At 35.9% G+C, this 141502-nt stretch overlaps 16 protein-coding genes across 16 annotated transcripts in view; 6 read left to right on the top strand and 10 right to left on the bottom strand.

Moving 5' to 3' along the window:
• Positions 1-18420: 18420 nt before the first annotated feature.
• LOC146135176 (uncharacterized) lies at positions 18421-21302 on the top strand. Its single transcript, XM_083395698.1, has 2 exons — positions 18421-18485; positions 20797-21302. Exon 2 carries the CDS (start codon positions 20883-20885, stop codon positions 21300-21302), a length of 420 nt encoding a protein of 139 aa, XP_083251824.1. The 5' UTR covers positions 18421-18485; positions 20797-20882.
• An 11505-nt stretch (positions 21303-32807) lies between these two features.
• LOC146135177 (uncharacterized) lies at positions 32808-35480 on the top strand. Its single transcript, XM_083395827.1, has 2 exons — positions 32808-33102; positions 33708-35480. The coding sequence occupies exons 1-2, from the start codon at positions 32838-32840 to the stop codon at positions 34004-34006; spliced, it is 564 nt and encodes a 187-aa protein (XP_083251953.1). The 5' UTR covers positions 32808-32837; the 3' UTR covers positions 34007-35480.
• Positions 35481-35664: 184 nt separating this feature from the next.
• On the bottom strand, positions 35665-37215 carry LOC146135178 (uncharacterized). The gene is made up of 2 exons (XM_083395962.1): positions 36995-37215; positions 35665-36261 (listed from the first exon to the last, which is right to left on the bottom strand). Exons 1-2 carry the CDS (start codon positions 37185-37187, stop codon positions 36050-36052), a joined length of 405 nt encoding a protein of 134 aa, XP_083252088.1. The 5' UTR covers positions 37188-37215; the 3' UTR covers positions 35665-36049.
• A 3591-nt stretch (positions 37216-40806) lies between these two features.
• On the bottom strand, positions 40807-45073 carry LOC146135179 (uncharacterized). The gene is made up of 2 exons (XM_083395730.1): positions 44731-45073; positions 40807-42652 (listed from the first exon to the last, which is right to left on the bottom strand). The coding sequence occupies exons 1-2, from the start codon at positions 45029-45031 to the stop codon at positions 42426-42428; spliced, it is 528 nt and encodes a 175-aa protein (XP_083251856.1). The 5' UTR covers positions 45032-45073; the 3' UTR covers positions 40807-42425.
• Positions 45074-52530: 7457 nt separating this feature from the next.
• LOC146135180 (protein maelstrom homolog) lies at positions 52531-55885 on the top strand. The gene is made up of 5 exons (XM_083395699.1): positions 52531-52704; positions 53329-53442; positions 53839-53923; positions 54214-54363; positions 54807-55885. The coding sequence occupies exons 1-5, from the start codon at positions 52531-52533 to the stop codon at positions 55883-55885; spliced, it is 1602 nt and encodes a 533-aa protein (XP_083251825.1).
• Positions 55886-57461: 1576 nt separating this feature from the next.
• LOC146135181 (histone H2A.V) lies at positions 57462-60052 on the top strand. The gene is made up of 5 exons (XM_083395833.1): positions 57462-57660; positions 57954-58031; positions 58369-58482; positions 58939-59068; positions 59409-60052. The coding sequence occupies exons 1-5, from the start codon at positions 57658-57660 to the stop codon at positions 59468-59470; spliced, it is 387 nt and encodes a 128-aa protein (XP_083251959.1). The 5' UTR covers positions 57462-57657; the 3' UTR covers positions 59471-60052.
• Positions 60053-63456: 3404 nt separating this feature from the next.
• On the bottom strand, positions 63457-68146 carry LOC146135182 (N-lysine methyltransferase setd6-like). Its single transcript, XM_083395814.1, has 7 exons — positions 67866-68146; positions 67131-67351; positions 65556-65698; positions 65208-65273; positions 64872-65027; positions 64443-64584; positions 63457-64037 (listed from the first exon to the last, which is right to left on the bottom strand). The coding sequence occupies exons 1-7, from the start codon at positions 68078-68080 to the stop codon at positions 63616-63618; spliced, it is 1365 nt and encodes a 454-aa protein (XP_083251940.1). The 5' UTR covers positions 68081-68146; the 3' UTR covers positions 63457-63615.
• Positions 68147-68752: 606 nt separating this feature from the next.
• Positions 68753-72105, bottom strand: LOC146135183 (zinc finger protein 131-like). Its single transcript, XM_083395449.1, has one exon. The coding sequence runs from the start codon at positions 72077-72079 to the stop codon at positions 69980-69982; it is 2100 nt and encodes a 699-aa protein (XP_083251575.1). The 5' UTR covers positions 72080-72105; the 3' UTR covers positions 68753-69979.
• Positions 72106-73684: 1579 nt separating this feature from the next.
• On the bottom strand, positions 73685-97482 carry LOC146135184 (protein transport protein Sec24A-like). Its single transcript, XM_083395971.1, has 21 exons — positions 97350-97482; positions 96408-96893; positions 95621-95763; positions 93546-93711; positions 91294-91541; positions 90744-90853; positions 89243-89367; positions 88678-88875; positions 87393-87499; positions 84824-84965; positions 84027-84196; positions 83414-83587; positions 82368-82422; positions 81719-81877; positions 80755-80927; positions 80250-80361; positions 79672-79850; positions 78940-79077; positions 77918-78115; positions 77109-77212; positions 73685-76579 (listed from the first exon to the last, which is right to left on the bottom strand). The coding sequence occupies exons 1-21, from the start codon at positions 97432-97434 to the stop codon at positions 76468-76470; spliced, it is 3384 nt and encodes a 1127-aa protein (XP_083252097.1). The 5' UTR covers positions 97435-97482; the 3' UTR covers positions 73685-76467.
• A 3346-nt stretch (positions 97483-100828) lies between these two features.
• LOC146135185 (small COPII coat GTPase SAR1-like) lies at positions 100829-105205 on the top strand. Its single transcript, XM_083395018.1, has 5 exons — positions 100829-101064; positions 101837-101902; positions 102879-102982; positions 103703-103828; positions 104434-105205. Exons 1-5 carry the CDS (start codon positions 100902-100904, stop codon positions 104548-104550), a joined length of 576 nt encoding a protein of 191 aa, XP_083251144.1. The 5' UTR covers positions 100829-100901; the 3' UTR covers positions 104551-105205.
• A 5610-nt stretch (positions 105206-110815) lies between these two features.
• On the bottom strand, positions 110816-131663 carry LOC146135186 (protein FAM149B1-like). The gene is made up of 18 exons (XM_083395417.1): positions 131488-131663; positions 129347-129470; positions 128579-128684; positions 127548-127627; positions 125658-125813; positions 124949-125055; positions 123359-123544; positions 122722-122902; positions 121935-122115; positions 120677-120882; positions 119453-119565; positions 118456-118731; positions 116954-117209; positions 116182-116289; positions 115068-115272; positions 114519-114596; positions 113432-113523; positions 110816-112755 (listed from the first exon to the last, which is right to left on the bottom strand). Exons 1-17 carry the CDS (start codon positions 131529-131531, stop codon positions 113456-113458), a joined length of 2475 nt encoding a protein of 824 aa, XP_083251543.1. The 5' UTR covers positions 131532-131663; the 3' UTR covers positions 110816-112755; positions 113432-113455.
• An 800-nt stretch (positions 131664-132463) lies between these two features.
• LOC146135187 (uncharacterized) lies at positions 132464-134597 on the top strand. The gene is made up of 4 exons (XM_083395601.1): positions 132464-132727; positions 133011-133132; positions 133349-133629; positions 134364-134597. Exons 1-4 carry the CDS (start codon positions 132638-132640, stop codon positions 134525-134527), a joined length of 657 nt encoding a protein of 218 aa, XP_083251727.1. The 5' UTR covers positions 132464-132637; the 3' UTR covers positions 134528-134597.
• A 425-nt stretch (positions 134598-135022) lies between these two features.
• LOC146135188 (small ribosomal subunit protein eS24-like) lies at positions 135023-136887 on the bottom strand. Its single transcript, XM_083395168.1, has 2 exons — positions 136788-136887; positions 135023-135460 (listed from the first exon to the last, which is right to left on the bottom strand). Exons 1-2 carry the CDS (start codon positions 136839-136841, stop codon positions 135119-135121), a joined length of 396 nt encoding a protein of 131 aa, XP_083251294.1. The 5' UTR covers positions 136842-136887; the 3' UTR covers positions 135023-135118.
• A 656-nt stretch (positions 136888-137543) lies between these two features.
• Positions 137544-139000, bottom strand: LOC146135189 (U6 small nuclear RNA (adenine-(43)-N(6))-methyltransferase-like). The gene has a single exon (XM_083396350.1). The coding sequence runs from the start codon at positions 138982-138984 to the stop codon at positions 137677-137679; it is 1308 nt and encodes a 435-aa protein (XP_083252476.1). The 5' UTR covers positions 138985-139000; the 3' UTR covers positions 137544-137676.
• Positions 139001-139007: 7 nt separating this feature from the next.
• On the bottom strand, positions 139008-140078 carry LOC146135190 (GPN-loop GTPase 3-like). Its single transcript, XM_083396351.1, has one exon. The coding sequence runs from the start codon at positions 140025-140027 to the stop codon at positions 139218-139220; it is 810 nt and encodes a 269-aa protein (XP_083252477.1). The 5' UTR covers positions 140028-140078; the 3' UTR covers positions 139008-139217.
• Positions 140079-140082: 4 nt separating this feature from the next.
• Positions 140083-141502, bottom strand: part of LOC146135191 (5-taurinomethyluridine-[tRNA] synthase subunit GTPB3, mitochondrial-like) — a 1594-nt gene continuing 174 nt past the window's right edge. Inside the window, exon 1 of the mRNA XM_083396349.1 lies at positions 140083-141502. This exon is cut by the window's right edge and continues 174 nt beyond it. Coding sequence (XP_083252475.1) covers positions 140149-141502 — 1354 coding nt within the window. The 3' untranslated portion in view covers positions 140083-140148.

Here is a 141502-nt window from a genome sequence, read left to right on the forward strand (position 1 = left end):
AGCCTTTTAAGTATGGTTTTACCGTTTTCTTGTTTTTTAGCTTGTTTTATGCACGGTCGCCAGAAATACAAAATGTCAAAAAAGACAGACATAAAAAAATGGGTTTCCCTTTTTTAAACTACTTTTAAGCATTTTTAAAACAAATTTAGTTTTTTATCCACTATAGGGAAACACGTGTCGAAAAAAGGTGAAAAAGTCAACGGTTGCTTTAAAATGGCCAAATAGGCTGGCCCCTTTGAGTATTGTCTAAAATCTAAATGCAACCGCAAAATCACGCGACGCGTCGCTTCCTGACAATTGAAAAGGTCAAGTGGCACACTGATAGACTCTCAACAACGATTTTGGATCCGCTTTTAAATGCCCGGGCTAAGAGACTCAATTGTGCGACTGATATTTGATCACTTGCACGTGTACGACTGGGTTTTGTTGCCGAAGACATAATTTCCGTTTGTTTTGTGTTTTTCACGCTGCCATGACTGATATAACAATGTGTTCCACGGTTGTTTTTAACTATGCACCGCTTCTTTCCAAATTTTAAGATTTTTTAATGCTGTTGTGTTTAAAGATGTCCGATTTATATTCCGATACCGATATCCGATATTTTCGGGTAAAATATCGCCTTTCGATTCGATACCAATGACGTCATTAATAAAAAAAGAGAAATAAATTACATTAAAACGTTCAAAGTTAATTAGTTCCAGGTTATTAGGCCGAAATTTGCTTTAGCTTAAGTTTAGTAATCTAGAGCTGTTAACAATGTTTAAACATTTAACTTTCTGGATAGAGTCAACCGTAAAAGCATACTACCACTTGGCATGCGGTATCGGCTCCGATCCGATATTATCAAACATCCCTAGTTGTAATTTATTACAAGCAGACTGCTGGATTTATGAAACTAATACTAGGCCTACGAACTTTTAAAGTTGTAACTACAATTTAGGCTGCAGTAGAAAAAAGGATGTGGCCTACTTCAATTCAGCAAATTTTAAGTGGCAATCATCCAAATTTTACATCACGAAATGCAAAATGTTTTTCCCTTGCTACATATATCTCGGTAAAACGAAATTAACTTCTCAGTCAAAACATTGCCTTTAAGTTCTGCAAATCACCTTCCGGTGACTAAAGTATTAGCTTTAAATCACACCGCTTGGTAATTCTCTGACTAAGCCAAATACTCAGCAAATTGCAAACGGCTAAGCATCCTATATTTTCATCAACTAGCATAGTTTAAAAACCGTTGGATAGAAGCCTTTCCGGATTTTATCTTGACTAATCCCGCAGCTTAATCAGGTTACGAGCGCCTACGTACATTTGCAACTTACTAAACTCGGCAAGTGTTTATCGATCTTACTGACAGCCGTAGACCAAATCGACAATCTTAACCAGTGGTTCTTGAACCGTTTAAGCTTTCCGCACACTACGAATGTAAAAAATATGGGCAGTTTTAGAAAGCATTAATATAAGAACTCGACAATTGTCCTTTACTACACTGTTAGAAAATTGGTAAATACCATAATATGATTTATTATATAATTGATTCAGTCCCACATCCTATTTGGAACGCAAACAATTTTTTGTTCAAAACTACAAAAAGTTTCGAGGCAAAGTTGGCAATCTCTCGAGGCACACAATTTGACTGGTCCTAGCGGTCTCATGAAGAAATAGCTTAAAAACCGGTTTTTATCTCAAAAAATCAATTTTCCGGCGCAATTTGGCGCCAAGGTGGGTTCTCTGATTTGCAGCCGAGATGAAACAGCAGCAGAACGACAGCTATACCACGATTTGTATCTTCTTATTACCATTGCTGATATGCAGCCCTTGGGCTAAAACCACAGCTCAATTCTCCGCTTTGTTTATATGGCTTTATGACTGCATAAACACGTCTGTTCGATTTTGAATTGCTAATGGCGCCTTAAGCGTAAAAACTGCAGCTTGTGCAAACCATTTTGCTGCAATCTTCAATTTTATCTGCCCAAGATAAGAATTTAAAGTTTAACTACAGATTAATAATGCCTGGGGATATTTGCCTATCTAATCTAGAAGTTGCCAGCATTTACAAAACCTATAGGCGTATTTACATAAATATTTAACTGCCCAAAATGTGATTTTTAAGGAAGAGATTAAGGCTACTCACGTAAAGTTGCCTATCAAATCTACAAGTTCGAAAAACAAGACTTGATGTCCAGCACAAATGCAACATATTTAAAGAAATATTTAATCATCCTAAGACCACATTTAACAGTTTGAATAGAGATTAGGGCGGCCTACATGTTATTGCCTTTAAAATTTAGCCGTTAGTATTAAAAATCTGCCTTAACTGTCCAGCACAAAAACAACATAATATGCGCATTTTCAAAAATATGTAACTGTCCAAAATGAGATATGAAGGTTAAAATAAAGGGTAAGGCGGACCAGCGGAATGCTGCTTATCACATTTAGCCGTTAAAAAAATAATAAATAAGGTTCATTTTTAACTACTACCGCATTTACATAAATATTTATCTGTTCAAGACCATATTTAAAAGTTTAACTAGAAATCAAGTCGTCAAACGGAATTATGCTAGCATAAATGAACTTCTCAAGACGAGATTTAGTAGCTTAACTGGTGATCATGGCTACTGGCGAAATGCTACCTACCACATCTAGCAAAATCCAACGCGGTTTTATTTAAATATTTTAGGCGGCTGATCGTCTTAGCTAAAGCAGTGGCCGACTGACCGGTAACAGGCTAAACATGTAAGCACCTCAACGAGAAAAAAGCTTGCAGCCCAATTAATTCTTGCGGAAAACGTTTACTAGATTTTACTAGCCAATATTTTAAAATTTATGATTGATATACCGGTATTGTAACAAATATTTACATTACTTTATAACGGAATTAAGGCCAAATCGGCTAAAGAGCTTAATTTTATATGTTTTGCTTGTTTTCTAGATTTAGCCTCCTATCCTCACCATGCCTTCACTTAACTATACGACTCAATTATGCATGTTTACAAATATTGTGCATATGTATTAAGTCTTAACCATTTTGCTGAAAAATGTCCGACTTTGCACAATTTTAAGTTGCAATCTCCGCCACAAAGTTGTTTCACCATTTCAGCTGCAATTCCAACTGCTGAATGCTGACCATTTGCCTTGCCAACTAGCCTACGTTGGTTAACAATAGCAAAAGTCTGATAGCTGCTTTTTTACTGCATTGTGTTAAACAAAATGAGTATTGATTGTAAGGCCAAAGCGCAACTACAAAAAACGTTGTTTATACCACACGAATAGACAGTGGATCACCTTAGTAAAATGAAATAACAAAACTACGCAAATTTAAGACAATTAACTAATAAACAAAATTAGGTTTATTAAGTTTTGCACTAATAAATACAGCACATCATCATATTTACAAAAATGGGTAAAAATCGGAAATGTTTTTTGTATCCTAAATTACTGAACAACGACTAAAAAAACATTTGCAGCCTGCATTTTTGTTTAGCAATGCCAAAGTGACTAAAAGTTAGCCTAAAGTTGTCCAATATTAAGCATACTTTTCGCTAAACAGGGTAAGTTAGCAAGATGCAAAGAGTAATCGTGTGTCATATCGAGGTTAAGTTATTGACCGCCTTATCAATATACTATGGCGCCAAAGCCGCGTAATATTCCGACGCTTTATAATTTATTAATGATGATGTCGACCGAAAACTGAAATAAGTAATTTAAAACTTTATTTTAGGTTGACACTAATAACCTAGAACGCTTGAAGGGTGACATATTGTTGAAACTAAAATATAATGGGTAAAATGAAAAGTTTTAGCTGTTCTAAATAGTTTTATTTTAAAACTAGCAAAAAATTTTGGAGCATAATGGTTGGAGGTTGTAGTAAGACGTACTAAGAATATTAAAGCCCATACAGAAGTAGGTGACGTTGAAAATGAATAGAGAGTTATTCGAAACGTTCAAAATGCTTCCTACTTCTGTATAGGCTTTAATATTCTTATTACGTCTAGCTAAAAATTATTTTTCTATTTAAATCAAACGTTCTAAACTTGGATCCGTGGACGCTTTGGGGTACGTAGGTAAGTTTACGGGGTCAACAAAGGCAAAATTGATTTTAAGTGTATAGTTTTAAAAATAGATTAAAATTTTCCAAAGAAAACAAAAAGGTTAATTAATTAATTAAAAAAAGTTTTCGGCGCCTTATCCTTGAACGTAGACTACATTTCAGTTGGACCGAAAAGGGCAGGTTTTTATGATTTTTTGTATTATATTTATAAATGGCGACCCTGGTCTACGCGAATTAAAATTTTTTTATTTAATTTTTATTAAATAAAAAGTTTTAGAACGCCTTATTTAGTTTAACCATACCAGACACTTAAAAATTAAATATTATATTGAAGGTATAAAAAATTAAAATTTGCGTTAAAAAAGCAAGTCTCGACATGTCGACTAACAGATAAATTAATAGTTTCTCTTTTGTTAAATCTCTTCTTGTTTTCCTCGTAGAGCAACACTTCAATTAAAACAGTTGGGCGACGCTCGGTAATCAAACGAACCGAAAGAAAGAAGGTTTATTATTCAAGGCTTAGTATTCACATAGCGGAAATAAAAACATTTCTTAACCACCACATAGTGGCGCAGTTTTCCTGAACACTAGCGGCGCCAGATGTGACTATTATATGAACAGTTTTCTCGGCAACTTTAACCTGAAAATCGGTTTAACCGAAAGGTACGTTTAGCCGCCCCCTTAAAGTGTAAACAACTTAAACTATATACAAAAGCATTTCTTACGTATGATGTAAAATAAATAAAAAGATTTTGTTCAAACTGACTTCTATGCGAACTGTGCTTCAGCCCGTCCAAAGTCGCTTTTCGACCAACGACAACGGATTTCGTACTGTGTCTTCCAGTGTTCCTTCTATATGCTCTGATATTCCCACTACGTCTAACAAAAACCTCCAACCAATATACACAACATTTTTGCCCTCGTTATTTTAACCACCATAAAACTCGGTGAAAACTGTTAATATTCACAAATCCTTGTTTATTTTGGTAGCTATAAACTCTTTCGCCTTACATTAAGTGATTTATTGTAGAAATTGTTGTACAACTGAAGGTAATTTATTATTTAAACCATTAATTTCAAAAACATTCCCTCAAGAACAGTTCTGAAAAACTTAACAAACCCAAATTGAACTAAATTTGTTTGCTCTGCTTGAGAAATATTTGGTCTCGCAATTGACAGTCGAACTTTTTGTTGAAATTATATTAGGCATAGGGATTAATAGAACTAGATTTTGTAGACAGCCTTGTACGCCTTGCAAGCAAGGTAGTTGTAATTAATGCTTTAATCGCGCAATTTACGAAGACTATGGTTTAAAATAGAACAGTGGACAGCCAAAGCCCGTGGTCGGCATTTAGTTTTGACAGGGGCCGCATGAAAAACTGAAAATGTCTTGGCGGCCCGGAACGAAAGAGAGGATCTAAAACACACTAAATATAAAGTATATTCTAGTTTTGACAAACTGGTGGTAGCAGTAACAAGTGAGAATGTCTCGCAAGTGTTGTCTATTTTTAATAAATTATTCTAAAAGTAATAAAAACCGTAAAGACTTGTTTTTACTTAAAAACGTTTTAAAGAAACTACGGATTAAATTGCTTCGCGGGACGTAATTTGCCCATGTCAATATAAAACCATAGAAACCTAGCTCGTATGCAAATTCGGTTCCGGAAAATAAGCAAGTGTCTGTCAACGATTTTAATTTATGGCGCAATTTATCCAGCGCTTACAGCACGCAGAACAAACAACAAATAGGTATAGTGTTGGCACAACTAATATGCGACGATCGTAATTCAACGTAATTCATAGCAACACCTGGTCTGACGCACGAGTTTGATTGCGCTGGGTTGTACGTTTGTCACGCAAACTCGTATTTAATTGCCGCAGCTAATTAATTCGAAATAAATTGCAGAGAACATTGCGTTTCATAAAACTTTCTGAACCTCCTTATTAAATAAGATATATTTAAATATAGGATAAAATATATTTTGCTTCGTATCTCATTCTCTATTTTCCTACAATAGATGTTTGAAAAATATGTCCGAAAGAAAAAAAAATACGTTTAAAAATAATTTTGGTTTTAAAAAAAGAATATTATTCTTCAGATCTCCATTTTAGTTTAAGACAGAAATATTTTTAGGTTTATTTTATTGTTACTTTCTAACGTTTATTATCCATTGTAGGAGGAAAGAAAAAGGAGCCAGGTTAAATGTACTTTCACCTATAATTAAAAATCTCACTAAATTTGCTATATTTTAAACGGTTCTATCTATATTGTGGTGTGAATCATTTAGCGAGGTTTTAAAAAAGCGAGCAGTTCAACACTTTACTTAACAGGGGTGTCAAACTGGTGGCTCTCCGGGCTATTATGTGCGTTCCGCAAAATCTTTTTAAAACAAACTTGTTTGTCAATTGCTCAATTTGCACGTCTTTGCAATTAAGCTGTAGCAGTTTTAGATTTCCACACCGCAAAAATCCCGTGAATTTTCAACATACTATTAATCTCATTTCCATATTTTCACACTTCTTACTAATGTTATTCAGTTAACTGCTAACAAGTAGAAAAAATTTATTCAATAAACTCGACCAGTCTGTCTGTTTTAATTTGAAAACTTACAGGCACACATAAGGCCCGTGCAATATTTTCCATAATTTTGCGGATGCAGTGCAAATCTAGGGGATGGTAATGGCAAAAATATATAGTTTAGAGAAGTGTATCTTTACCTTTTTGAGGGCTCGTACCCTTTGAGCTTTCATGAAATTTTCTCGTAGCCCTGTCCCTATAATGGCCGACGGAAGTAATAATACTGTGATAATAAGAATTAAACTCAGTATAATTATAACTTCCTTGTTAAATGCATGCATTAACTAATTTTTTGTAAGTTCATGACTTTTTTGTTGTTGCTTTTCGAAAATTACGCATTCTTCACAAATATGCCTAAATAGCGCATAATTTCACACTGTATGTCCCTGCTTTGGTGCTTCGTGCCAACAAGAATCCCTGGTTTAGAGGTAGCTATTCTCCAGTTAACCCCCTCTGGATCCCAACTGCGCCACACACCCCTATACATCTATTTTTGTTTAAATTCCACCCCAACTTGACCTATCAAGGTGCAAATATTGGCGCCGCTGATTTACAACAGCTCGATGTTAGGGAACGGTTGTTACATTCACAGAGAGATATAGAAGTGGCGCGCGCGGTATCCTTCCGCGGAAAAGACGTTTTAACGACATGGGGTGTTGACCGGGAACAAACATTCGAGCCTGAGCAAAGGCATTCCATTAATCTTGTTGCCACCGTGTTAGCGTTGCGGTGTGTGCCTTTTGCCCTTCCAATGATAAGAGCAGTGTAAGCTGCTAGACTTGCGATTTATGGAATTCACGCCGACTTGTGTCTGTTCAAGAGGTATAGCAACCTTAGGCATAGCTGTGTTTTTTGGGGCGGAAGCGAAAATCGATGGACGCCTGAAAAAGATTTTCGGTTTTCTGTTTTAGCCAAAATGAGTTTAGGTAGCTTGCCTTGAAAATTGTAATTAATGCGATTTAAATTTTAAGCTGCAATATTTCTGTTGATAAAATAGCCTTTAGGCGACCGTTTTTTTTCCTAAAATTTATAAAAAAATAGAGAATTAAAAACAAGCAAGTACAGCAAAAATGTTAGCGTCGGGGTGTGTACACCTGCCTTTCCAATGATAAGAGCAGTGTAAGCTGCTAGACTTGCGATTTATGGAATTCACGCCGACTTGTGTCTGTTCAAGAGGTATAGCAACCTTAGGCATAGCTGTGTTTTTTGGGGCGGAAGCGAAAATCGATTGACGTGTGAGTTAAGATTTTAGGTTTTTTATTCGGATAAGATTTTAGAAAGCTTTCTTAACTCTAAATATATTTAAGTTTTAAGCTGCAATATTTCTGTTTACAAAATGGCCTTTCAGCGTCTGGCGTTTTTCCGAAAATTTATAAACATAGAGAATGAAAACGCAGTAAAGATCAGGAAAAATGATTAGGTCCGAGGTCGTGTGCCTTTTGCTGCACTGATAAGCCCAGGTAAAGCTGCTAGACTCAAAACTTATTGAATTTATGACAGAGCGCTGTTTCATAGTGTGTAAGCAAAAGGCGAGATTCGTGTAAGTTTTTCGGCTAGGATCAGGAAAATCGATGACCGATGGGATTTAGACGATTTTGGTTTTATGTATAGGAATTTCGAGAAAAATATGAGCGTCGTTCGCTAAAATATGAGGAAGAATTTAGCGCTGTTCCTATAGAACGCTATATAGAATGAGAAATCTCAGTTCGATTTAAATTTGGAAGTACCACATTTTTTGTTCCTTTTTGTAAAGTTTTCAAACGCCTTTCACCAGTTTTCTAAAACATAAATAAAAATGAGTTGAATATAGGGAAAGCAGACAAATATTTTAAAGATGTAGGGCTTTTAAGCAAGAAGTAAAAGCCAATAAATCGATATTCTTTTGTGGGCGTCTACCCTTTGTTGGGGCTTAAGGCAGTGTGGGTATAGCTTCTCCTTAAAGACTGTTACAACCCAGAAAGGATTTAAACGCAGGACATTCTTCTTTTGCACGTAAAACAATTTCCTTTATATGTTAAGTGAATGATCATAATAATCAGTCGAGTTTACCGATTTTTACAGTTCAACGTTTTATTTTCATGACAAGGACTTGACTTGGAGTTGACTTGCTGTAACTAAGACTTGACTGGAAGTTATTTATTCAAAAAGAAAGTTGTTTTACAAATAGTTGACCGGGACTTCCGTCATTTCAAAATAACTTGTTTATAACAATATATTTTAAAACTGGCCGATGGATAACTAGTCTAAAATAAGAGCTGGGCTCGTTTTATTCAACACAGCACAGCGCATCGTATGAATAGTAAGCTTTTCAGCGTTGACTAACTAACTGAAGGATTTATTAAAGCAGGCCACAACGATGTAATAAAGTGTCGATTTTATGGCGTCATGAATAACCTCTGTGACGCACAATGCGGTTGTGTTACGCCATTAACAATCACAGACTAAGACGATGAACCTAAGTTGAACTTCGGAGTCACATCCCAAATAAATAAATTCTAAGGTATGCTGTCAAAAATACCAAGTAGAATTAATTGAAGTGAAGCACTTATGCAGTGATTTTTACCCTTGTTAAACTGACTCCAAAGCAGGACTTTCACAATTTTTTGGGGTATATTTAACAATACGTAATACATTGTTTGAAAAGCTAAAATTAAATTCAACATTTGCAATATTTTAGTTTTTTTATGGTTATTTGAACGCGGATATTTTGTTGATCTATTTTTGTTCATCCATTAATTTGGGGATGTGCAACATGTAAAAAAACTTGCGAAATGCGGCACACTTGGCCCGCTAGTGACTATAGGTTAACGCCAGGGACACTTTATCAAAGTTTAGTGTTATGGGTCGTTATATACCTGTTTCAAATCAATTAAGATTCTTAAAATTAGCAAACTAATTGTGTTTAATATGTTGCAGCTTACTAAAATGGCTTCATTGTATGGCCTTGGATCTCCCGTGTCTAAACTTATTTTGTTGAACATACGTAAACGGCCATTTGTATAAACTGTGTAGACCTGTAAGGTACACGAATCCCCTTTTCAAAAGTACTGACTATAAGATGGCCGGTAATATCGGATCGGAGCCGATAACCGATGTCAAGTAGTAGTATCGGTACTTGTCCGATATTATGCCAAGTGGTAGTATCGTTACTCGTCCGATAATATCGGATCGGAGCCGATAACCGATGCCAAGTGGTAGTATCGGTACTTTTTAACCCTGAAACAAATTATGTGGTGACAACCTTGAAAGCATTATCTTGTTAAAGAATTCTATTTCAATAACTTTGTCAGGTTGAGCTAATATAGTAATGACGTCGTTCGGTATTGGATCGCGATACTTGGTGCCCATATTATCGGGCATCGGTATCGGAATAACCGGTTTAGTATCGGGCATCCCTAGCCCTGACTAGTTAACACCTGAAAAAAAAGTCTTTAGTTGGACAGATTTAATTGAAAATATCGATGGCAAAAGTCCGCAGATCATTTTCGATTGACATATTTGCAACGTGCAACAAGCTACACAACTATGCATTAAATCAGTGATTCTTAACCAGGGTTCAATCGAACCCTTGGGGTTAGACGCAGCTGTTTCAAGGGTTCGGCGAGAACTTCCTCTGAAACATAAATGCTGTTATTTCAAGCTAAATTCGAATCTCTTTTATGTGTGAAGGTGTCATGTAACGCTATAAATTGAAAGTTTGGCCGAATTAACCTATATAAATGCAAGTTTACTTGAATTTTGGGGTTCGACGAAAGCTTGCAGAATAACATAGGGTTCGACAGGTTGCCAAAGGTTAAGAACCACTGCATTAAATGATTGCTGGCCATAAGTTAATTATTTTTAAGACTTAATAAAACTCCATTTAGAAATAGTCAAGGACAACGACACATAAATAGTTGAAAACAACTGTACTAGGGTATTTTTGAAATCACTGAGATGACTCAGCAATACCCACTCAAGTCGTTACAACGATATACAGGCATTTTTACTACTCCTAATTAGCATAAGCCAATTGATTCGGAGCCAAGCAGTCTGAAGAGACAAGGTGCGCTTTAGTGACGTCACAATGATATTAGAATCACAACAATGGCCTGTACTTCAGGCTCGTTGGAGCCGCGAAGCGAAAACGAAGGGTACGCGAGCTCGTAAAAGTACTTTTACTGTTCCAAGGGAAATATGTCGGCCGTGAATCAATATTTACCAAACTGCATAATTCTTTTGTTGTGAAGTTGCCATTCTCTCAAACAGTACCCTCTTTAAAGTGGGATCTAATCTCGGTAATTCCAGGGTTTTTGTTACAGCAGGTAGCGAAGTCAGGCTATTTAAGCAAATTGAATCTTCAGTATTCAGACATTAGGTTTACATGTTGCTAATGCTGACAGTACATGTATGTAGTCAGTTTGTTAAAAATTCAAAGCAGCCTTTCAAGAAAATTGAGTTTGCTACTTGGTGTGTGCGAAAGTATTGGAACATGTTTTTTGTGCCTAAACATGTTAAAAATCGTGACGTCATTCTGTTAGAATACACATTTTACGTACTGAATTTCGCAAAACATTTAAATCTGGCATCTAAACGCAGAATAAGTATTAAATCCCAAACAGAAGTAGATAATTAAACGAAACGTTTACATAATGAAACACTTCTGAATGAGCTTTCATTTCTGTGTGGGCTTTGATATTCATTCTGGGTCCAACTACAACCTCCAGTCTTAACATTTATTTTAATCGTTCACAAAAAGCCAACTTTCTGCATCGGCTTTGATTGTTACTCTACGTTATACAAGCTCCAACCTTCAATTGAATGTCTGGTTCGAAAAAGGCCTACATCTCAAGTTTTGTAAAATTTCTTGGACGTAAAATCCAGTTTCCAAGCTAATGTTTCGTTTCCACAGGTTCGACTATGTCAGATAGAGATACTTTGTTACCTTAATTGTTACGTAACCAAATTACGTCATAACTTCCGTGACGTCATGGGTTGTACAGCGTCGACGACGAAAGTAGCCGAGCACAAATTTCCGGTGGCCGAAAAAGATAAATGGAAGCTTAACAGTAAGTGGAAAATAACAGAAAAAGTAAAATAGTTGTGCAGACAGAAGATTTGTCTTGCACTTATACTAAAGAAATGTTTTTTTTTTTTAAACTTTTGTTACCTTAAACATCAATGGATTAGCATTACGGTGGCATAAAAACACACTTTAAGATAAATTAGATAAAATTATAGTTTTCCCTGTAACACTGAAGTATAAATACATATAAGGAGAGGGCTCGAAAGTATTTTTTATTAAACTATTTAAAAATAATAATAAGGGGTCCAAGGGCCCCAGTTTAAGAACGCCTTTGTTAAAGGATATTTTTGTTATGCACAAACAGTAGAAACGCAAGCAGCATTGTTACGAACATCTTTAAACACCGAATTGTTCATGGTGCTGTTATTCGTATATAACAAGATGGCGGTCTGGAGCTATCACCAAGCGCAGCTTTGGAAGTTCATAACTGAAAAATCATGTCGGTTCGTGATAAAATTAGGTTTAATTATTTACAAGTAATATGTCAGCCCACTCATTTACCTTTAATTTTAAGGCAATTTATCACTTAACTGAACTAACCTATATACGAGACCGTGAGCTCACCAAAAAATAACTAATTTTGTGACATTTTACCGCAAAATTCCACAAAAACCAGCACCGAAAAAGCCAACAAGGCTAGAGAAAGGGAAAAGCGAACGCCTAATCTGTCCCAAATGGATCACACAGGAGACGCTGGCGGTTTTGCGGTCACATTGCCGCCAACATAATTCAATAGATCGAGTGCAAGAGGGTATACCTCGCCACAGGCTCCAAGCCCGTTCAAGCAGCAAAGCTCAAGTAGATAGGAAAGATGTGGGCGGTGAACTGAACAATGGGGCTTTTACAGCAGCGTTCTCAACCAATAGTTCAAAATTGGGTGGCTGTTTATGTTGGTTGGGTCACCCACGACACCCAGTGATGCCGACTACATGTTACAGTTCGCATGGTTAGATTTGTTGAGATGGTTTGCAACAAAATTTCTCCAAAATTTGAGGACAGTGTCAAGGCACACGGTGAAATGGCTCATTTTAATAAATTCAAATCTTATACAGAAGTATCTTAAGACTGTTTATACGAAGACAAGAATCTTTCTTTTATATTTTATTATCCGCGGGAGATCCTTACTTTCTAAAGTGTTTCAGCTCATACAGAAGTAGGTAGAATTGGAACTGAGTAAAGAGTTATTCGAACAGTTTAAACTGCCACGCACTTCTGTATGGACTTTGATATTCGTACTAAGTCCTATAGTACAACTTACAAAAACCCAACCATTGTGCTCCAAAATTTAAGCCTATTGATGGTATTTGTCTTGTTTTGTTTAATTACAAAACGTTCAGTGAATAGAGTTAAGTCGCCAAAGATTCGCTGTTATATTTACGCTTAATATTTAAGTCGTTGCAAAAAAGGTTGAGAAACACTGTATTAGAGCAACAGCACGTTGAGATACAGGGCGACGTTTGGCAATGAGCGGAGATATTTTGCGGTTAAAGAGAAAAAAACGAAGGGTAGGCGGTTTTCTTATAAAGGGAAGTGAGCTTAAGTGTATAAAGGGAGATAATGGAAAGCGGAAGGAATTGAGATCTGAATGGTGGTTTTCGTGTTTTCAAAAAACGGCCCGCGACAAGTTTTCCGTGAAGATGTTTTTGAACCGTTATAATACGTCGACGACCTTTTAACACTGGCGGGCCGGATCTGGCCCGCGGGCCGTAGATTGCCCACCCCTGCTATAGGGTCATAAGCTTAAGCACTTTCAGAAGTATGGAATCTTCCGAAGAAAATAAAATGTAAAAGAAAGATTCTTGCTTTCGTATCAGATGATGTTAGGACTGTTTATAAAAACATTCTTAAAACTACATGTTTTAAGCGATTTTTTAACTGCAGATGATTTACGCGTTGCCTTGAGTATAATAATCGAACCATCGTTTGAGCGAATTTTACCAATGAAGCAGCAACAAATATCTTACTGAAAAGTGACAAACTTATAAGTGCATATCATAAGTTAAAAATGGAAAACTATAAGTTTGACTTGCCACACAAAAGGGCGCTGCATAACAGCAAATGGAGTGTATATTTTTTTTGTTTAATCAAGCAACTTAACGTATTCTCCGGTCGAACAAAACACGAAAAACTCTCAGCGGACCGGTTCAACCAATATTCAGAGCGTATTCAAACAGGGGCCGTAAACAAGCACCGAAAAAAGTGAGAAATGGGAGCCGGCCATATAAAACGTGGCCGTTTTTGTTGGCCAGACTCAGTTTTGATTGACGACCAGCTATCGACCATTCTTATCGCTGCTATTGTGCGCCAACAATGAATATCTATCCCGGATTTAGCACTTGGCGCTGAAAAATATGTACTTGGGCGGACCTGGATCAAATCCAGCAACAAAGCCAAATCCGCCCCGCGGCTTACTTTCTTTAAAACGTTTTCAAGTAAAACAAACCTTTGTTGTTTTTTTGGTTTTTTTGCTTTTTGGAAAAATACACTTTGCAAGGTATTCCCACTCACCCCTACTACAACCAGCTCCTCAAAACTGGGTATTCATAGCTTTTTTACAAAGGAATCACACTTCATAATGTGCGTTTAGTTCAGATACCTTTATGATCCGTCCCGCTAAGACATATTCTGGTTTTTATGCGCCCTTTTTAAAAACGCATTAAAAAGATAAGAAGTCTTCCAAAAAACACCGAATCGCACGGTTTTACTGGAAAATTTTAACCGCACATTTACTTTTGATTAATGTTTTTTTGATTGCCACTGAGTCAAAGAAATGCTTTTTCTGTATCACCTTTTAGACCCAAATCGTAAAAACATTTCCAATAAACAAAAACATTGCCAGATTGAGCTTCCGTTGAAGATAGTCTAAAAGCGCCGTAAATGGACGCGCGTCTGTCAAAATAAACAGCTACAATAAACCTTTTCACGAGTGCAAAGTCGCACAAGACAAACTTTACAACAACAAAAAACAAAGTAGGCAATCGTACAAAATCAATGTGAAATTCTCACCACGGTGAATTTATCCTGTTTGTTTAGGCGCAAGTACACAATTTTTCCATTACCTCGGCCCGTTGCTGAAATTATTGTTGTTAGATTTTGGGACTCAATACAACAGTGGTTCCCAACCGGGGCTTTTTAACGCTCAAGGGTGCCTAGAGATGGTTTAATGCCGTTTTGATTATAACTTTTGCTCTATTGGTGAGTTTCTTTAGTTTATACCAGGGGTTCCCAACCTTTTTTACACTGTGGCCCCCGTTGAAAATTTTGCGAAATCAATTGTCTTTTTTTCAATCTTTTGAATTGTACAGTAACGGACAGTTATAATGATAAAACGATATAAATACATGATAATACGTTAATTAATTATTACATATTCAGTTAATGTGATGGTTGAGCTTGTTTTTGCTCTGACAATGTCTTAATTGCTGGTTTAGTGGTGGAAAGAACCATAGCCGCATGTCGTACTAAATATCCAAGACACTGCGCTGCTTTGTCTTTAGAAGTAACATTGTTGAAAACCCACATTCACCACGATATGTTGATGGGAAAGGCAGCAGCAATGGCATGACCATTTCATTAGGCTTAGGGTAAAAATTGCTTAGTTTTGCCCAAAATGTGGTCAAACTATCCCCCTAGAGGACAATGGCCCACAGGTTGGGAACCCCTGGTTTATACAATACTTTTATCTACGACTGGGGTGTAACAAATCTATAATCTATTCTTCTGCCTTCTACACAGAGGATGTGTGCAGTTTGAAATCAGTTTATGTGACATAAAAGTTAATTGTGTGGCAAAAAATGCTGGTAAGGGTAATGCGGACTATTACTGTTTTACAAAGGGTGCAAAAAAAAGCCCAAAAAAGATTGGAAACCGCTGAGATACGGGTTTTCAAAAACGGAAACTAAAATTGTTCCGTTTTATCCTCAGTCCTTTTTCTCACACTCGCTCTTTTTTCTCGCCTTGTCTCTTTATTTCTCTCTCGTTTACTTTGCCGTCTGTCGCTTTGGTTTTGTAGCGTTCGAAATTGGATTCAGGTTACCGGGACAGATGTAAAATTGCGTTTGCGCGCTTGTGCGACTGGCAAGCGTGGGATTTTGAATTTGAAAATTAGATTGACGCATTACGTGAATAACCAGATCTAGGTGATTTGCTCTCTAGTTTCAGAAAAAGTGTATTTTTTGTGAAAAGCGTGCTGTGTTTTTTTTTTGAAAAGTGGCCACGAAAAATGGGTTGTCATTTTATAGGCTTGGTGCGAACGAGGGACCCTTTTAAAACTGTTTTCCTGTTTTTTGACCTAAATGTATTCATAAACTTAATATTGTGTGTATATCTTTTAAATTCATACTATAGCTGGTAGCAAACGAAATTTAAGAAAATGTCTGTTTGGTAATAAAACTGTGACGTTACATTTTGGCTTTTATTTAACCTAAGCTACTTTGGGATAAGGATACGTAGAGAAAGGATACGTAGAGAATCGAAAAAGGCCATAGTGTGATTGAGATAAAGTTATCTTTGCGGAAAGGGCGTCGTATACAATTAGGTCCGCGAAAAAATTTAGCTCATGAAAAATTATGTGAATTCGTGTTACAGGTATTCTATGCAGTCTGTTGCATGCTGCTTTGTTTAACATTTCGCCCTTAAAAGTATTACTCTGTTTCTGTGTTTTGTTTTGTTTATAAATGCGTTCATTTGCTTAGCTTGGCATCCCAGTGCCTTATTTAAAGCAGCAGCAAACAATCAAAACAGCATCGTTCAAAATATTACCCACCCATTCACACGTCACAATCGACCTTTATGCGATTTCGAACCAATTATAGGCGAACAATTGCTTGGATTAATTTAGACTCATGAATGGCACATTTAAAGGTCAATTTAGCTTATAGAGTACATACATAGCTGATTTTTTAGGTTTTTGTTTCCACAGCTTCCCGTTCTATTTAACCCAGTTAATAGGTTGATTAACTGCCAGGGATGGGTACAGGATTTTTGTTGGGAGGGCATAAAAATTTGAAAGGATTTATAAAACATTTATTTTAAAAATGTATGTTGTTCTTATGACAACCCGTGTACATACATGCATCTGAAATCAGGTCTAATTGCCTTTAGCGAATAAAAGGGTTTAGATTGACACAGCCTTCTGTTTTTAAGGATACGCGAGGCGTGGGCACATAAAGGAGTTTCGTATATTGCTTGAAAAACGGTATTTAAGTCAAATTCAACAAATAATGAACTTTGTAGAGTTTATGAGTCACAGGGAACAATATGCCACAATATGCATAGCGCCTTTCGGAAAAAAGACAAGAAGTTTGCGCAAACGACGGCGTTTTTTAATTTACATAGTAAAAGTTGCAAAACAATATAGTTTTGCGGCATCGCCTTGTGTCCCCCCTTAGATTTGCCCCTGGCAAGCGCTACATAACGAAAGGCTGTCGACTGTCGGTGTCGTTAAGACGAAAATATCTGACAGCATCCTGCGTTAATATTCGACAGCGTTGAGATTTAAGCTTTATCATACGGCCGAAGATGTCAGTGAATGATTAACCGAATTACGCCCAGCTAATTGGTGCCTTTGCTGGGCGGACGAGGCAGGAATTTGAAAGTTTGTGTGCTTTCTTCCAAAGTCCGTATACTTTGTCTGCGGTGTGCAACAGAATGAAAAAGTCCTTTGCGAAAACCGGCATATGCTGGTCTTTGTTTTCCGCAAAGGTGTACGTCACTGCTTTAGGCCAGCATGGATGATTTTAGGCAACAAATTGTAAAAATGTTTAAAGGAAGGGCGTTTCAGTGACACTGTGTTGGCTTGAATCATTCGACCTTGTGTGTAAAATGAAAAACCAGATTGCCTGGTATTTTCAATTTGGAAACTTATACTTACACAATTGAACACTAACTGTTTAAAAGTTTAAAAAGTTAATCAAAAGGCAGTGTTTCGATGAAAAACTTTAATATCTGCATATACTCAAAAGAAGTTCCTCCCGTGCTTATTTGTTTTATCCAACGTTTTGTTGCCTGCTGTTTTTACATTATCTGATAAAGACATCCTGGAAAGGTAGCCAAAACGTTAAAGAGAAAAATAAGTGTCGGAAGAGCTGCTTTTCAGTATATGATAGCAAAAGCATATTATCTAATATCGGCATTCACAGTTTATCCTTGGCGCAATGTTCGATGTTTTTGCTATTAACCCTTGATGCAAAAACAGTGTTTCCGGACAAGGCCAATAGCGTAAGGGTAAGGGTACACCAGAATATTAAATTGCGTCCGTTCAGGACCCTTTGTCAAGCCCAATAGTTATTTTAGGCAGTTGCGATTTTAAAACAGAATATTAAATTGCTTGTAAGTCTTTTGTTAGACCTGAAAGTTATTTAAAGCAGTCGATCTTTAACATGTTGGATTTGTTACTTCGTTAAATATCAGCCTCATATTAGAATATATTGTATCTTAGACATTCGACGTTACAGAATAATTAAATTACATTTGGCAAATTTTTTGTTAGTTACAAAACTTAGCATTTGAACTTACGCAATATTAAACTGTATTGTGCCTGGTCTTATTGTTATTTGTAAACCTGTTTTAAGCAGAGTCGGCTTTAACTGCCTACTCAGAGTACAATGAAATGCTCTGGTCCTTTGTTTTAGGTATAAAATTTATTTAAAAAAGCTAACCTTCCATATTGCATCTGTTTTTGTTAAGTTTAGAACTTATTTTAATCTGTTCATTTATTTTGTTAGATCTATAAGTTATTCTAGGCTGTCAAACTTCAAAAAATTAAAATTTAATATTGCCAGATCAGTGTGGTAAGTCTATATACCTATCGTAAGCATTTGCCATTACATAATTATATACTATATTTGTCCTCCGATTCTGTGAATCGAGTACCTTATTTTTGGCTCTCGAGCTTTCAAGATAATAGATTGTATTTAACCTGGTCCTTTTGTTAAGTCTAAAACTTATTTCGCACAGCCTTCGTTACAGAATGCTGAATTGCATTTTGTTCCCTTTGTTAAGTTATAAGCCAAATTTAGGCAGTAGTTATAAAGTTAAACTGGGAGTATATTAAGCATTTTGCTTATTTCAAGCAGTTAAGGTAGAGTTGTATAAATGATTCCGTTTATTTTAGAAAAGTTGAAATTAGGAATGTCCGATAATAAGAGCCGATACCCGATGCCAAATGATAATAATTAACAACTATATAGTGGGTGTATCGGTGCATATCCGAAACTAATTTAAAATAGCAATTTAAGCCATGATTTGCTATCCAACGCAGCTATTTTACCTTATTATAAGGTGAATTTATTCGAAAAGACTACTTTAAAACCTGGACGTAATTAAACTTCTTTAGGCTAAAGCGTATTGGGATCTCATAACCTATAGCAAAAAACCTTTGAACATTTCAATGTAACCAAATATGCTCGGTTGACTATAGTAAGTCGTCATTTGATATCGGTTTATATCGCGATATTTTTTGTCCAAAATATCGTGTATCGGTAGCGGAACAAGATGCCTAGTATCGTTCCTAGTTACAAGGCTCTTGCTTTTAACTTATTTTGGACAGTCTCTTTTTGCAAATGGATTGCTAAAACTGCTCAGTGCTTGTTTTGTTTGGCGACCTGCCAACCCAAACATAAAAAGGCCTATTTTTGAACAAAGTAGCCAGACCTGTCGTATAAATAATGAATGCTACCTTTAGGAAAGCTGTGAATTTTTTGCAAAGGAATTAATTATGCATTTGAAACGTGATATTTTGACACGGCGATTAAATCTATAGCTACAGATGGTGTCAGGGAACACTTAAACATGTCAAAAAATTGATCTCATTACGGCAATTAAAGGAAGTAAACGGGCGCCTTTTGAAATGTTAACGTGTAAAAAATCAAAAGTTTTGACTTTTGTGTTGCTGACCAAGCCGAAAAAAGTTACATAAAACGCCATAAAAAGTGTCTTGAATTTATATATTTTTTGGTCTGCTGCTTACTGGTGAAATATTAACCATCAAAATGGGAAGAGTTTTTTAAGGGTTTTCCAGATACTGAATTTGAACGATTTGTAATTAGTACCTTGCAACCAAGCGTTTATTCGTTTAGATCAAGTTTATTACCAGTTTTTATAAGAATCATTCTTGTTTTTAAAATGATTCAAAAGTCAATTGTACAACAATTTCATATACCAGATACAATCTAGTTGCCTTTAAAAATAGTCTTGTATAATTTCGGATAAATGGCAGTACTCTTTTTATGAGTAGACTACGCGTATTATTCTTATCGCATGACTGCTCTTGCAGAGCTGGACGACACTTTTTGTAAATCAAAAGTACTGTAGAGTTTAAGCGCGAAGATCCTCTTTTTATGATCCTCAAAAAAATCATAACAACTTTTTGTTTGACATCGCAGAAAACTCGAGCGGGTCGGTAATTGACCAGAGTAAAAGTGCAAAGTCTTGCTTGTCTGTTTTGTGGTCATATTCTTAGTTTTTAAACCTTAAAGAAATAATAAACATAACAACTTTACGTTTTTACCCAAAGAAATCGCGAGCGACTTAGTAGTTTAAAAACGTAACAACTTTATGTTTGATGTCGCAGAAAACACTCCAGGCTTAGTAATTGACCAGAGTAGGAATAACCTTGCAGGAACTTTAAGTTAGTCGTTACTGTAGTTATATTTCTAGTTTTGAACCTCAAACAAAAAATATTACAACATTATGTTTCAACCCACAGAACCTCGACTGGCGTAGTAAATTTGAAGTAAAAGTACAAATTCTTACTAGTCTTTATTGTGGTCATATTCTATAGTTTCTTAACAAAAAGAGAATTACATTACATTAAAGAAATTATAAACTTAACCAGGTTTTTTTTTGGTTTGGGTGACCGCTAAGTAGTCGCAAGTGTTTCATTTAAATACCAAAAAGTTGCAAGTCCAAAATTTGGGAAATCGCTGGAGAAATTTCCCAAAACACCTTAAAAAACACTGAACGTAACAATTCTATTTTATATGTCGCAGAAACCTCGAACGACTTTGACCAGAGTAAAAGTGTAACAGAGTAAAAGTGTTTGTCTAATTTTTGAACCTCAAAAAATTATTTATCGCAACAACTTTATGTTTTATGTCACAGAAAACTCGAGAGACTTAGTGATAGACCAGAACGGCCGAAGCAGTCCAAGTAACAGCGAGAAGAGATTCGCTCTCACAACGATCGACATGAACCAGGTGAATACCGAGCGTAAGGAGAGCAGTCTCCCTGAGGTTGACAAGGACCTCAAGATGGATCAGCATCCGGAAGACCAGGAGGAAGAAGACGCGGACTCCTTTGATGCGGCTCCTTTATCACGGGAGAAGATTGCATCCAGAAACACAGATCACCCAATGAAGAAGACCATGGACTTCATCTACAATAATCCATCCTCGCCATCGCAACTCGGTTCCGGGTTCCCAAAGTTCCAGGCCGCCTCCCCCCGGTACGCCAACCGCAGGGCGTCGGGGGTTCCCCCGCCCCCCAGACCCCTTAATAACTCGGACACGCTGTTTAAGTTCAGCGAGGGAAAGAAGGGAGACGCTCTTGCTTTTAAAGAAGACGAAGAAACAGAAGAGGAAGACAATATTCCTCTCAAGGAGAGGTAGAAGACTTGATGTGGAGTTTGAGTGAAAGCTCAAAACACGGTTTTAAGGTTACAAAATAAACCTTGTTTTTTGTCGTAAGTTTCTGGAATCCACCCCACTTCTCGTCAAGTTCATGACGTATTTGACTCTTTTGCTAAAGCGCACCGCAGATTTGCCGGATTTATAATTGACCTTTAAAGCATGTTTAATTGAGTTTTAGGGACTCAAAGTTGACCGATGAAAGTGGTATAAATCTTGTTTAATTTGAGATAGATTTAGCTTAACTCCTTATTAAAGATAGAAGTGGTACTCAGAAAAATTGAGTCTCAAGAACTCAAACTGAGCAATAATAGTGGCACTTTTGTTCGACTTTCAGCTGAATTTTGTTAAATTCAGCTTTCCTTAAGTTCAGTTAAAGGTAATTTAACTGGATTTTGTTTAAATTAGTTTGATAAAGTTACTAGTGGGGCTCTTAAACACTGTTCTTAGACTGCTCTTTACTGATATGTCTTACATTGCTTTAACAGATATGTTGAAATATACCTTGCTTTAGTTTATTAGACTGGCTGTTCGTTTTTTTTGTACGATCCAAGCTTTTCAATGAGATGAAATCCTGGTTCTACCCTTTTAATGACTGATGTCCCCCTTAAATGGAATCTTAACACTTTTTTGCACGGTTGTTTTTTGTGTTTTTACGGCACGGCAAAACAAAATCACGATAGTTGTATTTTATTGTTCTGGCCCTATCACCTGGTAATTTAAATTTGGCATCATTAATACGCGAAGACTCAAATGTAAGAAAGAGACAAGGGCTACAGCTAATTTTCCGAAATTTTAAATGTCAGTGGGGTATTTTAAATCGTAAAATCTCGTCCAGACTTGTTTCAGTAGCTCATTATGGCCGCCAAAACCAAACATCAGCCAAGTTTATGTATCACACATGCTGATGTTTATACACGTCATCTAACGTCCTTTTACAGCTTACTGAAACCAGTTAACGAGCAAAACCCGAGAAAGATCGGTTGTCGCCCCAATAACGACACAACTTACAAGAAATTGCTTCGGTTTTCGTTTAAATTCTTTTGTTTCGCTTTTTCGCCGCAAAATCGCGCCGCATTCTTCCGTCGCCGATCTAGTTCTTTTTACGTCGTTATACAGTGTTTATACTGTGCGTATTGCCGTCTTTAAAAGCGTACATAAAGTTGTTCTCGGAATCCACAAAACGATCTTTCAAATGTCGACATTTTTGTTGAATTTTAAATCGCAAACTTATGTAATCGTTAAAACGCATTTCTTACGTTTCCAAAGGCAATAGACCAGTGGTTCTCAGGTTGGTTCCCATAAGATGTTTAGAGCTGTCGAGAACAACTTCTATTAAATTTATTGACGGATAAATTATATTGGCCTGATCACATTCCTTTGCCCGAGTTGGTAATAATAACTAATTTTACAGCTTTTAAAGAGTTAAATAGTGTGTATAAATGCTGATCGGAATGTTATAGCATTTATACAATGTGTTTTTTTATGGTTTTGAAGATTTATCCTCCATTATTTTGATTTGCACAATGAAAAGTTTGAACTACTTTTTTTCAATTTAGAAATCCATAATTTAAATAATAGGTTGAAAAGCTTGTGCTCAGTATAACAGTTTGTATAAGCACCGCTTTAAACGTTGGACGGTTAGAGAAAGTAACGGTAAAATATATAAAATAATGCTTGCTTTAAACATGGCTGAGATCTTCGATGAAAAAAACAACACATTGAGAACCACTGCAATAGATTGTTGTTATTAGTCGTTTACAGTGTTGGCCTCGCAGTATACGACTAATAAGCCTAAACAGTAAAGCGCATATATGTGTACATTCGTCATAGAGCGCCAAAAATATCCTTTCGATTTCTTGTATTCTGTGTTTTTACCGGCCCGCGGTGTACTGTGTCGCTTGTGTGATATATGTGCGTCCTGTCTTCTGCCATTAAAGTGTTTCTGGAAATCGCATTTTAAGCAAACAGCCTGCCGACGTTGTGTCAACATAACGAAGCAAATACCCGCCGCGGCGTGTTTGTGACGTCACATTAGACTTCCGTGACTATTCGCACAGCAGAAAGGGAACAGTGGAAAATGCAGTGCGGGTTGGTGCTGAAAGAAATATGCCGCGCTTGTCAAAAAGCTTTTTGTTAATCGTCGCCTATAGTATACATTGAGGGAGTCCGACATTACATTCCGATACCCGATTTATCTTTTTAAATAGTTTTGCGATATGATCCGATCCCAAGTGACTTCATTATTATCAATCTTTGTATATGGCCGTATTTGTCCTAATTCTAAATAGAGGAATCAGGTGGCACTGTATAAAGACAAATTGTATTAGATTCTCGACAAGCTTTCGCACAACCGTGCTTCATCAGGTCAAAGTATACTTTATACTTTACTTAAGTATACTTTGACCTGATGAAGCACGGTTGTGCGTAAGCTTGTCGAGAATCCAATACAATTTGTCTTTGTACAGTGCCACCTGGTTTCTCCATCACTATCAAATAAGCAAACTAGACTAAATTGAAACGTTCAAGGAATTTTTTACCAGGTTATAGCCAAAAGTTGCTGTAGTGTAAAGAAATTTCAGCTGGTTTTTAACTTAATATTTTTGGATCGGCACCGATACCCTCCTAGTCCTAGTATCGGACGAGTACCGATCCCGTGGTCTCCGATACGAAAATACCGGACATCTCTAGTATATATTGTTACGCTATCGGTGTTTTAAGGGTGACATCGGTTTCGATCAGAAATTAAAGAGGAAGTAAGCTTAAGAAACAATGCGCAGTGTGTGTATTCGCAGTATAGTATACATTTAAAAAACTGAATAGTACAGTGTTTCTGCATTTAAATAACATGACAAGGCAAACTTTACTACGGAGGCTACTATTGTGAAAACTATTGTTTTTACTCCATCTGTCAAAATAAGTTTTAAAACCTCCTACGATATTAGCGTATTGTTTGTCGCCAATTTACTTCTTTGTAAGTTCAACATGAAAACTGTTTTCCGTGACGTCACACTTTTATAAGCCCTCCAAAAATAGCAAATGGAAGCGCACGCGAAGAGCCTCTGAACCCAAACAAACTTTGGGGCGTCTATGGCAATTATCTTAAACAATCGACGTCGTCGCGACAGAAAAGAAGCAATCGCGAACGATAAAAAGACCACTATGACGTCATAAGGCCGGTTAAAGGGGGTCGCGAGAGCCCAGGCGAGCCCCATAAAGTCGGGGTTAATCTTTAACCCGCGTTTTTCCTTAGGCGTGTTGGGACTGGGCGGAGAGCTTGGCGCCTAATGAAAGAGCCGAATTAATTTGCGTGAAAACAAATAGCGTTTCGAACCTTGGATTGATTTCGGGTTGAAGCGTTACTTCTGCAACTGTCACGTTCAGGTTTTTTACTTGTTGATGCAATTTGGACATTTTGGCGATAAAAAGGAGTTTCATACGACAAATAAAAGCCAACAACACTCTAAACCAGTGCTTTCCAACCAGTGGGTCGCGAAGCATTTCTAGATGTTAAGAGTTTCCTATTAGATCGGGAAATTATTGCATTATCAATACGTAACATTTATGCAACAATGTAACAATAGGTTGTGTTGTGTCGCATTAACTATTTCAGTATACGTATACAACTATACACCAGTTGTAAAGATGCACGTTTAAGTAGCTGTTAATCATATTTCCGATCACTGTGAGTCCCACAATATAATAACTTGAGGTAAAAGTGGGTCGCGAACTGAAAAAGGATGGATGCTACAAACCACATCCTATAGTTTGTCTAGGCGTGTATAGATTTGATTCTGGAGTGACTGTTGTTGAATTGGATTACTTCGGCCAAGAACAAAAGAGGCAGTTTTCTACACCGGGCTTTGTAAACTAATGTATTGACGTTTTATGTATTTAAATGAACAGATGAGGGGGCAATTGTTTAGGGGGGGGGGGGCTTTAAACTATTGACCTGTTTGAACAATAAAATTTTTTTTAAATGATTACACGTATTATGTATATTATGGGTTACCGTCGTTCCACCAACCAAATAACGGCGACATGAACAGCTATGACTTTCGCAGCAAGCCATTCCTTAGAAGTTAGAAATGTTTTGGAATTTACAAAAGCCCCTTCAACAGTTAGACACAATAATGACTTTAAATGTCACATTTTCTTAGAAACTAATTAGTTAAAAAAAAGAATCCGCTATAGAATTTAGAACTTAAAAATAAGGACAAATCTTAAAAATAAGGACGGTTTTTTTAATTAAAAATGACTTCTACAGCCAATATCCCTTAAATTTATGCCAAATTAGAAACAATATAAAGCGCTATGATATAACACTATATTCTTTGTAAAATAAAGCCATTTTTTGCCCCTTCGGAAAAATAGCGAATACACCAGGCGCGGATGCAGAATTTTTGTTTGGGGGCATGTATTTTTTTGGGCGTGACGTCACAAATTTACGTCATAATGTGACGTCACAAAGTCAGGTCAAAGCGTTTAGTCACAAAGTTACACCTAATGTGACGTCGTAAAGAAGTAACCTTTGCAACACTATACAGGTCGTTTACTTCATTAAAGATTAAGGTTGGAGATGTGTTAATTTCAATAAAAAAGCTACATTACAACGAGGTTATCGATTCACGCAAAACGCAAATACTCAAAACATTAATTTTAGAAGGTGCGATGAGGCGCACGACGCATAAAACCATTGTAAAAAAAACATTGTAAAAATTATGCTTAGACACACGTGAGCATAATTAATGGACATATTCGCGCGGAAAACGAAAAATCTTTACATTTACTTGGTTAAAATAGGCCAAAAAATCCTGTTAAGAGGGGCGGCATGACCAGGTTTCCCCCAACTGGATCCGCCCCTGGAATATACACATACGCATGTCTTAATATTATCAGCCTTTCTTAGAGTACAGGCAATAAGGCAAACGTAAGTTGGTTCACAGTTTGGCGCATTAAACAACCCTGACCGCAGAGCAGGCCTGTCTAAACACATAATATGCCCCTGAGACAAGCAATATACGCAGCCAAGTAACTGATAACAACTTCATTTCTGGCAAGCGTTCGCATTGTGTTATTAAAGAAGCTGTGACAAAATATGCCTTTGATTGTAACAACAAGAAAACTTTTGAAATGCTTAATATATGGTATGAACACGGTAATCTTTTTCAATGTGTCGTTAAATTTAAAATAGCATTTTCAATCCTTGATTATGTTATTTTTAAACGGAAATTTTTTAATCTTAAAAAGGGTCGTTTTTTCAAAGATTACAATAGTTACCACCCTACCCCAATAATTGCACCCGTATCTGTTGCTTTAAATACATATAACGGAACTCTACATATTAGTGCATAAGATGCCTTCGGAAAGGTTTGCAAAATCAGTCAACCGGATCTGGATTACAGTGCAAGAAAACCAGGCTAGAAAAACATATAATGGTTGCCGTTATCGTTGGCCAGTACGACTCCAGAAGGGCTTGATTATACAAAAACACATTGTGTATACTGTAGTAGTGTATATGAACGTCTTAATACATTAGTTTACAAATCCTCTTTTGTTCGTGGCCGAAGTAATCCACTTCAACAACAGTTGCTCCAGAATCAAATCTAAACACGCCTGGGCAAACTATAGGATGTGGTTTAGAGTGTTGTTGGCATAAGGATGCCTTTCAATTTATTCACATATGTCACTGCTTGTGTAAATAGTAACGTTTTTCTGCGCACGACAAATAGCAACTGGTTCCCACAAGGCAAACAAACTCTCACATTGCTTTCCGACCAGTGGGTCGCGAAGCATTTTTAAATGTAGCCTAACAGTTTCCTAGTATTGTTTCCTCGTTGCTTCGCATTGTCCGGTTATTGCGTGCTTATCTCGTTTATTTGCGCCTCGTGGTTTAGAACAGCGTGGTCCATTGTTGTTTTTCATTTTTTTAATGTTTGCCTGGTATATATATCAGGGCTGCGGAGTCGGAGTCGGTCTCGGGACTCGGGAATCGACGGAGTCGGTTTGTTTTGCCGGAGTCGGACTCGGGACTCGGGACTCGAGTGAGACCGCGTAAAACTACCCAAGTCCCGAGTTCGACGTGCGCATGCGCAGTATTAATTTTTTCAACTGTTAAGGCGGCAAAATGTAAGTTGTAAAAGTGTAATAGCAAATGGTGAAAGATTTTTAAACCATGTAATGCGGGTGGATCAATTATGACACCAATATGAGTGGATTGGAAAAAAGCCGCCTTTATTTAGTTGCGTAAATGGGTAAAATACAGGCTGTAGAGTCGGAGCTGGACTCGGGGCACAACGAAATCTTAAATTTGGCCGGAGTTCCGGATGAACAATTGTACAATTGAAACAATGCCTGGCGGAAACAGCGTGTTCAGCTTTCTATTATATCGGAAAATAGTGAATTATGATTACGTAGCATTTATGCAACAATGTAACAAATACGTAACAATTAGATTTGTTGTGTTGTGTCACATTAACTATTTCAGTACGTTCCACTCGCCTTGATTTGCTAATATCCAATATACAAGCTCAAGTATCGCATTAATAGTAAATTACAGGTGTGCATGCATTGTTTCTTTCCTCATTAATTAGCTTTTCATTCGTTCATTTCTCATTTTGGGTCGCACAATTTCAAATATTTGGATATTTATGACAACGACAACCAAAGCCTGTTTTTAGCCTGAATCATGCTAACTTAAGCAAGCAAACACAAAGAGTGCAAAAAGAGGCGTTTAGTATCTTCCTAAAAAGAAATTTTACGCTAAAATTCAAACACAAATATACCTTTCTACAGCAGTATCTTTTCTTTTTCGTTTTGCCAATTAAAACCATTTTTGTAAGTCTTCTGATATCTTAGCGTGCTTGACTGTAACTACAAATCGGTCAAATGTTTACTTCTGCATCTCCATTTGCTTAACTAGTAATTTGCGCTCAGCCATCAGCCGACTTTGGAAATCAAAATTTTTAGGAGAGTAATTGATTAGCCCTCGGGTTAGTTCAACTTTGTTTCACTCTATCTTAGTTGATTAACCCTTAAGGCTTGTGTTTTGTTATACAGGAAGAACACCTTTTTGTAAAAAATGGCACAGATTTTATAATTACTTTAGTTGTTTTTTTTCTTTACTTTTTCTAGTTATTTTACCTGAGCTATGATATTTGCAAGGCTCTTTTTGAAACGGGTCTTTGTTGGTAAAGCACAAAAATACAAGCGCCGTATCAGGAAATCAAACGATATATAAACAATATTTATAGTTTTATTATAGTTTTATTCTTAATGTCATGATGGTGTATATGGCGAGGGATTGCTTGTAATCTACTGTTTGTACTGTTAGCCCAACGTTTCTCAAACATTTTTCTATGCCAACCCTTTAAAAGATCTTTAGATCGCGTGACCAGGGTCGGCAAAACAAGTTTTAGACATGACGAAATGAAACAAATAGACTTAAGAAACCTGCTGTTTTCTGTCCATGATATGTGAAACTGAACTGAAGTTTCGATACATTCAAGAAAAAGGAACCAAAGCGTTTGTTTTTTATTATACTATTTTTTTTAAATATTTAGTCAATAATTTTAATTAGCCTTCTTGAACCCCCTAAAAGTCAGCCATGGACCCCAGTTTAGAAACCACTGTGTTAGCTTGTTCATTGTTTATTTTATCACAGAAGGTCGAGTAGCGGTGAAGAATAGACCATAGAAGACTGATTCAATTACTGCCTCTCTCGGAGTAAGGACAAAGGACAAAGTAGTTTAAAAATCCAATACAAGAAAACTTGCGGGTAAATACTCTTAATCAGAAAAATAGGGAAAATTGGAAAAAGGGGGAATTGTGACAACAATATAAAAAGCTACTCGTGACATCTGAAAGCAACAACTAGGCCTATTAAGACGTTTAATTGTTATTTGTTAATTATTATAAGTTTATCCTAGGGTTGTGCATTCTACTGCAAAAAAAATGTCAAAACCACTCAATAAAGGAAAATACGAATAACTTTGCGTTTATGCATAGGTCAGAGATTCTTTAACTTTTTTTTGAAGACCCCTAACTTTTTTTTGCTTCGCGTGGACCACGTTAGGCGAGAAATTTTTAGAAATGACGTCATAAATTGACTTCACAATACAAATGGATTTCAGAAATCTGATGATTTTAAGCCGAAATATGGGAAGTTAGATGGAGTGTAAATACATTCAGTGCAAAACCGTTTTATTTTTAATTAAACTCTTTTCTTTGAAAAATTGATTACTTCTTGAGTATACACTAATATTTAAATTAGGCTCTCATGGACCTCCTAAAACTATTTTAGGGACTCCTAAGGGATCCATGGACCCCAGTTTAAGAATCCCTGGCATAGGTAAATCGGAAAAAAAATGTTTTGGGGAATTCTGTTAAACTGCCCTTGACCAAGGGTAAAAGCAGAATAATTTTCTTACTGTAACGTAGTAAAGTTTTCAGAGATGAAGTCACAAATTAAAAAAAACGTCCTATTACGCTTTGTTAAACATGATAAAATATTTAACAAAGCGTAATAGGACATAAAAGTGTTGTAGTATTGGCCGGCAACGGGTAACAAATCCCAGTTGAGTAACACGGAAGCTACATCAAGCGCGCTTTATTCTAACTACTTTAAACGTCAGTTTTATATTAAACGGTGGCGCAATGCAGCAATTCAGCTTTAGGTGCTGCCAAGTTGCTACAACGTACAACCGACACCAGCCCATTCATCTATGATGTCACAAAAGAGTGGGAGCAGCGTGTGTGTGCGTGCGCGTGCGCGTGTGCGATGTCAATAAATTTACCAAGCAACAATGGAATCGAAACCTTGCCGCCTTATTTCCTTTTAGAAGCTGTTTTGTTAGCAAGCCAATTTTTAAAGGTTGCTGTTTTGCAAGAGGTTGTCTGAGATTCTTAACCCTATATTCGTGCAGTGAGGGTGAGCTGGTAATGCTAGTTCCGCGTTTTGTGGGATTAATTGGCGGTAACGTAGTGGTAAGCAGAAACCGTTGTACTAAAAATACAGCTTAGATCAGTTCTTGATTTTTTGTCTGGCAGCCTACCAACTATTAACCTTAATTTTCGCTGTATAGGCTACTACTGGTTTTAAGGAAACCATTTTGGTTATCATAACGACGAAATAGAATTAACAGTCAGTGTTGTAAACAAGTCATTTTGTGATGACATAAGTCTATGTCAAGTCATTTGTAAAATAACAAGTCAAGTCCCAGTCAAGTCATAAATAGAGCAAGTCAATTCTAAGTCAAGTCCTTGTCATAAAATTACACGTCAAGCTCTTAAAATTGGGTCAACTCGTCCTATTGTAAGCAATACCTTAACTAAAAACTACCGCAAACGCAATACACAGCAAGTATATTGTTTTATGTAAAAAAAATCCTTATTGAAAACCCTTAATTTCAACTCAAGTCATTTGTCTAAAAGACTTAAGTCAAGTAGCTGGTTGAAACAGATTTGACCGACAACAGGATGTTTTTCGCAAAAGTAGAACAAGTTCATTTGTAAAGATCAATTTGTAATTTGTATACGCTGTGTTTTTAATAGGCTTGGTATACTTGTGTTTGTTCATTTTTTTAAACGAAATAAGGCCTTTACAGCAGTTAGATATACTTAATTTTTTTTTTTTTTTTTTTAATTAAAAAGGTATATTATAGAACAGTGTTGCGGCAAACATATAATGTAAAGAAAATAGTAACAAAAAGATTTCAGTTTATTTACACTTTTGCTCTGTTTGAGGTTTATGAAAGTACAAACTCTGTACGGCGAAGTGTACTTTATATATAAATCCCACGTAAAATAAAGCCTACATTTTAGCATTATAACTGGTTGATCGTTTGCTATGTTGTATGCCAGACCTATAAACGTTCGAGTAATGTCTTAAGTCTAGGGCGATCATTTTTTGACTTGTCAAAAAAATCAAAATTTTGACAATATTTACACGTCAGGTCAAAATTAGTCAAATTTTTTTCAAGTCAAAATCGAATAAAAATGTTTTTTTGAAATTAGTAGTTCATTTTTTTAATTTATTGTTCAATTTATCAAAGTCATTTTAACCGTATTATATCTTCATTAGAGCAATATACGGTATAAAAAACATGCGAATAACGACGCCTAGGTTATTTAAATCAATGTATTACAGATAAAAATTTTGTCCAAATAAATTATTTTTAGTTAAAATTTGTCAAAATTTTACCTTTTCAGGTCAAAATTTCATAATTATTTGGTCAAAAAATAATCGCCCTACTTATGTCCAATCAATTGCAGTGTTTCTCAACCTCTTTTTAGTGCGAAGTATTAAGGCCCGTCTACACTACAGCTGCACTGAGCTGAGCAAAGCGTAATTTGCATTTAAATTCTATTGTGGCGAGCGTTTCAAGCTTTGCTAAACTCAAGCCCCGTGCAGCAGCTGCAGCTAGCTTAAAGTTACGCTTTGGAGCGATTTCCACGCTTTGCTGAACTTAAGCCCGCAGTGCAGCTATTGAAACACGTTACGTTTTGGGGCGATTTTTACAGCTGTAGTGAATACAACTTCACGCCCAGTGCAGCTCAGCTCCGCTCAGTGCAGTTGTAGTGTAAACGGGCCTTTAAGCTACAGTAAACAATCGAAGCTTTGGTAACGCATTGTTTTTTACCTAATTTCTTTTAACGGGAACAAAACATAAAACAAATTGCATAAATAGCTTCGCGTTTAATTCTTTTGAGCCATGTCTTTGTATGTACTACACTTTTATCAAATTTTAGAGGAATCTCGCTTAAACTAACCTCAATAAATCTAACCTTGTGAAACTACTGCATTCGGCGACCAAACCTAATTAAACGGCCACGCAATTTTGAGTCGCAACCAATGTGTTGAGAAACACTGATTTAGCGACTTTCTAGTGAAAAAAAACTACCTAAAACAGCTCAAAACAGTGCCAACTGCCATACATAATAACACGTCATGTTATGCGCAAAGCCTAATATTGATAAAATAACCGACAAAAGCCCTGCAAAGAATTGTCATTCTTTAATAGATTTTAAGGTGTGATATAATACCCAATAAAAAGCAGCTAAACATCTCATTTGTTGTACATGAGTAGCAAGTTTGCGCTTGTTTAAAACAGGGCTGAGCAAACTTTCCTAGTCGCGGGTCAAAAGCAAACTAAGAAAGGTATCCGCGGGCTGTGGAAGTTTAACCGACAATTATATTTAAAAAAGGTGCAGGTTTTAGCTTGAAAGTATTTCGCAAAAACGCAAACACACTAGAAATATACGAACATGATATTTGCGCGAAGCCGCACTATTTTCGAATTTACCAAATCGAAATAACAAAATGAAATAAGGAACAGCCTTATGTCCAGTTTGTAAAAGAAACGGCGGGCCGGATGATTTACATTGGCGGGCAGTTGCCACCCCTGGTTTAAAGCCTCGACAAATTAACGAGCAATCTGGTATGTTCAAAAATCTCAGCCGATTACTACATTTTATTGGACAGGCGATTTTTCTGTGCTTTTTAAAAACCTGACAAAAATGTCGTCAGAATATGAGTTTTCGCCGCCCCTCTCAGAGATAATGTCAATCGCCAATCAAGTTCCCTGCGACGACAAAGAATCGCTTCAAAAACTCGACGAGATCATTTTCACGATCGGGCGCATCAAGCAACGGTTGGCCAGGGGTCCCGTTGCCCCCCAAAGGCCCCCAAAGCCCCAGGAAACCAACAAGAACACCCCCAATATTCCTGGACGACCGCCCTCATTTTCCCCCAAAAGCCCAATGATGAAAAAAAAAACTTTCGGTGAGAAAAAATACTTTGGTTACTAGTGGATATGGTGATTTTATTTTGTATTGTACGTTATAATTTAAGATAGAAATTGCATAAAATCAACAAAAAGGTTTTTTAATTGTGGTAGACGTTCTATTTCTAAAACAAAATGATAACTGGAGTAAACTAGAAACTATAGGTAATTGAATACACATAGGTACCCTGATAAGCCTTATTGCTTTGTAACAGCCTTTCCAAACCCACCCGGAATATTGGATTTTAATTTTTTTGTAAGTTTTCTTACAACAAATTTCGTGTCTCTTCAATTTCTCGATAAGATTGTTAAAAAAGTGAGTTTTTAAGGGTGCAAAGTTTAAATTTTGTTTCCATTAAGTAATAAACAAACTTATTCTAGACTCAGAGTACAATCAATTTGTTTTATTGTTATGCGATAAATATTTTTTACCACTGTGATTATATCAGTATCTCAATTCGAATTAAGTTTAATAACAATTAGTTCGACCTTAGCTGTCCAATCAGAATAGTTCGTTTTGATGTTAAACAATAAATGTATACTTCACCCACTATGGGCATCCATAAATTCAGGTTTGAAATAAAATTTTTCCTATTTTTGGCAGACTTTCCTGACCCAAAATCCTCCGGCAAAAAGTCGGACAAGCAAGAAAAGAAAGAGAAAAAAGAAAAGAAGGCAAAAGGCGAAAATCCCGAGCAGAAAGACGATTCGAAGAAAAAGAAAAAGGAAAAAAACAAAAAGCTTAGGCCGGTGTCCTTTACGAACACGCAATGCCAGTTCCTGGTTGGTCAACTGCAGTTTGTCAAGGACTTCCTGGAGGTCAATTTCGAGCCGACAGCCCGCGAAAAAATCCAACACGTGAACTACATCGACGCAGTAATACTGGAGATGACGGCTAGGTGATATACCTCCACACTAGATGTTCAAACGGTTAGGGCGCTGGCTCTTAAATGGGGCCGTTGACCTACTGGGGGTAGGTGGACTAGTTTTGGAGCAGACCTGAACAAACTACGGCTCGCCAAGCAATGTAGTTCGACCCGCGGATCATTTTCAATAAAACGCTTTAGGCCTTTAGATTTTTATTGATTTCATAATATTTTATTTAATACATTACCCTCTTAAGGCATCCTTATCGGTTCCTCCTCTTACCAGGTTGTCTAATCAAGGATATTTGAAGGGTTTTTTTCACACGGAACAACAAGTTGTATAATGTGTATATTAGATCCCCTCTTTTAACACGGTCCGCCAATAAATTTTCTGTTTAGATGGTCAAAATCTTTAAATTATTTTCTAAAAGAAATGTTTAAATTAAAATAACGCTTTAATGTGTCCTCTTCAATTGTATTTAGACCGTATTTCAGTTTCACATTTATTAGTACGAAAACACCAGGTTTATTAAGTTTGATTGTTTTATGCCGTTAATTTGTGAAAAAAATACTTGATCTGATATTATCATCATTCTTATGTTTTGGGTCATTAATTTATTTGCTTATAATTCGTCTGAAGCAATGACTAGTTTCACGTGCATATTCTTGCTTGCACTTCGACTGACTTTTGCAGTCGCGTTGTCATGCACTGCAGTGCGATTCACAACCCAAATATAAACCTGGCTTAACCCTGCAACTTACTTGTCTTAGTACGCACATGCGAGCGTGTGTTTTCAGTGAATCAGCTGGTGACGAACTCTACTTACTACGTAATCACAGCAGTACGCCTTATGGCAGTTTCCTTGCTGCTACAAAATGCGTGTCCAGCACTAACTATGGTTTAAAAATGAAGGCGGCCTTTTTACAGAAGCTACCGTATAAAATTAACACAAACTATCACAAAAATGTCAAAATAGCCTTAATTGATCAAGTATGGGCTTTAAGTTTGAATTTATCTGCTATGTGTTACTAAATAAAGGTCGTCTTATGACGTAATAATTTCCAGATGCTTTTTAGAGATTGCTCAGCTATTTAAGCTGGTCTTATATCCTAGTTGCTTCTATTGTTTCGCCACATCACAAGTGTATATGTAACTAATGACTAATGAGTAAGACTCGTTTTGAATACTCATGCCAAGTTATAGTTTCAACATTAACCGCAAGTTTATAAACCTTATTTAAAATAGACACAAGGGTGACTACATTGTTTGGTTAGAAATGTACAACCTATGCCTTTGATCACAAAATATACGAAATTTGTATGCGAATATTTTAGTTAAAGCTGTGTATGTTTTGTTTTGGCTAAGTTCCTTTATTAGCCACTGCACTTCCTTAGATTTCTTGTATCACAAGTGTTTATGACGTTTTCGCCAAAAGATTATTTTTTTGTTGCTAATATTTTCATTAAAAGTTTTGTATACCTGTGTTGCTGTGATGATGTTTCTTTTTCCAATAAAAAAACTAAAGCACCTTCACTAAAACGTGTTTTATTGGCATTAAGGCAGTAAAAGATACAAGATGTGATAAACAGCAAAGTTAATTCACATAAGCAAAGGCAACTATTGCAACGCATACAAACACACAAACATACACAGCAAGTATACAGTGTTGAACCAAGTTAAACGGAATCCTGCGTTATAATAAGATGTTTTCCATCAGTATTTTTCAACCTTTTGCAGCAGTGGGATGGCGTGAGTTTCCAAAACTAAAAAAGGGGGTTGGGAAAGCAAAAATATAGGTAATCCTTGTCCTAGTTGACAATAAAACTCAAAGTTTAAAAACATGAGTAAAACCATAATCAGACATTTTGAACTTATAATTCATTCGAATTAAGGAACTGACGATGCCAGTACAGGCAAAATATATATTCCTTTAAAAAATCCTGGTTTTATTCGGGTTTTTATACTTTGAGTTTTATTGTTAATATACGCATCAGTGGAACAGTGATCGACAAGCAGAAATCTGCTGCCAATGGTTTTAGGTACCATAAAGATACGGCACACACTTTTACATATGCTGTTCTAGTTGAAGTTCATTGCTCGGATGGAAGACACGACCTCGTCAATCAACTTTACGTTCTGTTGCTTTGGTTTGCTTTCATCGGCAAACTCGTGGTCCAAGAATGTTTTCACGTCGAAGAGTAACCTCACCAGAAACTCGCATTGCGACTCGTCGAAAGTTTTCGGGTAGCTGCAGTCCGAGTACTCGAACGGTAGATCGGAGTTTCCTGGAGCTGTACGAGTAGCAAAATGAGTAAAACACTTGTATTAGGAAAAAAACTGAACACATTTTCCTTAAATATTTGACTGGGTTAATATTTTTTAGACCAGTGGTTCTCAACCGCCGGTCCGCGTCAACTTTCCTGCCGGTCCGCAAAATAAATTACAGTTTTATATCCCAATTGCAAAATACAAGATGTTAATCTCCTGTCCATCAAATTTAGAACTTTGCCAGTTCCGTAATTTGTGGTGACGTAGCATAGAGTTGGTCTACTTTGGATTTAATCGTACGTCACAATGCTAGTGTTGTGCCCAACTGTTTAAAAGTACACTACAACGCGTTTAAGTCTTTAACTTTAAGACCGGTTGTGTGTGAAAACTTGAATAGAACCATGCATGACACGTATGATATCAATATTACAGCAGCAAATTGCTCAATAAATTAAAGTTTTCATGCTTTCATCCTAAGTTGCATACTTCTGTAGTAATTACATTTTGGATAAATTTTGATTTTTGAAGGTCCACCAGTCCGCAACATTTGTTTTGAAATTTTACCGGTCCGTAAGCTTAAAAGGTTGAGAACCACTGCTTTAGACTTTCCTGTAATACAGCCGCCACACAATTTTGGGTCGCTACCCAGATGTTGAAAAACGCTGGTTTAATTTAAGATACCACGTTTGTTTTGCAAAAAAATAGACTTGTATAATAGTAATTTCCAAAGTACTTTTTCACAACACTGTTATTTACCTTTGACGGAGAAGTCCACATAGTGTCCTTCAGGATGTGGAAATTTGTTTTGAATAAGAATGGCTAAGGAATGGGTCTCCCTGTGTGCCATTTCTATCTTTGGTACGGCTGGGCATTGATGGCAGGTTGCAGGTTTCACCGTGTAATATTTGTGGGATGGAAGCGGCTTTTCGTAATTACCAGAACGACTCATTTTTCAAAACAGCCTCTAGTAGCTTAAAAGTGATCTAAAAAATGCATGTAAACACAATTAAGTAAGGTTAATTGTACGCAGAATTCCTAGAAAATTCCATTATAATATTATTTTGAAATTCAACTTACAAAACTGTCAACTTATTCCTTTTACGTCCACTGAGCTATAAGAACTATAAAGAAATATAATAAGATTACTTAATACACTCACAGCCTTGCCTTTTGTCAAATACTTTTTAAGACACACACTCACAATATAATGTTGGAAACCCAAATCAACTCTAATAATAACACTGCTTGCGCTGCATTATAATACTGCCAGGCTATTTTTATGACTAATCCAAGATTGGAAACCATAAAGCTTCAATGCATTAACCTTCCGTGTAGCTTACATAAACTTTGATGATTAAGCTGAAATTTCATCGTGCTCTCATACAATACAACTAGATTTCCAAGTACTTTTCAGCATATGTAGATTTTACCTATTGAGCTTCTATTTCAATTGTTGCCAGTATTTTTTGTAAAAAGTGCATATGTATATAAAACTCCATTCACATCAATAAACCTAAGCCTATTTAGTTAACCTAGCAGTGCCTTAAGACACTGTTTTGTTATCAAACAATGATCGTTTCTTGCGTCACAGTCAATAAAGCCTATCAGCACGTGTTGCTGAATTAAGCTTTCAGTTGTTTTTTAAAACATAATTGCTTCTCCTGTGAACTAACAATCGCCCGAACTTTGTTAGAGTGCCTTAAGTTTTGTGACGTCATTTCCTCGTTGCCATGGTGCGTGGGGACACCGATGACGTGTTTTTGGAACAGAGGTGTCGAACACCAACCAGTGGTGGAAGGTTTAATGAACAAATTTAATGTTTGTAGTGTTAAATACTGAAGGCCTTGGGACTTCGGTGCTAAAGTGGGGTTTAGAAACAATGTAAATACTTTTTTAGGCTGCGATGTATAGAATGAATATACAAACCCATACAAAAGTATAGGAAACATATTTGGAACGTTTCGAATTCAAAACCTTCAAAACACTACTGTATGGGTTTTGATACTCATCTTAAGTCGAACTATACCTACAGCCATTATGCTCTCAAATATATGATTCGTTACTACATGAATATGTGATAATGGAAATCACTTTAAACCTTGCGAGATAAATGTCGACCGTAATTCCTGATAAGCAACAGAAGAATACTCTAGAAAAACTAGCAATTCAGATCTTTAATAGTGTCTGACCTTAGTTGCTACGTTTGCTAGAGTATTTTGCTGTTAATACATGCATCCGAAGTAGCCAAAAAGTATATGTAGGTTTGTTTATTATATCCTATCCGCAGAACAGCGGACAAAAGAAACAGTGACCAAACTATACTATATTTTGTGACAATATGACGTTTTTAGTTATGGGTAAAACTTTTTTCTCGATTTGGTGTTGAATATTGAACCGCAGGTGGGGGACACATGCACTGCACTATTATTTTTTCTTTAAAAAGAATAACCTTGCGCTTACGGTTAAACAATTCAAAAAATGTTCAACCTATTTCAAAAAAATAATCTACAAACGACAGCAGGTTATTTCTTTATTTGAAAAACACGAAAAACTTATTGTCTGTGATCGCGTTCTGTTGGTTTATCACTTATTTTTAATATGTTTTGACACATCAAGTTGCTCTGCGGAAGACCACAACAAAGTTATTGGACAGCTGATGTTTCACCGTTAACCACCGCTTAAAGGTACTTCCGGGTTCCGTGTCTGTGTAGGTTTTCAAAGTCTACAAGCAGAAAACGACAAATACAACTTTTCTCCAAAACATCAATTTTTCAAAAAAACAGGATTTTTGAAAAAAACAGGTTTTTTGATCAAATGCAGCTCAAATATATATTTCCTGAAAAGTTTGTAACAAATATATTAATTTCTTAACCGAAAAACGTAATAAGAATATCAAAGCCCACACAGAAGTAGGTATCATTTTGAACGTTTCGAATAACTCTTTATTCATTTTCAACATAGAGTTATTCGAAACGTTCAAAATAATACCTACTTCTGTATGGGCTTTGATATTCTTATTACGTCTTACTACAACCTCCAACCATTATTGACCGAAAGAAATGTATATGAATTGCTGATACGGTACCAATATGATAGAGCAGTGTTCCTCAAACCATAGCTCGCGATTAAAAATTTGGTCGATCTTTGATATGATTGGGTTGCCGATTCCAGTATTATATTTGTTGTGAGCAAGATTGCTTCCAAAATTTAAGGAAATTGCGGAAGCAATGCAAATACATGGCACATATTAATTTAATCAACAAATTTTTGCTATTGTTTTATGTGTGTTGTTGTTCACTTTAATCTTACAAAAAGTTCAGTTAAGATAATTGAGTCGCCAAAGCTTCTCGGTTATAATTACGCTTATTATTTGGGTCGCCTCGTTAAAAGGTTGAAAAACATTGTGTTATAAGTAATATTTCTCCTTTCGACCACACTGGCCTTGAGAGATTTTAAGTTGTGACGCGAAACTTAACCTACACATATGCACATGCATGCTAGAGGCAAGCATACGATACTTTAATGTACATGGCAGTCAAATTACATGATATTTATTTGCCGTGTACTAAGGGCGATTTTTATGTTGTGTTATCTTGTTTTTCAGAAAGCGTGCCGCGAAAATTTTGTGATTTTTGCAGGTATGCCGTAACGGTACCAAGATTTCAGTTGGATTTTTGTGCCGATACTAAACGATAACCTCAGGCTTCCTAGAAATACTTGTTTTAGACGTCGCGTGATGACGTAATTTTGTGACGCCATCTCTAAAAATTTTAACGCGTTTCGGAAAGAAAATTATTTATGAACCGGTTTTGGGTCAAATTTTGTCCGAACCGTAACCGAACCTGAACCGGGTTTTGCAAGATTTTAAGGAGCCGAACCGGAACTGAACCGACTATTTTAAAAGTACTTGAACCTTAACCGAACCCGAACCTGTAAATAAAAGCGGCTCCTGCATGACGTCACAACTTCTATTTTACAAAGTCGAGTTACGCCATGTTCGAAATTTTATGAAAAATATATGAATATTGAATAAATAAAACGTAGATTTTTTAATTTTTAGATATTTCAATAATGAGTTACTGTTTTTTAATACGTAACGTAACTTAGATTAAATGACTTACAATTCAAACATTATTCTCTACATTTATCGACCCACATTTTGAGATTTAACGCAAATTATATTGTATCTGAACCGGAACTTTATGAACCGGTTTTGAAATAACGATGGTCGAACCGGAGCTGAACCGGAACTTTTAAATTGCTCAAAACCGAAACCGGAACTGAACCGGATTTCGAAATAATCTTTGTACCCGAACCGAACCTGAACCGGAAAAGTCAAACGGTTCGACTCCCTGCTTTAGAATGTCATCAAAACTTAATATTGAACCGCATTTGACAACGTTTCAACTGTACTTTATCTTCAATGTGTTGTGTGCCGGATAAATGGCCCGGCGAGTGGGATCTGGCTATCCGTCCGTAGTTTGGTGACTTTGTTAAACAACAAACAGCGCAAAGTCGCACAAAAAGGTATAAAATAGAGACTGCAGACAAATACGATGTTCCGCTGCATTTAATGACAACTTAGTTTATTTACACGTAATGCTGCAATGATGTGTAAAGTAATGTGTTCGCTAAGAACGCCGCATACTTTTAGAAAGATAACTGTAATAATGAATGAAAAAAGAAACGATTCAACAAAAACAGTGAAGTAAATAAGAAAAAAATATATGACAAAAAATACTTGTTTGCTATATTAAAAAGTTACGGTACTTTTTTGTCTTGTCCAACGTTTCGTGTACCTATACAGGACGTTTCGTCTGCCTATACATGCCTTTATGAAGTGCATATTGGTAGCCGACACGTTGGGTAAAACAAATATCGTAAAGTTTTTTAAGTATATTATGCCTGGTAGCAACGTCATATCAACGTATTTTTTGTGTCTCGGTTATTTCATAACTCTTAAAACACTTTTTAAACCGTATTGCACAGTTAAGTACATCTCACAAATGAATTATAAGAAATATAAACAGTATACACAAAAAGTATACACAAATAAGAAAAAATAATATTTTGTTTCAAATCCAAACGGCACTGTGTTTAATCCAATGCCATTCAGAACAAAAAAAAGTTTTCAACGCAAATGGATCACAGTTTTGAGTTTGCGGTACGAATGGTAAACATCCGGATTTCAGTTTTGCGTTGCAGTTTGTTTGTTACAAACACAGCAGAGCACAAAACGGTTTTAGTACATCCTTCCACTGGGTTTAAAGTAGAATGGAAAACCGTAGGCGACAATAATTTAGGCTACAGCAGAGGTTGAGATTCTATTTATATTATAGAGTAGGTTGGATATTGCTCATTCAGTTGAATCTGCAGCTTTTAGCGTACAAACTTTACTCATTTTTTGGAAAGTATGATTTGAATAACACAAAAGTCATTGGAGTAATACGGCTTGCTTTAATGCAGGGGTTCTTAAACTGGGGTCCATGGACCCCTTGGGGGTCCGTAAATTAGTTTTAGAGGGTCCATGAAGGCCAAATTGGAATATTAGTGTATATTTAAAAAGTAATCATTTTTTCAAAGAAAGCAGTTTAATTAAAAACCAAAGGGTTTTGCACTGACTGTATTAAAATTTCATTTCACTTTCACAGTTTTTAGAACGAAATCAACAGATTTATGAAGTTTATTTGTAATGTGACGTCAATTTATGACGTCATTTTTGAAAATTTTTGCCTATCGCGGTCCACGCGAAGCCAAAAAAAATTGCAGGGGTCCACTGTAAAAAACGTTTAATAACCCCTGCTTTAATAAATTAGGAGCAAATTTAGTTAAAGTGGGATATTAAACCTCAATACTTAAAAGAACTTGCTATTCGTATCGTTCTTGGACTTGCCAAGTCGAATATGGCTTAAAATGATTTAATCCAATGCCTTGGTTTTGAAATTGACTTACTATTTGTTTGAAATGACTTGACTTGAACTTAAGGTATTTGCAAATGCCTTGAGCAAGGCTTAAGTCATTTTGAAAGACTCGTTTAAAACAAAAAGAATTGCGATACAAAAAACGAACGAAAAACTGCTAAAATGTAGGGAAATGCTGTTTCCACACCCAATTGATATACAGTGTCGAAAAACACCCGAACCCGATCGTGCAAAGTTCCCGAGGTCGAGGCTTCGACGCCCGCCGCCTACTTTCCGTCGGTCAGCGCCTTAAGCACAGTGTTTAGTGCGATCATGTTGTCGTCTTTGTCAACAAACTCGTCCTCGAAGTTTTCGTCGACGAATTTACGCACGTTCCTTACGTGCGTGGCCAGGTACTGGCACTGGGTGGCGCTAAACGTCTTGGAACGCAACTCGATGGTTCCTGCGCGACCCTTGGGTGGCCTGGGCGGCGGAAGTTCAAGAACGTCGGTGGCTGAAAAGAAAAAATATCTTGGATAGTAATGAGAATATCAAAGCCCATACAAAAGTATAGGTGTCATTTGGAACATTTCGAATAAAGCTTTATTCATTAAATTTAAAATGAACAAAGAGTTATAAGAAACTTTCAAGAACAAGACGTATTTAAAATTTTCATTCTACGTCTAACTACAAACCCAGCCATTAGCTTAAGATTTATTCGAATTTCGAAACGTTCAAAATGCTACTTACTTCTCTGTGGTCTCTAATATTCTGAATCGCAACGCTAAAGCTTTTAAAAGTAACATTTTATGTTGTGTTATGGAGCATAATGGCTTAAGGTTATACTAAAAACGTAATAAGAAAATTAAAGCCCAAACAGAAGTAAGCATCATTTTGAACGTTACGAATATCTCTTTGTTTATTTTCGACATAGTGACTATGTTGAAAATGAATAAAGATTAATTCCAATTCGAGGGCTCTGAAGTCTTAATAAAACCACAAATTCAAGTTTAAACTGGACAACAGTAAAATAAATATAGGGTTGTGGCCCCTTGAGTATAGTTACAAAAGTAGGCTATATATTGAGCGACCCTTGGGCAAATTTACGAGAAGATTTCTGTCCTTCAAAACACTGCCTGTATTAATATTTGTGTGACACAGTTAAGTCAACAAATAACTGTTTGAAAATCTGAACACAGCAGTTTTCGAAAGCTTTCGGTCGCTATATATTCGAGTATACTAGAAAGCCATAGTCACACATGTGCTTGATTTATGCAGCTTGCACTTCACGTTTATGATCCTTGTTGACAGAGGTTTTTGTTTACCCAGTCAAACACATTTGCTCGCTTGTTAGTGATTTACGGCTTGTCTAACACGTGCTGGTGCAAGTTGCAATGGAAACCTGCCGTACGACCCAAATTAGAACAACATCAAGGTCGGAATAAAGCACGGTTCAGAATAAGACCAAAATAGAACTAATACTTATAGTCGCAATAACGTATAAATCGGAATGAGCCCTAAAATCGTCAGAATTACTCTTAAATGGCCGAAAAAAGGCCTGTATAATATTTTACCTTACCCTAAACCCCAACTTCATCTCAACTCCCAAAATAGCTTAAATCCGAATATAATTTCAAACCCCCATTACCCGTCCCTAACCCCAAACAGGAGCAAACAACCCGGTGCCAAAACAGCGGAGCACAAACGGCCAGGGACGCCGGAGACGCGGGCGGGCGGGCAAGGGGGGCAAGGGGTGACAAAAGTGCCCTTTTCATGAAAAATGATATATTGCTTTCACAACGTTAAATATTATGCGACGGAAATCATAAAGCAGTGTTGTACACGCATTTTTTTTTACTTGGCTCAAGCCGAGTACTAAAAGTTTCTTAAATTTTCTATTGTTTAAGAGAACAAAAAAAAAACAAATGGACCAGGGAGTGCTGGTGAAAAAGGGTACAATTCTTAATAAACGTTTTTTGTATGCATAAGAAACCGCTATACCAGTGAAATTTAGGGTAAGCCTAAATTACAATGGATTCACTTGCTCTCTTGTTTAACTTAAAAATAGAAAAATTAGAAAATTCAAGTAACTTTTACTAGTCCACAGGGCCGACAGGAGTAGGGCTTGAGCTACGGAAAAATGCAAAAAAAATCGTAAAATGACATGGTTGACATTTGTTAAAACATTTTGGTACCATTCTAGCCAATCTAGAGGGCGTGGCCGCATAAATTTTACGAGTACCGATACTACCACTTGACATCGGGTATAGGCTCTGATCCGATATTATCGTACGAGTACCGATACTACCACTTGGTATCGGGTATCGGCTCCGATCCGATATTATCGGACGAGTACCGATACTACCACTTTGCATCGGGTATCGGCTCTGATCCGATATTATCGTACGAGTACCTATACCACTTGGCATCGGGTATCGGCGCCGATTCGATATTATCGGACAAGTATCGATACTACTACTTGGCATCAGGTATCGGCGCCGATCCGATTATTGTCAGAAATCCCTAATTACAACGAAGTTTCGGAAAATCGAATCACGAGCATTCAGTCAAAAAAGATCTTCGAAAAGTTACCTTTTTTAATCACTGGCTCCACCGTACCCCCCGAGCTGGGTTTAGGGGGCCTGGGTGGGTGATAGAGGGTACAGATGTGCTTGTCGATGTTTCGAACGTGGGTGAGAATCTCGTCCAGCTTCTGGCTGGTGTCGAGATCGGTCACACAACCCTGGGAACTTGAATCGGGGAAACTTCGAATCTCCTCATAGAAGCAAGAATCATTGTCGGGGTCTTTGACCTTGACCGGCGTCGGCGGCGCGTTGTTGAACTTTGGTGACCTCGGCTGATTGCGCACTTGTCCGGGGTTATAGTAGGTCATTTTTTGTTTGATACAATTTTATAATGTCGCTTCTACCACTACAAAAAGCGTCTTTGAAAGAAAGAAATAAGTCGTTAAGAGTGATATATTTAGCTTGCGTATATGTAAGTTGAAAAGTGGTAAATATGGGATATAACAAGCATGCAATCAGCACTTGTCTTTGTAAAGCATGTCGGATGCTTTATGGTCATAGTGGACTATTATTGGCATTGGAAAACCTGTAAATGCATTTTTACTTGTAAACTCAATTCCATTTACAGCGCAAATCTTTGTACAAGGCATTTTTGCAATAAATGAATAGGTAATTTTTGGACTTTTGCAACCCTTAAGTTTAAAACGCAAAATAAAGAAAACATACAGCTTCAGCAATTTCTCCGTTGATTTAGGCTTAAATAAACTGTATTAACCAAGCTATCCAGTGTTTAACCTATACAAGACATCCCACAATGCAAACCCAAGGAATTAGGCTTTCGTTTCAAAAAGAAAAAAGCTGAAGGAAAACATCGGTTTCAGTCAGCGCACAATTACAGGCCTTGTTTGAAGTTATATGTTATATAGTAGTTTTTTGCCCCTGACAAAGCATTAAAACTGCACAATTACTAACAGTGCTTCTGAAATGGTTGTACAGTAGGCAGGCGCGGATCTACGATTTTGTTTGGGGGATAGGAGAATTTGTTTAGGGTGACGTAACGTATGTCATATCGTGACTGCACAATCTACGTCAAAACGTGACGTCACAAAGTTACACGTAGACGTGACGTCATAAAAGGAAACCTTTAGGACACCACACATTTCGTTTATTTTTCCAACTTTTGATTGAAGAGGTGTTAGTTTTAATACAAACCTACATTACAAACATGTTATCGATTAGTGCGAAGCGAAAAAACGCATTTGTATCATTTAAGGTGCCCAAACTTTTATTTTCGATGGTGCGATGAGACGCATCGTGACTTTCGCCCAAGCGGGAAGTTAAAATGACTAAATTTCAATTTAGCATCGCGTCAACCGGACGTCCATGTCAAAACCCAAGTCGAACTTAAAATTGCAATTATCATAATACGGAAAGAAAACCTTTTTATGTAACTGCGCTTTTCTTAGCGATCATCTTTTTTGATTAAATTGTTTTATGCCGAAAGGTAAAACTGACACTTTTAAGTACATTTCGCCATTTACTATAAATTTCACCTAGAAATGTAAGATGTCGTTTTCGCATCACAACTTCCTAGTTAATTATTTCTTGCCTGTAAAACTTTTCAATTTTATTGCCCTAAAAAATTTGAAAAACACTTTTTCCGGGCAGACAAACAGCAAGTCATCAAAGGTGGATAAATCACTTCTTTTCGCTAACCGTTCACATGTAACTTTATACTAAATATTCGCTTTCTTTTCTTAACCAGCTAATCCAGTTAACGGCACAAATATAACATCCTAACTCGCAACCATTATTCTGACATATTTAGACGTCAGTCTGTTTTAAGATGCCAAGAGAAACAACAATAAACACATCAAGAACGCGTAAAGGCATACGATGTAAACTTTGTTGAACGACTGAAGGCAGACTCTAGATAGCTTTATAACTGCAATCATAACTCACAATGCATCATTTTACTTCCGCGAGGAACTGTGATGAGCTTATGACTGCATGGAGGCTCGTTTAAAGGCTAGAAGAAAGGTCAACAAGCAAAAACTATGACGTGTCGTCGTGAGGTTACCAGTTGAAATCAGTGCCCCTCTTTCAAACACGATAAACCATAGTCAACCGTGGCGGGCATTAAGTAAATTTGACCGGGGCAAAACGAAACAGGATTGCGACTACGAGCTCAGTTGCCTGCTAACGCTTAATCTGCCCACTTGCCTGTCTCACCGCGGTAAACGCATTGACACACACACGAGGTACGCGCCGTTGGCAAGTAAGCACACAGTCATACACCTTTTCGAATACTCAGCGGTAGTCAGCCTAAAACTGCCTTTTCGATGCGCAATGGTGACCCTGCACCATTACCAGGGCCAGCATGGACCTTCACAATTTTCAGAGATTATATTACAAAGTTACGTCAGAACGTAACGACACAAAGTCATGTTTACCCGTGAACATAATTTAGAAGTTTTTTTTTGCATTTTTAACGTTTCAAATATCTCTTTATTCATTTTCTGACGTTCAAAGAATGCTATCGAATTTTATTTGGGCTTTGATATTCTCACAACGTCTTACTACAACCTCCAACCATTATGATCCATCATTTAGAAATATTTGAATATTCTATTAACCGATTTCTGTTGCGTCCGGTCATGCCATGAACATTACGCAAAGCACTACGTTTTTCAACCACACAAGTGATGCAATTTTCTTAGCTGTTTGGCTATTTGGTGGTTTCATAGGCTAAAAAGCCAGGTGTGTCAAACTTAAACATGCCGGCGTGCAAATTTTATCTTATAACATCTTCCCGTGCCAAAGTTTCGTAACCAAACCAATTTTTTTAATCCTAAAAACGCTTTTTTAAATGTCCGTCTGTGAGCTATTGTAACTTCACACCAAGCAATGTTATATTATCAGATGTAATTGTTAGATGTCGTAATTGCCGCGATTGTTTTATATTGTGAACAAACAATGGCAATTGGCTGTGTAGCAAATTTAGTATTTTTTGACGATTGACTGAATAACAAATAGTGTTTTTTGGGGGGCTTGCGTGCCATTTTTTATTAGGTCGCGCGCCACATTTGGCACGCGTGCTGCTTGTTGGACACCCCTGGGCTAAGCTGTTAGTTGGTCAAGTGCAAAACACCCAAAACATATTAAAATTTTCCACCCAAGTACGTCTCGACAAAAATTATTTGTCAATTTAAGAGTATTAATTTAAGTTATGTTAACTATAGTTTTTATTTTTATTTGTTTAACACAAGAAACGTACGGCTATGCAATTTAATCATCGTTTTAAGTCAGTGGTTCCCAACCTTTTGTGGCTTGCCGTACCCTACAAAAATTACAAATAGATCGCGACATCCAGACTAGTAGTTTCGCGAGGTGGTTTACTGTGACGTAACAATAAACGAAATTTAAAGAGCACACATTAACTGGCATAAGTTTTCAAAACGTAATAAGAATATCTAAGCCCATACAGAAGTAGATATCATTTTGGACGTTTCGAATTACTCTTTATTCATAACTCTTTCATGAATAAAGAGTTATTAGAAACATCCAAAATGCAACCCATTTCTGTATATTCTTATTACGTCTTACTGCAACCTCCAACCATTATTACGTCTTACTGCAACCTCCAACCGACGCGTGAAAGCAAAACTTAAAATCCGAACTAACTTAAAATATCTCTCGGCACTCTTAAGCTTTTCGAAAATGTCATTCAAGGTTGCCGGGGCACCTCGTTTGGGAATCAATGTTTTAAGTAAACACCCAACTTGCTTTCCTGCTGCAATAGCTGTTAGCGTTTGTTAGGTTTGTGTCGCGGTGTTGGTTGCTGGGAAATTAAATTCAGTAAACGCAACTGCCTCAATTGCCACTTGCTTGTGTACTTTCATAGCCGTGACTTTTGCACTTCGCTCAATTCTTTCTGCACGCTGCTAAACCCGTTGTGTCAATATTGCAGTGTTGTAATGACTTAGGCCAATGTGAATTTAAGTCACTGTTCCAAATGACCTGACTTGACCTTACTTTAGTCATTCGGGCAAAATAACTCGACTTGTTTTTAGTATTTTGGACAAAAACTTGACTTCACTAAGTGACAAATAACTTTTTTAGACAAATGATTTTTTTTAAATTACATAATTTATCCTTATTTTCAAATGAACAAGAACCTACTTGTCCTAATTTCTTATATTTAGTTCGCTTACAATATGTTCTTTGAAAAGAATTGGGTCGACAAAGCTTCGCTGTTATGCATACGCTTTAGTTGAAGGCGGTCGCGAAAAAAGGTTGAGAAACACTGTTTTGTAGCATAATCATGATTCAGCCGTATTTCAAATTAAACCTGTCGTAAATTTGAGAGATAATATTTGCTCAGTGATCTACCTATGTTAACTTAACAATGCTGTACGGTTTAAATTGGAAGAGCTAAAAGTTCTCGACTGCAAAGAGCTACTACACAAATGAATACATCTGGCTTAAATATTGTCTCTCTTGCTCTACCTGGCGGAATTCCATATAAGGATTCCGACCTGTGAACTATCACGCAGCTAACTGCGTCTTTTTAGTTGCGTTTACTGTAAAAGATTCGTGGAGCGTTATGCGTTTTTATAATACTAGTAGGGCACTATTGTAACCTTTTGAATCAACCAAGGCCACCATGAACAAAGAAGATTCGTGGCCTCCGGTGTAGTCATCGCTGTAGCTGACTGATAAACGCCGCATTGTCCGAAGGCGCTTTGCACCGGATAACTCCTTCGCGCCACAGTGCCCACAGATTATCGTAAATATCAGCAACATGCATTACTCTACTTTTTCGCAGGATACATAAACTGGACAACGTATTCTGGTTTTAATTAATTATCGTGCTGAGGACATGCGATATTACAGACGAAACGACAGTATACTTTCGTTTACACTTTACACCACGGAAGCCATTTTTATCTATTGTTAAATGTTGCCTGGTACAGATTTATTTGTTTTGATATTTTTTTTTTCGATATTATTATTACCAACACAAAAGGGCTCTACCCTTCTTATTTCCTACGCGTATATCATTGAAGTTGGGTTAAAATCAACGCAATTTTCAAAAGCTTTCCGGAAAATAGACTTTTCCTAACTACTTAGTATTACTAAAAAACTTTGACAAAGCTGCTGTAAAGTTATTTTGATGACCCTATTGCTAGAACGTCCATTTGAACGTTTTAAGCCTGGCCTATTTTTTCATTTTTTGAACAAGAAAAAATAACAAACGAACGTTTAAAAAACTGTGCTATATCTTGTTTTCGAGTATAACACATTTCGAGATACTTAGTTGTTTCATTTTTGTGGCATTTGGGTCAAAATCATAGCGAGTTTTAATAACTTAACAATGCTGTTAAATGAATTTCGTGACCTCAAATATAGTACGCCCAGCTGGGCTCTTTTAAGCGTGGTCTATTTCAATACTTTACGGAACTCCGTTCGAAGTTGAAGGGATGTAATTTGGATCTTCGCTTATTATTTTCTATGCAAATATCCCGCTGGGCAACACGCCGCCGCGACGCTTTGTCGTAGGGGTAACCACCGCCCGCATTACGAGGCCTGTATCAATCAGCGTCGGCGACGCATCGTCTCGTGGAGGAAATTCAGATCAGCATAGTTTATTTGAAATTGAGTTTTTTGTTTGCTCGATTGTAACGCCACGACCTGAAGTCAATATTCGGCTGTAGTTAAGTTATGTTTACGGGTAAAGAAGTGGAAAAGGTGTTTATGTTTTAAAATAATATTTTTGTGGTAGCCTACACTGTTTTTTAGCCTAAAAACAAGACAAATAAAATAACTTTTCGGACTATAGATTTTTTTTAAATATTCAGTATTACTGAAGAAAATCGTAGTCGACAATGCTGTAAAGTCATTTTGGTGACCTCGTAGCTAAAAACGCCCAGCTGGACGATTTAAGCGCGGTCTGTTTTAACAATTAAAAAAACTGCCTTTTACAGGGAAAAGCAACGACAGTTTCAACACCTTAAAATAGATTTGTATAATTGTTTTAGCATCGTAAGAATCAGGCTTAAAAAATGACAACACAGATTTAAAAAGCAGACGCAATAACTAGTTTTCGAGTATAACACATTTGGAGATGAGTTGTTTTTTTGGGTTAAAATCGTAGCGATTTTAAAAACTATCCGGGCAACAGATTTTTCTTAACTATTTAGTAATACTAGAAAAAAATCGTGGTCGTCATTTGCTGTAAAGTTATTTTCATGGCTTTATCGCTCGAATGCCCAGCTGGACGATTTAAGCATGGCCTAATTTGCAACTTTTCTTTACAGCGTTTCACAAGGTAAAAGCAACCAAAAGCTAGCTAGCAAAATATATCTAACATATTATTTCAACGCCAAAATAAACTCATTTAGGAATAATTTTTTTCCAAAAATTTTTTACCTTAGTCTTAAGACTGGTCTATATTTCTTAAATTTTGAAAAAAAATTAATATTAAAAAAGAAATAAAGCAACGGCGGTTAAATCAAAAATTGCCGACTACGAAGTACTGCAAATAGCTTTTTGATTTATTCCGTCATAGAAGGTAGAGTTGAGGGGCAGCCAAGGAGACCAAATAAAGTTAGGTGAGGTCGCAAACGAGAGACATAGCGGTCTCCACGATAAGAGTAGATACCGAGCATATAATTATAAGCAGACACAAGAAGAAGGCGATATATTGAATACCACAGAAATATGTTTGCGCAGATAATGTTACCGCTAGGTAGAGGTAGAGTCGCTACACAGTACACATGCTTCAATTTCGAAAAAGGTTAACTTGCGATAGGATTTCCAACCTCAGGTGTTATGCACATATGTACACTTTAAAATTTAGCGCTCAACACATGAGATCTTGGCTTGAAGTTACAGGAAATGCAGACTGGGTGTGCCTAAACCTTAATTGCACATTGTACATCTGAAACATTTCCATATCTCAATGAAAAAATTGAACAAGCGGAGTGCATTTGACATGCATTTCATTTTGGAATACAGCTGGAAAATATGGCAGATCTCAATAAGACCGGGTGATACTAATTTACGGAATGAGGAATGGTCGGAACGCTCACTAATTTAAGTGTTACCCCGTTAAAACAATTATTAAACCAACACACAATATTTGGGTTAGGGTGATGGTTAGCGTTTGGGTGAAGGTGGGTCAAGTGTTATTATATTTAATAATAATACTGTGAGCGTTCCGACCATTCATCATTCCATAAATTAGTGTTACCCATTGCGATAGGGTTTTCAACCTCAGGTGTTATACACATCTGTACAGTGTACACTTTAAAATTTAGCGCTCAACACATGAGATCTTGAATTGAAATGAAATGCAGACTGGGTGTGCCTAAACCATAATTGCACATTGTACACCTAAAACGTTTCCATATCTCAATGAAAAAATTAACAAGCAGAGTGCATTTAACATAAATTTTATTTTGAAGCGTTGGTTTAATAATTGTTTTAACGGGGTAACACTTGAATTAGTGAGCGTTCCGACCATTCCTCTTTCCGTAAATTAGTATTACCCATTTTGACAGTTGGTGTAGCAGTTAGCTGGAAAGTATGGCAGATGTCAATAAGACCTGCATGTGCATGGCCTAAATGATTAAGGTGACCGAATGCACCAAAGGTCATACCTACACCCCGCCAGTGTAGCATATTGGAAATTCGTGTGCATATTTCAATTTTTAGGGTTCAGGTTGATAAAAAATAGATGAAACTTGCCATACTTTACAGTTTACACAGTGGCCAGTTGCTTTCTTAACTTGCAAATTGCTTTTTACAGTTTTTAGCTTTCACTTTAATAATATAAACCCGACCCTTCTGCACCCAGGGAAGTATGTTTTCCGTAGGCGGACAAGGATTCGTTCAAAACAAACCTAAATCGTCAAAGAAAAAAGCTCCCCGGAATGCATTCAGCTACTACCTTGACGATGCCGTCATTGAGTTGCGAAGGGAGGGTAAAGTGGTGAATAAGGGGCAAGCCGTTCCCCTCGTACAGGACAAATGGAAGGTATATCACCCAATCACCAACACAATAAAAAAACTTTTTATAACAGTATTGATATTTAGTTTAATGATTGTATCAGCCGATATTCCACTCCTACTTATATATCATTATCCGTAAATTTAATTTAATATTTTACTATAGCTTTTACTTGAAAACGAAGAAATATTTTTTAACCTGCAATTTTTTTTGGCAGATTTTATAAAGTTTGGTTAATGATTCATTATTATGCAAAGTTAACATATAAGTAATGTATGGTGCAATAGATAGATAACTTGAATTTTATTTCAAAATATTTATAATTTCCTTTTCAGACAAGGCAGTTGTATACCTTGTTTATTGAAAATATGTTCAGATTTAAAGATTTGTCTGTCATATTTGAACAAAGCAGTCTTTTCTTTACACAGTTACAAATACATTACCATCTTTTATGACCGAGCTATTACCCTTAAAATCTACCACATTGCCTTTAATTCTAACAACAATGATATATATTTCTTAATTAATGTTCCGCATTTAGAAAATTTATCCAAACTGAAGTAAATAAACAAACACACATAAGAAACAAGAAGGCAAAAACACACATACAAAAATTTGCTGTAAAATCATGATTTTAACTTTATTTTGCAGAACATGTCACCTGAAGAAAAATCTGTGTATGAGGCGAGAGCCAGAGAGTGGAAAATGACAAACAGAAATCAAGTTAAATCGGGGAGACTGGACTGCACAGGGAAACGCATCGATGTTAGTTCATGTAGCAGTTGAAGTCTGTATTTTTTTAGATAAATGCGGACATTCGTTTTATAATTTGGTTGTACATAAAATTATTTAGTGTGAGATTTTTTAATATAGTATAAAGTCAGTAATCAACTGGGTAAATTCATCCAAAAAAGCTATTTTTTAGGTCTTGTTGTATGTTATGTGTAATTAATAATGTTACACAATTAGAAATTATGAGTACCTTTATTAGTTTTACTAATTATAAACTAATAAAGGTACTCATAATTTATAATTGTGTAACACATATTTTTTACATTTATTTTTTTATATTCTTAAGGTAAATTCAACATTTATCTTTAGGATAGTTAGGCAATACAGTTATAACTTTACATTTATAGCTGAATCGTGTTTTTCTTCTAGGATCGTGTTAACTTTGACGAACTATTGGAAAAGAAAAGGAAAGAAAACCGACAAGCAGCCAGAATGGAGTGGCCAAGAGGCAGTGGTATTAAACCATACACGTTTGCGTTTATGTCATTGATTCAGTAATAATATAGTGAAAAAAAGAAACCTGTTTCGACTTAATTAATAATGGTATTGTAAAACATGCTTTTTTTAAATGTGTTTAAAGTGCTACGTAAAAACTGGTATTCCTTAAATTGACATGTTTTCGGAAAAGTTTGGAAAAAGCCATAATTTTTTTTAATATATATATATATATATAGACAATTTTCTGTTTAGTTAAAATTATAACTCAACTGCTCCAATGTAAAATCTCTAACTTTTGTTTTGCAGAAGTTTGCAATGTCCACTTTTACATTATCTCTTTCAAATCACTGTTCGAATTGCCAGATGAAGAGGGTTACCAGCCTTGCGAAGTGGCGTGTGTCGATTACACGCTAAATGAAGGAATAATTCGCACCTGGCATCGCTTCATTGATCCAGGTATTATGGTGTAACTAGCAGATTTACCATCTAGTGAAAGTAAAGTGTGATTTATACTGTGATCTGTTCTTTTTTTAGATCTGTACTGTCAAAATAACAAAATACATTAAAAAAAATAAATATTAATTTAAAACCTATAATTGATATAATGAATTTTCAAAGCCAAAAAGGTTGAGTAAATCGACATCATCTTAATAAATAAATGTCAATATTGGTAAATTACTTTCATTTAATAAACGCTTAAGTGCAATGTGTTTAACCAGTGGTTTTCGACTGGTTTGCCATGAAACATAGTACAACTAAAAAAAATTTGCGAAACACATGGCGGTCTATTACGGAACAGCAGTGTTCCTCGAAACACCGGTTAAAAATAAAAATCTTTTGCCTTAATAAAACAAGTTTTTTATCTAACCTTTAAAACCTTAATTGTTTTACTTCCAAAGGTCAAGTCAAACTCGGTCTCGGCGCCGAGGTTAAGTTCTTTCGCGAAGCAACTCACAAAATTCCCGAGTCAGGATTCGAACAAGCAACCTCCGCCTATGACCAAGTGTGGCACGAACTGGTGAACTTCGTGAGGCCGCACGGAAACATAAACGGCAGGCTGCCGCCTCTCTACACACGCGTTGCAGAGCTGAGAAAAACAGTGTACTGTCTCGACTGGCTTTCAAGCATGGCTGGGATGGCAAACCGACTTCACAGCGTATACGAACTTGAGGATATAGCAGCCGAGCTGTTTCACCACGCTGGCATACTGCGACCCTCGCGTACCACCATTGAGGACGGCTGCTCAAGTTCTATGTTCGATTACGAGCGCAACACAAAATGCGATTATCACGACAAGCTAGAGTGTATTCACTGCGCTCTGCTGACCGTAAAGAAGTGCTGTTTTTGGATGAGCGATGCTCTCGCAACAATCTACGGCTTTGAGATCACAGACAGTCATCTCCCAGTACAAGAAGCACCCTCTTACATTGTAAGACCGCCGGAGAGCATTGTAATCGACGAGAGACCGCGGCGCAATTACAACCGGCCCAACCCGCTCGCTCAAAAGCCAAGACAACCGCCTTTTGTACACAACCAGGGTTTTCAATCCAGGGATATACGCTACCGTCCTACGTACGAGATTGTGCCACACGGTTTAGAGGAAGAGTCGTCCACAAGTGATGATTCTTCTTCAATTGCAAGCAGTTCTTCGCACTCTACAGTCACAAACGACGCAGGTTTCCGTCAAACTAGCAACCAGGGCTCCAGACCCCCTCAAAGGAGCACTATCGAGGTAAACCGACGTCCAAACATGAAGCCTAAGGTTATGGGTGTCATGGCGGCGCAGTTTAAGAGTAACCTTAACATCGCAAGCGGTGACGGTGTTTCTAGGGGTCCACCACCCGGTTTTAACTCAAGACCTGGGTCTAGAGGGGGTTATGAAGCTGATGATTCGTCAGATGCGAGCGAACCCCGAGTTTCCCAGCTTTCAAGGGTCGTGTCTTTAGGTCGCGGTCGCGGCGCCTATCTAAAGCGCTAAGCAAGTCTGCCTTGCAGTGTTAACCGACAGACTACTTTTCATCCTGCAGTGTTACTGACCGGTGGACTACTTTTGATTTCCTTCCCAGGCGTTTGGTCTGCGGACTGCGCTGTTTGGTTTATTTTCGATTTCTGTTCTATGGATTTTCATGCTGTGCTTGCCGCGGTTTCTGTTCTTATGCCTACGGGATTAACAAATCGTGTGGTGCTTTAGCCGCTGTTACTTGCCATCTGTGTAGCACCTACCTCGGTCATTTGTTAACCCGAAAATAGTGTCGGCCGTTCCATTCTGCTGTAACTATCGCTATTTCATATCCGGTGCTGATTTAACACCTCAAAAAATGCCGAAATTGCCACCAGACTTAATGCTATTTTTTTCTTCACACTTTTCTGTTTTCTGTACTCCGCACATCAGGGATTTGTGCTATTTCGTTCACTTCGTTTTAATAAATATATGCCCTTTTTAATGTCGTCCAATGTTGTCTTGGAAGCAGAACAACTGTTGATACCATAGGCGTAGCCAGGGGGGGCCTAAGGGGCCATGCCCTCCAAAAAAGTTTATAAATATTTTACTCTTAATACTTTGTTTTTTAGCATTTGTGAGCAGTACCACAACTGTCGATCACAGGAATGCCACACCTTCAATTGTCATGCACTGTTACGTCACAAACGATGTAGTTAATATTACATTTGCTATACATTAATGAAGTTTTACTACTTAAAAGTTTGTTTTTGCTGTTTGAATGGTTTTCTTGAAAATGGAGTAACACTCAGTCAGTTGCTGCTCGAAACGGTTTGCTAACATTGTTATTGTGGTGATCGTTTCGGCGGTAAATACAATGACTAAACAAAAAGTTCAAACTTTTTGGCCCCCACAAAAATTTTCGGCTGGCTACGCCACTGGTTGATACCAACAAAACACAACAATGGCAAGCTAGTATTGGACAAAAGTTTCAATTTAATTTACTATAGAAATGTTAACCGGCAAAAATACCAAATAGACAAGTTATCATAAAGTCGCTGCCTTTTTTTCTAGGGAAAAATATGTCGTTTCAAGTAAAACTTTAGCGGTGACTGTAATCAAAAGTTTTCCTAATATGGGCGTAAAAGTTATTTTAAGAGCGATATATCCACTTGATTTAAATGTAAATCAACAAGAGTTTATTGTACAAGAAATAAATGTCGTTACTTGAAGCGATAAAATTATTGCGGCCCAAACACACAAAAATAAAAATCGGCTTGCTGTGGTTTTATTTATTAGTTACAGTCATTGAAATTTGGCTTAATTTGGTCAATAAAGCAGCTAGCACTCCGATTGTTTTGCAATTAAAAGCTTTGTTATCAAACAGCTTTGCATTGTCTTAGCACACAAGCGGCGTCTAACGTGGCTGCAAAAAAAACGCCCCAAATCCTTTCTTTAACTCGAAGTTGCTGCGTTATTGTTTGGCGAAGTCCAATTACTGGGTGAAGGCAAAAAAGAAGAAGGTTTCAAACTGATATAAACAGGGCGCAAAGGGCGCGCAAAACACATCGCCAGCCAGCCGTCTTTGTTTTCAAGCAAGAGCCTCGTGACTTTTTTGTATTGTAAACCGAACGCGGGAAAATCGCGCCTCGCTTCGCCGCCGCCTTTTGTTCAAACGCCCGCTTTCGCGCGCGCTGATTGGTCCACTCCGGCGTGACGTCGACAGAAAAGAGAGAAGCGCTTGTTCCGATCTGTGACGCGTCATTTCTACTACGTCAGTCGAGTCAACGGTAGCAAGGCACAAAGACAAGATGGTGAGTGCTGGAAAATCCGAAAAGTTTGCCTACAAATGAAAGCGATCCGCTGGGAAACCCACCATAATTAGTTGCAGCCTGTCGCCAGGTTCACCTTTGCGCTGTTAGTTTTTGTTTAAAGGCCCGCGCCGCCGAGTAAATTGGAAAACAAAATGGAGTTTTGCTTTTTCGAAAAGACATCGCTTGCGGTGTGTTTGTTTAACTGCGCGTGCGCATAGAGGGCGTTTTCGGGTTCAACTTGTTGCAGAAATTCGCCTTTTCGCTTGGACTTAACGCTTTCGACTAAATTTCAGGCAGGAGGCAAAGCAGGAAAAGATTCTGGCAAAGCAAAGGCGAAAGCTATTTCAAGATCTGCGCGAGCTGGACTTCAGGTATTTTTTCAAGTTTTATTTTTTGCCTGCGCTCAACATTCTACTTTTTCGGCTGTATTTTTTGCAAAATATAACTTCGTTTTTAACAAATTTAGCATCGTTCTACAGTTTTGCTAAGGCATTATCGGAAATTTATTGTTATTCTTTTAAAAAATTACTTATTTTTACCCTTTTTGTCACATATGATGAATATATTCCTTCAAAGTTCTATGAAAAGAATAAGCTGATTTTCAAATGTATTCATACTCTGATGTGACTTTAAACAAGCTCAAAACTTGAAAAATATTAACCTTTGTAGATTTTAATCAAATGTAACCCTTATATTTTTCACTTTTAGTTCCCAGTCGGTCGTATTCATCGACATCTGAAAAGCAGATCAACTTCTCATGGACGAGTCGGAGCTACAGCTGCTGTTTACAGCGCTGCCATCCTCGAATACTTGACTGCTGAGGTGATAAAGTTATTTTTAACCTGATTTTGTGTCCACTTGATTGTTTTTTTATGTTTTTGTCACAAATGATGAATTTATTCCTTCAAAGTTCTATGAAAAGTGAAAGCTGATTTTCAAATGTATTCATACTCTGATGTGACTTGTAGATTTTAACAATCTTTTTTTTAGATGTTTAAGCAAAAGCTGAAATTATGCTTTGCAGAAGCATAAAGAACTGAAAAATTTGAACAATAACCTCTTTAGTAAACTAAAAAGAATAAATAAATTTAACTTTTCTGTAAAAACAACTGAATTAGAGCATTTTTCTAACAATGTTTCTATTAGTAACAGCAATAAATCAACAAATAAACTGAAATTATATAAACAACATTCCAACAATTGGATTTAAACAATTTTGCCTCACAGCGCCAGATTTTAACCAAAATGATTTTAAAATATACTCATTTTTTACTCTAGGTTCTTGAATTGGCCGGTAACGCCAGTAAAGATCTTAAAGTGAAGAGAATCACTCCTCGTCATTTGCAGCTGGCAATCAGAGGGGACGAGGAATTGGATTCACTCATCAAGGCAACCATCGCTGGAGGAGGTATAACTTTACTCTTTTTTTTTGTGTTTTCATGTTACATGTGTGGTAATACAGTATTGCTTTGTTGTGGCAAATATTTTAAAATTAATCTTAAACTTTTTTCTAGTTATTTGCATGATAAACTTTTCGGCCTGGCTTATTAGCAGGGAATAGTTCACAAAACTCAATAAAGCTCAGGCTGTCAAGCCTATAGAAACACTAAGAAAGTCATGATTTCCCAAAAAAGTCCCTTTGAGTTAAAAAAATTCTAAAATAATAAACTTTGATTGTTGTCTTAAATACACTGTATATATTGTTACTTAAAAATAGATAATTAAAGCAATGCTTGTTTTGTCTTCAGGTGTGATTCCACACATCCACAAATCTCTCATCGGCAAGAAAGGACAACAGAAGGCCCCTTGAACGGGTTTGGGCTTCATCGAACCCAAAGAAAGAGAAAGAAATGTTTTTTGACCTTAGAAAACCTTTTTACAAAACGGAATACAACTGTAGCTACCCCCATCAAAACGACTAAAGTATGCACGCACGCGAGAGACTATTCCATTTGTGAAACGAAAATGAGTGCACTGCCTTATAGAAAGTATTTTTTATGTGATTCGAAGGCACCAAAGTTTGCAGGTTAAAGGCATTCTTACCTCGTTTTTTGGCCTGGTATATCAATGTAGATATAGTTTTCTTTGTCATTTTGTTATAAATGTACATTTTTCTAATACTTAGGAAAAAAACGTTTCGCGTCTGTACTGCATATCATTTTATACCCGTAGATTTATTCTGTTCCGCTGCTAATTTTTCACCAAAATTGGAAAACGACTCAATTCAAGCGAATTTTATAAATCTAACCTTGGTGGAAAATACAAATTTTATCTTGTTACGATTTTTCCAATCCATTTCTGGCAGGTTTTTTTAGCGTTTCGTTATACGCTTCTGTTTGTTCAGTAATTTTGCGCAGGACTTTTGTTGAAATAAATCTGAGTTATTCTCATAGCTTTTGTATTGATCAGTGTAACTTAAGGATACAAGTGTGACAGATGAAATAAAGGTGCCAAGTTTAAAAGCAAATCCTCTAACGATATTTGTAGTTCAATCACTCTATTCTCATAGCTTTTGTATTGATGTTGCCAAATTAAAGCCCCTTAAGCTTTTTAATTCAGCAAATTTAATCCTATTGAGAAGTGTATGTTTTTTAGGCATAAATTGAGTATATCCCCATAGAAATTTCTGACATAAACAGCAGGGCTAATAGAAAAAAGTTTGTACGCAATAGGTCCAGCCTTTAAAATAACTCAATATTAGAACTGCGTTAAAAAAAAAACAGAAATCGAATATATAGAATTAAGTTAAAGAAATTGTTGATTAATTACTAAGTAAGTTTCCGCTAGGTGGCTAAAAACCAAGGTTGAAAATCCTAATTTTATTAGTTTTAAATAAAAATGTATATAAAACCACTTTTACACCCTGCAAGATGATTTTGTTTAGGAAACCTTAAAGAAACGTACTCATGGTAAAATTAATTCTGGGCAAATGAAATTTCACAATTACAGGCCGCTCTTTGAAAGATATAAATTTGTGTAAAAGTTCACACGTCATTATTGGGCGCCATTACTGCATTTGATGCTAGCTGCTACGCATAACAAGTTAACAACTATAAAAATGTTGTATGATCTGCAGGTAAACAAATTAATCAGTGCTCGTTTAGTTCAGGTAGATTACCTCCTAAAATACAGTATTTCGAGTTAAAGTGCTTCTAAATTTGTTTGGAGTGTGGTTTGCTACGATTCAGAGAAAAAGCGCCAGTTATTTACCATGACCTTTTTGAACTAACGACCGGCTTAAACGAATGTTTCAATACTACTTGGGCCGGATTATTCTAGCCGTAAGAGCATTTAGGCTGCCTTAGGAATTTAGTGCTCAGAATATTTGTGGATGATGGTATAAACAAGCTTTGGCCCAATAACAGAGTTGCATTTGGCGAAAGTATTTAACTTTTTAAGGATTATTATTTCATGTTCACACCACCTTGTACCACGTTGTAACACCACCATATGTCATTTTTAAGAGCAGTCATTTCGAGGACACTGAAAAATAATGTCCGGCTTCTTGCATATTCAACAGAGTTTTTGGCAAAATCCTATGTTAAGTCAAACAATTTCCTGGCGACAGATTAAATTTTACCCTTTTTAACACTGTTTTGTGTTGAAAAATTCAAGGAAAACGTCAGATATTTACGGTGTGAGTCTACGAAATTAGGCTACCTTGCTTCTTGTGTGTTTTTTGCTTTCACCAAGAGGCGAAAGGGGGGTAAACTGTAATTATTGCCACAATTAAATACCGTATAGAAAAATAGGCACTTGCCCCCCCCCCTCCTGGAATTTTAAAATGCGATTTAGTATTATTTATAAGTGTAATATATATTACTTATGACGGTTAAACATATTGTACATTATCCATTGCCCCCAGTGGCGTATCCAGGGGGCGGGAGTTCTTACACCCTTTTTGTAAGTGATATTATCGTTTTTTGTTCGTTTTTGTCATGGTTTAACAAACTGTTCGAAGCGGCGTGCTTTTTAAGTAATTGGGTCACGCGTCTTAATCTAATGCGAAACCAAGATCGAGCGCAAAACGCCGTTTTTCGTCTTTCGGTTGTTCGACCGTAAACGCTGGAAGTTTTTTTCTCTTTCGTTATTTGTTTAGGTTGACTGATTAGCAAGTGTGTATTCCACAATTGACAACCCTAAGTCAAACCTTCTTTCTTTTTTTCTCGCTGAAAAACGTCGAGTTATACGCAGTATGTTCCTCGCCATTCGGTCTCTGCGCTAATATCCGATGTTGGTGTAACATCGACATTTGTTTAACTGAAGCAGATTTTTAAAAGGAGGTATAATGGTGACTGTCGTGCGCGTTTTAAAGTCTCCCTTTTAAGTAATGATGGTTAACGCAAAATTTTGCTCTTTAAGCATACTCTAAGACCACGTGCTAAGTGTGCAATGGACACAACTTATTTCCCCTCAACCGCAGCTTGTAATTTAGCTGACTTGGCACACAGCTCGGCACAGATGTTGCGCTAATCGCGGCATAATAACACCCGGAAAAAACGATCTCCGTTTAGTATTGCAGGTGGTGAACTTGTAATTTAGCGCTCGTTCCGTTCAACTTGAAATCTGTGCTGCTGATAGTCGAATTATGTGTGATTCTACCACAATTAAACACACATATTTTCAGGTCTTGGTTTGTTTTTTTGCCCGAAGTTAACGATTGCACAGCGTGATTTCGCAGCTGGCGCCTGACAGGATTGTCGACGACGCACGTGGTCGCTTTTGCTGGACGTATTTGGTTGTTTCTGATTTGTTTTTTTATCACGTCTTGCAATCACCATTCTATGACGTCATAGTGTCACTGTTTTATGACGTCATTATTCATTAACGTCATACGAAAAATAGGGGAATTCCCTAAGTTGAAAATTCAGGACCCCCTTTTTGATTTTTTGGTTACGCCCCTGGAAAATTTTCTGCGGGCGCCCCAGGGCACCACGTAACATTCTTCGACGTTTGATAATATCGGATTGGGAAAAATGGAAGTATAGATACTCGTCCGATACAATTGGGGCATCGGTTCTGATTCGATAGACAAGTGATATAGACCTAGCTATATAAGGCATTATTTATTATTCAACGAACCGATTCAATCTTGAAGGTAGGCCTGTCACGCCAAAATTGGTCCGGTCGGATCGATTTTGGCGTTGGAACAGCCGCTAAAACAGGTCTGGCTAGGGTTAGGCCGGACCAGTTTTAGCCTAGCCGGATCTGTTTTAGCGGCTGTTCCAACGCCAAAATTGATCCGACCGGATCAGTTTTGGCCCCGGACCAAATTTCGCGTTACAGGCGTATTTATCAAAGAATAGTAGCCTAGGCTAACAACCGAAAGAAGCCCAACTGAGCTTCCAACACCAAAGCAAATTTTGGATCAAAAACCTTGAAAAAATCCTTTGCTTTTTTGAGCAAAATAATAACGCTATTTTATATCGGATCAAGATAGTCTCTGACATCCTTTTTGGAACTACTTTTTTCTGGCATTAGATGTTATTGTGACCGTACGCCAAGTAAACAAGTTAACCGTTTTTAAAATACGGTACTCACTTTGTCAGTGAAATTTCTTTTAAGGATTTTCCGCTCACAGTTTCTAGTTATGAATGCGGAGCCACTTACTCTGCGATAGGATGCAATTTCTAAAAATAAATCCGTATCGACGAAAAGAGTTGGTCGGCCTGATAATCTTGAGCATTTTTTATAATAGATTATTTTTAATTTTAAATAACTTGAGCCTAGGCTTACAAATCCAACAATAAGGTTAGCTTTAAACAACGACATCTTGACTAGACAGTAGACATGGTTCATCATCACAGCGGAGCTGGAGCTACAGGCTCAGAGGTTAAGCTAGTCTAACACTTATATCGCTTCCTGTTGCATCCTGCATACGTTCTAACCTTAAACATTCAGTGAATGCCTGTATAGTAAGCCCTACATTGTGTATCGAATTGTTATGTTTCATTTCTATTTGTTAACGCTATGTAAAAACAGCTCTAAAATACTCCTTTGTCCTGTAACCAGAGAATTGACTCTATCGTATCTCCACTGGTTTAAATCGTCGCCTAAAGTAAGTGATCGCACAGAATCAGCTTTATCGAAGTCAGGGTGAAATTCCTTCAAGCGCTGGTCAATGACTTTGCTCCAAAACGATTTGTTTCCTTTGAGCATTTTCGAGATTTTCGCAAACGACACGACCTCAAAATCCGATTCATCCTGATCAGAGTCTTCAGAAGAGTCGGTTTCCCATTCTTCTCCACCGAAGTCTTTACAAAAACTGGAAAACTCTAGCTCGGACATTGGTAGAACTTTCATGAGAAGCTTAAACTCGCCACAGGTCAGGATTCCGTCTAGTCCAACTGTGATCAGGCTAGTGTCCGACAGTTCGCCTGGAAATGGAAATAGTTGCATTTAATTGTGTGCTCTGGGTGAACATTTAACAGTGTGCTCCTGGTAATTGTAAAACCCGAGCATGAATACCGCCATACTTTACCGATCAACTGAGTTAAATAAACGTCATGGATAAATAATTGATAGTTCCAGTTTTGTAAGTTTGGTAATGTGCAAATTTTGTTGGCTAAACTATCCTATTTGAGTGCGCCTTAGAACAGATAGCTACTTTTGGCTTAGTAGATTATTTTCAGTTTAGTTTTATAAACCAAATAATTGCGATTTGTCACACAAACATCAAATTGCCCTTGAAACATTAAGGTATTGGCCACAGGGTATGAAGTGAAAAAAATACATTGAGTCTCCTAAAGCAAAATAAAATAAAAGTAATTTAAAAAACCTACCATCACTTTTAAGCCATTTAATTTTTTCATTCAAATTAGGAAACGCGTTTTCCAACATTTCCAAAACATCGTAAACACTTTTCATTTGCAAATCAACTGTGTCATACACATTCAGGGGCTGTTTCTCAACAAAACCATACATCTACAAAGTTGAAGTTATGTAATATTAGACAAATGTTTGTAGGCTACATTTTTAATTAACAATAACATATACCAGAGGTTCTCAAGCTGTGCATCGTAATGCCACTCTGTGACAATTGAATTTTCCAAGGGCGTCACACAATGATTATGTTTTGTAACTATACTCAATAGTGATAATAAAATACTTGGCAATATTATTTTCCATGACATGTGCATTGGAAATCATTGTTATAACCAATGCCATATAACAAGTTCATGAAAAAGTATAAGCAAGCTGATGAAAAACACCTGTAAGAGTTGCCAGTTAGCCAGACTTCCATATGTGTTGTATATTTCCTCTCCAACAGAAATTGTTCTCACGCACACCATTTTTAAACTGGTTTCATCAAATTGAAGATGTGCGTTGTTTTTCGCTGTGTGATTTAATACATCGGCCATTGGAACCTAATAAGATACATAGCTCACCCGATACCTTTTGAAACTTTGTATTATTTTAAATAGTTTGAATTCGAAATAAAAAATGTAATAAATTGAATAAGTTAAAAGTAAAGAATAAATTAAAGTAAAAAAATTGATACTGTGTTTTAGCAAACCTGTCGAAACAGAAAAAAAATTCAGACGTACCATAACCGGTGAAACGCAGGCGTCATTATTTGGATCTGTAAAACTGTAAGCCATTACAAATGCAACCTGTACAAAAAAATGGAACAATTTTTATTTAACTAGTCAAACAGTGCAACTTGGTGTTTATAATGTTTCCACATACTGTATTAAAATATATGCACATACTGTAACACAAAACCTAACTTTTTTATTTACAAACTTTTTTTATTTTACAAAGTTCTTTGGCTTTGTTTCATAAAATGTTGGAATTCATATTTTTTTATTGGAAAATGCATATATTTTTTGTATATTATATATTTGTTTAACTGATTTAAGCTGCATATGTTTATTGTAATTTTTACTTCTTACCATATGTTTATATAAATCTAAAGTGTGAATCTTAGGATCAAATCCCAGTTGTGAATGCTCCATAATAAAAGGTAGAGCAACATTGTTGTACTCATCTTTTATTGCTTTAACATCACGTTCGACAACCTCTGAAACACCAGTGCCTAAATACAACACACAAATAAACAAATATGCAATTAATTAATAAAAGTATATGGCGTCATTTTAAAAATACAACCAGTTCATACTAAACAATAAGTTAAGGATTTTGTTGGAGGGTTTGAAAAATGTAGCAAAAAATAATCAACGTGAATCAAGACAGATATAATAAAATAGGAGTGTTATCTTCAGTAAGTGTGGCTGATACAAGTTTGTATCGAAACATCTTAATCAAGATACTGTCAATCTACTCGACCTTTTTAGCTTTGAAATTTATTATTAAGCTACATTACAGATCCGTGCATAGTGTACCCAGGAGTGTTATAATCAGGGCTGGGGAGCCGGAGCTGGAGCCCGGAGCCGGAGCCCGGAGCCGGAGCCATTGTTATTATTTTTGTGGAGCTGGAGCCGGAGCCGGAGCCATTTTTATCATTTTTGTGGAGCTGGAGCTGGAGCCGGAGCCCTTTTTATTATGTTTGTGGAGCTTGAGCCATTTTTCAATTTGTGGTGCTAAAGCTAAGAAATTATATTTTGTTCCATCTTCAACGATAGTAGCCAAAAGCAATTTTTAAAACTTGCCATTGAATAAGTGACTGGTGGCACCGGAGCTGGAGCCGGAGTCATTGGGTGTGTGTTTGATGGCTCCGGAGCTGGAGCCAAAGGATATAAGTTTTACTACTCCGGAGCTGGAGCCGGAGCCAAAGGATTGAGGTTTACAACTCCGGAGCTGGAGCCGGAGCTAATGCTATTTTACGGTGGCTCCCCAGCCCTGGTTATAATATGTAAATATTGTTTTAACAAGCCAACTAGTCGAAAGATTCTTCGATAATCGCCAAAACATTTTGAGTTAAACCACAATTACCGAAATAAGCATCGGAAATATCTTATATTATCTGAATGGCAAATGCCTTATGGCAAGTATTAACATCGGTTCTTGTCTAACAGGGTTGTATTGGGTAAATCCTAAATTTATTTGTACATATCAGTAATGGCCTTTTGTGAAAGCTAACTAAGCCACATTTTTACTAAACAACATAGAAAATATAATATAATTATTTGATTGTTGTAGTTTGGTTAATATTATGACAGGGTTGAAAATTTGTAGGTTTTTACACAAAATTGGATCGCTGACTTCTTTTATTATAATTCTAAAACAAAATAGTAATGCCATGGTCAACACAATTAAACGTGGCTTTTTAATTGTCTTTGTTATAACACTTTGTAAACACATTTTAACCTAGGTTTACAAATTTAAAGAATTTTGGAAAAACAAAGGTTTTTTTCAAAGACTTTTCTTGTAAATCAAGTCAAAGACATTGTGACGAACATGAATGCAAATTGGGCAGCCATACTTGGTCCCCAATGTATCTGTACTTGGTAATAAAAAAAACAAGCATAAAAAATTCCTAGTAACTCGGTCACCAAAACAAATCTTACCTTGAAGCCATTTTTTACATGTTTCGCTCCAAAACAAAGGCTGGTCCATGCACGATACATCAGGACAGAAGTTAAGGTACGGAGCAAATGCTGAATCTTTGTTGGTGAACTCGTAGACTAGACTCAGGACCAGTCGTACCCAGTTACTCTCGCTTTCCAAATTCTTGTTACCGAACAGAGAATCGGAAATGCTGCAGGTCTCTTCCCACAGTAAAGCAGATCTAAATAAACATCTCAGTGTGAAATCTCAAAAAATAAAATATCAAAATAAAAACGTTGATATTTTAAAAATTATGGAAATGTTTCGATCAAGTCTAAAAAAAGTTGTACCACTAGCCAGACATAGAATAAGATACTTAGCTTATAAAACTTAAAAGTTGTAATGTCAGAATACAGCAAATTGTCCAATATTCTATGCAATTTTTTGCCCAGAATAAAGCAGATCCAAAAAATAATGTTATAAATCTCTGAGTAAACCTATATGAATGTAAGATTTAGAATTATTTTATTTAAAAATATAAAAAAAAAACAGTTATTTTATACAAAACATAAATTATTTTCTAATTCCGGCCAATTTCGAAACAGAACTTCTTATTTTTCTTGTTAGCATTTGTCAAACATACAAAACAAATCTTCTAGGGTAATTCTAAAAAAATGTGGAAAACAAAGTTCAACTGGAAGAAGTTGAGAATTGTAAATCATAATATGTGCTATCGTTTAGAAAAATTATTTTACCTTGGAATTTCAAATATACACTCATCAACTTCAATTTGGCTTGTCGCAATCATCCCATATCTTGCTACCATTCCATCTTTTACAACTTTTGCCTTCGGAGAAACCTTCAAATCGACACTGTCCGCCCATTTTAGGAAATTAGAGATTAAATCATCTTCTTTTTCATTTGAATTTGGATGCTTTGACTTTTTAGAAGGGGGAGCCGCATCAGTCATATTAGCCACAGAAACAAGCTCTTATGTTGTTTTTATGATTACTCCTAGTTGGGAATTTTAACATGAAAAAACTTGGCTAAGAAAAACCCAGAAAATTGTTAAATCGGAACTGAACAGAAGTATAAAGTTCAACAGGTTGTTAAGAACAGAATATGGTAAAAGTAAACTTCTATGGAACACAATACACATTTTTTATTGTAATTTCAATAAAAATATCAAAGCCATAATATTCGATAAAATCGACATTTCACAATTTACAGATGTTTCAGCAATACCTCATGCCATCATCAGTGGAAAAATCTGTATGTTTACTATGTTCACAACAAAAAGTAAAAAAATAGGACTTTCATACACACTACGTACAAGCATGAAGGATGAATTAGAAAAAATTTAAAGCCCAAAAATTACTTATAAATATGAAATTACCAACATGTATGCTTGGAAAGTCACACTAATATACATAGCTGGCAGAAACAACTCGATTAATTTTTTTTGTTTAGGCTTGAGTTTCAATAAGTGAAATATATATATTTTTCTGTTTGTATGAACATTTTAGAAGATTTTAACATATGTTGTTAACAAAAATAGAAACAAAAAAAGCACAAAAAGACAACCAAAGTACAAACAAAACAAGACAGAATGTATCTGTTTTAAATATATTGTGGCAACAAATGTTAAATGTATACGTATGTCTTTGCAACATTGCTAATTTAATGTCAGGCACAAACATAGTCGGCCAAATTCACAGCTTATTACTTTGTCTGTATTCACAATGATTACAACTTTAAAAGAAGCAAGAACATTTCTATATATTTTGCATATTTACAGGAGGTAGCACCTACAGACTATACAACTATCATAACTTAGTAACATATGTAACTTTTAAGATTAATTCACTCCTAGTTGGTCAACTAATTACAATAACTGATATTAAAAAAGTATTATTTCTAAATGATTTATTTGGGAAGGTATTTAACTTTGTTACTTATGTTACTTTTCATTTTAACATTTTGTAATAAACCAAACACAAGATATATAATAACACCAAAACATGACAAAATATTGGTAAACTGAGTTCTTTGTCACCAACAGCATTATAGATTAAAAACAACCTGACAGGTTGTAACAACAAAAACTTAAAAATCATATGGTGGCCGTGGCTATTATCTAAAGATGAATTGCCATTGGTGCCACAGGTAGCTAAAAAGTGTAACGGCAGTTTCATTGTCCAGTATTTCAAACCATGTTTTCTTTATTTTTCCTTAGTGTAGCCCTGAATTAATGTTGACCAACTGTCATTCAGTAGTTCAGTTAAGCACACCAAAAACAACTTTAAAGAAAAAAAGTTTTAACATTTTGCTACATAGATTTGCTATATGCACATCTTTACAGAAGAATTGCAATCTCAATAAAAACAATTTTTTACATATCCATCCTGGTCACAACTTTCTAAAACAAACAAGTACTTAGAAAAACTTGGAAAACCATTTAAAAAGAATGCTACAATGCATATTCTTGTTAAATATATTAACATTAAAAACTAAAATATGTTTCTTAAAAATACTTGTTAGAACACAGTCGTAAAAAAGGTACCTGTATTGAAACCAAAAAACTATTGTACACTAGATTAACTGACAACATAAACCTAATGGTAAAAATATGATCTATTATTTGTCGGATTGCCAATTTAAAAAAACAGGCACTAATACATAAAAAGCACAGATAAGGTTTTACCAACAGTCATATTGTTTGTTCAATTATTGAGACAATAATTAATGGTTAAAGCTACACCAAAACTTTAACCATTAGATATCTTTACAAACTTTTATTTAACAAAATCTTAGAAGATCCTTAAAAAAATAAAATTACAAAAGTATGTTTGAAAGTTAGGTAAAAATTCTACACCTTTTCTTTGGGACCCACATTGATTTCATTGCCTTCAATTTGAAAACAATCATTTGGCATGTCGCCATGTAACACAACTACAGTTGGAAGTGGCTCGAGGCGAGAATGTTTTGGCGTTTCAATCATGTGCTCATCAGCGAGGTGCGACTTCAGCTCACGCCTGCTTGAGAATTTATCGTCGCACAACTGGCAAACAAATGGCTTCTCCCCAGTGTGTTTTTTAATGTGTTGCTCCAGGCATTTTCGTGTCTGGTACGGCCGCTGACAAAATCGACATGTATCGGCACACATAACTGTGTTGTGGGAAACGTATTCCGTCTCGTTGTCGAAAACCCTTTCACAAATCTGGCACATGAAGAATGTGCTCGATGGGTGAGTGAAGTCGGCTTGGTCCGAAGTTTGAATATCACTTTCATGAAGCTCCATGTGCTTATTCAGCCAAGCTTCCCTCGTAAAAGTCAGATGGCATATCGGGCATTTCATTTCTTCGGCCAAGCCGTGCTCTTTCCGGTGTTCCGAGAAATGAGTGAACTCAAAAAACGACGCTATACACTTGTCGCATTTGAAATAGGGCGTTTTCGTTTCGCGGTTAATGTTTGCAAGCTGATTCTGTAGATCCCAGGGTTGATCTTCAATGGGAATTTGATACGCTCTTGCTTCACTGGTAATGCGCTTTTTTGTTTCCGAGACCAGTTCGAAAACGTTTATCCCCTGTTCCTTTGCCTTTTGTCCACATCGAATGAATGCAGTATTTTCACTGAGGTGCGTAAAAAGACTATCACCCCTGGTAAACGCTAGGTCACATATCGGACATGTAAAAGGTCGTTCGCCGGTGTGAATTCGGACGTGTCTTTCCAGGTTTACTTTCGACTTGAAAACCCGCCTGCAATATTTACAAGTGAACATCCAGCACTGCTGGCAGTGGTCTATAATCTTGTCGGTGCTGTAGCAAATGGTGTCGCAAGTTTGACAGCTGAAAATGGTTTTACCGTCTATTTGTTTTTCAACATAGTGGCGCCCAATGTGATTTTTATATCCTTTAGCAGTCCGAAGCCCTTTTGAACAAACAGGGCAGGTTTTGGAAGGTAAAATACCTTCAATAGCTGGATCATTCTGACTGGCAGCGTAAACCTGACTGTCGAGTCCAGTGTTAGATTTCTGGCAGAAATCCAAATGTTTTTGCAGAGTATCAAGGCGAGTGAACTTACCACGGCAGTATTGGCATTCAAATGGTTTTTCTCCGGTATGCCTGCGATAATGACGCGAACAATTACTGGCCGAAGAAAACAGCTTTTCGCATATCGCACACTGGTAGCGATTAACTTCAGGAAGAAAGAGTATATCTTGCTCATGAAGCTTTATAAGTTCCCTTTCCATTTGATGATATTCAGAAGCTGGCGGTCGTCCTTTTAGTATTTTCGAACCGGAACTAACACTTGCATTTCTTGTTATTGATGCTTTCTTAGTATATTTTCTTTTCCTCACTCTACCAGTGGCAGACTTTGGGGTTGAGGAGTTAACTTTTTCCTTTGCAGGTGAAAAAGTTTTTCCTCGTAATTTGTAATTGCCTGTTTCTGCGATTCGTGGGTCAGTTTCAATATCATCGTTGCACGACACAATGCCAGTTCTGCTGTCCAACGACTGAACATCATCGTTGCTTATTTCCAACAAGTCGATGTCTTCTTCAGTTTCCTCAACAGTTTCACAATCATCTTCAAGATCACTCGCCTGCATTCTTTGTATAAACTTATCTGTCAATTTTGATATTTCTGTTACCTGAAGGTACTTGCCCACCAGTACAATCTCGGCTAAATTCGGCTCGGTCAAATCAATTGTGCCGGTGTAAAGATACGTTAAAACTTCAAAAAAGGTTTCAGGACGGGATAAAGAAAGTTTAACATTAAGTAATTTTTCTTTGTTCTTGGGCAAAACTTTACGGAAATAGCCGCTACTGGCCAAAAGCACTGCCTTGTGCGCTGGGAAGTGGTGGTTGCCATTAAGGTTGATTACGGTGTCACAAAACTGATTTTTTAGCCTGAATTCATTTAAGGTGTCCAAGACATTGGCAGCCAAGTTTGGGGATGAGTAAATCATTGTCAAACTCACTCAAAATCTAAGGGTTTTAGTTACTGAAAACATAAGGAAAACAATTATAACTTATGAATAACAATGACAATTTTATACCAAACTATATAGGTAAAATGCTGTGAAAGATTTGATAGAACGCAGTTGCTAACACGATTACATTCCATGATTTGTCAGGCCAATTTTTTTTTGGTTGAAATCACTTGCCAAAATTTTACAATACACCAGCAGTTTTAATTGTGGCAAGGTGATAATTTACGCAAAAAAACTTCACTAGTTATGGGCAGCATCTATGCCAAAGATCTATGGCAAGAAAGCACTGGAATGCCATCAGGGTTGCTAATATACAGTAACATTTTTTAAGGCAGGACATCAATCCTTGTTCTGTTAGCTAAAGTATAAATACATCTACTGGAGCTGCAATAAAAGGTAGTAAAAGTTACATTTCATGGCGATTTAACTTACAAAACTTCTGTTTAGTTTGCTTGTTTACTCTGACCAATGACAACCAGTCGTCAAAACAGTTTTACCGCATAACTAAAATTGCACCATTCTAATAAATAAACTGGGCAAATTAACGAAGATTAGAAAATAAAATTTTGAAATAATGCAAAACTGTGGAAATTTAATTTGATAATCTAGATGAGATCTTGTGTGTTCAAGTCAAAAAATGAGGGGTGATTAAGTGCACCAAAAATAATATTTTAAAAACATTTGTGTTTGGCGCTGGTTAAAAATCCTACCACAATTATTAAATCAATGCACAATATTTGGGTTAGGCTTAGGGTGCGAGTCAGCGTTTGGGTGTGGTTGGGTCAAGTATTACTAATATTCATTATTTAATGAAACCACTTGACCCACCCTAACCCAAACCCGCACCCTAACCCAAATATTGTGCGCTGTGATAGGATTCTAGACCAGCACTTAAATTTTTACTGTATAGCTAAATTGTGCAAACTCATTCATTTACCAAAAAGTACCGGTACCTAAAAATCTTGGTTTACAATAATGCTTAAAATAATAGAATTCTGAAATTACAAATAAACATTCAAAAAACAAACAAAACATGTTTATAAAAGCCTAAACTTAAATAGTATCTACGCGATTATACATTTGACATTAATATGCACATTACAAAACGCAACATTTACTTCATTAAATGTTGAAGTTCGATGCTGATTTTTGCTCAAATTCGTAATGCAGCATTACCCGCAATGGGTAATTCCCCATTTTAAATTTAAGACTTAGTTGTTTTTTTTGGTTGGCAATTCTTATACAATTATTTTTAGTCCTCAAAATATTCTTTTAGTTTGTTGCGATGTAAGCCGATTTTTATGCTTGATCTAGTTTTACATCAATGTCATGTTCGACACTTTGTATATTATTGCGATAACCGATATTTTTTGGTAAAAGTAAGACGTTTCTTTCTGAACAAAATGTAATAAGTAACAACGTGCCACGGTATGTTTTTCGGGTCCGTTGCTATCAGACTAATAAAACTTTAATATGTGTAGTACCAATGTATACGGGTGTCATCGGGTGTCGAATTCTATTAGATTTTATGGGAAATCTTCTAGCCTGAAAACTTTTATGACAAAACATTAAGACGGCCAATTTTTTTTTATTTCAGACAAGCAAATTTGTACGCGCGAGTATTTCGTTTGCACACACAAAAACGCACGTGAGAATATAGAATAGGAGAATTACAAGCGAATATCATAAAACAGTAGTTTTTGTATCACATCGGCGGCCTTTAAACAAACAAACAAACACGTTTTGGTTAGCTGTGGGTTAAAGTTCTTTTGTTCCAGTTAAATACGAATGCTATGTAGTATAGGGTAGGTTGTTTTTCTGACGGACATAAAAGCCCCGTTTTTACGAAGCACAAACAACAAAAATATAGCACTAAGGAGAAAATACGTGGATTTGAAGCAAGAATCGAGTGACGACGTTCTATACGACGTAATTTTACACCAGCTATGTACAACGAACTAAAAGCCTAGCTTAATACCGCCGAAGCTGCTTCCAATATTATTAAATAATCGCACTCCTATAACACAAAGTTACCAAGAAAAATTTGGTTGCGAAGAATTTTTTCGTGGTAGTGCCGTTGTTTAGACAGGATTGCCACACAATTTTACGAAAAAAGAACAGAATTTTTCAAAAATATTGATAGCTTTAAAATATCTAAAATTAGATGACGTTTTTTGAATATAATTCGAAAAAAAGGATAAATGCCATGGGCCACATAAAAATAAATAGTTTAAAAAATTGGTTTGACTACCACTTTCAATACACAAATCCATTAAAGACTTTTAAAGAGTTAAAGGCTTTATGGCAACCCTGTTAGAAGTTTAGGTTATATATATATGAAAGATTAGGAAAGGTATTTTATACCTACATGATGCCAATATGCAATTATGCGTAAAAACTTGCATGGAGAGCAGTTCGATTTGGCAATTTCATAGTCTGGTGTGCCGCTATATTATAATATTGAAAACAAGGACACGAACCGATTAAATACACATAAAGCAAATGCCTAAAACAGGTTCTACAACCTTTTTCACAAAGAATGGCGCTACATCTTGAAATTTTCAAAGTTTAAAAGGCGAAATTCGAGCAAATTAGCACGCGGAAAAAAACTCACATATACAACAGCAACAAACAAACAACTGTACAAACATATTTTTATCATTCCGAATGCAGTAGATATATGTTTTTACGGACTGTACACGCAATTACACGACTTACTACGACGAACTTTCGGACAAAAACGACAAAAAACAAGAAAAAATTAAGCAGAACTTCGTCAATTTCAAGCGAGAAGGTGTTTTTGTTTTTGGGCCGCGGCTAAAACCTTTTTCACAAAAGTTGTAGTTACAACATAGGGCGAAAGAAAGGAAATAAATAACGTGAATATGATACGCAAAAAAGAAAAAACAAATATTCGCTCCACCGTGCACCAAAATGTTTGGTCGCTAGATGGAGTAGAGAGTAAAATGCTTCTGATTTTATTTTTTAAGGGGTGTGTTACGTAGTTTTTTTTCACCACTGTACGAAACACGCAAAACGACGTAGCTTTTAGATTAAAATAATGCCGTAAGCTCCTAGCGTTCTTTATAAAGTTAATCTGTGACACAATTAAGGTCATTTTTGACGGGGCCGATTATCCAAATCATGCGTTTTCCCAGCTTGGTGCATGTATTTGCTTCTATGTTGAAAGTAGACTTTGCGGTTATAAAAGTCTTACACAGAAACAATTTAGAACTGGAATTTCACCGTCTTGGGAATTTTGGCAAGCCATTTATCATATGTGCAACTTAATGAGGTTCGCATAGCGTTTTTTGCCATTGCAGATTTTAAACCGCACTTCCAAAAAACGAGAACCATCTACAACCCCACATATTTGTTTCCTTGACACTTTTCCGGCAATTTTCGCTTCCGTCAGAAACAAAAAGGAAAAAAAACAAAGAAAAAAATACAAAGTTATTGCGACTGGCCACAGGAGGCGCCATTAGCGACAGTTAAAACACTCAAAGTAAGATGAATCCTAAAGTTAGCAGCTAATGACAGCAACTTGGCACTTTCCCCAACTTCTGATTGTTTATTGTGAAGCGATCAGCCCCATATGCGCGTCATATACTTCAAAGTTTGTTGAAACCGACGCAATTAAGCTAATAATATTTCTGGAGGGTAGACCACGGTTAGGGGGTTAAGGTCATTAAGGGGGTCGAAATAATACATATTAGTGTGATGATTTGGGACCTTGTCAAACGACTTTTTTAAGTAGATTGGAGACAATACGGATAAATTTATTTAAAGTAAGGTTAGTTTCTAGGGCTTTCGCGTGAAAAAACTGTTTTTGTAGAAGAGATAACTAGTCGTTTACCTTTTTCTAGGTGTTTTTCACTTTACGAGATTAGCATTTAGATTAATTTCATGGTAGAAGCGTTCGAAAAACAACCTTTATATCTGTTTAAACATGCATCGTCATCGAACTCAATACTCGTAAGTAAAGACCCATAAAACAAGATGACGCCGATTAATCAGGTAAGTTTAGCGATATGAAATCGGATTTGTTCGGCAAAAAACAACAGGGACTCTTCCGACCAAGAAACTAAAACTATTTTTAGTCTCGTTTGGTGCCATTTTATTATGCTGATTCTCAATACTGTCGCTTTACGTTTTTTCTCAAAAAAAAAAATGGCGGAAAATGAAAAAAAAATTAAGAGAAAAAAGTAATAATTTTCAAATTAGCCAAAAAACCCTAAAACAGCCGAGAAACTTGGCCAACCGAGTCAATAAAAGCCCCTTTTCGACTGGGGCCACTTTCGAGTTGGGTACCGCGATTTTAGATGGGTGAATACGAGGGTATTCCCCTGTGGGCTTGGTGGGAGTTACGCGATCTTCTGTTGGACGTGCATTAGGAACTCCTGGAAGGACATGGAGGACTCGGTGCGATCCTGGTGGAGTTGGGAGAAGAAAAGAATTCGCTCCCGGCTGTCGTCCCTAGGATTAATAAGACACGGGCGGTTAGATCCTGCAGGACAGAGCCTCGCTTGAGGAAATTGGCTTAATCGCGGTTGACCACAATTTTATGAAATAAAAATTAGGAACGATTTTTTTGAAAAACATAGAAACGCAAATCAATTGAAGGACATTTAAAGATTCGTTAGAAATCCTGGCTTAATGTTGCTAGAATACACCGAGTTTTAATAAAATATATTTGGAATTGTGAATAAAAGCTTGTTGTAGGCAACTTTCTATTACGTCAGGAATAAATGCCATAAGAATTTTACTCCAAAACACCAATTCTGATAAAAATCTGTTTAATTCTACTGTTTTATGAGTAAATTTGCCACATTTTTTTAAGATGATGTCGATTTACTAGATTTTTTTAGCTATGAGATTCATTTTCAAGCTACATTACAGATCCGTACATATTGTATTTAAATGTAAAAAAATTGTAAGAAACTTGGTTTGGGTAATTTGCAGGTGCGTAAACTCGTATAGTGTTTACTGAGAACCACTAATTTACCTTATAACGCGTATGGGTGCGTGATGAGGTCTACTGTCTCTCAACCATTCGATAAAACTGTGGAAAAGTTCAGATGTTGGGTTCTCTAGTTCCGGGATTGAGTACTACAAGAAAAAAAGAATTAAAACTAACTAAAGCCGTCTTTATATTTTGTATTATTAAAAAAAAATACGTACAACCACCCGCCTTTAGGAAACCACACGTAAAATAAAATAAACAATCAGTATAATAATGACTTAACTTAAGTTACTGTTTTCAAATGACTTAAAAGTCATTAGGGAAAAATGATTTGACATGACTTACTTTTTTGAGCAAATGATTTAATTTGACTTAAGTATTTCGAACAAAAGACTTTAGTTAAAACAAAGTGTTTTCATTAAGCATTTTTGTAAACTAGATTACGTTCGTTTAAGGCAGGGTTGTCCAACCTGCGCCCCGCGGGACACATTGCGGCCTGTCTGAAATTTTTGTGCGGCCCGCTAGTCATTTTCACTCCCAAGTAGTATTTTAAACGTTCAATATTAGCCTAATTAAAATGTACCAGTCAGCTTTTAGGGGCGCACTAATAGTATAGTATGGGTAAAAAAATATATATATAACTATAGGCCCCGTTATAACTCTAAAGAACAATACTTAATTTTGAAACTTAATAGGTTCTGTGGCCCATTAAATTACGAGTTATTTCCCGAATAACCTAACTTAGACTTTATTTATTTTACAAATGATTTGACTGGATAAAGTGATTTTTAATTGACTTGTTAACACTGCAATACCTATTTACTCAAGATAAAAACCATCAATCAACCCACCATTGGATCCTCAATGTTGCTGAACTGCGAGCAACCGAGGACATCGTTGATGAAGTTCCTGGAAGTCTGTCTTCCCACCAGGAGGTACATCTTCCATCCACAATCCAGGAGGAAACATCCCGACTGGGAGATGGACTCGGCGCTGAGGGGGAGCAGGTTCGGTTGGGGGACGTCCCTTTCGGCCACCGTGATCGCACCCTGGGTAAAAAGGGGGTTCCCCGGGGTTAGTTGCGAGTTTTTCTAAATTCCTTGTTGTTTTTGCAATATTGTTAAAGTTAGTTTATTTTTAAATATTGTTAACTGTATATATTTTTAAAAATATTGTTAAAGATATGTTTTTTTTTAAATATTGCCAACGATAGTTTACATTTTTTGGGGTTAGTTTTGGGTAAAAATACCTAACCGCTATTTCATAATTGCCTTAAGTTGTTTAGTTTTTTTTAAGCTGTTATTTCGCAAATAGAGTACAAGGGCTTGATAATACGAATAAATAAAGCTACGAACTGGAGACAAAATTACAAAGACTACAAAACAAAACGTTGGCTTATAAGAAAGAAAGTATCCCTTACTCAAATGCGTAATTGACTTTTCTTTAACAACACCAAAACTGAATTAAAATAGTTCCTATAAAGGAGGATCAAAGGTAATTTTCAGGAAATTCTAAAAGTAGAGTAGCATATGTTGGAATATTTTCCAACCATGTATTGTGAGTGAATGAATTATACGACACTCCTATAAGTGGATTGCTGAATATCCGCGTTATTTTAGTTACGTAAATTGGTGAAATACAGGCTGTAGGGTCAGGGCCGGACTCGGGACTCGACAAAATCGCACATTTGACCGGAGTCGGACTCGGGTTAATTTTATTGGCCCGGGTTGGACGGGTTATTTTAAACCGACTCCGCAGCCCTGGTTATAACTACGCTTATTATTTCGGTCGCCGCGAAAAAAAGGGTTGAAAAACACTGTATTTAGTTTGTGAAAAGTCTGCAGTGGCAACAGTTAAGCGACGTAATGCTCACTTCATCGTGTAGGTCGTCTACTCTGTACAAATCAGGGTGGACGTCTTGCAGGAAATACCCGGTGGGTTGCATCTTGAAGTTGATCATTGAAAACACGCGGTCGTCCAAGCGTGTAGAAACACCACTTCTAAAGGCAGGCTGAAAAAAAAAGATTGAAAGAAGATTAAAATCTACGCAATCAATGTCAAAGCCCATGCATATGTAGGAAGCATATCGTAAACGTTTCGAATAAATCTTAGGATAATGGCTGAAGGTTGTAGTTGGACCTTTTAAAACCCATACATTTGTGAATGTTTTCAATATTAAATAAGGCCGGCTGAAAAAAACAGCGAAATTCGAAGTGCGAAAAGGTGTTGATTGGTTGGCCCGGGCCGGATACAGGGCCCTGTCAAAAAGTAAATTAATAATGATAATTGCGACTAATTTAGATTATTTTACTTCGGATGAGCGGATCAATTTAAGTAACATAATGTTGTTTTTTCTGTGGAAGGTTAAGGGTTTTGGGTATTGGTCTGTGTTAACAAAAAAAAATACTAAATGTGTTTATGTACGAACAGTAGTAGACCAATTAAAATACAAAATAAAAATAGACAAAACAATTTGCTGTATTAGACCATTTTATATAAATAAAATAGAAAATCAGTTACCATCAAAAACCTTTTCAAAAAAAATAAAATCAGTTACCAAACCATTTCGGTTTCAATCCAATTAAAAAAACTACCACTAACTCACGTGTTTAAGTAGCGACTGTACATAAAGCGGGAAGAGTCGTAGACACTTGGGTACATAGAGACCCCCGACCCCCATACCCTGGGGGATGGTCCCCTTGAAAGCTTTTAGGGGGTCGATGACGGCGTTTAGGAGTGCATCTCGCGCGTCTTGCAGCGAAGCGGTCACTGATCGGTCGACGGCTGCCGAGAAATAATACAAATTTCATGTTTTTTTAGCATAATTTTGTAATATGAATCTATTAGGGTAGTCAAATTAAAAAAAAATACAATGATGGAATGTGACCTGGTGTTTATCATTGTAATTTTTTATGAGAGACCTTTTAAAATATTTGAGACTGTTGGAGACAGTTTTGGACCCTCAAAACACAACAACAACAAAAAAACACCGAAATGACCTACACTTTCCTTCTAGGCCTTCGGTTTTGGAAAAAAATTTAACTTGAAAAAGAAGACTTTTAAGTGATTTTAGAGAGCTGTGATCTATTTTGCAACCGATTAAAATGGGATTTAGCATATGTTTAGAATTTGCTTTAACCTAATTTCAGGTAGCTTTAATTATTTCAAAGCACTGTAACCCACCCATCTTTGCCAGCAGTGTAACGACGGCGTTACAATCGACGTTGTTGAGAACTTCAGCTTCGGTTTTTGCAATGGGAATACACATTGTGTGAACACGGATACGTCGTTCGCCCTGCATACAAAACAATTGTTAAAAGCGCATGTTAAGTCCAAACTGGTGCTTCAAACCTGGCGACCATCGTCCACGTAGTGAAGTCCACTTATGAAAGGTTTAGAGCCACTTCTAATCGAAAAACTTTACGGTTTAGAATGCCATTTCATTTGTTTGTTTTTTTCTTTTATTGAACATCACGATAGAAAACATCAAAATGCATAGACTGAAATTTCGGTTTACCAATCATAACAAAAGTTGCATAATAAAATAGGTATAGATAAACTCAATACATTACATGTTCAATTTCAATTGATTGTTACCTATATCAAGCATAATGAAAAATCGTTTGTCCGTATCGATTCAAAAAAGTGATTAAATACCAAAAAACTACAAAACGATGCTGTTTCTTACCCTGCTAGTGGTGTAGAGCAAAGCTGCCTGCACACAAGACGCCGGTTGGTCTGTTAGGTTTTCATCGATGGAGAGGTTGACAGCAAAGCCAGAGTCGGGACTGACGTTAGCCAGGGAAAGCAGGTCGGTCGATCGAACGAAGAAATTTCCGTGGAAAGTGTGGATGCTAAGGCCTGCAAAAAATAAGGCGTTCAACGGAGTGGTTACTGGTCCGCTGGTGTTCAAACGCCATTTTGTGTCATTGATGTTAAAGGGAAAATTATTTATTATTGTCAAACCGAAAGTTAATGAGAATAAGTTGAATATAGTGCTGTTGGCCAAATATGTTCGATACTTGGTATTTTCGCGATCCCATCCAAAACCACATTACGTAACCACTATGCTCGAACAAAATGTAAAGCGTTCCAAGGTTGTTTTTTTCAGGGTATCAAGCAAAAATTTGCCCTAGCGTTAAGGAGTTTAGTTGGCTTAATCGGCCAACTGCTGCCTCGTTAAAAATCTGAAACTTAAAACTACAATTTGCCAAGAGTGCCACTTGTTTTTCATTAAGACAATTACGGCTATAAACCAAGATTGATCGAATAAACAAGTTATACTTAGTCAATAAACAACACAGTGACCAGAAATATTCGATACTTCGTTTTTTATTCCGATATTTGATCCGATTCGATACCAAATTACGTCATTACTATGCTCGGATAAACAATTAATATATAAATAAAGCGTTCCAAGCTTTTTTTCAGGTTATTAGGCAAATATTGGCTTTAGCGTAAAGGAGTTTAGTTGCTGGATAATTGCTGTCTTATTTAAAATTTAAAAACTTAAAAATACAATTTGTCAACACTCAACAGTGCCACTTGATTTCCGTTTTTAATTAAGACAATTGGGGCTTTTAACCAAGATTGATCGAATAAACAAGTTATACTCAGTCAATAAACAACACAGAAACCACTAAAAGTCCTACCTTTCGTGCATCTGATTCTCATAACAGCTTCGAATCCGATCTTTCTGGTCAAGTATCTTTCCAGGTCGTTCCTAAGCCTCTCTACTTCCATAGGGTTGTGCTGGGTGTGTAGGGAAGGGTAGTAGTGCAGGTCCCCGGCAGAAAATCGCGAAGAACAAGCTGTGTAGGTGAAAAAGAAAATTTTGAATAATTTTGTTTTAAATTGCTATTTGGAACGGCTGTGTTTTATGACAAGTGCCTCTTAAACTTGAGGTAATAGAAATATGAAAGCCCAAAAGAAAGTAAGTATCGGTATGCCACCTACTTCTGTATGGGCTTTGATATACTTACTATATATTACTACAACCTCCAACCATTATATGCTCCAAAATATAAAGTTCACGTTTTTGAGTTTTTTTATCGCTTTCTTTTTAGGCGTAATTCGGATATAATATTTTATAAGTGTAGGGATTTATTACCAAAAAAATTACCAAAATGTCTATAATTTCCATGAAAAATACTTGGAAAATGACAATATTACGTAACTACCTGCAAACATTATTTAAACACTATTTTTACGACATTAATTTTTAAACATTTTTTCTCGACGAAACAAAAATAAGAAGTGCTCAGAGCCTGTTTAACAATTCACTCGGCATTGAGAGCTTACAGAGAGTTGCGATGTCGATGTATCGTGAGTTGAAGAAGAACATGTCGATTGCAACCTGCAAGGAAAAAGATGACAACGCTTACCGTGTGTGATTTATTTGTACGATGAACAAATAATTTAAAAAATCAATAAATACCAAGCTGTTTGGATAAACGCTGTAGGTAAAAAAAATCCTTGTAAATGAGTCTTTTTTACTCTAGTCAAGTTTATTGTAAAGAACTTTTTTTTAAAAGGGCGAAGTTTCAACAGAAATTTTAAATTTCCAGATCTTTCCTATATACTTGGGTTCTTAATTCACATTTGTTATTAAGGTGATCGCGAAAAAAAATCGTACACCACAAAGTCAGGAAGAAAAAAAAAACAGATAAACATATTTACAAGGTCGTCGTATGACGTACAGGGGTGAAAAAAAACTAAACCAGGCCAGGAGAATAGGCTAATTTGTCGCCGGAGCGCAAATCGACCGAAACATCGCGCGTATCGCGTGTATGACGTCACAAACAGGATGCGGTTAACAGGGACATCCTGCATTCGCTGGCAATTCTGTGACCTCCTTATGTAGCGTATACACAGGTCGGGGTAAGCGGTGAGTAGGGGTGCCGGATGCTAGGAGTTGTTTTGCGATACAAAAGTTTGGATGCCATTAGTTTTTTTTACTTTTTTTTGCACATATGTGCGAGTTTTAAAAAAATCTTTCAGGACAAAACATATTTGTCCTAAGCCATGATTCAGCTCTTTATATCAGGACAAAAAACTTACTTTTAGTTGAATCCGATCAAAACTAATTTATTCGCATTTCTGCTGTAACAACCGAGTGGAGCAGATTAGCAGAATATAATGACAGGCCCCACACAATCAAAAATAGTTGAAAAAAGGGTTTTACAAAATAACTTTACATAAAATAATTTAAATACTATTTTTTTGGGAAAACTCGCACAATTTTTAACCGACCTTTAAATATGCAAATCAATTTAAACACATTGTTTCATTGTGGTTACCATGGATGAGTCGGCTATTTTTAACGATGACTCAGCGTTTAAACTTACCTGGTGGGCCGAGCACTCTAGCGCCATCTTCTTGTAGTAGTCGGTGGCCGGGTTGAGGTTGGCAGTGGGGGCATCCCCGGCCCTGGAGTTGGGGTCCTCGCGGGACTTTAGGGTTCCGGGGCCGATTGAGGGGATGGCCTGCTGGAAAACCGTGACGCGACCCCCGAAAGGACCCTAAAAAAATTAACGAAAATAATCAATTTGATTTAATTCTTATTCAAGGTATGATTTTCGCCCTAATAACTAGTGTTAGGAATAAATAAAGTTAACAAAGCTACAAATCTTTTCATAATATCAAACGAACTTGTCAGAAGCATAATACTGTACGAGTGTACGGCTTGTATTTTAAAATAGTTTTAATGGTTTTAAATTTGTTTTTAATGGAACTTCCTAAACACATAACTTCAGCTGCACAAAAAATAAATCCGCAGAATTTAAAAAAGAAATTAGGGTTTTCAGTCAGCTAATCAATTCAAAAACTTCTACAAATTCAAGCACTTAGTAGCATCCCTGTTATAAGATCGTATTCGTCAACAAGAAGGGTTATCAACGGCAAGTCGAAAATACATCACAAAAAAACGGTCTAAGACAGGGAATTCCCCAAATCGCTCACCATGAGTTTCTTTGCGACCTCAAGGGCGGCACCTAGTGCCGAGTAGGTGTCTACCTCCCCCTCTTGTTGTGGATTGTGGATGATGGGGAGCTGGTGGAGCAAGTCCTGGACGAGCGCCTTACCCTCGTGCAAGTTCACAAGCAAGTTCTCGGGAGTGGGAAGGAACACGTCTGGAGATTATGGAGGAAAAATATTATACTTTTCATTGTTTTGGAGCATAATGGTTGGAGGCTGATAGTAAGGCGTAATAATAATATCAAAGCCCATAAGTAGATACCATTTTTTATATCTAATTACGTCATCAGTCATCACTATGCTCGCCCAAACACATAATAATTAACTAAACCGTTGAAAGGTTTTTTTTTTCAGTGTATTCTGCCATAATTTGATTTAGCGTGAAGTACTTTAGTTGCCTTCATGGATATTTGCTGCCGCAAATCAAGTAAAAGCTGTTGTTATTTTTATTTTTGGAAAAAATAATTTAAATTCGATACAAAAAAACACGAACATGTTTCAGAATAATGGCGAATTTGGTGTAAATTGCTTTTAGAAAGTTTGCCGATTGGGGAAACATGTTCAATGCCGTTTTTTAGTGTTGTTTAAAAGATAAAAATTTAAATTCAATATAAAAACTAAACATTTTTTCCCAAATTTGAACCAAAGGTGATTTTTCTTTAATAGAAACTAACAAATATAAAAAGAGTATGAGAATTATATATAATACAAATTTAGGAAATCTTAACTGAACATTTCTAATATTCTTTAAGCTAAACACAGCCGCAAAAGTTTCAACTTACCGTCGATGTCGGAAACGACGATCATCTGTGGTTGGGAAAGCCCCTCACTGAGCCTGTAGAAATGCACAGTGAGGTTGTAAGTGAGGAAGCCGATCCTGGTACGACGGTCGCCCGGCATGCGGTCAAGGTTGTCAAGTAATGCCTGGAGAAACGGAACATTCTAGATTAGACAGATAAGTTAGACACTAAAAGATTCTTTGCTTTCAAGTGTTCAGTTTTACTTTCAATACATTTATAGATCCTTAGTTTCAATGTAAAGGCAAGCTATGTTAATTCAGTTTGTATATTCTTTTTTATTGAAAACGATCGGCAGGCAGAATTTAAAAGGCCGGATTTGGCCAGGACTGATCTAGGTTAAACATCTAGGCTAGATTATTGAACAAACACGAGTTGAAATACTACAATTTAAAAACGTAGTTATTCAATACATTTATAGATCCTCAGTTTCAATGTAGCGCAGTTTTTAACATATTTTTTTGACTCTTTCGACAGCGAGGGCCACAATTTGCAAAAACGAATAAAATGGTATTTTTCAGAAAATCCTGTCCTCTTGTTCGTTCAACGTTTTGCTTAAAATTGAAATTTTGTGCTTGACGGCCATCTAGGGATTATGCCGAAAACTAGTTTGAGTCAGTAATAAATCACATGCGGGTTAATCCGAGATTTCTTCTAAAATTTAAGAATTTTTTTATACAAATAATGAAGAAGCTTTGTGCACATTTTCTAGACATGTGATTATAAAATATGCATGGTAGATTGGTAAGTACAATTTTTAGTACGTTTTGAATCAGGCTTAAACAATCAATGGTCCCTTGTGGCGGCTACTATCGCTTATTAAGTAAAAAAACAAATAGCGAAAGAAAAAAAAAACTTTCTACCCCAACTAGGACAGGTAAGGTCTTGAACTTTGAAATAGTATATTGCAACGTATTGATTCATTAAGTTGTTTTGTATACCAGTGGTGGCCATAACCAGTGGTGGCATATAGAAAGCCATTATTAAAATTTGGCATTCTTCTGATTAAAGGGGCTTTCTAAAAAGGCCAGTACAAGCGAATTGCAATTGTAACACTTGGCAAACCAACAAGCAAACCCACTGAGAACCAGGGCTGCAGAGTCGGTTAAAGATAACCTGAGTCCGGTCCAATGTGCAATTACATCAAGTCCCAAGTACAGCCCAGACTCTGCAGCCTGTATTTACCAATCCACTTAGGGGTGTCATATAATTCATTTACTCATGGTTGGAAAATATTCCACTATTTGCTATTCCACCTTTACAATTTCCAGCTGGCACCATATCAGTTTTTAAATTTGATAATGCGCATGCGCGTCGCGAACTTGGGACACGGGTAGTTTTACACAGTCTCACTCGAGTCCCGAGTCCGACTCCGCAGCCCTGGTGAAAGCTCAACAATACGAACATCCTAGTCCTGAATGAATTACCTTTTAAAGGAACTAATGACAACGTTATTTAAATAAAGAAAATTAAAAAATCATTCAAAGCAGTGTTATACCCCAAATGAAAGATATTAAGGGGAGCTTAGAGGATAGTTGGATTTTTATGCAAAGCTATTATAGTGTTTGCAGCACTATTTTAGCAAAGTTAATGGTCAACTATTTCTATATTACCACTTAATATGGCGTCAGCTTACTAGGGGTTTGGGTAATTTTCAGGGGTGTTAACTAGAAAAAATCAAAGAAACCATGGTTTTAAACGAAAGTCTAGTCCAATGTTTGACTTGGGCTTTTAAACTTCACTTGTGCACACATAGTAAAAAAATCCTGCTGTTTGTACTCTGAATTATGAGTCATAACAGGCTAAAGTATTAGATCATGTTTGACCGATTTATTGTGCTTGTCATCATACTTGGAGATGCAACTAGAGGTTCAAAGTTCAACAATCAAGTTGCATGCTAGGTCGCTTAACTATGACATCACAAAGAAGCAGATAACGCGTCACTGCTTGGGTTGAGTAAGTTCACGTGTGTTTGTGTGAGTGTGTGTGTGTGTGCACGTGTGCATGTGTGTGGTGAAAAACTGACACTTAATAGCAAAAAATCTGTTGAATGTCAACAACTGTGTGGAATAGTTCGGTTTCAATACTTAGTTTGAAGGGATGCGTTTCTAGGATGTTTACTTAAACAAAATCCCTCTATTAATTTGGTATTGGAACAGCGTTAATAAGACTCTAGTATTAGTTTTTTTAGCTCGAAATTGAAAAAAAAAATCAGACATTTCTTGTTTTTTTACAAAAAAATATTTTGAAAAATATAATGTTTTCAAAGTGACACAACAACCTTTCAGGCACTGACTGCAGGGTCCAATTTTAAAATTTAGACATTGTTTTGGAACCTTTTTCTTTCTGTTAAAACCAAACATTGGTAAGCACCCAAACAGTATTGATGTAGGTTGTAATTACTGGTACAACAAGCTTTAAACAAAGAAAGCGTAATGCTGTGGAAAATGGACATCCTGTTAATCTGCCCAAATAAGCGGTATCTGCCTAATTATCACTTTGCACATATCTAACTTATACCTAAAGTTAGAAAATCAGTTTCACACCAACTTACATCACAAACCACTTGTAAATATCCCGATTCGATTGCAGAATGCGATACGTCCATAAGGAACAGATACACTGCAGGTTGTGGAGGTCTCAGCATGTATTCTTGTGGTGCTGAAACATAGTAATGTAACAGTATCAACCGCTATAAGACAGCAAACAATGGCTAAAGTGGAAATTGAACTCAACGATTAAAATTGGGCTATAAATGTCTTAGACTCTTAGTTGCTAAATACAAAAATACAAAAAGTTTATTGTTTAAAGCAGTGGTGCTCACCCTGCGAAACACATTTTCACCAGTAGTACGCTAAGGCTTTTAAGATGACCCACTTGCATCAGCTACCCTTTTTTAGAGATTATAAAATTGAATGTAAGTGTTACAAGATTGCAAATGCCAAGTTATATTCTGTATTTATCAGTTATCACTAGGGCGAATAATTCTTGACCAAAAACATAGAAAATTTTGACAAATTTTGACCTGAAAATAATTTATTTTGACAAAATTTTGACCTGTTGGAAATACATTGATTTAAATGAGCTAGGCGTCGTTAATCACGTGTTTTTTATACTGTATATTGATCTAGTAAAGATATATTACGGTTAAAACGACTTTTGAACTTATATCAAAACAATTTTTTTTTTTGATAAAACGAAAGATAAATTTCAAAAAGCTGACTTCAGTTTTTTATTAATTTTGTAAGCGATTTATGTACAATTTTTTTTCGATTTTAACTAACAAAAATATTGACAAATTTTGACCTAACAGGTAAATTTTGACAAAATTTTGACTTTTTTTGGCAAGTCAAAAAATATCCACCCTAGTTATCACATTAAAATAAATCATGATCCAAAGTTGACAGCTAGTGCTGTGTGCAAGGCTTTCTTTTGTATCCAATTTTAATAGTTTAATGTTTAATTTTATGCCAATGATTTGAATTGAAGTGGACTAACAATGACTTGACTGGGACTGTTATTTTTTGCAAAAGACCTGACTTGGACTTTAGTCATTTCAAAATGACTGGTTACAACACTGGTGAGCACAGCGAATGTACAACAGTAGAAAGACACTAGAAAGTGTGCAGCAAAAACTAATAAGAACGCTTGCTTAGATAAATTTAAACAAAGATAAAATTTAATCACACAAAAAATTTTAAATAGCAAGCGGTTTTTTATTACTTCCCACTTTAATCTTATACTAAACTTTAAAAAAATGTATTCTAACCTGCAAAGATCTTAATGCTGGGTCTTAAAAAACACAATTGGCCTAATTTACACATAATTCTTAATCTTACCGATGAATTCAATGGTTGCATTGGTACACTCTGGCCTAGTGTGGGGCATCCCGTACGTTTTGGTGACGGGGTGATGCAGAAATTCCTCGGGAGTGTCGTTTACCCCAAAGCACATGTTGCATCGCCACTTGCGTTCGTCGATAAAGCTCACAAACGGGTTGATGTAAGTCCGGCATCGTTTACAACGCACTATTGTCCCTGTGAGATCATTTGGAGGGTAAATGGTTTATCAAAAAACAAACTAAAAATTTGCTCTTCTAATTACTTTTCAGGCTCTGTAAAAAATATTGATTATAAAAAATTTTTTTAACGATAATTTTTTTTAAAATTTATATTTAGTTTAGTGTTGTATTCTTAAGGCTTACTGTAACTGACTAAAAAAGTGCTACAATTCAAGGTTTATCCAACAAAGCTCATAATTCGATCAATTACACAATGATTCTATATTTTAGACAATTTTAAATGGATTTAACCTATTATTATTATTTAGTTTTTATAACTAATTATTTTATTTGGTTAAAATAATGAGAAATTTTAGTAAACTGATGAAAAAACACACTTTTACCAGCTGATATAACAGGTAATGAGTTCAGATCGCGGAAAGGGTGAATAACTAATCCGAACGGCAGCTTGACTTTGCCCAGTAGGTCCTTGGTGTGGGGTATCTTCTTCAAAGTACAACGCAGCACTCTAGAAACAGACAAAGCTATATATAAATAAACAGAATTTGACCGATACTGATACTTTTTTATAAACCCAACATGCAGTAACAATTAACAACTATAAATAATTTAAGCAAATAATATGAATTACATTCACTTTATCAACCTAGTTATTTAAACAAATTTGAATAACTATAAATAAAATATAAATAACTATACGAAATAAAAACTCTAGTTAGCCATAATTAATTGTCATACACAGGGGTGGCCAACCAATCAGATACCAAGAGCCGCATTTGGTGTTTGGTTAACCGCTAAGAGTCACACGTTACACACATGGAAAGAAAGAAATATAACTCCATTTCTTACTCACTCCCACAAAGCGATCGCACAAAACGTGAAAAAAAGTGTCTTTATTTCGTCAAATAGACAAAAAAAATAATTTAAAAAAATATGCCACACACTGAATGAAAAAATACAAATTTCTCGATATAATGTCATCTATCAATGTTATTTGGGCATATTGAGTTTATCTTGTTTCAAAAGTGTTAAATAAAAAGGCCTTTAGACAAACAGTTGAAGTCAAAACAGGCAATAATCCATAACTTAACCAAAAGAAATCAAAACATTTTAATCAAATAAGAGCCGCATATATCTGGGTAAAGAGCTGCATGCGTCTCGCGAGCCGCGTGTTGGCCGCCCCTCGTCATACAACTTCAAATTTAAACAAAATACAGTTAACACTTTTTTAATCGACAACCTTTCAACGGTACTTAATCTTCATTAAGGAAATATAAGGCAGGCTTAGATTTGATGCCCACATGTCTAGTCCAACAGTTAGGTGACTTGAAGGCTGGCATATGTTTGTAAAACCGCCATGTCACTTTATGTTGCAATACAGCATCCTGATCATGCTATAAATACTGTTTAATCTAAGGGTATAAATTGAACAGAACAAATATATTTTATCTGTTTTTGCCCCAGTATAAATGAAAAACAACTAGTGTTGTGTCTATAAATTTGAATGCTTGTTAATTTGACATATGCAGCACTGTATACAGAGCATTAAGTGTTAAACAAAGAAAAATTTTCAAAATTGAGGCTTGAAATAATATAAACAAAATTTTAGCAGTGATCCATTTAATTACCTTATACAAATATATACAGTATCTCATAGTGCCTGCATATAAGGTTTGGCTAGAGTTGTTAAAAACACTGCTTCGGAATCAATATTAGTTGTTAACTAGCTAAACTTAGAAAAAAATCAAATTCCATAAACACCATTAAAAGACAACAACAGTGTCCTTTAGTTAAAAAAACAATGCAAAATTGTGCCAACAGCCAACAATGTCACATAGCAGTAACAAGTATCTGCCTTAATTGCGATTTATTAGATGTTCTTACTCTGGGCTGCAGTTTTTTCGGTTAGGTGGAATCAGCATTCCCCTTTCGTTGGTGCTTTCAAATCGTAGGGGGTTCTCGACAGGTTTTTGAATCGGCAAAATTCTGGTTTCCTACAAAAAAGAAAACATTATTTTAAAAAACGGGAGTCTACAATGGCCTAACAGAATCAGTCGATCAAATGAAAAACAACTAGATTGTGATGAGGCTCTAACTCACGACCCCCGGCTGTACATTGGCCGCTGCTCTACTGACTGAGCTATGCAGGCTCAGATAGGAGCGAGTGGAGCGACAACCATACGCCAATGCTTTGAACCTTACTGCAGCAGGCTAGTTGTTTTTCTAGCCTGCCTGCTTGTATCATTGATCAACAGATTCGGTGAGTCGGCGATGGCATTCAGTGTACTAATGATACGTAAGCTCGCTGTAATCATTGGTCAAAAAGCAGCCTCAGAAGGGCCAGATCACAGTTGTTGAACACATGCTTGTGTACATATCTTTCAGAAAACTTAAACCTTTTACTTTCAATGCAAATAACATCTTCCCCATTTACCTGCATGAGGTTGATAGGTCTGTTGGCATCACCCATCCCCATATTTCCCATCGAGTTGGTTAGATTCTGCATGCCCGGCCCCGGGGGCTGAGGGTAGGGGTCCTGGGGTCCTTGGGCATATGAGGTTGGGGGTTTTGTGAACGCAGAAGGGGCATATGATGTTGCTGGCTGTGGGTAACCCCCCTGACCGATAGGGGGCTGGTGGTTCATTTGTTGTCCTCCAACGGGTGGAGGTTGCATTGAGTTTCCTATGGGAAAAAGTTGATAAAGATTTAAATTTTGTTAGTATTTTTAAATGGGGCAATTCAATTGTAATTAATATAATATATATATAGAAAGGGAACAGTAAAAATCTATTTTAGTCTCTCATTTAGTATTTTAAATCAGTGGTCTGGACCGGTGTGCCGTTAGACCAGCGCTTCTCAACCGGTGCGCCATGGAAGGTTGCTAGGTGCGCCGCGAGCGAAAGGAAAAACATGACGAAATAAGTGCAAAGTTAATCGGATTAAGACTTTAATCGACAAAATAACGTTTTCAGTCTCAAAGACTGGAAGTCCCTTTAAATGCAACTATAAAACCCATATAATGAAAACTGCAGGCAATTTAAGCAAAATATGGGTACACCTAAAAAATTTCGTGCTCGCTTTGCTCGCAAGGTGCGCCGCCACGTTTTCATACGTCTCTAGGTGCGCTCCCAAGTAAATAGACCATACCCGCTACCCAGGTGTTTCTTGAAGTTCCCATAGTCGTAAAATGGTACATCAAAGTATTTTAACCCAATGCACTAAACCAGGTGTAACTTTATGAACTTTTCTTAAAGATTAAATCCAAAATTCAAAAACATTTTTTTTCTAAATTAACCATCAGAAGTATAAATATAAAGCCATTGTTTTTAAACTTATAAATGTAAAGACATTGTTTAGGTGGAAAAGGAGGTTAATTATACATGTGCAAGAATCCCATGAAATATCATTGTATATGTATTTTTGAGAACTGCTTAAATTAATCCTGGCTTCTTTCCTAAAAAAATTTTAAGCGAAAAAGTAAAAAAAAATATTAGTAAAAAGTGCAAAATGTCAGTATTTTATTTTTCAAATATGCTATTAAAAGCCCTTAATGGTCTCTGAACCACTTTGTAGGTAGGTTGTGTTTTTAGAAATTTGGCTTGCTGAAACATTTTCACCATAAAACCACAAATTCAGAATATAGAGGAATTCATTTGTCAAATATTTGGGACCTTTGGCGCATTTCATTATAAGTCACTCTTTAGCGATGTTGGTGTGCTGAAGGAAAATAGTTACAGAGCATTTCTCTACATCAGTGGTTTCCAAAAACTTAAATAATTCAACTAGTTTACCATATGCTAAAAGGTATATTACATGTAAAAAACGTCATGTAAAACAACAAAATATAAATCAGTTAATGAATGCACTTGTTCGCTTGAATACATTCTTTAAATTTTGAGTTTTTAAAAGTAATCTTTTTTTCCTGACCCAACAACAAAACAAGATAAAGTCATTTATGCACCACTTTTAAGTAAAATGCTCCATAAAAGCTTAAACTGTAACTAAAAAAAATCAGCAGTAGAAAAAACAAGTTGGAATTTTTACAATATTTCTAAATTTGACTTGGCTGCGTAAGTTGTGGTAGTTTATGAAAACATGTACCCCTTATTAGCATTTGCTTTTAACAGAAAATCAATACAGCAGTAGCAATTAAGGTACTTAACGACATGCAAAGAACATAATGTGGAACATTAGATTTAAAACAGTATCAAAAAATTTTTTTTAAAAGGTTCACCTAAAGTTCATAAACCTTTTAAACACAATATATGAGGTCAAGCAGTGAATTTAAACTGCGTTTTTAGGCCATGGTATAGAGCAATAATAATGTGTGTTTATCACAAAACAGAAGGTTTATTATGCACTTTATTTTACAAACTAAAGGTTTATATGCATTTTTTCAACAAAACATTCATTTTTTTCCACTGTGAACATTTTTCTACACTGTGAAAAGTAAAACTACATACATGTTATTTTTATTTTACCATGGAACAACATTTTGTTTATTCTATGTATCTAACTAATTTGGACTTAATATATTGTAATGAGAATTAGATGAATTTATTCTAAAGATATCTTATGGCCATTAATAATTGAAATCATGGTTTAAACACCTTAATTTTTTTTAATTTTTTTATATATTTTTTACACAATTGTTTATTTTTGTTTTACATTTTAACACCAACCTACCAGTTGGTGGAGGTGGTTGCATTGCAGGGGGATGCATTTGGTTGGCCATGGGTGGAGGGGGTCTTACATTCTGTGGCGGGACGTACTGCTGGCCGGGTAAAGGGGGTGGGGGCAGTCCATGACCCTGCATGTCCGACACGGGTGCCTGGGGCACCGTTTGGGTCATCTGCAAAACAAAAACATGAAGTTGGCATTTCAATTTAAGGAGTGACATTATACCTGGTATCAGAATTGTGTGTACAAGAAAAAAAATGGTTTAACTAAAATTAAAGCTACAAATGAAAGATAAATGGTTTAGAAATCAGGGTAATTAGATGATAGATTAAACAAAATGTATACTTCTGCAATAACAAAAATGTCATAACTTAACTAACAAAATATACAGCAATTATATTTATATATGGGTTTGGTTTTGTAAACAAATAAACCATGAGGGAAATATAGTACAAATTTTTAGAGATCGACCAATATCACTTTTTTGGACCGAAACCGATAAACTTTTTTTTATGCTTTTGCCAAACGATACCCGATACCGATTTTTTTTATATAATTGGGAAATGTTCAAAACTTAAATTAACTGAAATAAAAATAAAAATACTGTTTTAGTTTATATACATTTATTAATTATTTAACTATTATTTTTAGGGATGTTCAAAGTAGAATATCGCATACTTGGATTCGAATCCAATTTTGCCGTTTATTTTGGGTAATTGGAACCGATATAATTTAATGTTATACCGCGGATTGTTGCGCCTAATTGCACAAACGTGTATGGTAAGTTGGCCTGTCGCTGCGGCGACCAATTTACAGTGCTTGCTTTAAATGTAACCTGGTAGTGCAGTGTCAGCGTTTTTTAGGGCGACAAATTACCGCTTCTTGCGAAAACGTTCGTCTAATACGTAAGTGTCAATCAAGCGTTATTGGGCGAGAGACTAATGTGTAATGTCTGATGTGGAGTTCGCAATTGCCCTAAATGCGTTAAGTTGCAAAAGTAACATTTGTTGTAAAACTTGCTGGCCGTCCAAAAAATGCGCTACAGGGTTACTTAAGGTCAACTTTAGGCCAATATTCAGCTAGGTTATGCAGTTATGAGCAGTGTAATTGTCAAGAATTCGTTAAGTCGATAGTAATTTTGTATTCTTTGCAGTACATTATTTGACTGCATAACAGATCACGTTAGTAAAAAAATAAGCCCCAAGACCCAACAATGCTTGAAAAAACAGGACTGAATTGCTTAAGACTTCTGTGTGCAGTGTTGCATTGTACTCACTATTGGCAAAAATATAAGTTTTGTCAACAACCTGGACAGTTGACATATTACAGTTTACAGAACTGCTTCAAATGACTGTTGTTAAGAATGTTAAACATATGGGAGATTTTTTTTTATTATAATGTACACATGTTAGAAAATTGTTTGGGAGATGTATTGCTGTGATTGTGGGCCCCTTAGGGTAGATTAAGATTACTCCCTTTCCCAAACAAAATCGAGGTTAAATAATTTAATAAAAATATGCTAGGATTCGCTATTCTGGATTCGTTATTCTAGATTCAAAACCTATTATTCTAGAATACCTTGGGATTCTACTTTGAAAATCCTTTATTATTTTGCATGTTAACTTGGCGTGATGCTAAAACCCAAATTTTTTTATAACAAAATAGGTAAGTCGTTTGTTGTACTGGAAAAATATATCATAGTTTCGTACTAAAATGTCGACGAAAGTATCGGCCTACATTTACCGATACAATATCGGCCGATATTATCGATAAACTGATATATCGGTATCTCTACAAATTTCCATAAGTTAGTTTAAAAAAAATAGGGAATTTTTATGCATGTTTTGAATTTACCTAGAAAGTAGTATAAAGTAGAATTTTTAAAACTATTTTATATCTTTTCATTAAAACAGGAAGTAAAATTGCATGCTTTTCATAAAACCAAAAATGTGAAATTTAAAAGATTTCAAGTACTTTTTCAATATTTTGACGCAAAAAGTCAAAATATTTGGTACCTATTTGTGTTAAAGTACACAAAATTGTAAGTTTTCCTAGGTTAGTTTATCTTGTACACAACGTACCTGTTGTCCTGGTAATGGTGGAGCCGATAGAACCGGCTGAGCCGGTGGAGCCTGGGTCTGTTGATAGCCCATCGGCGGGGGACCTAGACCAGTATTTGGGGGTTTGTGGGTCGGCGTGCTGTTTGTACTGCGTTGTTGTTGAGCTAAAAGACAAATGAGTTGTGTTAGGTTGAGGTTGATAAAAAACTAGAGATCAACCGATATTACTTTTTGGGACCGATCCTGATATACTCGATTTTTTTATATACCTGGAAAATGTTCAAACCAAATAACGTTTTAGTTTATATACCTTTAGTAATTATAAAACTATTATTTTGCATATTAACTTGGTGTAGTGCTAAAAGTATTTTTATTAAAAAATGGGAAGTTGCTTGTTGAACAGAAAAATTATATCAAATTTTCGTCCTAAAATATCAGCCAAAGTATCGGCCTACATTTACCAATACCAATATTTCGGTAGAAGCCAAATTTCGGCCAATATTATCGGTCTATCTCTACAAAAAACCTTCTTTCTTTATAAACCTTTGGTGCTACTTGAAAAACAAAACCATAGTTTGACAATGATCGGAAGCTAGTAACCTATAAACCTTGCAAACTGGAAATAGTTTAGCAGAAAGCTGTAATCAATAGTACTAAGGTAATTTTCTTAGTTTGTTATGTATAGAAAAGGCCCTTTTAATCTTTTACAAACTGACAACCTTAACTAAATCCGTAGAAAGTCAAATTTCATTTCACTAAACAAACAAAACTCTTTCAAATATAGTTTAACCACATCAAAATCCAGTACCTTGTAAACCCTGTGAATTGTGCTGCGAATAGGCCGGTGGTGGAGTGAAGGACTTGGCATTTTGCCCCGGTAGTGGTGGAGGGGCTGAGTAGTTGTTGTACCCCGGATAAGAGTTATTTAGGGTTGACGGTGGGGGTGGAGCAGATGTAGGGGGAGCACTGCCATTACCGTGAAGGGGCATATTCGCGGGGCTGCTTCTGTTTGGGTTCGCCATAGGAGGGCCCGCTAAGGAATTTCCGGGGTTATATCCTTGGGTCAATGGGGGCTGTTGGTAGCCAGGGTTTGGATTCCTCGAAGGGCCGTTGGGGATAAATCCTTGTCCGTGTGGTTGCTGCGATGGTGGGTATTGTGGGTTCACACCTTGGGAAGTGGGGTGAGGTGGGGCCCCGTAGTGGGATTGTGGGGGTGGCGGCATCCCGTTGTGGGTGCTTGGGGTTTTCTGTGGCATATTTGGGGCAGCGTATCTAGATGGCGGCGCAGACGGACCTAAAATTAAACCATCATTTATAATTGGATGAAACGCAATATAAGTGCGTTATGCAGAAAAATGTTATTTAAAGCTATTTTGCACTTTTTATAAAAGAAATGACAAATTATAAAAATTCTTGATTAAATTAGGAACAGTACACAGTTTATTTCTTTAAAAAAATATATATAGTTGGTGTTACAGAATTTAAATATGTATAAATAAATCCATAAATGTTTATAGATTTTTTTAAATTAATTTTTAAATATTTTTATTAAAAATTTTAAATAGCTTATTTTTTAGAATTTTAAATTAGTTTCATTTTAGAATACCAGTATTTTGATTGTCAGAGTTTAAGGTTTAGTTCTGGGTGATATTGTTAGCTGTGCTCCAGATTTGAAATTTTGGAATGGAAAAAAAGTTTCCAATCTGGGCTACTACTGTATGTTAAACAGTTGATACAAGAAACAACAAACCATTATTATATTGCTGATGTTGGTTATATTGCTGGTTTTGCTGATAGGGCTGCTGCATATATGGTTGCGGATTCGGGTGGGCCATTTAGAGAGAACACTGGCAATCAGGCAGTGGTACCTCAACAGTTTTGTACAATAAAACACAATCTACAAACAAAGCTGATTAGGTTTCTTAAAACTTAATCATGGGTTTCCTAAAACTTAATAGATTTCCAAAATATATTGATTCACCAACAAATGTATCAACAAATGGAAGTTGGCAAAAAAAAAAAGTAAATGCCGCTTACCACAAACGCATATTGTTTGGGTTAGGGTGCGGGTTAGCGTTTGGTTAAGGGTGGGTCAAGTAATATTATGTTTATCATTAATAATGGGTAATACTAATTTACGGAATGATGAATGGTCGGAATGTCGGAACGCTCACTAATTTACGGAATGGTCGGAATTGTCGGAATGGAATGAATAGGGCCGAAACTAATTTGATGAATGGTCGGAACGGAATGAACTGTCGGAATAGAATGAACTGTCGGAATAGAATGTATGACGCTGTAGTAGCAGAATGAACTGTCGGAATGAAAAGAACGAAGCTGTAGGAACAGAATGAACTGTTGGAATGAAATGAACGAAGCTGTAGGAACAGAATGAACTGTCGGGATGAGATGAACGAAGCTGTTAGGGTTAGGGTTGGGGTTAGGGTTGAACTTGCGGAATGAAATGAACGAAGCTGTAGGAACAGAATCAACTGTCGGAAAGCTTCGTTCATCTCATTCCGACAGTTCATTCTATTCCGACAGTTCATTCTGTTCCTACAGCTTCGTTCATTCCATACCGTCAGTTCATTCTATTCTGACAGTTCATTCTGTTCCTACAGCTTCGTTCATTTCATTCCGACAGTTCATTCTGCAACTACAGCGTCATACATTCTATTCCGACAGTTCATTCTATTCCGACAGTTCATTCCGTTCCGACCATTCATCAAATTAGTTTCGGCCCTATTCATTCCATTCCAACAATTCCGACCATTTCGTAAATTAGTGAGCGTTCCGACTATTCCGACCATTCATCATTCTGTAAATTAGTGTTACCCTTAATAATTTATACTTTGGAAAGCAACACGACGTTGATAAGTAACTTAGGCGCTGGTCTAGAATCCTACAAGAACAAACATTATTTGGTTTAGCGTTTGGGTTTGGTAGGTTTTAAAGTAATATTATCAAGTAATAATACTTCCTACCCTCACCCAAACACTAACCAACACCCTAACCTAATCGTTGTGCGTTGCTTTAATAATTGTTTCAACGCTGTCGTAGGATTCTGGTTACCGGTGCCGTAACTTAATCCATGTTTGACAAACTGACGACCTTAACTAAATAGCGGCTCTCAAGTGTATTAGTAATTTCATAGTTTATCAAATAAGAATCCCAATCGAACCTAAGACCGTGACAGAAATTTGTGAAAGGTTCTCAAGTGAGCAAATATGACGCGTACAATATTCATTAATACCTCAAGAAGCAGGGAATATTACGAATAATCGTTCACCCATGTAGTTTATGTAACTCGTAACCCTACGTTTTTCAACATTTATTTTAAACCATTACACACCCCAAACTTCCCTAATCTAAAATATAAATGTAATATTTCAATTCAACCTGATGAATATATGACCTACAAAGCTTGAGAGCTTGTTATTACAGCATCAACGTGTGCCCGACGTAATAAATTGTTAAAGCTAAAGCCTAGAATAAACACGGTCACCAGGTGGCGCTGTTCAAAACCAGTCACCTGAAAGAAGATTGTGACGCAATCGATCCGGTTCAAAGTTCACTGGTCGGTAGTTCTTGGCCGAGTTAAAGATAAACATCTTGCAGTAAGCCTGAATAAGGGTTCACCTGTTGTGATTATTGTAGCCAGTGCTCCGTTTGCGGCATTTTAGCCGCCCTAAAGCTGAAAATGTTCTGTTAAAGTTATTCTGTTGAAAATAATCGTTGAAATATGACGTCATTCTGTAACGTGTGTGCGCAGTGAAGCCTGACAAGCTGATTCAGAACTTAATGCCTTGAGACTTCCAACTTCCAAGTTTTTCGTCTTTGTTTGTTTCGAACGTCGTTTCTTTATTGCGGTTTGGGTCCAGGTCCAGTTCTGTGTTGCTTGGTTGTTTTTTTTAGTGGTAAAGCGACTTAATTTGAATTTTTCCGACGCTTTTGGGCGCTGGTCTAGAATCCTACCACAGTTATGAAATCGACGCACAAAATTGAGTTAGGTTGCGGGTTAGCGTTTGGGTGTGGGTGGGTCAAGTATTAATATATTCTTTATTTAATAATAATACTTGACCCACCTTAACCCAAACGCTAACCCGCAACCTAACCCAAATAATGCGCGTTGTGGTAGGATTCTAGACCAGCGCCCGCTTTTGCACTATAGATGCTGTAAAAAGTAGTAGTTTTGTCCCAAACAATGTTGCCAAGATTCAATAATATAATTTATGGCGCTGATCTAGAATCCTACCACAACGCACATTATTTGGGTTAGGATAGGGTTTAGCGTTTCTGGTTAGGGTGGGTCAAGGATTATTATTAAATAATGAATATAATAATACTTCACCCACCCACACTCAAACGCTAACTCGCACCCTAACCCAAATATTGTGCATTGATTTAATAATTGTGGTAGGATTCTAGACCAGCGCCAATCTTGCTTATTGTTATTATAGTTATGGATGCATGTGGGATTAATTGATTTCCTGACAATGTATATAACCTTAACTAAAAAATGTTTCCATGATACATTGTTTGTTTGATGAAAGTCACTTTTGTATGTTAAGTCTGTTGAGCTCTAAAAAAGTGACTTGATTTTGTCTTTAATCACGCAACAATTACTTTAGATTACCTTAAGTGTTTTAATTGGATATGTTTGGTAATTGGGTCTCTTACATAACAGTTAGGATCATATAGGAGGGTCCTTTTTGCCCAAGTGTCTTACCTGATTCACAGAAGCCTTATTACTAAGGACTAAGCTGTTAAGAACCCGTATTTACATGATTTCACAAACTCTGAACAAATTAACTTCACTCAGGTGTTTTTGCTCATTGTGTATGTCAACAATTTATACAAAAGCATTTGGAAGCATAAACAACATTTCACTTACTATAATATTTAGATGAGATTTGTTTATTTTTGGCATTTTGTCTACAATAATCTTACCAATATTTCTTGAAATCTGTTATGACCCTGATCAAAATGACTTGAATAACTCACTCGCGGAATGTAAAAATTCATATTTCTAACAATTAAACACTATTCTTGCTTATTCAAAGTAGTTAATTTTGACACATGGAGACTATTTTTAATCATGTTTTTTTAAGGCAACGTTTAAAGACCTAATGTTAAACTTTACTTCATACATGCTCTTTATTACCTTAAAAAGATAAAAATATTTTGACGTGTAACAACTTTCTTAATTACGTTGTACAACATTTTAATGCAAACCTAATATTTCAGAGAGCATTTTTCGCTTTATTTTTTTACACTTATCGCATTAACCTAGGATTTTAGGATGTTTTTGTGGGATTGGTTTGTTGGCGCTCTGACAGCTTTGGGTCTCTACAAGAAAAGTGGTAAACTGATGTTTCTTGGACTGGACAATGCAGGCAAAACCACTCTTCTTCACATGCTAAAAGATAACAAAATGAGTGTACATGAGCCTACAATGCATCCGAGTATGTTTTTTAGTGTTTTTAGAAGCTAATAATGAAGGGAGATTGTTTTATCTACACCTGATGTGTTGTATGCCAAAACAGGGTTACCACAAGTCTTTTTTTTTTTTTAAATATATTTTTTTTCAAACATTTTTGAATATTTTTTTTTTAAATTGGTTTACTTTATGTCCAGTTTAAATTATGTATTTAGAAAGTGTTTTGCAATAACAAAATTTAAAATTCTTTGTTATTGTGTTGACCAGTGCTTTTTAACCTTTTGACGACGTTAGTCATACGCATTACAATTTTTTCATCCGCACACGAGCGTACCATCCCACGGGTTGAAAAGCACTGGTGTTGACCATGGAATATTTACTGTTATATTTTGGAATCGTATTTCACAAAATGTCAGGCGATCCTATGTTATGTCTTTAAAAAAAACTATAAATAATCTTTAAAAAGTATTTTTTCTGTAAAATAATGGGGCAACACTGTAACATAGCAGAATAATCTAATTTACTTTTTTGGCTGTGCACTGTGCTTGCTACAGAATGCAAACTGTTGTCAACTCAAAATCTATTATATTGCTTGGTTAAAAAATAGTAAATCTACAGAGCACAACATATTGGCCATTTTTCTATTAAATTGTCATGCGGACATTTATAATCCTTCTTAAATTACAGTGAGATCTAGATGTTAAACTAGAAGAATTTACAAGGCAAATAAGCCGTAGATGATTTCTACAAACATTACTGTTTCCTTCCCTTTTTAAACTGAAATATTTTTACTACAGCATCTGAAAGCCTCACAATGGGCTCTATATCATTCACAACATATGACCTGGGAGGCCACGAACAAGGTAATTTAAAAAAGATCTAACTCTCTTAAATGTGTGGCGTAAATTAGTGCTTGCAATGGTTGATTTATTTGGCAAAAACATACTTGACTGGAATGAATAACAATATTGTATATACCGGTCTAATTATTTAAATGATATGTGTGTACTGCTCTTTGCATTTTTAATTTTGTTAAAAAAATAAAAAAAGTTGTTTATTTCTGCAGGGTTTTGATCCGTTTAGTTTGAATTTTTTGACAATTTGCAAAACAAATAACCAATGTAGGCATATAACAACAAAAATGTTTTTTGAAAATAAATAGTATACATGTTACATCCTAATTTCAAATCCACGCGTCATTTGCCTTTTACTAAACTTATAAAATTTGCCAACCCCTGTGGTATTTACTTAACACCAGTTCTGCTGTCAACATAACTTGTACAACTGTTGGCAATGTTTGGACTTTGCACCCAAGTAGGCTAACAAGTGCTTAGCAATCTGGTTTCTAGTAAATAGCACAGTTCAATGCTGTTGTTAAATAAGAGGTTACAAAAAATGATTGGATAAGTGAAGTGATTACTTTGCCCCAATTACACTTTCTTGTATAATATACTTTTACAAAATGACATCAGGCTAGCCCCATATAGAAAAATCACCCAATTATTTATTAAACCAGTTAATGGTATTGCTCTTTATACAATACAATGTCTCAAAATATTATTGCAAACTCAAACAATAACCATAGAAACATTTATATATTAACATATTTGAGATACATGCACTGTTAAATTCCACATGTTTTACTGATTGTATAACATAGCCTACTTTTTTTTTTTTAAATGGTAGAATAACATAGCAACGAATTGAAATCTATTCTCAAAAATGTGTAGGTAATTAACATTTTTGTTTTGCCTTGGTTGTATATTTTACTTGAAATTTATATAATTTTACCAAGTTATATTTTGGTGAAGGGATGTTAACCGTTAATGTTGTTTACAGCCCGAAAAGTGTGGAAAGATTACTTTCCTGCTGTAAACGGAATTGTGTTTCTGATCGATTCTGCCGACAGAGAGCGCTTTGACGAAGCCAAGAAGGAATTGGATGTAAATATTACCTTAAGTTTCAATAATAAAAAAGCAGTTGTTTCTCAATCAACTTTGTTGTAAAATTTGTACTAACTTCATTTGATTTGTTTTATTTTAACTTCTTTTAAATTAAAACCATTTTTTCTCGATATAGTCTCAAAAAATGGTTATTAACTTCATTAAAAAAAAAACAGTTGTGAAAATACCCTGGATCAAACTTTTGCTGTATTACACAAAAGTTCTAATTAAAACCAACTCTAAAGTCATTAGAAACTAGTAGTCTGTAATAAGTGATAAAGTTTTACAAGCTTAAACAGTCGAGAACTGTGAAATTTCTTTCAAACAAATACGAGTCCCGCAAGTTTTCTTCTAAAGAGAGTATCTGATATAAAATTTATACTAATTTATTATGTTAAAAGATTTGTGAAGCAACATATTACAAATTTAAACACATGTATAAAGAGCATGGGTTCTTCAACCTTTTAAACGTGCCTCCTAAAAATATATTTTGACTTTGCATGGACTAGGGCTGGCATGGAATTTTTGGGCAAGATTCCGGTATGCAAAAACATATTGAAAAAAAAAGCTAAGATAACAAACCTAAGATTTCAAATAGACTTTCATGTACCTCCTAAAACTGGTCATCATCACCCCAAGATATCCACAGGACCCAGTTTAAGGACCCCTGACATAAAGTATAAGATAAACATGTAATAAAAGTGATCCGTTATGTCATAGTGCTTGATGATGGATGAACAAATCAGTAACGCTCCAGTCCTTATTCTTGGCAACAAGATTGACGCACCTGGAGCGGTTAGCGAAGATGAATTAAGGTCGATTCTACGCCTACGATCAACAGGAAAGGTATGAACCACCAAATTTACCCATTGTTAAAGCATCAATATGAATGCTTGATTGTTTTATGAAATCTTTCGCAGTTTTTAACATTGATTTACGAATCTTGCTCAGTGTAAAAAGTTTATCATTTGCTTAGACAGCTTTTTCCAGTCTTTCGGCTGCATACAAAACTTATAAACTTTTGTAAAAAAAGAGTTCTATTTTTCTGTAATATCTAATGTAATTTTTTTTCCCTATGATAGAAGACAGTTGAATTGATCTTTATTTTTAGAAGAAGTGCAACAAAAAAATCCTAAAGTAGAGTTGTTAAAAGTCATTTTAAAAGAACCGAGTTCAAAATATTGTTTACCTTTTTTTGTTAAATTTTTTTGTAATATTTTCCATAGATTAAATCTTTCTCATAGCCAACCAACTAATGATAAACATATTTTACCAAACCTTTAAAAAAATTCAATCTTTAGGGTAAGGACTCTTGCAAAATTATATATTTGTCCCAAATGACAAAATTCAAGGCAAGTTACTAAAAAATAAACATCTACTTGACTTAAATCAACACTGTTTATAATTTTTTCAAAATTGTCGACAAAAATCCCCTTTTTTGTTTTTTACAGGCTCAAGTTCCGGCCAATACGCTAGGTGGCGCACGGCCCACTGAGCTTTTTATGTGCTCGGTTTTGAAAAAGCAAGGATATGGCGAAGGTTTTCGGTGGCTGAGCCAGTATATCTAGTAAACCACGAACTGATGCGTATACGGAACGGGCAAACGAAGAGACCAATGTTTTCTTCTACGTGCGTTCTCTTTCCACTACTATCTCTCTTTATTTTCGCGAAACCATTTTTTCTCCTACTTTTGGCCCCCTGGGTAACGTTTTATAAATTGATTTTTCGATAATTTCAACGGTTGTTTGTGGTATCTTTGCGACTTTTTTGTCCATATAAATAACAAAAAAATGTTGTCAATTCGAAACTGTGGTTTAAGCGCCATTTCTGCAATTGGTACTTCATAAAAATACGGACTTAACGCAACTTGGTCGCACAATTTCGCTTATCTTTTTAAATATATCTACGTCTTGCGTTTTAAAACTAAAATTCAGATACTAATGAATTCCTGCAAACTATACATATATCTCTCTATTATATATTTATTAATTTTGTTTGTATTGTCAAAATACGAAATGTCAGAAAAAAAGGCTGGTTATCCAAAAACCAACCGATTTTTTTTTCGAGGGTCCTTGTGAATAAAATTAGCGCCACTTTTTTCGTCGGAGGTCAATATGCATGCGCGTCCGCCTGCGCAGAAAACGTCGCGCCCCTTTTTTGCGATTTCTATGAAAATAGACGACTATATATATGTATGTACAAAGAAACATTATCACAACACTACTAACTGTGTGCTTTTTTGAAAAAAATTAGGCAAGGCAGCGTGAAAAACATCTATATTGGTTACGTCTGCGTATTTGTTCGTTTTTTAACGTACGTATTCGCGTAGCGAGCATTTGTTCCCCTGTGTAAGGGTGCGTATACGTAAGTGAATGAACAATCGTCCTCAACGTGCTTTACGCACACGAACGTACGTTTAAGGAAATGTTTGAACGTTTACGACATGAACGTACGTTTACGGAAATAAACGTAGGTTTACATGTTTACAGATATAAAAGTATGTTTAAGACATAACGGTGAACATTAAATTTAATGCGTCAAACTACGTTTACTTACAAAACGTTTCCATCGACACTGAATGGAAACGCACGTACGCGCACTATTGCGGATAAAAACTGTTATTTTATACAAGTTTTAGATACTTTTACGCACGTTAACATACGTTGACGTACAAGAATGTACAATTACGGACATAAACCTACGTTTCAGGACAAGAAAATTGCGACTGAAATGATGCGTACGTTTGCGAATGTAAATTCTGTTATCGCTCTTAAGTTAAAGATGCGTTTACGCACGTGGACGTACATCGTTAGCAGTGTGCATGTGCTTACGTAAAGGAACGTAACCTCTTTCGCATACCGATCGCACCCGTTTACGTACGTCATACACGGCGGCCATTATTTGCTTTTGTCATTAACGCCACTATTTCAGCTTCATCAGAATTAATTTACACCCGCCTTAATCAGCCTTTTTTCGCCACACTCAAGTCCAAATCTTTGTCTTATTTAAAAACGTTAAAGCGTTTAAAACACCAAAGGTATATGTTTTTTTAGGAACAACGGGAAATTCAATTCTTTGTAGGTCGCGTTTTTTCAGAAAAAATAGGTCTTGCTATTTTTTGAGCCGCCACATAGTCAACGGCCAAATTGCGTACTCATATGCGTTCGTGTGTTATTTTTTCTCAAAAAGCGTTATTTTGTTGCTAAAATTAAATGTACAGTTCAAAAATCCGTTGATTTAATTGCTGGATGTCTTTAACATTACCAAAGCAGATGGCAAAAAAACGCAAGTTGTTCTTATTATTCACAAAGCACTACAGACAAACCAATATCTGATCTTTCGTCTCCTTTAAGTTTAAGGTGGTTATTTTTTTTCGATGGTCGGTCAGGGTAATTGTTAAGCCATCCCCTTAACTAACCTCTTGTGTAAGTGATTTGGCGAATATTAATCCATGTCGTTGTTTTCTTTTTGGTGTGAATCGACCGGCGTGCGTTGAAAGATAGCGAAGGAATAAAAACAATTGGCAGGAACGCTCGTGTGTGTTTTACCACTATTGTCAGGCAGTAAAAAAGGAGTCTAGATTCGAGTCGGTTTTCTGGCCACTTGAGAAAAAAAAACAACGAAAAAGCAAAGAAAAATAAACTATGTTTTTTTAGTGGCCTGGAAAATCGTTCCAGTACCTTAAATTTTTGTCAATATTGGATTGGTTTAGTTCAGGCGTTCTTAAACTTTTTGGGCCGCGCGCCCCTTGACACGACTTATTCAACTCGCCCCCCTCACGTTAATGAAGTTCGGCACAAAATTTTATATTCAGCCCCCGATTGTCAATTATAAAACAGTCATCCGGCCCACTGTGGTCAGGCCTTATTGTCATCCGGTTCGTGATTAAAAAAAATGGTACATTTTTTAAGCTTTTTGGCCACAGAGCAGTTTTTCAAACAGATTTTACAGTACAGTTTTATTTTAGAATTGTAAATAATATCACGCCATTACAGTCTTTGCTTAACAAGAAAATAATTATCTACAAATAACTTAATTGTTGTTATTTAGTAAGAATTAGGCCTTAATCTAATGTTTAAATTTCCCACTATTTGTACATTTCAGATTAGTTTCGATACAATACTTCGCCCTTAAAATATACAATTAGAAATCAAATGCTTCCTACTAAAATTTGCTTAACACATTTGGAAACATTTCGCTTAGAATTTTCATATTTGTCTATTTGGCCAGAGTAATGACGCAGTTATTTAACGGATAACAGGACGGCCTTATTTTTTCTTTTAAATGTCAGTTTTGTTATCGGTTTGGGAATTAAATACTCTTAATGAAAAAAGTATTGTGCATCTTTCATATAACATGTGCCAGTAGCATAACTACCAGCTTGCCTTAAACGCAATCGAGAATGTAATTTATAGCTTTCCGGGCGATATGTCAACTCACAGTGTGCCAATGTTGCCACAGTAATACGAAGCAATCAATTTTGTCGTATATTATTTTTTCATGTAAAATAGAAATATCGCATACTGTTCTGTAATGGTCATTGGCCTCTTATGGTGTACATCAGGGGTCTGCAACCCCTGGCACGCGATGATTTTTCAGGGCACGCCAAATGATTTGGCAGTGTTGTTGTCACAAATAAGTGTCTTAACTGTTGTATTTAACATTATTTTTTGTGGCTGTTAAACTTGTTGTTAACGACTAGCCGTTCGTATTACGTCACAATGCCCTGTATTTGGCTTGATGTTTACTGCCGTCAAAGCAGGGTATGCACGTGTGCTTTTGTGCTACTGAAAAACCAAGCTAAAAGCGAAATTGATAGCTAACACTTCCAGGTATCGGATAAAAAGCGTCGAAGTATATTCCAAAATAGCGGGCACAGTATTGTTCGTGACAGTTCGTTTTTTCAGCAGGGTTAGAGTATCTTTACAGAATTTAACTTATGAAATTAGGTTTAATGGCGTCTCCACAGATGCGTAAATTAAATGTCAGATCATTCGTAAAATAGATGTGAGATGACAGCAGGGCTGCGGAGTCGGACTCAGGACTCGAGTAAGACAACCAGAGTCCGACGTGCGCATGTACAGTACCAACTTTGAAACTGATAAGGCAGCAAACTGTAAATTTTTATGGTTGAATAGAAGAATATGGTGGCATATTTTCCATGACCCTTATAAGTGGATGGCTGAATATTCACCTTAATTTAGTTACGTAAATGGCTTAAACACAGACTGTAGAGTCGGAGTCAGACTTGGGTTGTTTTTAACCGACTCCGCGGCCCTGGTTGCCAAAACCAAATATAGAAAAATGTTTAGCACGCGAGTTGTTAGTATTTAAAAATTATTCATAAACTGGCACACTGTATACGAAAGGTTGCCGACCCCTGGTGTACATGCTACCAATGGGCGTCGGGTATCTACTCCATTCCGATATTATCGCACATTTAGGCTATATTTATTTATGTCAAATATACTTTTTATGTCGTTATAGTTTTAAAAACGTCGTTTACTGAAACGCCTTGTGAAAGTGTAACGTCACGAATCACGACAAACGTGATGTTACGTCACATCGGTCGGGCCCCGGTATTATGTTAAAAAGGCTATAAATCTTTCCGTATGGGAATTGAAAGTACGGAAAAGGTTATTTTTATTAACTGTTGTGGCATGGCACTTAAGGAACACACAACTAGGCTAAGCCTACAAAGCAACCATATCCCAAGCAGAATAATTTATAATCAAGTATTAAAACCAACGACATACTAATGCCAAATACACAGTAGGTTAATATCCACGACAGAATAGGACCTAAACGTCTAAATAACACCTAAACCTGTCGGAATAAGTCATAAATTCACAGGAATAAGGCGTAAATGGCCAAAATTTCGCCTGAAAATGCTGTCGGTCTGACATCGGCCGTTTTGATGCCGACGTTTGGGCGCCGCATTTTTTAGATTGTTTGTGGTTATTGGTCCAGGGGTAGAAAATGAGTTAGAGCTGAAATTATCAAGGTAGTTAGTGATCTACTTAGGGGTGGGGTCTGTGTTAGGTAAATGTATAGGCATGATTCTGGCCATATAGGTATTATTCCGACGGATTTAGGACTTATTCTGAATACGACTATTAGATATTAGTCGCATTTTTGTCTTATTTCGAACTGTGTTTTATTCCGACGTTGATGTTGTTATTGTCTCGGTCTTATAGTTGTCCGCACATAGGTCTCACAAATTGTAAATAAAATAAGCCGTTTATGTAAGTGAAAAATATCTCACTAGATGTTCGAACGATTTCGACTCGGTGTTTTTAACTGCCTGTCAGTAAACCTATCTACAGTTTTTTTCACAGAATGTATGGTTGTAAAACAATTTGCTCGCAAAATGTAGCCTACGTTAAAAATGAAAGCGAAATTTCCAATGTTGTAATGAATGACTTGACTTAAGTCACTGTTTTTAAATGACTTGTCTTGGCTTATGTCCTTTGGACAAATGACTTGGGTTAAAATAAATTGTTTTAATTAAAGCAATTAATTATAAAATTGCGTTATTTAGCGCTATCTTTGCACATAAAATAATTTGCTTGTTATATGCTGCTTTTATGTTATTTTTGACTTGAGTTGCTCATAATAATCGGAGGAGTTTGCCGGTTTTCATAATTTAAAGTTTTATTTTTTTGACAAGGGCTGGACTTGAAGTTGACTTGCTCTAATTATGACTTGACTTGGGCAACCGATGACTTGACTTGTTATTTATTCAAAAAGACTTGACTTGTAATAATTTATTTTACGAATGACTTGACTGGGACTTTAGTCATTTCAAAATGACTTGTTTACAACACTGGAAATTTCTGAATTTGAAGTATAGCACTGGCGTACCAAAGAGGCAAACGATGGCCAGTCGTCTCAAAAAAAAAACAACAACATTGCATTTACATCTAAGAGTGGTAAAAGTAAGTCAAAAAAGTCTGGAACGGCTTCTGTTAAAATTGTTTTTCGTTATTTGCTGATCAAGGGAATCGGACAAGTCTACCAGTGAAGTGGCTATGTGGGTCTGTTTATAACGGTAGCGACCATATTCCTGTTGTGTTTTAATTGCCTTCTATCATTTGCACTTCCTCTATTCGAGAAATATCGCGTCTGACTCTTGCCAAAAGACCAGAACAACCACCTTCTCTGGTCTCTTGGCTTCTTTTTTTTGCGACTTTATGATATGGAATAAACTAAATAAGCTAACAGTACTCTTAGTGGCCGTCGATATACTTAAAATATGCCCTACCCTTTTTCTAATAGTTTAAAGGCTTTTTCAGGAAAATGACTTGACTCACTTTGACACTGGCTTTGATTCAGACTGAATATTTTGCGCAAACGACTGACGTTGGACTCAAAATTAATTTAAAAATGCCAGTTCACAACACTGCCTTGATCAACTAGTTTTGGAATACAGACAAAACGCGTAAATTACTAGAAACCCATGGTAAATGTGCCTTCTTTAACAATACAACAAATCTTCTAAAAAAGTCGAAATTGAATTTTTCTACACTTAACGATTTTGCGTGCAACTTAAAAAAAGAACTAAAAACAGTGTTTGTAATCACAGCGCAGGACTCGTGTAGTAAATATAGTCACAAAAGTAGCCAAAAACTTTTGTTTTGAAGTACTTGTCTTGATGCTCAATTATCTAATTTTTTTTTTCAAAAAAATCTTTTGATACATTTTCTTAGTTTAAAAAGTCAAAATCCTAAAAATATTTGTGTATTTACGACCAATAACGACGCTACTACAGACGATACAACTTAGCACAATGTGAAACAACAGATTATTTGCTATGCATTTGCTGTTGTCAAATTAGAGGGGGGAATTTAAATATTGGTTTACATCAGAAATACAGTAACCTTTTAGAAAAAAATGGACATTTTTAAAGTAAATTTTGTTTAAGTAGTTAATTCCAACGGAGAGCAAAGTTATATGCTTTCCTTTTTCCATTTATTATTAATTTTTATTAAAAGAGAAAGTTTTGTGTTACGATTTTTCGCTAAATTTTCTTTGGTGTTACGTATTTGGCCAGATGCGGTATTTTATTCAAAAAACATGCGACTCATTTACCAAAGTGCAATCATTTTTCGAAATGAACAAAAAATGCTAAATGTTCAAAAGCGAAATGTTTTAAATCCGCAAAATATATTCTTGCTCCAATTAGAAAACTACGTGCAAGTAAAATATGGTTTAAGTGGAAAAAAATGGTCGATAAGATTTTAATTTTAAAGGCCCTATCAATTGCGGTGTCTTCAAATTAGTAAAGTTGCATTTTCGCTATAACCCAAATACTTAAAAGGAATCTAATTTGGAAATTTTCTGACAGTTTTTTTCGTAACCGTTCTCTATAAACTAAAACGTCTCTATAAAAGATCCTACAATTCCAATTTTGGGCCGATATTATATATTAGGGAAAATATATTTATCTAAGTTAATAACTTAAAAAACATGCCCGAATGACCTAAATTGACTAACTGGTTTCATCTAACAGTATACGAGTAAAGTGTACCAGCTCTTAAGCTAAAGTATTTTCAAAAAATACAAAAAGTAAAATAGCGTAGGGCTTGCAATAAAACTGCGCTGCCCGAAAAACAGAACATTTACAGCTAAAAACAGCTGAAAAAAGGACGCATTGTCCATTTCTGACGTGTATAGAAAAATAGAGGCGGAAACAGCAAAACAAAACAACAAGATGTGCGTCCATGCGCTGTACAAATGATAATGCTGTAGCAAACTGAAACGGTACAAGAGAAAAGACTTTTGAGGTATATTGCACTAAACGAGTGAACGTGGTGATGTGGATTTGTTTCTGGTGTAAGCGGCTGCTTTGACGCAAGGGCTGAGCAAAAACACTGTTTGGCTTGCTTTATATTGCATTACAGTTTTTTCAAAAAGGGCTGAATAACTATTTATTTAGGTGTACATTTTCCAGAAAAGAAATATCAAGTCAACTTTTCGTTTGATTTGCTATTCAAGTCGGAAAACATCCGTTAATAACGGATTGAAGGTGAAATACTGGTATCTAGCTCTGGACGTTGAAACAAGCCAATATTTGAAAAAAAGTCTGAACAAAAAACAAATCTGCTCAGCCCGAGTGTAAACTACAGCCCGAATCAAGAAAAGTGGAGACGGTGGACAGGGATTGCGTGCTTTATTTAGGGAGGGGGCGTTGATTGGGGCAAAGATGTGCTGTTGCCGGTGTTGTAATGACTTCAATGACTTGAATTAAATTTAATGACTTGATTTATATGCACTTAAGTCACTGTTTTTAAATACTTAACTTGACCTAAGTCCTGTGATCAAAATTACTTGATTTGTCTAAAGTCTTTTGGATGAATGACCTGACTTAAACTTAAGTCATTTTGCCAAATACCGTGGTATAAAATTAAGTGTTTTTATTTATTATTTTGAAAAAATTGGGTTATTTGTTTCAACTTTTGTACGCTGCATATAGCGTTTTTGTTATTGTTAGTTGAGGTATTGTTCATAATCGGGCGAATTTACTAATTTTAACAGTTTAACGTTTTATTTTTGGGTCAATCACCTGACTTAGGCAACTGATGACTTTGACTGGGACTTGACTTGGTATTTTTGCAAAAGACTTGGACTTAAATACTTAAGTCATTTCAAAATGATTAGTTTACAACACTGGCTTTTGCCCGGTTGCAACTTAACAGAAGAACAGCGGAAAATCGGGTTCGAAGCGTTGGTTTTCAAAGAAGCGACGGCTTCGAAATACTGATTGTCGGCAACTGGAAATAAAACACTGTTAGATTTTTTCGTGTTGGTGATGGAAAAGTAGTCAGTCGATTGTGTGTACACTGAAAGCCATCGCAGACTAACCGAATTTGTCGATCAATGATGCAAGCAGGATGGGCTAGGAAAAACAACTTGCCTGCGGTGAGGTTCGAACTCACGACCTCGGCCATACCGGGATCGTCGCTTTACCAACTGAGCTACAAAGGTTCAGAGGGGCTTAAGTCTAAAAACAACCATACGACAATGCTTGCTCAATCTGTTAGTACAATCAACTTCACATTGAAGGGGATCTACAGTCATCGTTTAATGAAAAAATACACGCTCATATGTTTTAAAAAACTGAGATCTCGCTCTTGTGAAGCTGCTTTTTGACCAACGATTACGGCTTGCGTAAAATTGTAAGCCATTGTGTAAAAACCTGTATTTTTGGTAAAATTATTTTTTTTTTGTAAAATTCGAATTTTTTCATTAAAATTCGGAATATATTATCAAACTTAATTTTTGTTGGTAAAATTAATTTTTTTAAAGAGAAATTAAGATTTTTCGTTATTTTTAGGCCTAAAACTTGACACAGGAAGTAGAAAACGGAACAAATCAGGACTAAACACAATTTGCTGCTTTTTAGGCGACCCATCTAAGCTGTTGGATTTTCCCCGGGACTCTACTTACCATTGGAACGATGTGTGAAGGCGATTAGGTTAAACCCAGAACAGTTCTCTTTCTACGAACGTGTGACGCCGACATATTTTGCCCAGGCTGGCCTGAAAGCACGCAACAAATGCAAAATGTAAAAGTTTGTAGATTAGATGCGACAAATTTTTGTCATGACTAGAGCGATTATTTTTTTACTTTATTTACACGTTAGGTCAACATTTGTCAAGATTATGTAAAGTCAAATTTGATAACAAAATGTACAAATATTGTTTACAAAAATAACACAAACTGGAACGAGCTGTTTGAAATTGTTATCCCGTTAAAAATTGAATTAACCACGCAGGCCTAGATTTTCGCAGTTCAGCTCGAACTTTTTTACTAGATATATTTTTTCACCTCACATTTCAACTAAACTGTTTACTTAACTTTTCTCTGAAATAGTCAGGTATTTTTTTTTGAATTCTAAATTTGAATTTTACAGGTAAAAATTTCTCATTTTTTTCGGTCAAAAAATAATCGCCCTGGTTATAACAATTGTTTTTTTTTTAACTGTTCAATAAAATAAAAATTTTCATCGAATTATACCTTTCGAACTAACGTGCTTGTTTCCCACAGTGCTTATCCAGAAATGAATATTTTTTAAATTACAAAAACATACATGACCGAAAACCACATGTAATTACCGAAATAAGATTAGGTGGGTCAGCTTAGTTGGCTGGATTGTAGTATTTGTATATAATAGAGCTCTTTATCCGTTCAACGAAATCGAACATATTGAAATAAATAAAGAAAACTCCAAAACGAAACACACTTATTTCGCAGCATTAATTCTTAGGAAGACAAAGGGGTTATACAGTACACCAAAGCACAAGTGTTTAACGAAGGCGGACAACACAAGATAATGCCTTCGGAATAGCTTAACAAAGTCAGTAAGCAAGGTCAGGCTGGAAAACAAAACACTAGTTGCGACTTTGGTTAGCCTTTACCAAAGGCATCTTGTGTACTATATAATGGGTGCCGTTATTTATCGTTGGCACCGGACACAACAATTGCGGACCCTGCCTTTCAAGGTACTATGTGCATTTGGGGGGCTTCTACTTACCCCAGCTTGCGTTGTTGGGTCCTGGGTCATCATCTGGTGAACTCGGTTGACCCGCACCCAGCACGTTTATGCTCTTGCCTGGAAATAATAATAAATAAATAAGTATTGCGTTTTACACGAGCAAAGATTTTGGCGCCTTCTTCGTATTATTTTGAGTTCTTTTCAGTTTCACATATGTTGGACGGAAAACAGCAGTTTCTGCTTGTTTTATGACGTTAATTTGGTTCACAAAAACCAAAATTTATTTCAGGTGGTTCGGGTTAAAAAAAGTTCCCACACAAATTGTAAAAAAAAATGCAAAAACATACTTCCAAGACATTCACCTGAAAAAAAACGTAACCGGCTCCTAGTTTTTTTCAACGTTCTTTTAACTAAGACCTTCAGAACCACAAAACAATAAAGAAAAGTCAATAAAAGAAAGAAAAAAACAAAGCAAATACCCCATAAAAAACGTAACTGGCTCTAAAACGTGAAAAAAACATAAAAAATGAAACGCCAAAAGTAATTTTAAAACATAATTTTAAGCGCAAAAACGTGTTCGAGTCTTACCCGTGATTCCTGCGAGCCCAGAAACGTTTTCTGGGCTGTAGGACGAGTACTGCGGGTAGAGCGAGTTGGAACCGGGGGAGTTCTGGAAAAATACCCCCGAGGGGCTGGCCGACTTCTGGGCGATCGACATCGAGCTCCCCTGGGCCCCAAAACCCCGGTTTGAGGGCGTGACCGACGTCGAACGTTTGGGGGCCAGGTTGTCGGCCTGTGGAGAAAAGTCGAGTTTAGAAAAGCAATATTTCAGGTCTAAAAATTCGTAAAAAATGTTGTGTGAAATCGAATAAATTAATGAAAAAAATCGAATAAAAATTAAGATAAGGCGGGCTGTCAGTTGAATTGTGTGATAAACAAACTATTAGTACACCAAAAGCCATCGCAGACTCAACGAAATAGTTCGATCTAAAAATAAAAAAAATAAGTGAGCAAAATCGAAATTAATTTGTAGAACTATAACCGACATCAGATGAATTGTGTAATGAACAAACTATTCTGTCGATGGCTTTTTAGTGTACTAATGATATGTAAGCTGTAATCGTTGGTCAAAAAGCAGCTTCAGAAGGGCTATACTCCAGTTGTTAACACACATATGTGTGTACCTATGTTTTATTGAACAAATTTTTATGATCTTTTTTTGTATTTTGGGGAGATTTTTAGTGCGCATAACTTTCTATAGTTTAAGGACATACATGGAGAGAATTAAAATACAAATCAACAGTTCGGGTCAATTTGTAAAGGTATAGTAAAAACCAAAGTTTTGTTTTAAAAAATGGGTAAATTGTGAAAAAAAAACTTCTGTTGTGTAACTTTTTTGTAACAAATACTCGCTTAATTAATTTATTTCTAAATTTGCAAAAATATGTAAAGAACAGCCTCAGTCGAGTAATTTATGAAATTATTAAGCAACTGGGCAGTTCGTAAAATATATAACTGTAATCAAAAGTAAGTCGGTAGTTTTAAAACTGGGCATTAATAAAGTAATTTATAAAATAAAAATAAACTCGGGTAAACTGGGCCTGAGTCAAGAATATAAATTGTGTGTTAGTTATGCAAAGCTTATTGAATGGCATAATCTTAAGCCCAGCAGAAATAATGTAATTTAACACCAAAAGCTTACCCTGAAGGTATGGGTTGTATTTGGTCGAGAAACAAACTCAAGGCCTCTGTTGACAGGTTTGTCGTCTGCAATCGCGCTCGAGATGCGGGTGTGGGCTGTCTTGCCACGCTAAAAGACACAGAAAAACGTATAAAAACGAAAGGTGGATATTGTCATTATGGTAAATCAGGGTTTCGCAACTCTTTTTTCGGTTGCGAAATTTATGATTTTCTCACCGCGCTTTAAAAGTCCGAGTGAGTGATATTAAGCCAATTAAAAAAATAGGTTGAATAAATAAAAACAATATGTTAAAACAGAATATTAGATTGCAATAAGTGGCGTAATTTACGATTTTCCTAGCACTTTTTTACCATCGTAAGCCAAATAAAACATAGTTTAAACACAACAAAAATTTGGTGAAAAACTATCTTAGATTGCAAAAATGTTGCGAAATTTATTATTTTTACTCCGCTTTTAGTTAACGTCTCACGCTAAATAAAGAACAATTTGAAAAAAATAGTATTTAAAAAATTTTCTTAGATTGCCAAAATGTTGTGAAATTTATGATTATCTTACTACTTTTTTGTGGTCTAAGAGAGTGTATGCTAGCCAAAAAAAAGTTTAAAAACAATACAAAATTATATTAAAATACAAACAAACTTAGCTTGGAATAATCCTGCAAAATTTATGAGTTTCGCACTTTAAGTCTCAAGCCAAATTAGTAAAATAAAATAATTAAAAAAAAGTATCTTAAATTAAAAAAAGAATAGTTACACATTTATGATTAACTTACCGCTTTCTTAACATCCAAGAGTGTGTTCTCGTGCAGCGATTCAAGTCCCGAGGTTATCGGGGGTAAGCGGGGATTCACCCAAAGCGAGCTGCTCCCTGTGCTGGGGTTAGGGGCGGTGGGTGGGGGTTGGAAGGGGTGAGGGGGAGAGTAGACCCTGGTGGCCCCGGAACTGGGGACGGGGGGCACCAGGCTGCCGGGCCGGGTGAGTTTTGTGGCGCGAACGAAACCGTCGAAGTCAGCCTTGGGCGTTTTTGCGCTAAAATAATTGAGAGGATTGTTTGAATTTTTGAATCAAAACAAATTTTAATCGATTGCTGGATAAACAAAAGAGTGGCATTTGCGTAAGAAACAAACAGTAGCAAAGTCTGCCTTTTGGAGAGAGCATTGATTGCATTTTTAAATCAAAACAATTTGCTTGGCAACAACGGCCAAGTAGTAATGTTGCTGTTATAAATCAGAGACTTTTGAAATTTGATTCAAAACAAATTTTAAAAGCTTGCTTGACGGTGTCTGAGAAATGACCAGTTTTGTAGACAAGTCAATTCAAATAACTTGAATCGCTCAAGAACAGTCAAACATAACAATTGGAAGCATTGTTTGAATTTTTGAATCAAAACAATCAGGGATTGTTCAAAATTTCAATTCAAAACAAATTTCAAACGCCGGCAGGACAAATGAGCAAAGAGTAACTTATTCACAAAGTAACCAAACCGTCGAGTCGGACTTGGCGTTTTGGCACCAAAACAATTGAGAGCATTGTTTGAATTTTTTGAATCACAACAATTTTTTACTTGGTTGAGTAACAAGTGTAAAGCAGTAATAGTGGTGTCAGGGATTGTTCATTTTAATCATATATTTTTTTTTAAATTGTTCGACTTGTCCAATTTTAACGCTTGTTTGACTTGTCCGATTAGTAAGTTTACTTATACACACAGTAACCAAACCGTCGAGTCGGCCTTGGTTATTACCGGTATTTTTTTCTACTTTAAAAACCTCACTCTTCCAACGGAAGAAGTCTTTCTAGTTTAAGATATAGGTTTAAGCTGGTTTAACAGGCACCACGAAAATCAACGAAATACCGTTATATGCCCCTCCCTGGAAGAACAAAAAAAACGAGACACTTGAATTTCAAGTTTAAGATGGTTTAATATGTATCGCGCAAAGATTAGTATCATTGAAAGTAATAACCCACTCCCTCGAAAACTAACGAAAAAATAAAAGTCTTTTGAGAATTGTCTAGTTATCAGTTAACACGTCAGCTGCATTATTCTCTAGCTAATCACAAATTGACTGTAAATGTTGAATCACAGTTAAGGAAATACATGAGCTAATTAACTGAGATATTGCACAATATAAATCTAACTAATCATCATATTATTATTCATGCCTTCAACCTAAGTAGTAATAGTAAATATTGCAAGTCCATGGTTAAATTAAAAAAATGTTTAAATTTAAGAGCCAAGGCGAAAAAACAACCTGAAAAATAAATACAAAAAACTCACCCGTCCAACGGTAGAAGCCTCCCCGGCTTTCCGAATCTTCCCTTCTTTCCCGTCGCGCTCGACTGCCTCGCCAGGTTGCCAGGCAACGCGCTGACGTCACGTGACGTCACAGGTCGGTTCATGTGGGGCATGAAGGGGCTTGGGGCGGGCCCCAGGGTGGACAGGTGTTGAGTTAGAGGGACCCCTACTGGTCCCTGGTTACCGAGATGGGTGAATTGGCTGGACGAAGGTCGGATGTTGAAACGTACGTCGGGGTTCGCTAATAGATCCTCGTTTCTGCGATTTGGTAAATACAAGATTTTAATATAAACACTTTTCGACTTTTTAATATACTTTTTCTTTATCCGTTTATTATGTTTTTTTGCATCTTTAATATGTTTTTTCTTTACATCTTTAATACGTTTTTTCTTTACATCTTTAATATTTTTTTCTTTACCTTTTTAATATTTTTTTATTTACATATTTAATTTTTTTTCTTTACTTTGATATTTTTTAAGAATTTCGAAAAGTTTTTCGTTTAATTTCCACTTTTTTCCAGGTTTCGTCAAAAGGTCCTTGTCTGGGTGGAAATGGTTTTAACTAACACAATGTAATTTTGAGCATAATACCTGCAAGTTGTAGTAAGATATACATAAATAAATATTAAAGCCCATACAAAAGTAGGTAGCATTTTGTATACGATTATACAAATCTAGAAAAATATAGGAACTAATTACTAAAGATACAGATTAAATAAACCAGCTCATATTCATAGACTCTTGGTAAACAAAGTTTTTTTTTTAAGACTTTTTAATACGTAACTTAATTCGAGGACAACAACGAGTTTAAAAGAAATAAAGAATTTTCTGTCAACCCTGCTTACTGCATGGGAAACCCATCGCTTCTGGATTGCAGTATATAAGCCCATAAAGAGGCAGGTAGCATTTTGTGAACGTATAAATAAGTTTTGGAAGAAAACAAAAAAGTACAGTTTAGGATTTATAAATTTTCTACTTACTGTATGGGAAGCCTTTCGCTTCTGGCCTGCAGTTTCTTCTGACTGATTGTCATCAAGTCGTTGAGTGAATTCATGTCGCCAGTGTTGCCGTGGGGGGCGGTAGAGAGGCGGCCCTGCAATAAACACAAATCGAATAAAGCTCAGAAGACTTACGTACGTAAAGATCTTACACTGACAAGAAACTTTCGGTTAATTACCTTATCTTTTTTATTTTAAGGCAGAAATTGCTGCGTTGATCGCAAATTATTGATGAAATGACTATATTGCTCACATTCAGTTCAACCTGAAATAATTTGGTATTGGATCGGCACAGATACCACATGAGAATCGGACGAGTACTTACACTGACAAAAGGCATCGGGTATCGGCTCCGATCCGATAGTATCGGACGAGTACTTATACTAACAATAAGCATCGGGTATCGGCTCCGATCCGATATTTTATCGGATATCCCTAATAATGACGTCACTAGGTATCGGCTTCCATTGACTTTACTGCCTAAAATATTAAAGATATAGACAACAAAATACAAAGTAAAAATACACAGCCTTTAAAAAAATAAAATAAAAAAACAGAAAGGCCTTTATTTTCCTGGTCTTACCGTTGGGTGCTCGAGTTTGTGCAAAACTGATTTTTGACTATTGCAAACCAAACAACAGTTAACTAAATTCTCACTAAGCATTAGCTTTCTCAGGTACAAATTATGGTTTCCGATACCAGCCAATACCCGATTTCCAGGTTACTATTTATTCATCTGATAAGTTTCTGGTCGTTTATCCACAAAACTGCCAATCAATACTTCATTTTTACACTGATTTTGCCTATTTAAAAACCAAACCAATTTCAAACAACGATTGGCTTTTCTCGGGGAGTTACTCCAAAAACCCTTTAAGCCACCGAGTCCAGCCAGACGCCCCCGAAACCCAGGGAAAGCCCCCTTTTTCCGGGCCTTTTTCACTAAAAAAGTTTGTTTTTTAAAAATAGAATATAAACAAACAAAGATAACTAGAATTTTCAGCGTGAAAGCATTTTTCTTAATAACTCAAAGAACATTTCGTTGCACGATTCATTAATTTAATTAGTTTTGCTTATTCGACCATAATAATGACGCCATTGACTTAGTAATAATGATGTAGTTAGCTTTACATCATTGGGTATCTAAATAAAAATACAGAGTAAAACCCTCAAAAAAAACAGAAATCCCCTATTTTCCCGGGGTCTTACCGTTGCGAACGAGTTATGCCTTGAGCCGCTCAAAATAGGGTCGAGGTAATTCCCCCTGGATGGGGGCAGCATGTTGTCGGGGGGGTAGAGGAGGGAGCGAGGGGGGATTGAAATGGAGGGCATGAGAAAGGAAGATGAGATCCCGAACATCCCGGATCGCTCCAAAGGTCCTCCGTGGTGGATCTCGTAATCTTCGTCGTCGTATTCTGAACAAAGTTTGGAGGTTAAAAAAAAAAATAATAAAAGAAAATCAATAAATAAACCGTATTCTGGGCAGAGTTTGGATTCTGTTAATTTCTAAGACTCCTTTTAAAAAAAGTTTACGGTACAAAATTAAAAAAAGGGATTTCCAACGAAATATAGATTCTGTAATTTTAATTCAAAAAGTTTACTGAAAAAAAAATAAATAAATACAGAAATCGCATTCTAGGCAAACTTTGGATTCTGTTATATTCTGAGGCTTAGTTAAAAAAATGTAAAAAAAAATTAAGAAAAATTAGGCAAAGTTTAAATTTTGTGAATTTCTGAGGCTTATTTAAAAAAAGAGTTGGTTTTACGAATAATGTTGACTGAAAAAAAAAAATAAAAAAATTCTGTGCAAAGTTTGAATTCTGTGAATTTTCGAGGCAACTTTCAAAAAAACGTTTAATGAAGAAAAATCATATTTTGAGCAAAGTTTGGATTCTGTGAGATTGACTTCACCTCTACAAAAGTATATTTTTTTAAACAAAAAAATTAACAATCAAGGTAACTTTGATTTTCGGCGCTGAAGCAAGTTTTGCCAAAAACTCGGGAAACAATCTTATTGATAAATTATTTTTATTCGACCATAATAACGACTAGGTATGTCCGACACTAATAATTTAATTCCGATACCCGATATTTTGGACAAAACGTTATAGAAATGCGATACGATACCTAATGACGTTGAAACAAGCAAAATAGATGAAAATTAAACAAGAATCCAAAAAGTTAACTGACGAATAGAATTTTTTTTCACAACGAACGTAATCTTGGTCGACGTATTATGAATATGATGGTGTCCGGCAAGATTTTTTAAGAAATGTTAAACGTCATTTAAAAAACAGAATGCGAGCCATTAGTTGTTCAAAATCAACCTCAAAGACCTTTATTGTCATACCATTCCGTAGACAGTAATATTTATAATAAATTATTTTCTTTTATTGCTGACGTTTTAAGCCTAAAGCTACAAACGCATTTACTGTCTATAAAAATCTCCTCCAATAGACCCACTCACCCAAGTTATTCCTTGGCGCGAACGACTGGTAAACGTTGCTTGCTCCAAGCCCAGCCGCTTGCAACCTTTCCATGTCAAACTTGTCGTGGAGGTGCCGGCTGCGAACGGACTTCACCGACTTGCTGCTGGCGGCTGTTGGGTCCATTTCACCACTTAACGAATAATCCTGGACTAGCATCTTCTGCAAAATTTAAACAACGTACGTTGGATTCGTATTTCTTTGATTGCGTTTTTTAGTGGCCATAAAAAACTACAACAAAAAGTCGATCATAGCCCCTCATCATCATCCCCCCCTAAAAAGTAGAATTCCTCTCAGACCATTTTACTAAATTCTAAACAACTGGATACTTTGATTTTAACGGTAATATACAAGCAACAAATAAAAATATCCCAAACTTAAACAAAAAAGCTTAAGTTCTTTAACTAAAATAATTGAATTAAATGGAAACTTCGAGTAGTGATTTTAAGTTAATATATTAGCAACAAAAAAGTCAAATATCATAAACCACCTTTAAAAGCAAATATTTTTTAGAATTTTCTGTCTTCATAAAAACAAGTTCTGGACATTTAAAAGAGAAATATATTTTTTTCCGCAACAAAATAAGGCATCAACAGTCTTTTATTGATATAGAATACTTTGTGTCGAAATATATATACTTTTTTTTAAATGACTTGACTGACTTTGGCCAAGACAGGAAAGTCTGAAAAATATTTGCTTCCATTTGAAGTCATTTACGTGTAAGGGCGAGGAGATATCTTCATATTTTTACACATTGAGTTTTCCTACCTTCAGAAGCGACGTCTTGGCCCCAGGTTGTGACCCTGACAGGCAGCCGACCACACCGGACCAGACCTGGTCGAAGAGGTGATGCAGAACGGCGTCACGCACGCATGCGTTCGGTGTGATGGGAGGGAAGCCGAGGCGACGTCGCCTTGGAACGTGGTACCTGCGAGCTTGTTCGTCGTCCCTAAGGAAAGTTTTTGTGTTATTTTATTTTTATAAATATATACAAAAAAGCAAAGCTGCCTAAACTTTCTAAATCTGAATTTCCTGCAAGGAAGCAGGTGTTTTTGTTAGTTTGACATAAATTTTTATAAAACCATGCTAGAAAATAGTAATTATCATTAATTGGTTTGTTGTAATGAAGCACAGACAGTGGTTCTAAATTTTTTTCTTACAATACCTTTGAAAAAGTTTGTAAGCCAATTTATTTATTTGCTTGTCAAACAAAATTATAATCTATTTGCGGCAGATATGAAACAAAATCGTTTGGAAATAGAAAACAATGAACCAGGGCGTCGCGACGCACAGTTTGACAACCTATCAATTAAAAAGTTGTTCATCATTTGAAAACGTTAAAGGTAGAGTGGCGAAGTTTAATAAAGAATATTTGCGTTATTTAGCTGACCCACACCAGTCTTACATTTCTCGGCTGTCGAACGCCAGATATTCCTCCACGCTTCCATCTTGCTCAATTATCTCCTCGCGAAGGTGCGACAGATCGCCACCAGGTGGCGGGAGAGATGGGGAAGAGGATCCGCTTTCTGAGGGGGGCAGAAGGTGAGGGGGAACAACCCGGACCGAGACCTCGCGACCCCGAATTGAGAGACTGGAAATTGAAAAAATATTGGAATAAAAAATTAGTCTTTTTGGTATTACCACTTCAATTAATAAAAAAAAAACGCTCAATTATATTATTTCGTTCGACAATTTTTTTTGCATCTATCACGGGAAAAACCTGGGCTAAAATAAAAAATAAAAAAATAACCTAGAATCGAGAGACTGGAAAATTAAAATTGTAAAATTGTGTTCATAAAAAACGAAGTCTTTGTGGTATTACCACTTTAACATTGGGAAATCACTTTTGTATATTTTTTTGCAAATAAAAAACGTTCAAAAATGGTAAAATAATGTTTTTTTAAAACCAGGGCCTTATTTCAGAATCTTTGAGTTGATATAAAACTCTCACTAAGACTATTTCGTTCGGCATTTTTTTTACATTTTATCACGGGGAAAAAATGAGCTGAAATAAAAAATAAAAAATAGGCCGTCCTCGCTGTTATTTCGCATAGGCAAAGATTTTTTTTTCAATATAAAATTAATTCCATACATGGTAGCTTGCAAAAATACTGAATGGGCTAAACTTGCTGTTTGCCTGCAATATGGTCGGACAAGTACAACACCTTAATCAGCAGTCAGCACGCTAGTGTTTCAATTTCAAACTGTAACGGAATAACCACTTCAGACTGAATTGACAATATTAGGTTATGGTCACTATTCCACACAGGTTGGTAGTTAATGTAAGGATTTACTTTTTTGCACATTGCAGCAAGACTTTTCACACAAAAATCCTAACGAAAAAATGAGGTTCGTTAATTAGTATCTATATTTTACATTTGGGTGGACAAAATAAGTTATTTTAGCTTAATAAAAATCAAATTCCAATTGCATATTATATTTTTGCATAACACTGAATGAGGTGAATGTATAGCGAAAGCATCAAGTGCGCAGCGAAATTAAAAATTTACCAAAACTAACTTATGTCCAAAGATACAGTTTGACGTTTATTACGTTGGCCCTTTGTTTGCTTTCAATGAAAAGACTTTCCCTTTCTGTTACTGTGAACTTGTCACCAACATTGTAACCTGTATTGACAGCTAACCAGTTCAATCCTAACAAACATGCACCAAAGTGAAGCATGCAGCTCGAAAAAATTTTTCATCGTGAAATAGTAAACAAGATATTGATCAGAAATTTTTACACATTACTCAAAGCAACCTAACTTATCCAGCAATCATACTTTTATCAAATAAAAAAAAATGGTAAAATATTAATATTTGAAAAGGTTATTTTTCAAAAGTCAAGACAATTCCTCCTTTTAGATTTTTATTTTTTTTTTAAATTAGTGGGGAAATGATTAGTTGGAGATTTTGATTAGTGGAGGAAAAGGCAAGCAATACAGTCATATTGTATCCACAATAAAGTGACCACAGTGAGTTGATTTTCTGCCTACCCTTCTCCATGGGAATCAACTTCAAAACTTGCCGGCGACGAAGTAGCAGCGCTGTTTAATCCAGTCGAGGGAATGGATTGGAATCCGTCATCCCGTGGGCAAACCATCTGCAGTCAAACACATCTTTACGAATTTTATCAAATTAAAAAACAAATACTTGTCTTAGTAAGGATATCAAAGCCCGTACAGAAGAAGGTATAATTTTGACTGTTTTAAATAACTCTTGAATTAAGAGTTATTCGACATGTTCAAATAATACCTCCCTTACTTTGATATTCATTCTATGTCTTACTAAAATTGTTTCTTTAAAAAAAATTACCAGAAAAACAAATGTAAAAGGACCAAGACGTTTTTTGACATAGTAGCAAATTGATACAATGGGAAAAAAACAGCTAAACGCAAGTCCAAATCATTGCCATTTAACTTTAATTCCACAAGGCAGTAAAAAAGTATGACAAATACAAATAAGAATGTTTGAATACCAAATGAAAACTACAAAACTGAATATCCCTTAAACTGCTATTGGACGATCGGGCCATCAGTCTAGCCCTAGTTTGAATGGCGCCGTTAAGGCTTTATTCAGATATACCCTATTACAACTGTTAGGTATTAGTTCTATTTTAATATTATATGAAAGTGTGTTTTCTTCCGACGTTGATGTTGTTCTGATTTCGATCTTGTGGCTGGAGACTTAGAGTTGGACATTCACCTGTTTTCCGAGTATCCTTAAATGTGGAAAGGAGGCCATCCACTCCCTGCATTCGTGCTGGAGCGACGTACTCCCGGAGAGGACGCCTTCAAACAACATCTGCTCGATCGCCTGGAACATCTGACGAACCTGACGACTCGTTTGGTGATCAAACTCCTGCAAAAATTTTCTGTTATGTAAATAAAATTTCAACCTTACTCGCTGGTTTCCATACAGAAGCAGGCAGCATTTTGTAATCATTCACGTTTACCATTTATTTTTAATCAGGCCAACAAGTTTTAATTTCAATGAACTTTCATCTTCAATTCAAAATAAAAACGATTTCTCTTTCACGCATTGTTTTAAAATACTGGTTTGTGTACTCCACTTGGTTTCTAAAAAATAAAAACTTAGTTTGCCTTCGCGCGCTATTCAATGCTACCTACTTCTGTAAAGGATTTTCAAACTCGTGCAAAAATGTTTCCATTAGCAAAAAATGGATTTTAACCAAGGCTGCGTTGTTGGAGTCAAATTTGGATTCAACAGAGTCATTTTATTTGGCTTGAGTCAGACAGAGTAAGACTCTGTTAAACTACCTGAGTCCCGAGAGTCCCAAGTCTGACATGCGCAATGCACAGTATCAAATTGCAAAATCAATAAATCCGTTAACTGTAAATTGTAAAAGTTGAATAGTAGAAGGTGGAATAGGCTGCATATTTGGAGTCAAACTCGGAGTTAGTTTATTTCGCTTGAGTCAGAATCAGGACTCGATTAGACTCTGTTAAACTACCTGAGTCCCGAGTCTAAAGTGTGCACAGTACCAAAATTTAAAAAAAGGAATATCATGTATTGTGGATGGATGAGTTATACAGCACCCCTATCTCGCTGTATATTTACCTTGTTTTGGGTATGTAAATGGGTTGAATACAGATCTCACAACTCAATGAATTCAGCAAATTTGCTGGATCGGGTTCATTTTTTCTGTCGACCCCTGATTTTAACCCTTTTAATGGGTCAAGTAGTATGAACATAACATATTGCAAGTAGTATGAACATAACATATTGCAAGTAGTATGAACATAAGATATTGCAAGTAGTATGAACATAACATATTGCAAGTAGTATGAACATAAGATATTGCAAGTAGTATGAACATAACATATTGCAAGTAGTATGAACATAACATATTGCAAGTACTATGAACATAACATATTGCAAGTAGTATGAACATAACATATTGCAAGTAGTATGAACATAACATATTGCAAGTAGTATGAACATAACATATTGCAAGTAGTATGAACATAACATATTGCAAGTAGTATGAACATAAAATATTGCAAAAAGTCTATAGACACCACTGCTTAAAGTTATTATGTTTAGTTAGGGGCTTATGATGTGAAGATGTCTCAACTCAACATTACCTAGAATTGAGCACATGACAGCTCCCCCCAAAAATAACATCTGAAAGCATGTTGTGCATTGATTGTCTGGTCAACAAAATGTGAAAACTAATTACAAAAATATACAAAACAGTGGTCAGAGGTACTCAGAGTTCTGTAAAGGTAAGACAATCAATATTCTATCCTTTGAAGTTTGTCCCCGGCTGTAAAATTATTGCCATTTGTACAATGACATGTATGCTCTGAAGCTGTTTCTTAAAACATTTTAATACCTTAAGGTGTTAATTAGGACATATACCTGAGAAGAAGTTTGGAATTGGATGTGAAAGTAGTTCATTAGTAGTTATTTTATTCCACCTTAAGTTTTTTTTAATCTAATTGTCCTAAGAGTTTTGCGAAGGAAATACAACCAAAGAATGGTTGACAACCACTAGTCTATCCTTCGTTAGTCCCATGATTAAAAGAATCACTGAACAATGATTAATTTATCTAGGAACAAATAACTCACATCGTCGCCCCACGAATAAACAGAACTCCTTTCCGTTGTGTTTCCAGTCCCGAAGCTGTTTTCACCCGACCAATAAGTGTCTGCAATAAATGTAAGTCAAAATGTAAAAGATTTTAGTTATGCGCCAAATTTGGAACCTAAATATTTCATTTCAACTGTAAAATAATTTTTCCCCCCAAAAAAATATCATTTATTTTAATTAGACAAGAAATGATCATAGCTATTGTTCTTCCATTAAATGTATGCACATGAAGAGATTGTATATTTATATAAAATTGGTTATTTATATATAAATATGCGAGCGCTGTATTAATCTAAAGCAGAGTAAAAAAATACTGAAATACTGAATTAGGCTTGATCATCCATTAAATCTAAACAGGTCAGGGGCCTTTTAGAGAAAAAATGGAATTAAATAGTCATGTTTATCACAATTACTTTATTTTCCAAAAGTCAAGACAATACTTCTTTTCAAGTCAATAAATAATACCTGCCTGTAATATATTAATGCAAATTGAAAAAAATATTGTTGGATTCAGTTTTACTACACCTTAAACTAATATTGTCCAAGTGGATTTCTCAGAAAAAACACACAAATTATAGCAGGCCTTAAAATGTCAAAAACCTAAAAAAATACAATAACATTTATATATTACTAAAGTGGCAGTACAATAGTTCATCATGCAGTATGATTGAAGTATATTTTCTCAGGATTACAATGCCATGAATTTCTTTAACAAAAGTACCCATAAAAACGTCTAATGTTCAGCAGCAAAGCCACTTTTTAGTAACAGCAGCAATTCAACACATGGATGTTTTACAAAGCAATGTAATATGATCCTATATACTTTGTTCAACCGTTGACATAAAAATCGATTTTAGGGACTACATTTGCAAATGTACATTAAAATAGAGAATTGCAAGTAAACAGCATTTTTTCTCCAAAATATTGCTGTTTTTTCTCCAAAATATTGCCAAGTTTTATAGGAATATTTTCATGAACGACTTGAATTCTAGTCGAATTGAGGTGCTACCTGAAGCGGTGATGGTGTCTTCCGTCTCGGGACTTCCAGGAGCATTCCTCCTTAAACCTCCAGATCCTCCCGTAACCGTGGAATCATCGTCGTCTTCGTCAGAATCCTTCAAGATAAGCAACATCATTAACTATCTGCTCGGATTCAGAAGAATCAAGAGAAATGTATTCTTATAATGACTCTATTAGGAGACTAAAGTCTATTCCTTTTTGGCAAACATATTTACATCAATCTAGAAGGCTCTATTTTGTGCCAAAATATTCAATGGTTTTGCCCAGCAAAAGCATCGACAGTATATCTTAATTCATATGACCTGAATTGCTAGCTTTGCTAGAGTATTCTGCTGTTACTGGTTAGGAATTAAGGTCAACATTTATTTTGCAAGGGTCAAGGTGATTTCCATTATTACATTTTTAGTGCAACGATACTTTATGGTAAAGCTTTCTAAATTCAGAACTATTTAAACTTTACAGCGCAGTGTTGTGATATCACTTTTTATATACAGAAGTCTATTGTGCTAGATTAAAAAAATAATAACGGTGTTTTTCAATGCATAGGTAATATTTAATATATTTAACATTGATGTCTATTCTGGATAAAAAAACCCAGAAAATTTCATAAAAAAACACACCCAATTATAATAGTTTAGGCAGGTAAGTAGTGTAAGAAGATAGGTGCGATTTCCATGACAATTTAGGCAAGTTTATAATACAGCGGGTATTTCGTATCGCATATAAAAATGCTTGACTATATACTACAATAACTTACCACGTTTAGGTGAGTTGCATCGTAGTGTGGTTGCTCAAAATAGAGCATTCCACCTGATGGGTAGGGCACCACCATCGCAGAATCTTGCACCTGCTCCATTGTGCTTCCCCGCGATAAACCACGTCTAGACGAAGAAAAACAGTTTTAAGTTTGGCAGAACAATTACAGGCGCCGAACAGCGTGTGCAAAGCAATTTCAGATGTCCAGGATATTTGTCAGGTAGTCAGAATGCCCATGACCAAGTTATGCATGCAATAAGTGTGCAAAATAAATTAATATATATAACTGGAAATAAGTTCTTCTGGTATTGATTACTAATCCAGGATGGGAATGTAATAACACCACACAAAGTAAAAACGTCATTAAAAAGGAGATAAAAATGCGCTAAACACTGTTCAAAATAAAAAGCGATACAGGCGAAGACACACAACTTAGTTGTTATCCTGAAAAATTACCTACTGCGAAAAAATTGGGCTATTCAAAAGTTGTTTGATTTTATGTTTAATTTTGCCCATTTTAAAGGAGTGTTGTCAGACTAATGGTGCTGTAAGGAAGTTACGAAAGGCAAAATGGATTGTTTCAGTGAAAATGTGCAACAGCACCAAAGCTGTGACATAATTTTTTTAGCATTTTTTCAATGGCTTAAAAAAATGGAATTTTGAAAGATTTGTGCATATCATAGTTCTACTGTTACTAAAGCCAACATTTGAAAAAAACTAAAAGTATCTGTGTGCAGTTAAAAGTTGGGAGAGATATACAGACAAACACAGTCATTACAATGCTATCTTAAAAAACAAAAGTTTGAACCACTACCAGTGCTTTATTAAAAATTATTATTAAAGATATAGGTGAAAAAAATAAGGGTATAATTACAGGTGAATTAATTTTTGTCGGAATCCAGTTGATTTTTTTTTTATTTACCTTCCCCAACCTAAAAAGTGTTTCATATCAATTAAAAAAAATGTGCCAAAAAGTCTTATTTGTTTCATCTTTTTTCTTGTATCAAATCATGTTTTGTTTTGCTTAGTTTATTGTGCTGTACCTTCATTAAGTACCTTCTGCGCTAGCCCTTTATTAAGTTGGATTCTACATTAAAATATGAAAACATTAAAGTTTACTAATTTAAATTATTTTAGTTACATTTTTGTGTTATATATATTAAAATTTAATAAATTAAATTGAAGTTTAACCCAAGAAATAAGTCTGAAAAATATGTATAGTGAACAGTTTAATCTTTTGTTTGATTTTTTTTAATTTCATAACTCTTCTATAACAATTAAAAGTTCTAATTTATAGAAAGATCAAAATTGTAATCCCGCAAACATACACAAATATTCTTGGTATGGGACATTTTGTTAAGTTTATAAACACCAAGCTTGGGTCTTCCAAGGGATTACTTAAAGGAATTAGTAACACAAAGAACATGAATTATTGATTTGGGTAAAAGGCCTAAGAAAGGTCAGGAGTACTGTATAACCTAAAATTAGAATCAAAAAGAATGGGTTGAAATACATTAGTTTTACCTGTTCATGTTAAAGGCAAAATTGCATATTTTTTCAGTTGTGTTTTTCAAAAATATGTGAAAGACAAAAAAGGTGCTGATCTAGATTTTGTCATAGTTTTGCTTTCAACGATGATAAACTTGTTTTTTTAAACGTTTGAATGGGTTTTCCATAACCACACATAGCGTTACAACTATTAAACCATAGTGCATTAATAAAGTAAAACTAGCATAAATGAGCAAGTCAATCTTATCTGCGCAAAACGATCTGGATGACTAACTACATGTATTACTAAAAACACCATTTTTATCCAATTTTTTCTGCTTTCAATATAACTTTTTTAATCATAATTGTTAGTTGCAAAACTTAGAACTAGCTATTATTCAAATTAACCTAAACCGACTATTTTCCGCAGTTGAATCCTACAACTCTTTTTTACATTAATGAAACGAGTAGACAAAATTTATATTGCACGGGAGAAGCCAATATGGGAGAATAAATATTATAATAATACTTGACCCACCCAAACCCAAACTCACACCTTAACCCAATGAATGTTAACAAAATAAACCCCGTCGGACGAAAATGTGTTAGGATTCTAGACCAACGCTAAAAAAGACAAATTTTGTTAGAACTTACATTTCCAGCATGTTGTTTTGTTGAAGCCTGAACTTTCCTGCCATTGTGTTGTTTGTATTCCGGAAAAGTGTTTTGATTTAAAAATAACTTGAAACTCTTACAATCCAATATGGTCATGGCGCACAAAACACAGAAATATTCCAAGTGCGTCTATTGTCATTGGACATTACTTTATGTAACCCACATTACAAACTGAAACAAAAGTGTGTGTGTCAAATAGAAGACAATAATTATTGTTTAGTACCGACGATTAGTTAATATACACAAAACTATTACACAACATTCCATTCGATCATTTCATTCATTTGTAATTTTAAGGTATCTTCAAAGAAAATGCAGCTTGCCTTTTATCAAGATAGAAAAAAGAGTTTCACAATGTTTTCTTGTGTTTAATGATAACCTTAGTCGAAAATTCGAAATAGAATAACAAAAAAGCGCTTATATAATGTCAAAACAACTCAACGTAACTTTCTAGGAATCGGAATTCGATCATCGAATCGGCTCCTTGTCAACTCTGTCAGAAGCTTGCGGTGCGTAACAACAAGTATTTTGTGACCTAATACAACTGTAACCCTTTTCGCTTTCCCAATAATTTTTTAACTAAATCATTCTGCTTCAACGAAGTAATTTTAGTGTTAAGGGTATGTTGGCTCAATCAATGCTACAGTAATATTGTTTTAAAAAATTAATGTATCAATCAAAACAAAAAAGAATACTTTTTGCAAGTTTGCGCATAACAAAATTAGCCTTTTATTTTAATTGCATTTGCAAATTTCGCATTGACCTGACTAAAAATTACCATTAAATTTATTTCAATTATTTTTTCTTTAAAGCATTATTTAGTGTTTTTTTAGTGAAATAACATCAAATTTACGAGAAAGTAAAGGGTTAGGTAAATGCAGTGATCCGTATCGAAAAATTGTATAAATAGAAATGGATCAAAATCTTAATCTTGTTTTATTTCAGCAAATAGAAAATGTAGTTTATTTCTTTCGCCTTATTTGATTAGAATAACTAGATAAGGTATTTACAACGTTCCCACTATGGAAACCTACATTCAATGTATTTTACTGAGTTTAATACTTTCTAATAACACCTAAAGCCTACAATAGTCGGCAAGACTAATTTCCCCAGGCCGAAAATAGCTAAAATGGATGATGATGACATTTTTGATGAAAACTCTTCCGAGTTAAATGTGATGGACCGAGAGTGGAAAAAAGTCAGTGAAGCAAGAAAAAGGGTATGGCTATAATCACTGTTAAAACATTGGCACTGGTCTATAATCCTACCACAGCAGTGAAACAGTTAAAGCCCTGCAAAATAATTAGGATGCATGTCGGTTAGTGTTTGGGTAATGGTGGTCAAGTATTATTATTTAATAATATTACTTAACCTACCCAAACGCTAACTCGCACCCTAACCTAAATAATATTTGTTGCGGTAGGATTCTAGACCAGCGCCAAAAGTTTTTATTTTATTTTGTAAACTTGCTTTGGATCAACAGTTAAAATGCATTTTTTCAGGATGGATTCATTGAAGGGTCATCAGCTGGCCAAAATGAAACGCTTCAAAAAGGTTTCAATGCAGGATTTAAGCAAGGCCTCCTTTCTTCATTTCTCATTTCCCAAATAAAAGGAATTTTAAAGTACCAATACCGGATAAAGTTAAAGATAATTTCTTTTCAAATTTTTTCCAAATTAGCAAAGTAGGAAAACATATTAAATCTGATGAAAAAAAATGATAAAACCTGCAATAGTTCTAAATTTAACCAAATAGCGCGTCTATTTCAATGCTTTGTGTTAGTTCAAATTCACTTCATATACAATACAGTCACCCTCACTCATATCTTTTATATTTCAAGGGCTGTAATTGCCTACCATACTTCATATGAAGGGCACCCAATCACTGATGATATCTTGCTGGAAACTCAGAACATTTTAGAAGACTTATCGCAACTGGAATCAGACAAAGTTGCTGAAGACTTTTTGCGATTAAACATTCACCCTGAACAACCTCAGCGAATTGACGGGGATGTCCATTGTTCGAACTTGGGTGAAATGAATATTGACGGTGAAACTAAGCCAAAGTGTAGTACAGGAGACTGTTGCCGCAATCGTAATATGCAAGACGTTTTAACTGAAGGTGATAAATCTGTATTTTTGTTTATACACCAATTTAAAAAATGACATAAAAAATCTGATGATTACTAAATCTACCTAATTCAAAACTTAACCCACATTTGCAAATACTTTTATGCAAACTTGCTCAGTATCACTTACTGGGATAAGTAATACTTGAATAAAAGTTGGAAGCCTACTTTTTTTTAGACAGTGCAAGTTTCAATTATTTAAAAAAATATTATATTTCCAAACAAAGTTTTATACAAGAAGTTGTGTATATACTTAATTTCTACTTTTTGTCTGGTTAATCACCGCAAGTATGTGAAGAAAACGTTTTGTGTTATATTAGCTTTATTTACAAATATTAGGTAAAAGTTAACATTGATCTATGGCAGGGGTTCTTAAACTGGGGTCCGTGAACTAGTTTTAGGGGGTCCATGAAGGCTTACTTAAAATAATAGTGTATATTTAAGAAGTAATCTTTTTTTAAAGAAAACCGTTTGATTAAAAATAAAACGGTTTTGCACTGAATCCTATTTAGACCCCATTTCACTTTCACATTTTTGGACCAAAATCAGCAGATTTATAGTCTATTTGTACTGTGACGTCAATTTATGATGTTTTTTGGATTTTTTTTTGCCAACCGTGGCCACGCTAGGTTAAAAACATTTTTAGGGGTCCACAATAAAAAAAGTTTAAGAATCCCTGATCTATGGTATTTTAAAAAAATACATAAGGTTGTATTTTGATTTGCAGGTATTGCTTCTTCGCCGGAGGACTTTACATTAAGTGAAGTCACTTTTCAAGAAGCAAGAAACACACTTTTAACTTGTCCCCAAATACAACTTATTGTACATCGCTGTAAAGATGTTTTAAAACGTTTACATTGGTCGCATGACGTATTAGACTTCCTGATATAATTGCGCAATTTTACCACTGTTTTTCTATTGTTTGTCAAGAGCGTTTTAACATCTAATAAATCATCCTAAAATATAATATATTGCCACCTATTTAAGGTCAAGCTCTGTGATGTGTCAATATTGAAAGGTTTTTTTAAGCTTTTAACAAAAATATTAAAAACTCAAAATATGGAAAAAGTATAGGCATTGTGGTGTAGTCATTTTTCATAGCAGTCCCATTAATCTCAAGAGTCTTTATTATGTAGCAGACTGTCAGGTGCATACCTTAGAATTTTACAGCAATTTGTCACAATTAGAAAACTTAACACCTTATTTCAGAAAAAAGTTTGTGGTAGGATTAGAAGACCTTGAATGCAGCCCTGACATACGAGTCCATAGAACTGCAATCAATACAACAAAAGTTCTCAGGACACTCACAAATAAACACTAGCAATGTCTACCACCTTTCGGTATGAAACCTACCTAGCCTGTCCTAGTTATTATAAAATACTGATCTTTACGAGTTTGCATTTTATTCTCTGAACAACATCATCCACAAAACAATGCAGCGCAGAAAATAAGATGGCAAAAAAGGAGCGGCGGCGATGATTTCTACTTCTTCTTTCCGGCTCCAACCTTGGCCTTGGCGGTTCCGCGAAGTTTCAGCTGCCTGTTTTTTCTTTCCTTCCTCTGTTTTCTTGAGGACTTGGTCTTAGCTTCGGCGAGCTTGTGACGAACTAAGCGATGGTGGGGTTCGATTTTCTTGCAGTAATCCAGCGTGTCGTAGATAAGGGCAAATCCGCTTGTCTTGCCGCCACCGAACTGCGTTTTGCACCCGTACACAATGATGAGGTCGGGGGTGGTCTTGTACATCTTGGCAAGCTGCTCACGAACGCTCACTTTGCTCACCGTGGCTTTGCCCGGGTGCAAGATGTCAACGATCATCTGCTTCCTCTGCAAAATAAAAGCTTTAAGGTTAAATTTATAGTACTTATCAAAACCAATGAACCATCGCAAAAATACCATTGTTCATAAATGTCCTACTAAGTATGGCTTTTCTTTCAGTAGCATCCTTTTCATTTATTTCATCATTACCGTCCTATATTCAACCAGGTACGTAAATATTGTTTTGTTTGAAGGAATTCATGTGCCATAGTGCAACCACGAGTTCTTTAAATAGATTCAACCTGTACCACCAAAATCATATGCAGCCCACTTTCATAATTACTGGCAGCGGAATTATGAAGTCCGATCTATGAAATTTATTTTTTTACAACAGCGCACACGCAAGTTTGCTACAACCTGTTGTACTTTCCCAATGTTTCCAGATACCAAAGCACAAAACCCAAGTTGTACTTCCATACATAGGTTTAACAAAGCAGGGTATGACGCCTGACAAGGTATTACTTTCATTTGTATCTAGTAGTTTTAACAATTGGTAACAGTAGATTAAAATTTTTGACTAACTGCACGAATGAAAATTTTGGGGCTCGTAATTTTATCTACAGGGCCCACTGCGCTTTCCCGTAAATGACTGTAGCTATTGAGGCGCTGGTGGGTAATACTAATTTACGGAAGGAGTTACCCCGTTTAAACAATTATTAAACCAACGCACAATATTTGAGTTAGGGTGGGGGTTAGCATTTGGGTGAAGGTGGGTCAAGTGTTATTATATTTAATAATAATACTGTGAGCGTTCCGACCATTCATCATTCCGTAATTTAGTGTTACCCGGCGCTGGTCTAGAATCCTACCACAGCGAACATTATTTGGGTTCGGGTAGTTTAGTAGATTAAACAATAATACCTGACCAACCCTCACCAAAACACTAACCGACACCATAATCCAAATATCGTTCGCTGTGGTAGGATTCTAGACCATCGTCTGCCTTAATAACTAAAGTCGGCGCTCTTTCACTTACGTACGTGAAAAGTTATGCCAAAAACAAAACAATACCGCATACCACAACACATATTGTTTGGGTTAGCGTTTGGGTGAGGGTGGGTCAAGTAATATTATGTTTATTATTAATAATAACTTGACCCACCCTCACCCAAACGCTAACTCGCACCCTAACCCAAACAATATGCGTTGTGGTATGCGGCATTTGAAGAAAGTTTTTTTTTTATTAATTTTTACGTACAATAGTGAAAGAGCGCCATAAAGTCCTTAACGGGAATTGTGCATTGCTTTAATAATTGTTTCAACGCTGTGGTAGGATTCTAGACCAGCGCCGTTATTAAGCCTACATTATATACGAACACAATTTGCACACATTTACCTGCAGAAGTCGGTTGGTCATAAACTTTCTGGTCCTTAAAGTTACGGACGCCATATTGCTCGCTGGCCTGAAATCCAACAAACGTGAAAAGACCGAAAAATTCTTCGTCGGCCCTCATGCTGCACCCGCACAACGATTCGACATTATTTATTTTGATACGGGAGCTGTGCGGTGTTTAGTCATTTTGATCTTAAATGAATAAAGAATTTATTTGTGATTTCACCTGAGTGTGAATTTGTGAATATCTGCTATACCTTACTATCTGTTTGTTATCAATGAGTTATATTTTTTCATTAAATAGCCTAGTTTTTGCTATAGTCGTATCTTGTAGCCCGCTGAGTCTGTTGTATATTGTGTTTCCCGTTAGTTACAATTTACAAACTTTATTTTCCTCCAAAAAAAAAAAACATTTGTGTACAAAAAATAATATATTTTTGTATCATTTTGCGTATTTTAACTATTGTGGGGTTAAATAATTACACTGTAGTTTGCCTTTTAGCATTCTCACATTTTTAGGTTCCTTGTTTTACATTTAGGATCGATTTTTACTATAGCTTAAATTTATCCAGTTTTTAACCAGCATTGCCATATTACTTCCACTGCTACTATGAAAATATTACTGATCCTGTATTGTTTTACTACTATAATCATCTACAATAAACTGTAAATGGGCAACCAAATTGCTCTCAGAGTTTAAGAAATCTTAAAAAAATAAATGTTTTATTTTCTAAAAAATCGATGTATTACTTTTGGGGCATTACATTTTAGAGATGCATTTGTGGAAAGAAAAGAGAAGTAAACTTTGTTTTCAGCACTTTTCACAATTATAAAAACGATTGACAAAGCAACAATGACATAAGAAAACATAATAAAAAAGATTCCACCAAACTTAAACCTTTCCCTTGAGAAAAATAGCAATCATATTCAATTCTTCGTGCATTACTGGGTTAGAAGTAAATTCCACAGTGTTTTTGCCATCAACCAAAATAATTTCAATAATACAAGAAAATGACTGGAAACTTATTTCATCTTTTTGTAGAAGAGTTGTTGTAAAATTGGTTGGAATGGCATCGCATAACCTTTTTGTGTCATTTCTTTGCAAAGCTGCTCTGCGCTTTCTGCGATTGTTTATCCAAGCTGATTTATCAGTGCTAAACTTGACGACAAACTTATTTTTTATTTCTTCAATAGTGAATTGTATATTGCGGCCAGATAAACAAGTGCACACAGCTGATTTTGTTTCACTTGGAAGGCCAAACTTTGAAAGTATTGTAATAGGGCGCTTGTTTTTCACTTTTGTGTTTTTGAACTGAGAAACTGGTAAGTTTGGAACATTCACTTCGGGGTTAAATGTCCATGCAACTGCCCATCGCATTGTATTTCCCTGACAAAATTCCGTTGTACTCACAGTAGGAACTTTGGCATTATCAAGATTCCTTTGAAACTTCATGAAGCTCGCCTTCTTGCCCAACATCGTTGTAAACCATTTGACCTGTTTTTGAAGAGAAACACTCTCATTAAAAATGCGCATGGAAAAGGCCAAGTCACCGCCTTCTTTAAAAACCATCTCTGTTGAGTTTCCAGTGCAGGAAGAATTGGCAGTTGGCCTTGATGTACTCGCTTCTACGTCGGTTGAGGAAGTGTAGAAAGGAGGGTTACACATACATGCATCAATTTTTATTTCTGCATATTTAGGAGGGAATATCTGTTGAGAGCTTTCCACTTTTTCCAGAGATATTCTGTCACTTAAACTGTTGGTTTTTACATTTTGTTTTGCAAATTCGAAGTTTATCGGATCCAGTTCGCTTGCGGTAAACTTCCATGTGGAGTTTAATCGACACCCAAGCAACGGATACACGCATGAACTGCCGCATCCGATGTCAAACAGGTGATACGACTCCTGCTTTGGAAAGCACTGAAGTAAATCCTGCATCCACAAAATGTAGTTTAACCGCGATGGAATTGTTGGAACAAGAGTTCCAGGAGCAAACTCAACATCTAAGTCAAAGTCTCGTTTCAGAAGGCATTTGGAGAGAGTGTAGACTGCCTTTGGGTTTCTGAAGTTGACAAACGATTTTCCTGATTTGGATTTCTGCAGATGCTTTTTAAATTCAGGAAAATCTTTTGCCAGTTTTTCAAAGTTTGGTGCGTTGTCTTTGTAGCAGTTAAGTGGGTGCATATATTGATTAAAAGCCATCTGGAAAATTACAAAAAAATCAAACAAATTTTAGGTGCATGATGCTCAAAGAGATTTAAACAGAACTTTTTTTAATTAACATGAAGGAAAATGGTTGAAATTTTAGCAGCATAAAACAATTTAAGATGTATACAACATATATGCTCATTGTACAAGTATATTAAAAGGTTTCATAGGCCAATAATAGTATAATACAAACAAAATTATAAGAATAGAAAAATAAATGAGACAAGTTAGTCTTCATTTGGATCATCCGCAAAGTCACGGGTCTGTACTTCTAAGTCTTCTCCATATTGTATTGCCATGTCAATATTTTGAAGTACGATATTAATAGAATCCTCATCGGTTTGATCTATGGGTAGAAATCGCACCATGGAATAATCGTCAATCAGTTCTGAAATAAGCGCAGTCAGTCTTTGATATTTTTTGCTGTGGTGTGTCGTTTCAGCAAGATCAAGCATGTTCGGGTCCAAATATTCGCGCAGTTTCTTTTTTGATTGTTTTGGCAAAAGGTCGATCTTTGTCATGACGCTAATGTGTGGAATTTCGAGGTTAATCATGCAAGAAAGCGACGATAGCACGCCGGAAACAAACTTACTCTTCTCGCCAAGAAATTGCGAATCAACGAGAAAAACGCCACACACCCGAAAGTCCCAAGACTGCAAGGCATCTGTAAGCTGCCTCATAACAGGCAGATGATTGTAAAGTTCAATTTGTCCAGGGCAGTCAAAAATAAAGTAATCATCCTCCCCAGCTTCCAATCTTTCTCTTAACCAAGTAAGGTTTTTGATGACATATTCCATGCAAAATATTAGTCCACCATTTGGTCCAAAATGCAATTCTTCATCCTCCATAACATCGTCGAGTTGAATTAAATCCCGTATATCGGCCGTGACCGGGTATTTGAATTCTTCCGCGGCTGGATCAAGGTTGACCACAAAACACTGGCGTCTTAGAGCTTTGAAGTGTTCGAACATTAATGCACAGTAGGTGCTTTTTCCAGAACCAGCTGGACCCATAACAAGTTGGGCAAACTTTGGCATTTTTAATTTCCAATTTACATTTTTCTAATCATTATACAGAAAAATTAGACACTACCTGAAAATATAAATTGACATGTTATTCGAATGTATTTATCACAAGAATTGTATCTTAAAAAAATACCTATTTTCCAATACAGAAATCCTGGAATATAACATCTAGTATAGATTCAGCATCAACCTTTCCAGAGATTTTGCCCAGTTCATGAAGAGCCATTCGCATATACTCTGCAGCGATAACAATGTCCTGGTCAAAATTTTCAATTGCATGTTCAATAAACTCAAAACATTTTGTTAGATGTAGCCGGTGCCGCTGTTGTGTAATACTTGGGGCACTCCCAATGCTTGAACTACCACATAAGTCTTTAACATTGGTTGCAAAATTCTTGACAAAGCTGTCAACGCCTTTAAGAGTGTTGCATGAAAGACAAAATACGCCTTTACCTTCTGTCAAGCTTTGCACACTTAAGTCAATTTTGTTCATTACAGGGATAACACGTTTGCCTTGAATATGATCTTGAATGCCTAGTGCCTCCATTTCAAGGGTTACATGTTCAGAAAGTGATGCTCCGGTTAGATTTTCACAAGAGACCATCAAAATCACAACATCTGCATCTCGTATTTTGTTGTACGCTCTTAATATCCCTTCCTTTTCAATCGCGTTGTCGCTTTCACACAAGCCAGCTGTGTCACTCATAAGAACAGGAAAACCGTCAATGTCCAGAGCAGTTTCAATCACATCGCGGGTAGTTCCGGCAATCGGCGAAACAATTGCTGCTTGTCGTTGAGTTAATAAATTCAGCAAGGTGCTTTTGCCAACGTTAGGCCTCCCTGCTATTACAACCCGCAGTCCGTTTCTCAAGCGTTCACCTTTTCTTGAATCTTGTAGATGATTACTGATAATTTTCTTTACAGTTTCAAGGTCAGCTTTGACGTTGGCAAGAACTTGATCACCCAAGTGTTGATCTTCACCAAAATCGATAAAGGCCTCGCAGTGCGCCATGATTTTTAATACTCTGTCGGTCCAATTCTTGTACAAAGAACTTAAGGCTCCCTCCATTTGGTGAAGAGCCTGTCTCCGCTGAGCCTCCGTTTCGGCGTGAATTAGATCGCCCAAACCTTCCACTTCTGTCAAGTCAAATTTATCGTTTAGAAACGCTCGCTTTGTGAAATCACCGGCCTCTGCAGGTCGCAAACCTTTCACTGATGAAAGAGCGTCAAGAACAGAGGAAATAACGGCTGGTCCACCGTGGACTTGAAATTCGCACATATCTTCGCCGGTGAAGCTTTGTGGGCCTTTAAACCAGAACACAACAGCTCTGTCTAGCAATATATTCGTTTTTGGGTGCCACAATCTCGAAACTATAACGCTTTTCGGATTTGGCAGAATCTTTTGTTTGGTCATTGTCAACAGAGCATGGCTTGTGTCTTTGCCAGTCACGCGAATAACGGCGACACCACACTTCCCAAAACCGGAC

Source organism: Ascidiella aspersa, chromosome 8, assembly GCF_963924565.1.
Source record: "Ascidiella aspersa chromosome 8, kaAscAspe10.2, whole genome shotgun sequence".
NCBI lineage: Eukaryota > Metazoa > Chordata > Ascidiacea > Phlebobranchia > Ascidiidae > Ascidiella > Ascidiella aspersa.

Excerpts from the sequence above, each read along its gene's own strand:
- LOC146135185 (XM_083395018.1), top strand. The coding sequence starts at position 100,902 with ATGTTTTTGTGGGATTGGTTTGTTGGCGCTCTGACAGCTTTGGGTCTC. Across the intron at positions 101,903-102,878 it reads CCTGGGAGGCCACGAACAAG|CCCGAAAAGTGTGGAAAGAT; the intron begins GTAATTTAAAAA and ends TGTTGTTTACAG. Across the intron at positions 103,829-104,433 it reads GCCTACGATCAACAGGAAAG|GCTCAAGTTCCGGCCAATAC; the intron begins GTATGAACCACC and ends TGTTTTTTACAG.
- LOC146135188 (XM_083395168.1), bottom strand. The coding sequence starts at position 136,841 with ATGGCGTCCGTAACTTTAAGGACCAGAAAGTTTATGACCAACCGACTT. Across the intron at positions 135,461-136,787 it reads TGACCAACCGACTTCTGCAG|AGGAAGCAGATGATCGTTGA; the intron begins GTAAATGTGTGC and ends TTTATTTTGCAG.
- LOC146135184 (XM_083395971.1), bottom strand. The coding sequence starts at position 97,434 with ATGGCCCACCCGAATCCGCAACCATATATGCAGCAGCCCTATCAGCAA. Across the intron at positions 89,368-90,743 it reads CGAAAAAACTGCAGCCCAGA|AGTGCTGCGTTGTACTTTGA; the intron begins GTAAGAACATCT and ends GTCTGTTTCTAG. Across the intron at positions 88,876-89,242 it reads ATTACCTGTTATATCAGCTG|GGACAATAGTGCGTTGTAAA; the intron begins GTAAAAGTGTGT and ends ATGATCTCACAG.
- LOC146135182 (XM_083395814.1), bottom strand. The coding sequence starts at position 68,080 with ATGACTGATGCGGCTCCCCCTTCTAAAAAGTCAAAGCATCCAAATTCA. Across the intron at positions 65,699-67,130 it reads ATGTAAAAAATGGCTTCAAG|GCACTGGTGTTTCAGAGGTT; the intron begins GTAAGATTTGTT and ends TGTTGTATTTAG. Across the intron at positions 64,585-64,871 it reads CTAACTGGCAACTCTTACAG|ATGTATGGTTTTGTTGAGAA; the intron begins GTGTTTTTCATC and ends TCAACTTTGTAG.
- LOC146135186 (XM_083395417.1), bottom strand. The coding sequence starts at position 131,531 with ATGGCAGGAAAGTTCAGGCTTCAACAAAACAACATGCTGGAAAT. Across the intron at positions 116,290-116,953 it reads TCTTGGATGTTAAGAAAGCG|CGTGGCAAGACAGCCCACAC; the intron begins GTAAGTTAATCA and ends TGTGTCTTTTAG. Across the intron at positions 113,524-114,518 it reads ACCCAACAACGCAAGCTGGG|GCCAGCCTGGGCAAAATATG; the intron begins GTAAGTAGAAGC and ends GCGTGCTTTCAG.
- LOC146135180 (XM_083395699.1), top strand. The coding sequence starts at position 52,531 with ATGTTTTCCGTAGGCGGACAAGGATTCGTTCAAAACAAACCTAAATCG. Across the intron at positions 53,443-53,838 it reads GCACAGGGAAACGCATCGAT|GATCGTGTTAACTTTGACGA; the intron begins GTTAGTTCATGT and ends TTTTTCTTCTAG. Across the intron at positions 53,924-54,213 it reads GGAGTGGCCAAGAGGCAGTG|AAGTTTGCAATGTCCACTTT; the intron begins GTATTAAACCAT and ends TTTGTTTTGCAG.
- LOC146135181 (XM_083395833.1), top strand. Across the intron at positions 58,032-58,368 it reads CTGCGCGAGCTGGACTTCAG|TTCCCAGTCGGTCGTATTCA; the intron begins GTATTTTTTCAA and ends TTTCACTTTTAG. Across the intron at positions 58,483-58,938 it reads TCGAATACTTGACTGCTGAG|GTTCTTGAATTGGCCGGTAA; the intron begins GTGATAAAGTTA and ends TTTTTACTCTAG.
- LOC146135177 (XM_083395827.1), top strand. The coding sequence starts at position 32,838 with ATGTCGTCAGAATATGAGTTTTCGCCGCCCCTCTCAGAGATAATGTCA. Across the intron at positions 33,103-33,707 it reads GATGAAAAAAAAAACTTTCG|ACTTTCCTGACCCAAAATCC; the intron begins GTGAGAAAAAAT and ends TATTTTTGGCAG.
- LOC146135187 (XM_083395601.1), top strand. The coding sequence starts at position 132,638 with ATGGATGATGATGACATTTTTGATGAAAACTCTTCCGAGTTAAATGTG. Across the intron at positions 132,728-133,010 it reads TCAGTGAAGCAAGAAAAAGG|GATGGATTCATTGAAGGGTC; the intron begins GTATGGCTATAA and ends GCATTTTTTCAG. Across the intron at positions 133,630-134,363 it reads GCAAGACGTTTTAACTGAAG|GTATTGCTTCTTCGCCGGAG; the intron begins GTGATAAATCTG and ends TTTGATTTGCAG.
- LOC146135190 (XM_083396351.1), bottom strand. The coding sequence starts at position 140,027 with ATGCCAAAGTTTGCCCAACTTGTTATGGGTCCAGCTGGTTCTGGAAAA.
- LOC146135189 (XM_083396350.1), bottom strand. The coding sequence starts at position 138,984 with ATGGCTTTTAATCAATATATGCACCCACTTAACTGCTACAAAGACAAC.
- LOC146135176 (XM_083395698.1), top strand. The coding sequence starts at position 20,883 with ATGAACCAGGTGAATACCGAGCGTAAGGAGAGCAGTCTCCCTGAGGTT.
- LOC146135183 (XM_083395449.1), bottom strand. The coding sequence starts at position 72,079 with ATGATTTACTCATCCCCAAACTTGGCTGCCAATGTCTTGGACACCTTA.
- LOC146135179 (XM_083395730.1), bottom strand. The coding sequence starts at position 45,031 with ATGACCTACTATAACCCCGGACAAGTGCGCAATCAGCCGAGGTCACCA. Across the intron at positions 42,653-44,730 it reads GGAGCCAGTGATTAAAAAAG|CCACCGACGTTCTTGAACTT; the intron begins GTAACTTTTCGA and ends TTTTCTTTTCAG.
- LOC146135178 (XM_083395962.1), bottom strand. The coding sequence starts at position 37,187 with ATGAGTCGTTCTGGTAATTACGAAAAGCCGCTTCCATCCCACAAATAT. Across the intron at positions 36,262-36,994 it reads TGTGGACTTCTCCGTCAAAG|CTCCAGGAAACTCCGATCTA; the intron begins GTAAATAACAGT and ends CTACTCGTACAG.